Here is a 144,179-nt window from a genome sequence, read left to right as displayed (position 1 = left end):
GAAAGAAACCGGCCTAAACCCGACCCGAACGCCCAGGCCTATCCTTAATCTACGGAACGCCATTTCTATTAATTTGGTCACTTATTTTTGCGTTTCCAAGCATCAAATTATATTTTTATCACGCGGTATGCTTTACTAATAACAAACGTAGCTACATTTTTTTCAATGCACAAGCTTTTATTTTATTTTTAAGATCGTTGAGTATTTGCTTTGGAAACCGACCTTTATTTCGGAAATAAATCTCCATATCATGTTACAGGTTGACAATGAGTACGAAAGTTCTTTTATTCATCAACTGAGAACATCGTAGAGTAGTTTGTACCAACAAAACAAATAGTTCCAAGAAAAAATCAAGATGCAACCAAAAAAATCTCCAGAATGAATATCGTTGTAAGGGATATTTGGCTAAGTTGTTATTGCACATTTTTTCCTCATTGTCCAGAAGGCAGCATAGTATCGGTTCTGCAAAACAAAATAAACACAAAAAATAGAAAGAGATAAATGAAACTGAGATAAGAGATTACATATAATGAAACTTTAGAAGGTCATGAACAAATCTGAACCTGCATCATAGACCTAGGATTTGTAGTGTACGTTGTTTCAATTGTTCTGTCTTTCTGCAAACGTCAAGGACACGCAATGAGTGTGGAAGAGAACATGTGATGTAACGAGAAATGTCATTGTGTCTTGTGTTAGATTACCTCAATCTCGAACCCATATTGTGAAGCAACTCTTTTCACATCCTCCAAACTTAGCTCGATTGACATTTCCTAAAGGTGAAGCCAGAAATATATATTGTGATATCAACTTTATCAGAGAGATTCTCGGACAAGTTCAATACTTACATTGTCGTGGCCATATGTGTCCGCAAAGTGATACAGCAGAGGTCCTAAGTTTATCCAAACCTGATAGAAAAATTGATATTAGACAAGTCAGGAGCATTAAGAGATCAAAGGCGTTGAGAAAGTTTAACAGAGATAATTTACTCCTCCATCCTTTAAGATCTTGGATATGGTTTCAATGTACTCAATGATGTTATGAGCGGTGTCAATAAAAAAGCAAGTCACCACAGCATCCCACATTCCTGAAAACTCAGTGTTACCAATTGCATTATAAGCAAACGAATGGTGTATTGAGTATGAAACATTGTCTAAACAAAAGCAAGTAATCACGAGTTCTAACCTGCCTGACATGATTCATTGTATACTTCAACAAAATCACCACCGCACATAGAGAAACCTTCTGTTATTCCTGCACTGCTCTCGCACGTGACATATAGTGAATGTAGTTTACATGAAATAATCAATGCAAACTTGCTTGATCACTTTTAATTGAGTTCGATAAAAGGCATACCTTGCAGGATGAATATCAGGAATAGAAACGGGCCGTAGTTGATCATTGTCGGAGAGCGAGTTGCAGTTACTGTGTATCCAGGGGTATATCGTCCATTCATTAAGCACTTGTGCACTGTTGAAACAATCAAGTTTGAGAGCAAATTATAAGGAAGTTTAAAAAGATAAATATTCAGGAAAGTAAGAAACTCTCTTACTAATTCAGAATAAAACTTGAGCAGATCATCATGTAGTATGAAAACTCATTTCCTTGGCTTATGAAACCTGTTCCAATGCACAAGATTTGTTAATATTATCTTACGATCATCGAAGCTAACAAGAGAGTTTACTTCTCCATGGCATTACCTAGACAAGAAATTTCAAGGGCCAGACGTCCAAGTCCAGCACCAGGGACTAAACAGCTAGGAGGTGTGCTGCAAATCACATAGTTAACTCTGTAAGCGGAGCTCAGACACTCAAAAGAATATCACTAGCACGGTGTACCTCTTCTTCTGACGATCAGGAAACAAAGAATCAAGCTCGTCAAGAATAGGCTTGTAGCATTGGTCTCGTTCTCTCTGACCCTAAAAGTAAAAAAAGAGTATGCAACTAACAACTCAAGTTCTGAATATGTGACTGATGAAAGAATCTGAGTACATTAACATGACAAAAAGAAACACAGTTACCTCTGCTGCCCAGTCTCGAACTATATTTCTTATTATACAACGAACCTGTGTTAGAACACAACAAAACCATGCACATTTCAACGTACTAGATTGGTAAACGGTGACCAAAACACGCAACAACAAACCATGCATACGTGTAAGATGTAATTAAGATCAAAAGGATTCACTCAAATAGAGAAAGCTACATGAGATCGTCAAAACTGCCTAATGAATCTAATAGAGCTCGAGAATAAATTCGAAGAGGTCAACTTATACCCTTTGTTCTGAAACATTACAAGAACTCTAAATACATTTATGATTTCATCAGCCATACTAAAGGTCAAAAGCATACCTTATCTACGTCAACCAGAGGAACATGTGTCTGTAACGATGGGTCCAACCAATCATGTGCCTATGAAAAAAAAGAGAGGAACACTAGAATTAGAAAAATCACATGAATTAGTATGACAAGTTTATAGTCATAAAATGGATTAGGCAAAAACATTATACACTACAAAACGCAAATATGCTTGACAGTAGAACGCTTTCTGAAGATAGAATACTAAAGATACCCTAAGATCTTACATAACTTATACAATAACCAAATGATCATCCCGATTTTTAGAAGGAACTGAGGTTTTAAAGTATACGAGTTGACATTACATTGCCATGGTCGTGATTTAAATGGTCTCCATCACAATCATATCTCTCATCATTGTTTCTTGCGTCGTCAGAGTGATTCTTGGGGGGAGGATCATTAGTATCCTTCTTCTGAAGCTCCTGCATTTATACAAATAAATTAACGATTATAATTGAAAAGGACATAGTTTCTCTGGCTTGATCTGAGAGCATTAGACAGAGTTCCTCTTACTGAGTCGTGCATGCTTTTGCTTTCTTCCTCATGTGTACTATTATTAGTCAAGGTTGGCTGACAAGAGGAGTCGTGCCTTTCATCTAGTATGTATTTCTCATGTGGAGCAAAATCAAGATTTGAGTCTTCATAACCATCAAGATCCTGACTCAGGTCTATAGGGGGCTCAAAAGACTGCCAAGTAATTATGATCGATATCATTACATGACATGAATTGCTTAGGATTTCTAGCATTTTGAACGTTGAGTTTACGAATCACATAATCAAATAAGTAGCATCAAGCAAGGGTACTATTAGAAGATATGTCTGCAACTGACCTGAAGCATATTAAATATGAAATATGAATTCGTCGATATACACCTGCAATAACAGAGTCAAATAACTCGCATATATTTTAAATCATACTTCAGTTAGGACTCTGGAGTCAGCAGAAACAGGATATAAATAGCTAAGTTCAATATGGCATTCTGTTGAATATAAAGTGCCAGCATGAGAAAGAACAATTATAAGCGGTACGGATATAACAAAATGACACAGGAATGTGAACTATATCTAACAAGGTTCAGACAATCAAATACGTAAGTACTCCACATTGTAAGTAGTTGCAAATTTCATCTTTTTCTTTCAGAGAGTAGCAGATAAATATAAATAAAAAAATAACATATTTTATCTTAATTTATACATGAAATTGCAAACCATTTTCCGAAGATCATCAATTACCCTAGGGGATAACATTATTAAAACAAAATCAGAGTATCATCCAATCAAGCTTGTTTTGACACTAATCTATACAACGAGATGACCATAAAAAGATGAAAAGTCTACTGAATCAAGATTTCACCTTCTTAATCTCTGAAACTTCAAAGCGTAATGGGGCACCAATGCCTGGACAAGGAAAAATACATCGCTGAAAATAGTTAGTTTTATTATAAGAAAGAAAGAGGATTCCACAAGTAATCAACTTCACTTGATATCATTTCTAATCTATCCATGAGCGTCAAATCATATGTAAACTATTGACATAATATCAATAGGCTTACACAACAAATAAAAAACTACCGAAAGGAATAACAATAAGAGCTTTGTCTCTGTACACAACTAACGCAACAAAAGATTACTTTGTGGGCAGGAGACAGCTTCCGATATGATCTTTCCCATTTTTTCAGATCCTCTTCTGCTGCCTCGGGGTAACTGCAATAAGTTTCCAAGCCTAAGAATGAGCCTACTAACACGGCTATTACAAGAAAAACTAATCATCATCAATTAAAAAATAAAAGTAGTATATCAGAAGCAATGAACGTGAGTGAAGCTTCTGACATTATAAACCAAGGGAACCTAATAACCGAAGTACAGCTTCTTTTTTTATTATTGCTTAAGAGGGTCTGGACCGAACCCTCATGTCCGAAAGAGAAACCACATCTTGTCACATTAGTTTGGTCTGAAGAACATCCGATCAAAATCAAGTTCTTGTAACTTAATCACTACTAAATTCTAAAAAAAAAATACAATAATAATCAAAGAATTGAGTAATTCGAAGTGTAATCAATCAGATAATTCTCCTGAACCCCAATTATAGTACACCTTCCTTTTTATTATTACTAAGAGGTTCTGGACCGAACCCTCATGTCCGAATGAGAAACTACATCATGTAACGTTAGTGTGGTCTGAAGAACCTCAAATCAAAATTTCTTCTAAGAAAATATAATAATAATAATAATAATCCAAATTTGAGTGATTCGAAGTTGTAATCAGTCAGATAATTCTCCTTGAACCTCACAGTGTCAATTCAGATACGCAATATATATAAAGAACCGAAAGACAAATTGAGTAAAAAGAAAGAAACAAGGAGAGGATAAATATACTTGAGGTAAGCACTCATGATGCGGCGAAGAGATTTGGCTTCGAGAGCTTCTTCTAGTTTCTTCTGGCGGCGTATCTTCTCCTCCTCTTCACCGTCCCTTTCCCTCGACATCTCCGTTTCCGTTGCTCCGGCCGTAACAGTTTCCGGTGCCTGAGCGGTCGTCGTCTCCGTCATCTCTGACGATGAAATCACGGTGGCGTGGAGTTTGATTTCGTCGAGGAGGAGGATTATACGAGGAAACAAAGTTAAGTTTTCTATTTGGGCCTTTATTCATTCATGGGCCTCGTTTAGCCCATTTATGAGTACGGACATTGGAGATTAGTCAGAGTTTCCAAATTTCCCATACATTTATTTATGTTGCAGTTTCGGAATTGATTTCTAGAATAAAACATTGAATTGCTTCAGAAACGCTTATGGGCATACTTTCAAACATGTATATACTTCATCTTCTTGCTTTCTTCTTTGTTTTAGTTTAGTACTGCTAAAATGAGAGGATTAGTAAGCTGAAATGAAAGTTGTAAGGAAACATATAACTAAAGCACAAAAACTAATATATATGATATGAGCTTCAAGTTAACCAATAGACTGCAATTTTTTTTGGATCCTCTAATCACATAAGAAAGAAAACATGAGATCACTCAATCCCAATATGCAACGCAGGTTTAATTGACCGAGAACTAAGTAACACGTTTCCACTATTCTTTTGTTTCAAGAGAATTCAGCTTACATTACATAAATAGTTTTTGCAGAAAATTCTATGAATACAAAAACTAAAAGCATACTATTGTTATTTAATTTTCTAGGTTGGATTAAATAGGGAATTATGAGACTACCAAAATTCACAACTAAAAGTATTTTGGGAGTCTCATAATTCCTTAAAGTTCTTGGATTATTTATAAAAGGTTTAAAAAATCGTAAATTTCATTTTCGATGAATGAGAACTAATTTAACATGGTTTGAGTGCGCTATACGAGTTTTCGGGTCCAGAACCTCTTAATTATTAAAAAGATTAACATGGTTGTTGCTACATTGAGAATGATAAGATGTTTTATACGATCGTTTGGAAAAGTGTTTGAATAGTTTGTAACTTGATGGTGGAAATTTATGATAATTTTTAGCAAGAAAAAACACAGCTTTTTAAAAAAAATAAAAACTATCAGTTCAGACAAGAAGTGAGTAAGGTTCTTAACAAAAATAAATTATTTTGGAAATCTGGTTCCAATATATGTGGAAATAACAATCAACACATTTCGTGTTTAATAATTGGGAAAGATTAACATACTGTAGAAAGCGATATAATTTCCCAAAGCCCATACAGGCCCATATGAGTGGCCCAGGTTCTCAATCAGGGATCGTAAACCCTAATATTATAAACTTCGTTACTCAACTTTCACTCCACCTTCAACCCGTCCTTGTCGTAGCCTACCTCCATCTCTAAGAATCAACATGTCTGGGTAAGCTTCTCTTTGCGATGTACCTAATCAGTACTGAAGTTAAGTGTTTGTAGATTCGTTCATAGATCTGGTTCTTATCCAATGTGATTCAGTGATGAAGCTGCTCCTGCTGTTGTTGTTCCTCCCGTTGCTGAGCCCTCTGCGATTCCAGAGGACATGGATCTCTTAACTGCATTGGAGCTCACGCTTAGGAAGGCTCGTGCTCACGGTGGCGTGGTTCGTGGTCTCCATGAATGCGCTAAGCTTATTGAGAAGCGGTCTGCTCAGCTCTGTGTCTTGGCTGAGGACTGCAACCAGCCTGATTACGTCAAGCTGGTGAAAGCTCTCTGCGCTGATCATAACATCAACTTGCTTACGGTTCCGAGTGCTAAAACCCTCGGTGAATGGGCTGGTGTAAGTTTTTGTCTTTTTCTTTTAATTGATGATGTGGAATTTTGGTCTGGTTTTGTAATAATGTTGGAATTTGGTTTTGTAGCTTTGCAAGATTGATTCAGAGGGTAATGCGAGGAAGGTTGTTGGATGCTCGTGCCTTGTAGTCAAGGTAAAGAGTCTTCTTCTTCTTTGTTTTTAAACGTCTCTAGATGTGATTGGCATGTGTTTGGTGATTTATTCGTTATGTTGTTTAATGTTACAGGACTATGGTGAAGATACTACTGCACTCAACATTGTCAAGAAGCATATTGAATCAAATTAAGTCAGCAAAGTTTTATTTCTGATATTTTTCTTGTGTCCATTTTTCCTCTTTTTTCGTTGTTTTTGTTATTTGATACAGTACTTGTTAGTGGAAAAAGGTCTTGAGATTTGTTTGGAGCATGAAAATTTGATGATTTGCCATCCCTCTCTCTTAAATCAATTTTATCACTCGATTGGTACCTTTCTCAACTACGATGCCGTTGAATACAAGTTTCTACTGATACAATCATACAAGTCTTATTGTTGTATTTGACTTCTTAGAATCTCATATGCTTTTTTTGGTATTGATTTAATTGACATCATGCTGGTTAAGTACTAAATCACATTATATAAATTACTTTAAAAATAGTAATATAATAATGGGAAGGTACTCTTTATCTTCACTAATGATGCTCTTTAGTATCTGGTGGCTCATTTAACACATGTCTGATACCTTTGAATAAGTTAGTTTGCACTTGTATTGTGCCTCTAATACATTGTGAACCATTCTGATAGACGTTTTTGTGTTGTTTGTTTGTTCGTTCTATCTTCCTTTGTCTAGCACTTTGTTGGAAAAGAGAGAGACAAAAGATTGAAGTTTTGTGTCCGTCTTCTATTCATATATTTTTCAAACAAAAAAACTTATACATAAACTCTATTTACAGGGGTGGATGTTTGGATATGCGTTCTGGTTCGGTATTTATAAATTTTGGTTCAGGTTTCGTTTGGATCTTTCTGAGTTTGGATACCCGTTTAAACTATTTTTAATAAAATTTAAAAATTCATACATATTTTAAATTTCCAAAATCCAAAAAAATAAATGATATATTACATATACATTTGAACATTGTATGCTAAAATACATAAACTTAACATATAAATTGGTTTGGTTTAAAGAGTCAATAGATATTTCTAGTATTTTTGGTGTTTTGATTATTGTTTAACTATTTTATGCATTTATTTTTGATTACTTGTATATATTTTTAAGTTTTTGGATAATTTTCATAATATTTTATATATTTTAGATTTTATGTATATTAAATCTAAAATAATTAATATATTTAAATAAATAAATCTATTTAAGATACATTTAGGTACCCAAAATATTTGAGTTTGGGTCTGATTCCGTTCTAGATCTCTAGATACCAAAATTTTGAACTCGTTCGGATATTTAACCAATTTTGGATCCAGTCCAATACTATATTTTTGGACCAGGTCCGGTTTGGTTCTTCGGATTTGGATTTTTTGTCCAGTCCTAATTTATATAACCAGAAAAAAATCTAATAAATATGAACAAAGAAGCAAGGTGTGAATTCCCAGTCTTAATTGACTAGGTGCTTTAAAGTTTAAAGTTAACAACAATAAAAATCTCAGTTTGGATAGCATCATCATCTATAGCATCATCATCTATAGCTCTTCCTTCAACTTTCTTTATTTTGTACCTATCTCTATGATCTCTTACAAAGACGATCAGAAAACTACGTACACATATCTTACTTAAAGAAACTTCACATCCTCAACATAGTTGACAAAGGTGTAAAATCTCTTTCCCTGAAGCGCTTCCATTACCTGTATCCCAACTTTTGTGATCGTCTTTCTCTCCACATTGTAGTAGATGACATAGGGAGGCACGTTTTGGAACAAAGGGGCCAATACGATTTCATTTGTACCAACCATTCCAGAAATGCGCATGTACTCTGAAACTACATCCTCCCAAGAAGGCGGTAATACGTATATACATGCTCGGACCACTCATTTTTTCCAGCATCTCGTAGAACCCACAGCTTAAGACTTTTACTTGCTCCACAAATATAATCACTACTAGTATCTTCAGACATAAGCAAACCTAGTTTCCCATTGTAGTTGATCAGAGTTGTTGAACCATGCATTTCTTTACCGGAAGCTTTCATGAAATTCTCAAAGGTGAACTTCTCAGAATTCAAATCAAAACAAACTACCATGGAAGACCAGTAGCCTTCTGTAGCTGTGTAGTAAAGAACACCACTGATACATATCCACTTACGAGAAGAATTATGTGGGATGCAACATTCGACCATCCTCCATGACAATTTCTCAGTTCCTAATGTCAGAACTTGGTGTTTCACAGAGAGATACTGACCACTTACAAACGAGGTTTCCATTGACAAAACCTTGAACTCTTTAGAAACGGGGTCATATCCAAGATAGCTTTCTACTCCAAACCTCTTGCTCGACTTCAATGTAGGCAAGTTCAAGGACTGTCCAGTGCTGGGGTTACATATCACCGGAACATACTCTGAATCTTTCATCCCCTCAAAGATCCGTTCAACTACATAACAGAAGAAGCCACCGGTAGAAGTATTAGTATAGAATAATCTATGGGAACTTGGGAAACATGCAAGTTGACTGGGGGCTACAACATACGAGTTCTCTTCTGGATTTTCAGGCTGAGGTGACGAGAAAAAGACAACCTCACTGTCATCTTGGAAGGCGAATAGAAGCTGAGGTCGAGCACAAGATTTGGTTAAAAACGACTAGTGAAATCTTGTCGGACAAGCATGGACGCCAAGAGCTTGGATATGCAACGACATCTCGCTATGGCCTTTGACGGCAACCTCGAGAACGAGGTCTTCTGGAATCGGCAATGAGCTCCGCATAACAGGCGGCGAAAAGGTTTGAACCGAGACGTTCATGGCGGAGACAGGAGATTCCGAAGAGTTGGTGTTTTTTTTTCTTGGACCAAAGAGTTTGTTTTGTTTTGGAAATAAAACCTCTGTATTTATTCTAAAAAGGAAAAAATCAAGAATTACAGATTCTGCGTAATACAAATGAGACCATGACCCCTTTATATACATGGCATCTCCTCAATAAAAAGTGAAGATCGAATTGATCTAAGAGCACCTCCATCAATGGTATGAGGTGGAGATTCTCAAGAAATGATTAGTTATTAATTAAATCAGATTTTATTAGATGGATATTAGAATCACTTCAATCACTTTTGCTTTAATTAGCAACTAATCATCTTTTTAGAACATCCACCTCGTATCATTGATGGAGGTGCTCTAATAACTGAAATCTATTCTTTACTCTCAACTTTTTAAGCTTATCTCTTATTTACTTTCTAAGATATTGTAAATCTTTCCAAAATATTTTAGATTACACTAGATATTTTACATCAATATATTATTACTTATTCTTGGGTTCACCCCCTATAGGTTCACCAACCAATAGGATTATGTTATTTCATATTCGATATTTTTTAAAAAATAAAACAAAATATTGTCAAATTATATTATCTTTTAAAAATTAAATGGTAAAAAGAAATAAATAAAAAATAGTAGTAATTACAAAAAAATATATATTTAACGTCGTCAGCAAAATATTAAACCCTAAATCCTAATCCCTAAATCCTAAATCCTAAACTCTAAACCTTTGGGTAAACCATAAACTCTAGGATAAATCTTAAACTCTAAATCAAAATCACTAAACACTAAAACACTCAGGGTTTAGCGTTTAGGATTTAGGATTTAGAGTTTTAGGGTTTAGTGTCTTTATTTAGAGTTTAGGATTTATCCAAGGGTTTAAGATTTACCCAAGGGTTTAGGGTTTACCCAAAGGTTTAGAGTTTACCCAAGGGTTTAGGGTTTACCCAAGGGTTTAGGGTTTAGGGATTAGGATTTAGGGTTTAGTGTTTTGCTGACGACGTTAAAAAGATTTTTTTTAAAAAAAATTTCTGTAACTACTATTTTTTATTTTAAAAACATAATATAACTTGACAATATTTTGTTTCCTTTTATAAAAGATATCAAATTTTAAATAACGAAATTCTATTGGTCGGTGAACCTAGAGGTTCACCCTAGGGGGTGAACCCAAGAATAACTCATATATTATTCCTAACTTTTACCTTCAATTAAACTAATTACAAGTAATGTCATTAGACTCATTACTATTCCAAAGAAATTAAACACTCATTAATGGTAGAATGGTCTTCCGGTTTTTTGGGCTTTAACTACATCTCAACCTCAAATAATTTGAATCCTTAGAGATTACATTATGAGCTAATACCATTTAATTAGGCTAATAATTATATTAAACTAAGATTTCATTCATCAACGATAAATAAAAATATAAGCGTATAATAGGTTATTAATAACAAAAATAAATTAATATTGTTATATCAACAAATTTTAGTTTTCTTATTACCATTTTTTTTTCTCTTTTTTGAATGATATAATCAAAATTTAAAGAGTCATAAGTTTTATTCAATTTTATGTAACATTTAAAAATATATGAGAAATTTAATCAAAATTTTTAAAAACTATTATCAGTTTTGAGTTTTTATCGGATCACCATGTATCGAATCATGTGTTAATTGTGGGTCTTTGAATTGTTACCAGGTTTTATCTAATATTAATTAACAGATCTTATCTATTAAAACATAAGTCATGAGTTCGTTCATGTGTGATATTTCATTTTGGACAATGTCTTAAAAAAAAATCATCATATTTAATTATCTTATCATTCATTTTTATAATAAATATAATCACAATATATCTTATTAATATCTTAACAAAATCAACAATATACTATTTTAAGGAGAATCTCATAATTATTTACTATTAATATATGCTAAATTCAAAAATATGTATTCAAAACCAATCAATTAAATATAATTAAATATACCAACTGATTTATATAAAAAAATTTAACCCATTAATCTAATAATTATTAACAACGTTATTAATTATTTTGTAGGCCATTAACTATTTTTTAGGTCACGTCATGAACAAAAAAACAATTCATATGCTATGCAATCATAATATATGATTATATATACATATGATCGTGTATACTATTTTTAGTATTACGTTATGCAACCATAATATATGATTATTGTTATTACTTTGATGATGTCAAAAAAATATCAACATGTTATTGTTCTTTAATATAATTAACAACTTTGTCAAATTAATATCATTCTAAAACATATAATATAATTCGTTTATAATCATATAAAAAATTAAAATATGTTTAATAATTATAATCTATATACGTGGTTATAAAATTTATTGATTTTACCAATAATATATTTATAAATCACAAAAATATTATTTATATAACATTTACAACAAAAATGTCTTAAACTTCTAAGAATATTCTACTTTTTTAAATTAAACTAACCACACAATTACTAAATCTTAAAATCTTAAAGATCACTTATATCTCATTTTAGTATAGTTTACAAAAACTATAAATACTTGCAAATAAATAGTAAAAATTATATTAAAATTAAATCAAAATAGATTTTATTAAATATTTTGATGATTAGAAAAAGTAATGAATACTATGTCTTTATACAATTACTGTTAAAACTAATCAATTATCAGCTGAAATAATATTTAGAGTTTACAACGCACATGCTAAAACGTCGTCAAGCTCTCTCTAGAATGTTGTTCAAATGTTAAATCTAAATTGAAAAAATAATTTTATATATAAAATAAATTGTAATCTATATAATAGAAAAAATTATAGCATATTTTTGTCTGTGAAACAAATATATATACAAATATAGATGTACTAATATATATAATCAACTAAATGACACTATTTTCTTTTTTTTACCTTGATGTTTAGATTTGTTCACACAAATTAAAGAAAATAATAATTTTCTATTTTATCTAACCAAAACATCATTAACTATTCACTTAATCATAATTCAGTCAATAAAAAGCTAACTGGCAAAATATAAGAGTTATATAAAGTAATAAATAAAGAAATAAATTTTCATGCAAATTTGAAAATATCATCTAATTTGGAATGAAAAAAATCTCTAAAACATCATATATTAAAAACAAAGTAAATATGTTCTACAAACAAAAACACTAGAAATTTTTCTCTTTGTATAGAATTATCAAATTATAATTTACTTATCTAACATATCAACTTGATTGTTTCACCATCCAAAATATAAAATAAGCAACTGACTTAACTTACAATTCCCTCAATTCAATTTGAAAAAACACCCGTACGGTTGCGCGGAAAATCTAGTTTTTTTATTAAATCCGAAGTGGATATTATAAGGATCTTTGGGTCTACCTTTTTAACCACGTGTTTGAATCAGATATAAAAATTCTGCTTGAAACTCAAACATTATAATATAACAAATTTAAAATTATTTTTTTTTAAAAAATGTTATAAATTCATGCAAAGTTTATCAAAATGTTCAACAAAAAAGTTACGCGCTTTCAAATTGCGAGTCAAAATCTAATGAGAACTAAAATTTAAAATATTAAATATTGTTGGGCTTGGTTCTCTTTACGATGATCCATTTGGTTGGCTGTTTAATGAATAAAATGGTTAAAGTTATACTTTTTAAGAAAATATTGTTATAACACGCATCTAAAAAGTTTAATTTTTATAATAATTTAACGTTTTTTGCCAAAAAAAAAATTCCAAGAGACATGTGAGATCGATGATAGATGATTAAAATTAATAATAGAGATTCATGTTCATCTCTTAAGTCTCCAATACGGGATTACATTACTGAAATGTAAGCCATTCTTATAGACGTTTTTATTTATTTGTTTGTTCGTTTCCTCTTTCCTTAGTCTGCACCTTGGTGGACGAAGAGAGAAAAAGGTCAAAGTTGTGTGTCTCATTTTTCTGTTGTACTCTTCTTTTGTTATATTTTCCTCAAAAGAAAAGTCTTCTTTTAATTGTTGAGTAAAATATTTAACTTTCAACGAAATTAAAAGAAAAGAAAATCTCACACTCACTAACTACAGAAAAAATCGTTAGAAAAAAAATCAACAGTCTAACTGGAAAAATGACCAAACATTCTGTGCCATGTCACATTATGGTCCTCACATGAGACTGAAAGATAGCTCCATATTAGAAATTTAGAAGTTGACTAATCACCCATATGTTTAAGTGATTCGAGACCTTAGTTGTTGCGTATTTGACCGGCCGGTAGAAGCAACAAGGAAACTTCTGTTTTTATTTTCTTTATTTTTAATTTTATTTTATTTAATATACAAATGTCTAATTATTTAAACCGCCATATGTGTAGAATCAAGTATCAAATTGCCTTAGCAATCTTTGAGAATACAAGCTTCAATTGCCTTCAAAGGAAACAGACCAAGAAAACTCAAAGGAATCATCATCCGAGATGGATATCGACTCATGCACTCGCAAAGCCGTGAGTTCCTCACCGTCCGAGAAAATCCATCTCCGACCAATGACTCTCTCCGACATAGACGACTTCATGGTCTGGGCAACTGACATAAACGTCACACGCTTTTGCACGTGGGAGCCTTACACGAGCCAAGAAGCCGGCATAGGTTACATAAACAGCTTCGTTTTGCCACACCCTTGGCTCCGAGCTATCTGCTTAGATGATGACCGCGCCATCGGCTCGATCTCGGTCACACCCGTCGATAGTATCAGAGGAGAGATCGGTTACGTTATCGGAAGCAAGTATTGGGGGAAAGGGATAGCGACGGAGGCGGTGAGGCTTGTCGCGGCGGAGATATTCAAGGAAAAGCCGGAGATGGAGAGGCTTGAGGCTCTTGTGGACGTAGATAACATTGGGTCTCAAAAGGTTCTTGAAAAAGTTGGGTTTGTGAGAGAAGGTGTGATGAGGAAGTTCATGTGCCTTAAAGGGAATGTTAGAGATATGGTCATGTTTAGTTTCTTGCCTTCTGATTCTTTGCTCTAATCTGATTTTGAATTAACAAAGATCAGTCAATTCACATGTATAATTTGATATGATGATGTTCTATTTTTCTTTTTCTTATGTTGTTGTAACCTTATAGATTTACTATTTTACACCAAAATTATTTATATTATTTGAGAGTATAGTATGTGATTTTGTATCAAGTACCGTGTTCACTTCATGAAATGAATTCAACGTTTCAACATCTCAACTATTTTTATAGCTACGATTAGATGAAATATAGATCAGTTAAACAAGATGACGTAAAAAGAAATCGGCAATTCTCTCGAATAACTATTTTTAAGCTTTTGTCACAAAAATAGCCATAAAAATAACCAAAATAGCTCTATTTATTTTAAAATTTTAATTTTTTTTTTAATTTGAAACCCTATCCGAAAACCCAACCCCTTAACTCTAAACCATAAGTCTAAATTAGTTAACCCTAGGATAAAATACATTTTTACTCTTTAATAAAACTTATTTTTATCATTTTCTTCATTGATGATTATTTTTGTGACAAAAACTTAAAAAATACTATGGGAAATTTTTCAAAGAAATTTAGAAGACCAAGTATTTTAAGAAAAATAGATCATAAAAAATCTGTAACATTGGGTAAATTTTACTTTCACAACATAAGATCATCTTTATCACTTTCTCTTAAGTGTGTTCTTTAAGAGGTGGATCCCACAATTTTGTTAAAACTCAACTCTTCTTCATTTTCTGCAAGAGGCGAGTTTGGTGGAGTTTTTGTACTGTTCGCGGACCTCACTGACATGTGTTGGCCCGCGATTAGTTAGTTTTTAAATTTTTTAAAAAAAATAAGAACTCCAAATGGGGTTTTAGGGATAAAGATGATCTAACATCTTGAGCCTTAGCCTTGTTACAGAAGAAAACATGATAGTCTTGCGTTGACTACTACCATCAAATCATTTACTTTAACCACATGGTAAGCGACCAATCAATTTTTGCCACGTCGTTTTTAGCATCTCACTCGAAGCAATCAAGCAACAAGGTGAGCTCCATCTATGCTTTGTTTGGCAACCAAGTAAGTGTTAAAGTCAAAGGTCAAAATTGACAACCATCCATTCACACAGTGACACGTCATCTTTTCTCGGAACTTCAGTCAATAATTGTTATAAAAATAATAATATAATATTACCACTAACTTTATTTTACTCAAAAGCAAGAAGCAAGAAGCAAGATTCGAGTTTATTTGCTAAGCTGTGTATATAAAGATAACGCATTGACGTTATGATGAGATATCTCAAACAAACATTATCCTAAATGAAGATGGACTTAAACGAGACTCAGCCAGCAGTGGTTGTTTCATCGCCGCCGGGAAGAATATCACTCCGGCCGATGACTCTTTCCGACGTTGACGACTACATGGTATGGGCCACAGACGCTGAAGTCGCACGCTTTTGCTCATGGGAGCCATGCACGAGCCGAGAAGAAGCCATCAAATACATAACGGATTCGGTCTTGACACACCCTTGGCTCCGAGCCATCTGTTTAGAGGACGATCGTCCCATCGGCTACATCTTGATCATGCCGGTCGATAAGATCAGGAAAGAGATAGGTTATGTGCTAGCGAGAAAGTATTGGGGAAAAGGGTTCGCTACGGAGGCGGTGAGGCTAGTGACGGCGGAGGTATTCAAGGCAATGCCGGAGGTTGAGAGGCTTGAGGCACTAGTGGACGTGGACAATGTCGGATCACAAAGGGTTCTTGAAAAAGTTGGGTTTACTAGAGAAGGTGTGATGAGGAAGTTTATAGTTATGAAAGGAAGTGTAAGAGATATGGTCATGTTTAGTTTCTTGCCTACTGATCCTTTCAAGTAATTAATCAATAAAAAGATTAATTAAGATTATATATATGTTTGACTTTGTGTACGATTCATATGTTGAACATGAAATAAACTCTCTTTCAGTTTTCTTTTTTCTGTTTCCTCTGTATTTGTAAGCTAATTGCTACTGATGTATTAGTGTCTTTGTCAAAAGATTCTTCTAATCCAAGTACTTAGTATACTCGGTATTTCTATATACAGAGAACTTACATTAGTAACTATAGAAACCATCAAACCACTTGTACATTTGATTAGCAAACAGCAACTCTTCTAATCCAAATCACTCTCTTCCAGTTATGTGATTTTAAGCAAACAGCAACATTCTACTCGTGTCATTAACACAAGGAGCATCTTCCGTCATAAGGAAAAAATTGATTGAAACATTTGAGAAAAACCATTCGTCCTTGCCGTAATAACCAAAACAAAATCCAAGAAAGATGAACACTATAACAGAAAGCAGTCAATAGTCATTGGATAACACATGACTATTTATGGATCTTAACCAAGATAATAACATTCGAATCATTTCATGGATCTAGAAACTCTTACTCTCTCTATCATAGCATTCAAAGATCACATTCTAAACTACTCTGTTTTGGATAATTATATACATTTGTAAAGAGTTTGTAACAAGAAGATTATCTATCATCCACAACAGGTGGGATTTTTCAAACTAAGATACTAGAAAAAAAACGAAACACACAAAATGAAAACTACACTTTGTCTCTCACTTATAAAATTGCTTAAAGAAGCTTCACATTCTCAACATAGTTGAGATAGGTTTTGAAACTCTCACCCTGAAACGCTTCCAGTCCTTGGATTCCAACTTTTGTGATCGTCTTTCTCTCCACGTTGAAGTAGATGACATAGGAAGGCACACTTTGGAACCAGGGGGCCAAGACGATTTCATTTACGGCAACCATTCCAGCAATGCGCATGTCCTCTGAAACAACATCCTCCCACGAAGGTGGTAATACGTAGACATGATTGGACCACTCGTGTTGTGCAGCGTCAAGCAGAACCCACAGCTCAAAACTTGTAGTTGCTCGAGTAACGTCATCATGAGAATCTCCAGACATAAGCAAACCTAGTTTCCCATCGTAGTTTACTAGAGTTGTTGAACGAGGCATTGCTTTACTGAACATGACAGAGCAGAACTTCTCAGACCTCAAGTCAAAACAAACGACCATAGAATTCTCGAAAGATCCAGCTGCACTAGCTGCGTAGTAAAGAACGCCACTGATGCATATCCACTTACTTGAAGAACGATGTGGGATGCAACACTCGACCAACCTCCATGACAGTTTCTTGGTTCCTAATGTCAGAACTTGGTGCTCCACTGAGATCACCTCACCAGTACGCGACTTATTCATCGACAACACCTTGAACTCTTTCTCCATCGGCTCGTATCCAAGATAGCTTTGCACTCCATACTTCTTTTTCGAGATCAATCTGGGCATGGTCAAGGACTGTCCCGTGCTGGGGTTACATATCACCGGAACACACACTGGCAATTTCAGCCCCTTAAGGTTCCGGCCAGCTCCATAACAGAAGAAGCCGTTGGTACAACCATAGAATCCAATGTAACGTGGGAAAAACGCAAGAGGGTTGGAGGCTACAACGTACGAGTTCTCTTCCGGATTTTCAGGCTGAGGCGACGAGATGAAGACTAACTCGCCGACGCTGTAATCGTCCAGGACGAAAAGGAGCTGAGGGCGAGCACAAGATTTGGTCAAGAAAAGCTCTGTGAAATCTTGACTGCGAAGCATGGAGGACCAGAGCTTGCATGCGCAACGACATCTCGCTATCGCCTTCGACGGCAGCCTCGTGAATATCTCCATAGCGAGATCGTCCGGAACCGGCAATGAGTTCCGATGACGTCTGGTCATCGATCGCGTGACGCCTCGATAAATGGTTAGTTCGCCGCCCTTCGAGACGTTCTGCCGCGGTGGTTGCATGGCGGTGACTCTTGAGTAGAGTTCGTTATCTTTCTCGAAAGACTGAGTTCGTACGTTTCGAACTCTCTGTGTTTTTTTTTCTTGGACAAAGAAGACTCGGAAGAGTTCGTATTGGTTTTGAAAGTCTTTATCTTTATTATAAAGAAAGAAAATCAAGAATTAGAGATTATGCATGATAAAGCCCATGCACGAACTCTTCGTGTTTTCTTTTATGCAGATTATAACACTTGTCTCTCTAAATGGATGCTGCAATATCACTTGTCTCTCTAAATGGATGCTGCAATATCAAAACATTGATCATAATTCTCTAAATGGAAGCTGCAATATCACTTGTCTCTCTAAATGGATGCTGCAATATCATAACAAATCCAAATTATAACACTTGTCTCTCTAAATGGATGCTGCAATATCAAAACATTGATCATAATTCTCAATCTGGAGGCTACAGAGAACTCCACTTAACTTTTAACTAGGTAATTTTTCATTTTATAAATATATATTTTTCATATTATATTTTGTATATAATCATTTTGATAATATATTGTTGTGATTTTCAAAGTAAATAGTTGTAGATATAAATTTTAATATATGTTAATAATTTAATTTTTTTTATATAAAAATGTTACATAATTTACCAATTTTAATTTTTATAAACTGTGAATGATATTCTAATTCCTTTAAAAGGTGAATGATATTTTTTTGGGTTTTTGCCAAAACTAACCCACAACTTGATTTTAACCCCAAACCTATACCCAAACTTGAATCAAATGCAAAACTAACATAAAAGCCTAGTGAAATTACAGCTCAGCCCCTTGTGACCAAACAAAAAAACAGAAGCCATTTTTACGAATATAGCCCTAGTAAATCGTCTGAGTCGTCTGAGATGTTGGAAGTCGTCTGGTACCGGTTTATTTTAAAAATAATTTATAAATCTTGTAAAAAAATATTTTGATGCGTGAAAAATAAAAATCAAGTAATTATAAACAGTTTTAAGTGATATAAATTAAGATATGATAAAATTGATTTGTTTTGAAGATAGATGAGTGGAAGTAGTGAATCATGAAATACTTTGGTTTAGGAGTTTGGCAAACATATGTTGTAGTATTGTATGTATTGTTAGGGTTAGATTTTGGAAAACTAAAATGTTTTTTTTTCAAAAATTAGTTTTCACCTATATGTGTTTATTTATGTGTATAGTAAACATTTTTCAAGTTTGATTTGATTTTATGAAGTCTTTAATTAGATAATTAAGTTTAGGGGTTATGTTTAGGGTGTGGACGACTTATATTTCAGTCGTCTGTTGAATAATTTACTCGGACGACGTATATTTCAGTCGTCCACATCGTACCGAACCTTTAATTTTACCAATGTACGTTTTAACCTAACCGGATCATTTTACTCGGACGACTTACATTTCAGTCGTCTGGTGAAGAAATTAAAACAGACGACTTACATGTAAGTCGTCCAAATATTTCCGCCTAAAATTTTTTTAAAAAATTATTTTCCCGCTTAAATAATTTAAACCAGACGACTTACTTGTAAGTCGTCTGTAAAGTCTTCTATTTTAGTTTCCCGCTAAAAATAGTTAATTTCCCGCTAAAAATATTAAACTCTTCTGGATGACTTACATGTAAGTTGTCTGTTTTAATTTCTTCACCAGACGACTGAAATGTAAGTCGTCCAGGAAGTCGTCTGAGTCAAAAATATTTAACATAATTGGATTTTTTGTCTCCCTATATAAAGAAAAATTTACACATTCTCTCTCCTCCTCTCAAATGGCTGCAACAAAAATGTAATGTTCATCATTCTAAAACTCTCCAACCTCTCTCTAATTTCTCTGACTTGAAAACACCAAACTTTATATGAATTTTTCAGTTTTGTCTCATGTATTTCTTACTAATCTATCTCTTTTGCAGGTTTTTAATCAAATGGTACTCATCTTCCAATAATTTAAAGGTAAATCTATTAATTTTAGATATGTATTTTTGTGTGTTCTATAAATGTAGATTTATCTAATCTTCCACTCATTTTTTCTATTTTTAAGTCATTTGAACGTTTTTGGATATGGAGGTTTTTCAGATCTGGATTTGATATGCAGGTTTTTCAGATCTGGAAGACTTCTTGGATGACTTACCTGTTAGTCGTCTGGAAGTCATCTGGAAGTCGTCTGGACTTCTTGGAAGTCTTCTGACAAAGTCGTCTGGACTTCCAGGAAGTCGTCTGGACTTCCAGGAAGTCGTGTGGACTTCCAGGAAGTCGTCTGGACTTCATGGAAGTCTTCTGACGAAGTCTCTCTTTCATAATAGATCTGAGCGTTTTGGTAAGTTCTTATGTCTGATTTTTCTTCATTTGATAACTTCTTGTTGTATAAAGTTCTTACTTTTTCCCAAACTAAAACTCTCCAAACCCATTCTAATCTCTTTGACTTGAAAACACCAAATTTTATATGAATTTTCCAGTTTTGTCTCATGTCTTTCTTACTAATCTATCTTTTTTGCAGGTTTTTAATTAGATGGTACTCATCTTCCACTAATTTAAAGGTAGATCTATTATTTTTAGATATGTATTTTTGTGTGTTCTGTAAAGGTAGATTTATCTAATTTTTCACTCATTTTTTTTCTGTTTTTAAGCCATTTGAACGTTTTTGGATATGCAGGTTTTTCAGATCTGGATTTAATATGCAGGTTTTTCAGTCTGGAAGACTTCTGGGATGACTTACATGTTAGTCGTCTGGAAGTCGTCTGGACTTCTTGGTAGTCTTCTGACAAAGTCGTCTGGAATTCCTGTAAAGTCGTCTGGACTTCCTGTAAAGTCGTCTGGAAGTCGTCTGAACTTCCTAAAAGTCTTCTGACAAAGTCGTCTGAACTTCCTGGAAGTCGTCTGGACGTCTTAGAAGTCGTCTGGACTTCTTAAAAGTCGTGTGGTCTTGTCTACTCAAGTGGAATCCAAGCTTGTCTTTGTAGAGGAATGATCTATAATAGTTTTGTTTGTGGTCTGTTTTGTGAATTGCATGTCTACTCTTTTAGTTGGGAATTTTTTTGTAAAATCAGTAATAATGTTTTCCAAGATTTACTAAATGTGCTAACAATGTGTTTACACATTTACAAATCAATGAAATAATAGACTTCAGTAGCCTTTTTCTTATCTTTGGATCTCTCATATGCAATAATAAACTCAAATGGCATTTTTCTCATCTTAATAAACAAGAATGTTGGTAGCTTTATATTGATACAACATTTTAAGAAGCATTTTAACCCTTCTTCCAACTCATAACAATAGTCATCATTATTATCTATAACAATAATACTTAAGAGATGGAAACAAACAATAGTAACTAGTCAAATCATATCATATTTTATTATAAGTTTGCGTTGAAAAACTTAGTCAAATTTAGTAAAACTAAGGGAGAGAACATATTTTGTAAATATGAGTTTTACATATCTTGAAGTTACTTATCACTCTTAAAAATACAAGTTATTCAAAAACTAACGTAGAAGACTTAAAAACTAGCGGAGAAGACGCGGACGACTTCAATCTAAGTTGTCTAGACGACTAAACTATACGTCTTCTGGTCAACGCAGAGGTTATTTTTGCAATTGACTTTGAAATATGTTATTTCGGACGACTGAAAAATAAGTCGTCTACTATTGTTTGGCTAAAAAAAAAACTCCAAAAAAGCTAGACGACTTTCATTTTAGTCGTCATAGGTTAGTTTTGCATTTGACTGGATTATTTCAGAAGTTTGACTTTTCTGGACGACTTACATTTCAGTCGTCTAGTGAAAATTAAAATAATAATATTTTTTTTAAAGTAGACGACTTACAGTTAAGTCGTCATAGGTTAGTTTTGCAATTGAAAAAAAAAACTTCAAGATTTAATTATATACAGACGACTTATAATTCAGTCGTCCACGAGACGACTGAAATGTAAGTTGTCCAGGATTTACGAGGTTTGACCAGAATCTCGGAAAAAAATCATGGACGACTTACAAGTAAGTCGTCTCGTGGACCACTGAATTATAAGTCGTCTGTGTATAATTAAATTTTGAAGTTTTTTTTTTCAATTGCAAAACTAACCTATGACGACTTAACTGTAAGTCGTCTACTTTAAAAAAAATATTATTATTTTAATTTTCGCCAGACGACTGAAATGTAAGTCGTCTGGGGAAGTCAAACTTCTGAAATTATCCAGTCAAATGCAGAACTAACCTATGACGACTAAAATGTAAGTCGTCTAGGTTCTTTGGAAATTTTTTTGAAACCAAACAAAAACAGACGACTTAACTTTCAGTCGTCTCAGGTTACAGATTTCAAAGTCAATTGCAAAAATAACATCTGCGTTGACCAGACGACTTCCAGGTAAGTTGTCTACAGCCAGACGACTTCCCAAGTAGTCGTCTGACGAACAGATCTGAAAAAAAACTCGATGTCATACCTTAAATTGGTGAGATAAGTTCCTTAGCATACATAAGGCTTCTCCAAGCACACAGAATCACAAACGAAAGTAACCCACCCAGAATCGTTAGCTTCTATGACTCTATGAACCATAAAAAATTTAGAATCAAAATCTTGAGTTTTTTTAGCTCATTGTGGAGAGAAAGTGAGAGATATGTTGTGTTTAGTTCACAAGAATGGAAAAAGAAGAAGGGTAAATCGATTTTGGGAGCATTAAGAGCTTCAAATTGGTTGTTCATGGTGGTTGTGGTATTGATGACAATGGCAATCTTGTAATTACTTGAAGATGATGAGGGTGAGAGAGTAAAAATGTCATTTTCGAAAAAAAAAGAAAAAAAAAAATTGATGGCATTTTCGTAAATTATATGAACTTGTAGGGTGAATAGGGCAAAACCAATTTTCAAAAAAAAAGGAGGTTAGTTTTGTGTTTGACTTTAAGTTATAGGTCAATTCTGCAAAAAGCCCTATTTTTTTATTTAAATGAAAATATTAATTTTATTTATGTTAATTTAATATAATTTTTATATTTAATTCATTTATTACTTCTATTTAATACAATAGGGACTATAATTTTAAAATTTATAAAAATATCATATAATTTATTTTATTTGGTTTTATGTAAAATTTTATTTAAAATTAGTTGTAGTAATATTATATTACTAATTACAAAATTAATCATGCATTAATTAAAAAGATTTGAATTTTATAAGATTTTGTTAGATTTCTCTCAACAGATTTCATTATAACTAAAAATAAATTTAAATTTACAGTTAAAATTGATTTATTATTAATATCATTATAATTATTTAGATTTTTTAGAAATGTTAATGCAAAAAATCAAATAGATATATGGGCTTTTTGCAAAATTGACCTAGAACTCAAACTCAAACACAAAACTAACCTCCTTTTTTTTTGAAAATTAGTTTTGCCCGATTCACCCCACAAGTTCATATAATTCACGAAAATGCCATCAATTTTTTTTTTCGAAAATAACATTTTTACTATCTCACCCTCATCATCTTCAAGTAATTACAAGATTGTCATTGTCATCAATACCCCAACCACCATGAACAACCAATTTGAAGCTCTTAATGCTCCCAAAATCGATTTACCCTTCTTCTTTCTCCATTCTTATGAACTAAACACAACATCTCTCTCACTTTCTCTCTACATTCAGCTAAAAAAACCCAAGATTTTGATTCTACATTTTTTATGATTCATAGAGTCATAGAAGCTAACGATTCTGGGTGGGTCACTTTCGTTTGAGATTCTGTGTGCTAAGGAAGTTATCTCACCAATTTAAGGTATGAAATCGAGTTTTTTTTCAGATTTGTTTGTCCAGACGACTTACCTGGTAAGTCGTCTGGCTGTAGACCTCTTACCTGGAAGTCGTCTGGTCAATGCAGAGGTTATTTTTGCAATTGACTTTGAAATCTGTTTTTTGAGACGACTGAAATATAAGTCACATGCTTTTGTTTGGTTACAAAAAAAATCTCCAAAGAACCTAGACGACTTACATTTCAGTCGTCATAGGTTAGTTTTGCATTTGACTCGATTATTTCAGAAGTTTGACTTTCCTGGACGACTTACATTTCAGCCGTCTGGTGAAAAATTAAAATATTAATATTTTATTTGAACTCGACGACTTACAATTAAGTCGTCATAGGTTAGTTTTGCAATTTAAAAATAAAACTTCAATATTTAATTTTCTATAGACGACTTACAATTCAGTCGTCCGTCCGACGACTTACATGTAAGTCGTCCAGAATTTTATTCCGAGATTCTGGTCAAACCTCGTAAATTCTGGACGACTTACATGTAAGTCGTCGGATGGACGACTGAATTGTAAGTCATCTATATATAATTAAATATTGAAGTTTTATTTTTCAATTGCAAAACTAACCTATGACGACTTACAATTAAGTCGTCGAGTTTTAATAAATTATTGATATTTCAATTTTTCACCAGACGACTGAAATGTAAGTCGTCCAGGAAAGTCAAACTTCTGAAATAATCCAGTCAAATGCAAAACTAACATATGACGACTGAAATGTAAGTCGTCTAGCTTTTTTGGAGTTTTTTTTTAACCAAACAAAAGTAGACGACTTATTTTTCAGTAGTCTCAGATAACAGATTTCAAAGTCAATTGCAAAAATAACATCTGCGTTGACCAGACAACTTATATTTTAGTCGTCTGGAAGACTTTGATTGAAGTTGTCCGCGTCGATCTCTAATAAACTTTCATTTTCTTTGTTCTATGTTTGCTAATGTGTTTTATTTTGACTTTTCAGATGATGCGTCAGTTACATGCAGTGTATGGAGAATGGTTGTTGAAAGATGGATGTTGGAATTTTGTGGTTGATCATTTCAAAGGAGCGAGAATGTTATTTTGGAGTGAAGGTTCGACACATGCTGATCTTGTTGCAATGACTCAAGAAGATTATAACCTGGACATGAACACATAGTATGTAGAGTTAACTTACTCATTACAATAGAGTCTTTGTAAAAATTTAATTGCAAAAATGACCTAAATGGACGTCTTCTCTGGAAGTCTACTAGACGACCTCCGTGGATGTCGTCTGCGTCAATGTTTAATAAACTTGCATTTTCTCTAAAACTATAAAGACTTTTAAACATTTTCTTGTTAATTCATGTTTATTAATGAATATTTGGGCTACTGAATGAAATTTCTAACTTAATTGGTGATATTTACGAGGTTACCAACATTCACGTTAATTAAAGTTTCTAACTGATCTGAGAAGACTTCTGTGGAAGTCTTCTACGCTAGTTTTTAAGTCTTCTACGCTAATTTTTAAGTCTTCTACGCTAGTTTTTGAATGACTTGTATTTTTAAGAGTGATAAGTAACTTCAAGATATGTAAAACTCATATTTTCAAAATATGTTTTCTCCCTTAGTTTTACTAAATTTGACTAAGTTTTTCAACACAAACTTATAAAAAAAATATGATATGCTTTGACTAGTTACTATTGTTTGTTTCCATCTCTTAAGTATTATTGTTATAAACACTAATGATGATTATTGTTATGAGTTGGAAGAAGAGTTAAAATGCTTCATAAAATGTTGTATCAATATGAAGCTACCAACATTCTTGTTTATTAAGATGAGAAAAAGGCCATTGGAGATTTATTATTGCATATGAGAGATCCAAAGATAAGAAAAAGGCTATTGAAGTATATTATTTCACTGATTTGTAAATGTGCAAACACATTGTTAGCACATGTATTACATCTTGGGAAACATTATTACTGATTTACCAAAAAATTCACAACTAAAAGAGTAGACATGCAAATCACAAAACAGACCACAAACAAAACTATTATAGATCATTCATCTACAAAGACAAGCTTGGACTCCACTTGATATGGAAAAAGACTTCGTTATAAGACTTCCAGGAAGTCCAGACGACTGAAATGGAAGTCGTCTGGAAGACTTCCTGGAAGTCGTCTGGAAGACTTCCTAGAAGTCGTCTAGTGCATCATATTTTAGACGACTAACATGTAAGTCGTCCCAGAAGTCTTCCAGATCAGAAAGACCTGCATATCAAATCTAGATCTGAAAAACTTGTATATCCAAAAACGTTCAAATGGCTTAAAAACAGAGAAAATGAGTGGAAGATTAGATAAATCTACTTTTATAGAACACACAAAAATACATATCTAAAATTAATAGATCTACTTTTAAATGAGTGGAAGATGAGTACCATCTGATTAAAAACCTGCAAAAAAGATAGATTAGTAAGAAAGACATGAGACAAAACAGAAAAATTCATATAAAGTTTGGTGTTTTCAAGTCAAAGAGATTAGAGAGAGGTTGAAGAGTTTTAGAATGATGAACATTACATTTTTGTTGCAGCCATTTGAGAGGAGGAGAGAGAATGTGTAAATTTTTCTTTATATAGGGAGACAAAAAATCCAATTAGGTTAAATATTTTTGATTCAGACGATTTCCTAGACGACTTACTTGTAAGTCGTCCAGAAGACTTTAATAATTTTAGCGGGAAATTAAAATAATTTTAGCGGGAAATTAAAATATTTTTAGCGAGAAATTAAAATATTTTTAGCGGGAAACTAAAATAGAAGACTTCTCGTCTGGTTTAAATTATTTAAGCGGGAAAATATTTTTTTTTTTAATTTTAGGCGGGAATATTTGGACGACTCCTAAACTTAATTAACTAACTAAACACTTCATAAAATCAAATTAAACTTCAAAAATGTTTATTATACACAAAAATAAGCACGTATAGGTAAAAATTTAATTTTTCTAAAAAATATTCAAGCTTTCCAAAATCTAACCCTAAGAATACATACAATACTACAACATATGTTGTCAAACCCTAGACCAAAGAATACCATGATTCACTACCTACACTCATCTATATTGAAAACAATTCAATTTGTTATATTTTAATTTATATCACTTAGAACTGTTTATAATTACATGATTTTAATTTTTTGCTTATCAAAATATTTTTTTAAAAATTTAAAAATTATTTTTAAGATCAGGTACACCAGAAGACTTACTTTGAAGTCGTCCAGACGACTTCCAACATCTCAGACGACTTACTGGGGCTATATTCGTAAAAATAGCTTCTGTTTTTTTGTTTGGTCACAAGGGGCTGGACTGTAATTTCACAAGGGTTTTAGGTTAGTTTTGCATTGATTCAAGTTTGGGTATAGGTTTGGGGTTAAAATCAAGTTGTGGGTTAGTTTTGTCAAATTTTCCTAGATATATGGACCTAATGGCATGCGCAGCGGGGGGTTCACAGGGGAGTCGCACGTTTTACGAAAAAAAATATATTAAAATAAGCATAACCGATGACCTCGGCTCGTCCCGCCTCTCTCGCGTGAACCCCTCTCTCCTAAAGTTCATCACTGTAGCGCAGGCCCCACGGCACGTGGCGGCCCGCGATTGGCCCGATTAATTAATTTTTTTTTTTTAAACAAAAATCAAACAGAAAAAAAACAAAATAAAAAAAATACTTTGTGAACCCCTTATATGGGGTTCACTGATGCAGATGCCCTAATATGACTATTTTATAGTAGATAAAAATGGTATTAGTCACTTCTGGTTGAAAAAAATACAGTATGGAGTTTTTATTTCTGCCATGCACCATACTAATTAGAACTCAAATGTCCATAGAAACAGCTTTGAGATTCCTGATGTAATGTATCTTTTGTTTCTTGAACCGTTGTTACAAAACCATTTCTTACTTATTAGCAAGGCAAAATCATGCTAATAGTCTCAAAATATCAGATTGTTAACTAAAAACAAAGTGTATAGAGGTCTACAAAAGAATACAACAAACAACTGAATGGACTCGTTTCCTCGTTGATGACAAAATTGTTAAAAGAACAGAGATGTAGCAGAAACAGACAAAGGTGGAGACTTGTTGTTTGTTCATCATCATCATCATCCATAGCTGTTTGTTCAACTTGTTCTGCTTTTTTGGTGTCTTTCTCGATTATTTCTTAAGAAGTTTTGACTTTGTGATAAACAGTACTATGCAACTCAGATCCTACTGGTACAATCCAAAATGGCACAAAATTAGATCATCTACAAAGGGCTTGGACAAAACCTCATTTTCTGGCGAGGTTAAGTGATCTTAAGAAAATAGCAACATTCTGCTCATGTGATGGATCTAGAAACTCGTATCCTATCCATCACACTGAAAGATCACATTCTTAACATCCCCTTGGATTAGTATATTTACTATTTACAGAGTTTCTAACAAAAAGATTTTCTACCATCCCCTTGTCTATAATCTTCCACAACAGGTGGGGGTTTTTTCACACAAAATGAAAACTACACTTTGTCTCTCACTTAAAAACGCTTAAAGAAACTTCACATTCTCAACATAGTTGAGATAGGTGTAGAAACGGCTACCCTGAAATGCTTCCAGTCCTTGGATTCCTACTTTTCTGATCGTCTTGCTCTCGACATTGTAGTACATGACATAGGAAGGCACGTACTGGAAGCGTGGGGACAAGACGATCTCACTGGTACCAACCATTCCAGAAATACACATGATCTCTGTAACCACATCTTTCCACGAAGGTGGTAATACATATACATGCTTGGACCATTCATCGTCTTGTAGAACCCACAGATCAAAGCTTTTACTTGATCGAGTAACATTACTAGAATCTTCCGACATAAGCAAAACTAGTCTGCCATCGTAGTTCACCAGAGTTGTTGATTCATCCATTGCTCTACTGAAAGTTTCCATGAAATTCACAAAGCGGAACTTCTCAGACCTCAAATCAAAACAAACCACCATGGAACTGAAGGACGAACTGTTGACTGAAGCTGTGTAGTAAAGAACACCTCCGATGCAAATCCACTTACGACAAGAAAAATGTGGTACGCAGCACTCCACCAACCTCCATGACAAGTTCTTGGTTCCTAATGTCAGAACTTGGTGCTCCACAGAGAACAGTTCACCACTTGCAACCGAACGGTTCATTGATAATACCTTTAGCTGTTTCGCAACAGGGTCATATCCAAGATAGCTGTCCACTCCAACCCTCAACCTCGAGTTCAGTCTTGGTAAGGTCAATGACTGTCCTGTGCTAGGGTTCCATATCATCTCATCAGAATCACAATTCAACATCATGTTAGCTCCAAAACACAAGAAGCCATAAGTACAACCAAATAAGCTATAGGAGCTTGGGAAACGCGCGAGGTGATTGGATGCTACAACATACGAGTTCTCTTCCGGATTTTCAGGCTGAGGCGACGAGAAGAAGATGTACTTGCTGTCATCTTCGCATGCAAATAGAAGCTGGGGGCGAGCGCAAGATTTGGTCAAGAAAGAGTCTGTGAAGTCTTGACGGCGAAGCATGGAGGACCAGAGCTTGCATGCGCAACGACATCTAGCTATGGTCTTTGACGGCAACCTCGAGAATATTTCGAAAACGAGTTCATCTGGGATCGGGAATGAGTTTGGTTGAAGTTTGGTCATCGATCGTGTAACGCGTCGAGAAATGGTTAGACCAACACCGACGTTCTGCCGCCGTGGTTTCATGGCGGAGACAGATTCGGAAGAGTTCGTATAATTTTTTCTTGGACTAAGAGCATGATTATTGCAAAGATCCATATTAGGGATTCTTATTACTTTTTTAATGCTTTTAAGCACAAAAAGTGAATTAAGAGACAAGCTAGGAAACCCAAACATTTAAGTCGTCCATTGCAAGGTTTCTAATTAAAGGTTGTTAAAAAAAAGATGTGAATAAAATGCACACACTGACATTTGTATTTGTTCTTGCTTCTTACATATCACGAGCCAAGCAAACTTGTACATAGATCTCACTGCTTGCTCTACCTTCTCTGTGCCTTGAATCTTGAAACCGGTTTTGATGGCTGAGACCCTGAAAGCTGCTTACATATACATAAACAAACAAACACATGCAGTAAGAATCACATTTTCAGCATTGTGAGTGTCGTATGGTAGAGACATACCTGCATTTTGCCGTGTGTGTTGGTTTCTAGCATTATGAGTGTGTAAGTAGAACATGATGATGATTGATTTAAAGATTGATACAAAACCTGGCAAACGTAAGGGATCAAATCAGCGAAGGCTAGAAGCTTATTGAGCTTAGTGATGGTGAAGTTACAAACGCCAATGCTCCTGACAAGATTGTCCTTGACAAGCTTCTCCATTTCCCTCCAAACACCTTCCATGTCAAACTCAAGGACGTCCCCTGCCTTTGGTGGCTTACTCGCTCCTTCTCTTAGCCTGAAAGGCCAGTGTATCTGCACATATACTTGAATGGTAAAAGACTATTTTGAAAGAAAGTATACAACTTGATTCAGTAATCTATGGAATAACAAACATACCAGGTAAAGATCAAGGTAGTCTAATTGAAGCTCCTGAAGGGTATTTTGCAGAGCAGGACACACTCTCTCAGGGGACAATTCTGTACATCTGTACTTACGCACATGTATCAGTTAAAAAAAAACAGTGAGCAGAAAAGAGTGAAGTAGTAGTAAAAGAAAGGAATGTGTGTTTTACCAAAGCTTGGAGGTCACGAAGAGGTCCCTTCTCTCAAGACCAGCGTGCATAGCCCTCTTCATCCCTTGACCGACCTTGTACAAGAGTTAAGGATTTTTTTTTTACATCTAGACTAGAAACTTTCAGACAGAACAAGAAGAGAAAGAGAGAGAGAGAGAGAGACCTCATTCTGATCACCATATTCCCAAGCTGTATCAATGTGCCTATAACCACCCTGCACCATCAACGAAAGAATGAAATATAAAACTGATTGATTCATTCTAGCACCATATTCCCAAGCTGTATCAATGTGTCTCTCAATGTTTCAGCGTTTTGCTGGGGTATTCCGCCCCGTGATTGATCCTCTGGTAATAAAAGAAGATCAGATGTTGGTTAGAGAATGGAAGATTATTCAATCTTAATTCAACAATGAAGTCAACTTTTCTTATATCTGAACTGCTTTTGGATTATAAAGCTAACCTTTTTGAGATATTGTGGCTTCTCAAGAACAGATTCCTCATATCCAATCCTATTGTCGTTTGTTTTATCTCCAAGACCATTCACAACATCGAGCTCGCTCTCCTCCACATCGAGCTAATCTCAAGAACTCCTTCCTATTAAAGAAACACCACTTAAGATGCATATGCAGAATTTAAAAGGATAAAGCACCAACAGAAGAAACATACCGCTGCTTCTGAAGCAGTGTTAGCAAAGAACGAAGCCTCCGTTTGAAAGTCATCAATCTCAGCTTTAAGTGAATGAATCTGAGACTGTAAAGTCTTGTCTCTTCTCCTCAAAACATCAACTGTCTGCTTCGATGTTCTGTCCGTTGAATGGATTGAAAAACTCTCCATGATGTTGTGATGGAGCTTCTCGGGGAGCTTCTTGACGAGACTGATGAGATTGTCGTTCTCATCGACGAACCGTTGAAGACGGTTCATCTATTCCCGCTTCTCTCTAATTCTCTCCTGAGCGATTCGAGGAGAGCCGCCGACGGAGAGAGCCAACGACCGTCGAGGAGAGCCACCGACAGTCGAGGAGCCAGGGAGAGAGAGAGTAGCTGTTTCGGGAGAGAGAGAAAGAACAGAAGCAAAAAAAAACAAACATTTCCTCTCACCTCTGATTTGCCTACACGTGGCTACAAGAGCCGTCCCTTCCTCCCCTTAATTAAGATACGTCTTTTACCTCATGCAACATTTTTGATTTTCTTTTAATTCACAATTACCCTAAGAGACTCATTAAGAGCCAGCGATGATGCTGCTCTAAGAGTTTGTTTTGTTTTGAAAGACATCTTTATATTGTGCATGATAAAGCCCAATTTAAGCCCATGTACTGCCCGTATCGCTAAAGCCTGTAGTTTACATTCTTAAATCTTAATGTTTGTTGAAAATGATCCATATATGCGCAGACCAATTATGATGCACATTCTCTTGTTTTTCTGATTTTATGCAAGACAATTATCTCGGATAGACATTTTAAAATTTTGTCACAAAAATAGCCTCTGAAAAAAAATAACTAAAACAGCCTTTTTTATTTTAAATTTTAAATTTTAAATTTTTTTATTTTTTTTAATTTAAAACTCTATCCCCAAAATCTCACCCCTTAACTCTAAACTCTTAGTCTAGATTAGTTAACCCTAGGATAAAAATACATTTTTACTTTTTAATAAAACTTATTTTGGTCATTTTCTTTATTGATAGATATTTTGTGACAAAAACTTAAAAAAAATTATCCCAGAGATCTCTTTTACGTATTTGTCAGCTTATTGATGCAAATCACATTTTTCTTTCTTTCTTAGTATGCAAAAAGAATCATATTAAGATTCCTTGATAAGATCTTTTTTTTTAAACACTTAAAACAATCTCATTTAATATCAAAGGTAGTAATACAATGATCTGGGTATCACAACTTGATGAAAAAAGAAGAATAATGAACCGGAACTGTAATGAAAACATACAGATACCGGTATGTACCATAACTTAACATATGAAAAAAGAGGGAAGATCACTCTCATGAGAAGGAGAATGAGCATTAGATCCTTGTACTGGTGATGTAAGAATGCTCAAAAAATAACCGAACAATGACCATCTTAGGAGAAGAAACAAACCAAAAAAAATTCAATCGGATCAAACTCCATGTTATCTTTACTTGAGGCTGTAGTTTCCTCATTCAAGAAACATTAGCATACCTAGCATTGTAGTATTGAATATGATGCACAATCAGCCAATCACCATAGGACCGTTATTTCGTGTCAGCTGGTCCAACGACCAAGGATTGATTTTATTAAAGCATATCCCAAGAACCTCCACTTGTTGCTGGAATTCGGATACACCATGCTTGTGTCCATCACATCTGTATGTTCATGACAGTGTAAAACTAGCAAAGATTACTTGATAAGATCGAAGCGGAACAAAATTAGCTCTGTAATCTGTGATTTTGACTGCTTAGCGAAATAAAACATTCACTTTAAATATAGTTAATATGTCTAAGTTATTCAGCTCAAAGTTAATTAAAAAGTATATGTATTGATTATATAATCTTTAATCCGTAATTGTCTTTGGATGTTAAGAATCTCAATATAATTGGTCCTTTTATTTACCACTAGGGATCGTTACCCGCGCCAAGGCGAAGAGTTTTTGCATTTTAATCTATTTTTGTCTCTTGCTTACTAATCTAGCATTTAGTTTTTCAATGCATTTTATCTTTACCATCTCCTCTTGTCTTGTTTACATTTGTTTTCACGTTCTGTCGTTTGATTTGTCTTAGTTTTTGCTTTGTGTAATAACTTAACCCTGCTCATTCTTCTTTCATTCATTCTTTATTGATTGATATTTTTATCTCGCTTACCTCTGTGTTACCACTAATTTGCTTGAATAATTTTTCATCTTCTTCTTCGTATTCTTTTCATATTCATTAACTATTGTCTCTAATCTCTTTAAATCCTAAAAATTCTACATGTTCTTTTGTTTATTAAATCACATATTAAATATTGTTGAAACTGTTTATTTATTCTAATAAATCTTTACGATTATAATTAAGATGATATGGATAAAAGACTGATTATAATTTAGTTGAAATTAAAGTCTAAAGTAGAAGTTATTAAACTTGCAATCCTACTTTTTGTCATCCAAGATAGCTTTAGTCAAATCAATTATATTGATTTAGAAAACCCATAAGCTATTTCAATCTCAAACAACCAAAAAACAGGCGCATTTGTTATTGACGCTGCGGCGGATTTCTTTTACTATAAACATAATTGTTTGTCACAACTGTTAATAAACCCAAATGTGTTTACAAAAGCTACTCATATAAGAGTTTCATACTCATTTCTATTTCTCTAGTCATCTCCTATGTTAGTACCTATCATAATACAATCATCAAACAAAGGACATATCTCTTGGTTCCATATAGAATATGCAAAATGACTGTTTTCTGCAGACTCCATGATCACTGAGTATTATAAATATCAAACTCTGTCTATGGTCTATTTATATGTTGAGGAAATGCCTCGAAATGTAGCTTCCAAATAATGATTTTCAGGTCAACACATTGCATGTTAACTTCCACAATGGGATCAACGGATCTGCAGATACCACTACATGTCGAGTCGAACGCAGCTACACATATGTTCCCTGCTTGTGCTTTTCATTCACAATCTGCAATTCTCCCAAGAACCAGAATCAATGTTAAATGAGGTAAAAGTTTTAGAGTCACAACAGACTTTGTATAGCCAAGCCCAATAAACCAAGCACCCAACGTAACATCCCCACTTGCCTATTTGTGCAGAAAATGACTTGATCATTATATAGTAGCACCAAGAAGTTAGATAGAGAATGAGGTATGAATGCAAAGTAGACAAAACAGTTAAAATCTTACTGATTATGGAAAATATAAAAAATCATTTCTCTTGAAATGACGTATAACTGTCCAATAGCGTGACAAAAGTACTTGTTCATGTTCTCACCAAACTTCCAATTCTGAATGTATATATAAATCTATTAGAGTTATTGCCAGCGCTCTGTTGCGATATTTGTTAGCTAAAATAATTCATCCAACATAATAGGAAAAAGAAACCAACGAAATTGTTAAGCTAACCATCAGCTGAGATGCTTTTGCTGTCCTGACACATTGCAAGCTTAGTGATTTCACTGTCAAAAGCAACAAACTAAGCAGTCATATACATTCGAGACATTTATTTACAAACGGTTCCTAACACAGAAAAAGCATATTATTATGTTACGGATGATAAGTTTGATGCATAAATACAGTTTAGAATTTTTTTCAACTGAACATTTGTGCCTACTGAATTACCTTACAACACCCACTGCATTGTGATTTTGGCATGTTAAAGCTGAGAATCAACATTGGAGCTTGCGTTAGCATTTGGAACATGAAATATAGCACCATCAATTTCCAGTGTTAATTCCATTGACAATAGCTGTGCAAAAGAACTCTGCTAGTAAGGTAATCGTGATTAGTAATTCTTTACATCTTAGTGGCGTACAACTTCAAAACGATAGACACTTACAATCGACGGCTCTCAAAGATGGACCGCAAACCATCTAATGATATGCTTACCTCGTCGTATAAGTAATTTATGTCACTTCCCTCCCACGGGTAACGTTGCAGGTGCAGATCAATTCCCTCCACCTCTTCCTCATCATTAGGATGCTCTGCAATATACTCTCTGTAAGGTTCAAATTTATGTCGCTAGAATTATCATAGAAAGAAATATAAAGTACCCTCCAAATCTTCAGGAGCATCGACATTTTCTTTATTCAATGATTTTCATTCAACCTAACAACCATCAAAATAAAAAGAATGTGAGGCACATAATCTTCAAAATCCAAGTTTAATGAATGGAAAAAAAAAAACTCAGGAAAACAGAAAATGTCAAACACTCACTGGCTTCTTCTTCTTTTACTTCTTGGCTCCCGTGAATGAACTGTCAAAACCATCATTATTTGCAGGAAAAAAGATTACACAAAGCAACTGACGAAAAGAAACAAATATGTTTCACAACACATAAACTCTTCTTGAACAATCAGGCAACGGATAGTATGTCTCCCGTGTGACTCAGCTGAGTCCTCGATGGCATCATGAACGACAAATGTCTTCTTCTTCTTCTTGGTTAGATCAAAGGGTGCAAGGTAAGGATGACCAAAGAAAATTAAAACCACACAATAATGATTTATCAGGCAAAATAAAAGAACCGATGATGAATTTATTAAAGATGGGGAGATGTAGAGACTGAAGAAAAAAAAAATGATTCACGAAACTCAAAGAGCCAATCTGTGTTTCTTAGATGAGTCATGAACCGATGATTAAAAATTGAAAGCCATAAACTTCCATTGAAGAGAACGCTTACAGATCAAAGAGGTTTATTGGGGTTTTTTTTTAACGAATACAATTTCAAAACGTGAGTTATAAAGTATTTATTAAATCATTAGATAAAATAAATAAGTGTTGGTCCCACAGAAAAAACCGAAGAAGCAAAGGTTTCCGACCTTCATAAATATATATTTGTTTCAGCCATCAATGTACAAAGAATCCTTTAGCTCAGTGGTATAAATGTTGTTGTTTAGATCTCAATAACCTGGGTTCGAGTCACAGACTTGACACTTTTTTACACTTTTTAAAAGTGGGATGTAACTGCCCTATTATAATGTAAATTTACAAAGACTCGAAAAATATCATTTAATAACGGGTTAAATGATCTTAAACAAAATGGCAACAATTTGATAATTTATTGGATCTAAACCATAGTTACATGATATTGGGACTTTTCATTTCTGTATGTCAAAACTTATGTGTAATCTATGAATTCATGTGTCTCCTACTCTCTATGATACTACGTAGTGAAGTGCACGAATTCTTTAATTTTACACTGATTAAAAAACCACTACACATGTAACCCGAGTACAACCTCAATCGAATTCACTATATAATCGACTTACTCTAGGTAAATGTAATGGTCTTGAGTGATAACCTGGCTCTTGATTACGAGGAGCTTCTTGTGAGGAAGTGGAAACTTCAAGCTGACCATTTCGAGGTCTTCCACCACTTTTTGGAAGTGTAGACAGTGGTGAAAGACTTGGGAACAACTTCATATTCGGCATGGCTTTGTGAAGTAACAATTAAAAAACATTAAGCAGACTGAAAAGCTCTTATGTGTGGCATTCTGGCTGGTTTCTTCGGATGCATTTTTGCATTGGGGTTTGTTACTTTGGTGTGTCCTTCTTACCGGCAAGTGGCACAATTGGTAACCAAAAGAATATAAACCATACTATTTGTTGAAAGAGAGTAATAAATATATAATGCATTTAAACACTTTCCTAGTCCATGGAGCACAAGGGAATTTCTTTCCCGAACAAATAGTACAAACTCCATCTCTGTGCCATCATCATTACTGCTACAACTATCATTCTGCTCTTCAAAATAAATCCTCTCATCTTGATCATTATCTGAACCAGACCTAATTCCATCTTTGACCGTCTTGAGGTTTTCACCTTCCTCTTCATCAGAAAAGTTCATATTGTTACTACCTACATGCCTACATGCATATGGATCAGCTTCTGACATCATAAAGAGTCAAGGCATCTGATCCGTAGAAAAGATAAAGGACAAAGTTAAGGTCCCATGATCCTTGCAGTGAGAAGTTCTAAAAAAGTCCTATATTATTACTTACATAGGTGAAAAGAAACTATTCCCATCAAACGCTTCCTTCTCTTCTTGGATATTTTGAGTAGATAATGTAGGAAGTGTTCTACAAGACGAATTTTTTTTTTGTTCTATTATCTCCAGCAAAGCTGAACTATATAACTCAAGATTCTACTCGGTACTATCAAAATTATATCATCTATAAGGGCTTGGACAAACATCATTCTATGGCGGGGTTATTTAAAGCAAAATAGCTACATTCTGCTCATTTCATGGATCTAATAACTCTTCTGCCTCTCACAGCAATGAAAGTGTCACATTTTTTAAAATTCTCTGTTTTGGATTATCTTAAAGAGTTTATAACAAAAGATTTTCTGCGAACAGAAGATTCAAACTAAGAATCTCAAAATAAAAACAACACACAAAATGAAAACCACACTTGCCTTGCTTAAAATGCTTAAAGAAGCTTCACATTCTCAACATAGTTGAGAAAGGTGTAAAATATCTTACCCCGAAACGCTTCCATTCCTCGAATTCCAACTTTTGTGATGGTCTTTCTCTCAACGTTGAAGTAGATGACATAGGGAGGCACGGATTTGTACCAGGGGGTCAATACGATTTCATTAACACCAACCATTCCAGCAATGTGCATGTCCTCTGAAACTACATCCTCCCAAGGTGGTGGTAATACTTATACATGCTTGGACCACTCATTTTTTCCAGCATCCTGTAGAACCCACAGCTCAAGACTTTTACTTTCTCCACAAATACAACCATAACCACTATTATCATCAGAATCTCCCGACATAAGCAAACCTAGTTTGTCATTGTAGTTTATCAGAGTTGTTGAAACAGGCATTTCTTTACTGGAAGTTTCCATGAAATTCACAAAGCTCAACTTCTCAGACCTCAAATCAAAACAAACTACCATGGAACGCATGGAAGCCCAGTTGTCTGGAGCTTCGTAGTAAATAACACCACTGATGCATATCCACTTATCAGAACAATTATGTGGTATGCAACATTCGACCATCCTCCATGACAAATTCTTGGTTCCTAATGTCAGAACTTGGTGCTTCGCAGAGATCCACTCACCACTTTCAGACCAAAGTTCCATTGATAATACCTTGAACTCTTTGGCAATGGGTTCATATCCAAGATAGCTTTCTACTCCAAACCCTTTCCTCGACTTCAATATTGGTGGTAAGGTCAAGGACTATCCCGTGCTAGGGTTACATATCACATTCTCAAGCTCACAATTCATGATCAAGCTAAATCCATAACACGAGAAAAAGCCACTGGTAGGAGCAGAGAATCTATCGGAACATGGGAAACGTGCAAGATGATTGGCGGCCACAACATACGAGTTCTCTTCAGGATTTTCAGGCTGAGGTGATGAGAAGAAGAAAAGCTTACTGTCATCTTTGCATGCGAATAGAAGCTGAGGACGAGCAAAAGATTTGATCAAGAACGACTCTGTGAAATATTGACTGCGAAGCATGGGCGCCAAGAGCTTGGATACGCAACGACATCTCGTTATCGCCTTTAACGGCAACCTCGAGAATATCTCGAGAACGAGGTCATCAGGAATCGACAATGAGCTTCGCGTAACAGGAGGAGAAAAGGTTAGAACATTCATGGCGGAGACAGATTCCTAAAAGTTGTTATTAGTTTATATATTTTGATTGATTTAGAAATTCATATAGTATTTATAAATCCAAATAAAATATGCAAACCTCCGGATTTGAGTCTTTGTATTTTTAATTAAAAAACCCAAACAAATCCATTATTAAATCAAATATATTAGTAAATCCGTACGATTGAATAACACTTGATTTGATATAGAATTTATGAATCATTAAACCAATAACACATGATTTTAATACATATTTGAAAATCATAGAACCAATAACACTAGATTTAGTTCGGATTTTCAAATCCATTAAAATACAACAACCAATAACCCCTACTAATTATTTAGTTTTTATATTAATTAATTAGAATTATTTAAATAACTTTTAAGAGTTTTAAGGTTGCTCGATTTTATATAAATAGGTTTTTTATGCCTAGAGTTGTATTCAAATTTTTGATATCGGATAAATATTGAACTTTCATAGCTAAACGAATTTTTATGGCACATGAATAGCATTTTCATACCAAGAGCTTTTGTTAAATTACTGATAAAAGTTTTTTCAAACCCTAGTTTCCGGTTATTTTTACAATCAGCAAATCTAGTTTTATCCATAGAAGCTTCCGTTACATCAACTGGTATCAGAGCCAAGGAAATCAAGAATTACGTATAAACATGGCATCTCCTCACTTAAAAGTGAAGATCAGTGGGTTCACCATTTTGAGTATGGGCCCTTAATACATACGCAAGAAACTTTTGAATGGGGCCTACTTTTGTGGGTTTACCATTTTGTTTTTGACATCTACCATTTATTTTTCTAAAATAAAATAAATACTATTATACATATTTAACCAAAAAAACAATGACAAACACATGAAACTAATATATTTCTATACAATAAATTAATTAAACAAATATAATAGGTATAAATAAACATTATATTTAACCAATTAGCTTATAAAATTAGTTATATCAAATGTAATGTCTTTATAATTTTTAGTTTTGTATTGGGCCCCTCGGAAATGTCAGACCGGCACTTGATCAAACTGATCTAATGACTGAAAACTATTCCTTACTCCCAACACTATTTAAGCTTATCACTTATTTACTTTCTAAGATATTAGAGTATCTTTATCCATAGAAATACTAATGAGTTTCTTAATGATTATTTAATTATATAAGTGTACTTAGTGGACTTAAGAACTCTAGTTAAGAAACTGTTCGATTTTGTGCTTCCAATGGTAGTTTCTTAATTAAGGGTTCTTAATAGCACAAAGGTTTTTGCTTTGATCCTATACTCGGAGAAACTTCATCAAGCTTTGATTCAAAATGTCGAGACTTTACCAGCTTCATGGAGATGGAAACATCGATCGAATCCTCATCATCGAACTCATACTCAAGTATGATCGCTCGAATCCTCATCATCCCTCCCCTGTTCAAAACCCACAAAGTGAATCGTTTAGACAAAACAATAAAAAAAAATCGAATCTGCTAAAAAATGATAAATCGAAGCTACCGTCGATTAGATTGACGGCTCGCCGGGAAGCAATCTGAGAAGAACAAAGATCACCGATTCTGGTTCTCGAGAAGACTTGAGTTTTGGGAGTGAAGATGGAGAAGGAGAGTGGAGATCGAGTTTGGGCAGAGCGAATCGCTAGAGAAGAAGGCGATGAGATTGATGGCATCGTTCGTTACGGATCAATTGATGTGGTCATGCTGAGATCACGAAGCGGAGAAAACGAAGAAGGAAACAAAGAAAATAATGAGAGCAAGAGAAATTACAAAACCATAAATAAAAACACCTTTGCTCCCAAGCTGACACGTGCATTCAGAAATCCTTTGTAAACGGTTTCGAAAATCACAAAATTAGGATCGGTTACACCCACTTTATTGCTTTCTCATTTAATTAAATGGGTCATTATCATTAAAAACCCTCTACAGAAACTGGGATAAAAATGCTCTTATACATTTTTTTTTCCAAAACATATCAGATTACTCTATAAATCATAAGACTTAAAAACTGATTTGAAAAAGTACATAACGAAAGAAAGAAAAAATGGATCAGAAGAACACGAGCTCTGAAAGTCTGTGTATTTCCTTAATCAAAACAAACGATGTACAAGAGTTTATATGGACGGAGTAGTTGTGAGATCTTCCTATAAGGAGATGTAATCTATCGTAACTGACTTCCATGAATAAATTGGGCTGAAAATTGGCTGCAACAACACGCACCTAAAAGCTTTAATCTTTATAATTATAACAATTTAATGTGTTTAGCTAAAAATGTACTAAGAGACATGTCAGATGATAGATGATCAAAGTGTATATTTACTGAAATTTGGCTTATGATAATGTAAACTCTTATTCTTCTCGTAAGTATGCAATAGGAGTATATATTACTGAAATGCAGTGGTCTCGTCTATTCATCATATTAAAAGAACATATTAGCATAGAGAAATAACATTTAACCAAATATTTAAGTGCTAGTGTCAGATTGTAAATATTAACTTCTGCTATAATCATAATCATATAACGTTGTAGTTGTATTGTTTGTTAATTGAAATGTTAGCTTGTATACATAATGTTGGGGGTTTATAACTGAAAAAGAGAGAAAAGAAATGCGGAATTGTGAAATTAGAATATATTGGTCTCATCTAGTCCAGTTAAAGAGCATGACTTCGAGATATTGTCAACTTTTAAGATGTAATGGTTTCATTGTGTTAGATGAACAACGATGAGATATTTATATTTTTTGTTAGCTGATATGTTAGATTGTAATAATTATATTAGAGTCTGAATTCCTAAAGACATATGTAAAATTTAGAGCTAAGAATGTAGTGGACCTAGTGGTCTCATCTAACCACCATATATTTTTAATGTTAGATTGTAAGTATAATTAGATATTAAACTTTGATCTATCGTTGATCCTTTGAAGTGAAAAAACCATATTCGACTAACAAAATGCTTGATATAAAAGAACATGTTAACATATAGGAGTAACGTCTAAACAAGTTCTTAATTTTGTACCTTTTATGATCTCTTAAGAAGTTTTGATTTATGATAAGACACTATGTACTCAGATTACTCAATACAATCCAAAGTGGCACAAATTAGATCTACAACTTGTGATTTATCAATCATCTACAAGGGCTTTGGACAAACATAATTTTCTGGTGAGGTTGACTTCTCTTAAGCAATCTATTTATCTAAAAAACTATCTTAAAGAGTTTGTAACAAGAAGATCTAAAAACTCTTCTCCCTCTCACAGCATTTAAAGACCGCATTTTAAACTTCTCTTTTCTCGATTATCTTAAAGAGTTTTTAACAAGAAGACTTTCTGCTTACAGAAAAATTGAAACTAAGAAGCTAGAAAAGAAAAGCAACTCACAAAATGAAAACTACACTTGTTTCTCTTAAAATGCTTAAAGAAGCTTCACATTCTCGACGTAGTTGAGATAGGTGTAGCATCTATTACCCTGAAACGCCTCCATTCCTTGAATACCAACTTTTCTAATCGTTTTGCTCTCCACATTGAAGTAGATGACATAGGAAGGCACGTATTGGTAGCACGGAGACAATATGATTTCATGTGTACCAACCATTCCAGCAATGCACATGCTCTCCGCAACTACATCCTTCCAAAAATCAGGTAACATGTAAACATGCTCGGACCATTCATTTTTTGCAGCGTCCCCAAGAACCCACAGTTCAATACTTTTACTTGATCGACTAACATTACCAAAATCTTCCAACGACATAAGCAAACCTAATCTGCCATTGTAGTTTATCAGCGTTGCTGAACCAGGCAGTGCTCTACTGAACTTCACAAAGCTGAACTTCTCAGTCCTCAAATCAAAACAAACTACCATATAATAACCCTCTGAAGTCCTGGCTATGTAGTACAACACACCACTGATGCATATCCACTTACGAGAAGTAGAATGCGGTACGCAACACTCGACCAACCTCCATGACAATTTCTTGGTTCCTAATGTCAGAACATGGAGCTCCTTAGAGATCCAACCATCATAACGTACAGACAATACCTTGAACTCTTTAGAAACGGGGTCATATCCAAGATAGCTTTCTATTCCAGACGTCTTGCTCGACTTCAATGTAGGCAAGATCAAGGACTGTCCCGTGCTAGGGTTACATATCACCGTGACATACGCTCGCTTTTTTGTCGCCTTGAGGATCAAGTTAGCTCCATAACACAAGAAACCACTGGTGCAACCAAATAGTTGGTAGGAACTTGGGAAACGCGCAAGATTATTGACGGCTACGACATACGAGTTCTCTTCCGGATTGTGAGGCTGAGGCGACGAGAAGAAGAGAAACTCGCTGTCGTTTTTCTTTTGGTATAGAAACTGCTCGTTGCCATCTTCGCATGCGAAAAGAAGCCGAGGGTGAGCACAAGATTTTGTCAAGAACAGCTCTGTGAAGTCTTGACGACGAAGCATGGAGGACCAGAGCTTGCATACGCAACGACATCTCGCTATGGACTTCGACGGCAACCTCGAGAATATCTCTGTAACAACCTCAACAGGAAGCGTCAATGAGTTTCGATGACGTGTGGTCATCGATCGAGTAATGCCTCGAGTGATGTTAACACCATTCTCTGAGTCGTTCTGCTTCCGTTGTTTCATGGCGGAAACACTTTGAGTTGATTCCCCTGAGTTTCGTATTGCTTTTGAAGGAGAGTAAAGTTTTAACGTTAATCTAAAGAAAGAAGATCAAGAAATACAGATTGTGCATGATAAAGCCCATGTAAGCACAATACTTGGGCCAGTATTGATAAAGCCCATTTAATTTACATTATATATGATCCATGTGCACTGAGTTTATTGATTGCAAGTCATCCCTAATATACAGAAAGATCATACTAGGATTATTTGATAAAACTGAAATGAAACAAACTAGCTCTGTAACTTGTGAATACAAGTCATCTACAACTACAAGGCCGACGCAAACTCCCTAATATAAGTTTGTTAAAGTTTAACAATGAAATTACAAAACCAGCTGTGTTGTCAAAAAGTTCAATAAGGTCGATCACTCGTTTATATGCTAGTTATTTTTCTTAGCTTAAAACAACCATTGCTCTAGACTACATGAACCACTGAATAAGGGGATGCATATAGTATCCATAGAAAACACTCATCCAATAAGCCAGAAGGTGGCTAAATAAACCAGTGGAATTAGAATATGGCTTTATAAAACTCTCCATGATCTTTCATGATGTGAACTTACGAGCCTGGATAGCTTTGTTACAAACTCTCGAAATATAATTAAAATCATCAAAACAGTTCATAAGCTTCATGTTCTCTACATGGTTAAGAACCATGTGAAATCTACTAGACCTCAATCTTTCGAGCCTTGGATTTCAACTAGGATACGTCGAAAAGAAAAGACGTATACTAGCGCGACAGCACAATTTCACATGTAACAATTGCTCCAATAAAAAAAAAAAAAAAAAAAACAATTGCTCCAATAACAAAACTTGGCCTCCAATAACAAAACTTGGCCTCCCAACTACCTTCTCACCAGGATTTTAAGTGATGATTACTTGTATTCAAAATTTATGTGTATTTTTGTTGTATTTTGTAGTTTTTGAACTTATTTGCCTCCTACTCTCTATGACTCTATGCAGTAGAGTGAACGAGTTCTTCAATTTCATAGGTAGAGAAAAGAAAATAATCTTGAAAAAGGATTTTTGGTTATAAAGAAGAAGAAATAATGTGCTTGTGAGGCTGCTTTCGTTCCCACTCACGAAAGCCTATTCCATCATGTCTTTGTTTTTCTTAATGTAATCACTTTACTGTTTTAGAACTTGTTTTGAACGATTAAAAATGAAATTCATAACAATATAGCTTAATACATATACATGTAACCCTTTGGTCAAAAAATATATGTACATGTATATTATATCATAACCATATTCAGTTTCTTTTTAGGTTGCTTGAATATGGCTGACCCAATAATTCATAGAAGTTATTGCTGTACAATTAGACCATGATTAACGCTGAAATCCAAATGGGTTTTTTTATTTTTTTTTAATTTTTTTTGTCTGAATAAAAAAAAAATAAAAACCAACCAATCATGGACCGCCACGTGTCAATGAGGTCCGCGAACAGTACAAAAAACCAGAGAGTAGCCACTACAAGGAAATAGCAAGGATACTGAGGGAAAAAATCGTCGGAATTTCGTCGGAATAACGTTATTCCGACGACATACCGACGAAACAAGTCCTCGGAAATAATTCCTCGGAATTTCTTCTTTCCTCGGAAATCCCTCGGAATTTTCCGACGGAATTCCGAGGAAACAAATTTTCGAGGAAATTCCGAGGATCACTAGTTTGTCGGAAATCTCCTCGGAATATACCGAGGGAGAACTTCATCGGGATATTTTCTCGGAAGTTCATCGATTGATGCGTTTTTAGACATATATCCATCGTTCGATCCGTTTATAAAAAAACGTTCGGAATATACCGAGGGACATCTTCCTCGGAATATTCCGAGGAACATGTCCCTCGGTATATTCCGAGGAACATGTCCCTCGGTATATTCTGAGGATAGGTGTCCCTCGGTATATTCCGAGGAAGATGTCCCTCGGTATATTCCGAACGTTTTTTATAAACAGATCGATCGATGGATATATGTTCAAAAACACATCGATCGATCGAGTAAAAAATATAATTAATTTCCTCGTAATGTAAAAAATACTAATTTTTTTAAAAAAATAAAATTTTTGAAATTTAAATTCGAAAATATAAAATTAAAATTAAAATTGAAATCATATTAATTAATATTCAAAGTTTCACAAATAAAAATAAAACATTGCGAGTTTTTGGAAAAAAAAAACTACGGGTTTGGCACGTCCGGGAACACCTCGTTCGGGTACATCCTCTGCATCATCTCCATCTTTTGCTGGCGAAGGAGAATCCTGAAAATGGCTGGAATCCCGAGACTGGCTCCCCGTACCACCACGACCACGACGCTGTCGAGGTCGGGTCGGATCATCATGAGACCCGTAAATTAAAAAAATATATTTAATAAATACAGAAATATATAAATTAATTTTTTTTTAAAAAAAATCTCAAATAATAGTTTTTAATCACAAAAAAAGATTTATAGATATTAGAAATATTTAATAAATATATAAAAATAGTTCTAATAAACAAAAAATAGTTTTAATAAATAAAAAATAGTTTAATAATTACAAAAAAATAGTTTTAATAATATATATATATATATATATATATTAAAAATATTTTTAAATTTCAAATAATAGTTTTTAATCACAAAAAAAGTTTTATAGATATTAAAAATGTTTTGTAAAATCCAAAAAATCGAATTTATATACAAAAAAGATTTTGTAAATCCAAAAAATCGAACTTATATAGAAAAATCGTTTTGTAAAATACAAAAATCGATTTTATATACAAAAATCGATTTTATAAATACAAAAAAAATAAAAAAAAATTATAAAAAAATTCTAAATTAATTCAACAAAACAAATTATTCAACCAAATCACAATTCTAAACCTATTATACAACCAAATCACAATCCTAACCAATCACCATAACAAAAATTTATCAAAACTACACAAAAACCTAACAAATAGAATCTAAGAGAATGGGATAGGGTCCTTACATGATTTGTGTAAGAGAAGGGGGAGATCGCCGGAGATATCGTCGGATTTCAGGGGGAAATCGCCGGAGAGAAGAGAGGAGTCGCGCAGCGGAAGAAGAGAGAAATGGGGAAGAAGAAGGGGCTCGTGGTTATAAAACCTAGGGTCCGACGGATATTATCCGTCGGAATTCCGTCGGAATTCTAATTTCAATTTTCGCGAAATATTTGCCCGGTAAAATGAAAATATTCCGAGGAAATACCGAGGAACTAGTGTTTGAGGTTTCAAAACATCAATTTTTTTTGCCGTATTTCATTTCTTATACAATTGTAATGCATACCATTGAGGATTCTTTGTATAGATGAGCATAAACCATGAAATAACAAATTTCAAAACTAATTGAAAGTATTCCCTTTACCGTTCATTAAAAGGCATAAGTGTTTCTCTTATGTTGTGGGATTTCGTTCATACAATCGGAAAAGTGTTAATTATACGGTAAGGAACAAATTTTTGACTTCATAATGAACGTAAGACACTTAATAAGGGTTATATAGGTGTTATTCAAACCGCAAAACGTTGTTTTCGGTTTAAAAACCCTATTTCCTCGGAATTTCCTCGGATTATTCCGAGGGAATTCCGAGGAAACCCTTTTCTTCCTCGGAACTTTTCTTCCTCGGAATTCCATCGGAATATTCCGAGGAAATTCCGAGGAACTAGTGTTTGGGGTTTAAATTCGTCATTTTTTTTTAAACGGATCGATTGATGGATATATGTACCAAAACGCATCGATCGATAGAGTATATCAGGTGTTCCTCGGGATTTCCTCGGAATATTCCGAGGCTTTTCCGAGGAAACAGGGTTTGGGGGTAACAATGTGATCGATCGAGAACAAAATCTCGTACGTTTTTTTATAAACAGATCGATCGATGTATATATATCCAAAAACGCATCGATCGATCACTAAGATTGACCAAAGCGTAACAATGTGATCGATCGATTAGATTATCCCATCGATCGATCGAGAATCTCAAGCATTCCTCGGAATGTCCTCGAAAAATCTTGTAAGTTTTTGTATAAACAGATCGATCGATGGATATATGTCAGAAAACGCATCGATCGATCACTAAGATGGACCAAAGCGTAACAATGTGATAGATCGATTAGATTATCCCATCGATCGATCGAGAATCTCAAGAGTTCCTTGGAATGTCCTCGGAAAATCTTGTAAGTTTTTGTATAAACGGATCGATCGATGGATATATGTCAGAAAACGCATCGATCAATCACTAAGATGGACCAAAGCGTAACAATGTGATCGATCGATTAGATTATCCCATCGATCGATCGAGAATCTCAAGCGTTCCTCGGAATGTCCTCCGAAAATCTTGTAAGTTTTTGTATAAACGGATCGATCGATGGATATATGTCAGAAAACGCATCGATCGATCATCTTGGGGCTTGGTATACACTAGGTTCGCTAGTACTACCATGTTCATAATCAGTTTCCCCATGATGATACCAAATTTTGTAACTTCGTGTAAACCCACTCAAATATAGATGAGTCCAAACATCCCACTCTTTAATAACCTTTCTATTTTTACAATTAGAGCAAGGACATCTTAACATACCTGTTTTTGCTTCCGGTTGTCGGTGAACTAACCCCATGAATTCGGTTATACCTCGTTGGTATTCTTCCGTAAGCAATCTCGTGTTCGGATCCAAATGAGGTCGATCGATCCAAGAACGAAAATAATTTGAAGAAGACATATTTTTTATGAATCAAATTCGTGTGTAAATAGAGTAAGAGGGAGGATGAAGATATGGAGTGAATGAAGAGGAAGAGGACTGCTTGTATTTATAGTTTAAATCCTGCCGACAGACTGAGAAAATTCCGACGGAATTCCGACGCCAACGGCTAGTTCGTCGGAATTTCCTCGGAATTTTGTAAAATCTCCCAATGGCTCTCCAACGGCTATAATATTTCCTCGGAATTCATCGGTTTTTTCCGAGGAACACATTTTTCCTCGGAATTTCCTCAGAATATTCCGACGGATTGATATTTCCTCGGAATTCCGTCGGTATATTCCGAGGAAATTCCGAGGAAACCAAATTTTGTGTTTCTTCGGAATTTCCTCGGAAATTCCTCGGGATATTCCGAGGATTTCATTTTCCGTCGGAATATCCGTCAGAATACCGATGTTTTCTTGTAGTGAGCGGTCTTTATTCTGGCTATTCTGCAACCCGTTTTTGCATTTTTGTGGGCCCCTCCTTAAAAAATCCACTAAAGACCCGTCCCCCTCCTCCGATAATCATGTCCTTAAGATTAGTATGAAACAATTCTAAAATACTATTCTATGTGTACTTCATTTGTATGTTAAATCACTTTTATAACTGTGCAATCTTTTTCTATTGACAAAAGAAATGATATCTAAGTGTCCACTCCTATAAATCATATATGTATAAATTTTCATTTCTTAGTAGGAGTAACTTTTATAGGTACACAAGTTAAATCATTTTGATACACTTCTGGACCACACTTTCCATTCCTTCTTTATTTAATTGTTCATATTTCGTAAAATATGAATTTCCATGAAAAATATAGAACTGATCATTCTCTGACTTCACATTTTACAAGAATGTTTTTTATTTTGTGTTTTATTTGTTCAGGTAAATGAAATAAAAAGAGAGGGAATTTACAAGTGTTGTTGTAATCACGAAAGCTGAAACAAGAGAAAGCATGAGTATATAGGAAGAAGAGAAAGGCATGAGATTACACAACACACTCTCTTCACTTTCATACTCCTTTTCAATCATTTCCATCTACATTTACCTCTTCATACTATTCTCCCTCATACAGATCACTTTTTATATATCAAAAACATTAAATATCGTAGAACTATTTAATCAAGTTACAGTAAATAAACTCAAACTAATGATTGACAATTATTAAACTTTTTGCACGCATAAATAATGTAAAAAAAGTTTTGGTCAAATGCAAATATGTTTACAATTACAAATTTGCATTAGGTATTTAGGTGTTATATATGTTGATTTGACAGATTCAAGTGATCAAATAGTTGACTTCATTTCTCTCAGAACATTTTTAGAATCACGACATGCGAATTTATAAATCAAATATTTAATTTTACGTTGTGTCCACTTTATATTTGACTTTAACTTCATTGATCAAATAGTTTAGTGACATTTTACATTTTTGTTGAAATTAGGACTTATCATTTACGTATCACATGTACATGCATGTGTTTTGTGGTGACTGTGCAGCCCACTTTCAGGTCACGAATGTTAATCATGTACTATTAGTTTATAGTAAACTGTAAATCGATAGTAATCATCATAAATCATAACTCTGAGTCTGTGATGATTGAGTTTGTGTGAGTACGCCATTCGATGACTCATGTGTGCATGATAGTAGAAAATAATCATTGACTTTAAAAAGTCCAATATCGAATCAGAGAATGAGTGAGCTTCGAGGTTATCAAGAAACCTTAACTTTTTCAGTACAACGATCATTACAAGACGTTATCTTTAGATTCTTTTACTTTTTCTTTGCAAGGAAACAATGAGAATGAATAAAAAATAAAATAATGCTTTCTTTTTTGCATAATCTTTTTGTTACACTTAAACGGCTAACCTTATACAACAAGTACCACACTATCATAGTCTCGTGAAGAACACACTTCACTTGTAATAATATGCAAAAAGAAAATCACTAAACATTAACACTAAAACATAATGATGGATTATGAAAAAAACTTCCATCTCTCAGTTTCATAATCCTTCACAAAACACATGTTCTTATAAATTTATCAAAATAAAATTACCTTCAGATTAATTAACTCTTCCAAAGTTAGAAGATCCATGAAAAGAAAAGAACCGGTTTGATACGCCAAATTAAGACAAAATTACAACCCTTTTCTACACCTGTAAACCGGAAATTTCACCCGTTAAGTTAAAAAATACCAAACCGGAAACAGACATAAGAGAAGTTGGACCAAACCTGTTGTCCCTGTTTCCTTGTGTTAAAAGAAGCAATGTAATGTCTCCATCACTCTTCAAGGCTTCAAACAACACCAACAATAAATTAAAAAAAAAAAATTTAATACACCTGACAAAAGCCGAATAAAATCATATACCATAAGTGATCAAGATATGACGAAGATACATACACAATAATTAACTCTTACAAGATTTTCAGAATCTTTTCTTTATCAAGAATAACACAAACGAATCTTACAGTTTCCTAATCAGTTGTTTTCACTGACGATGCAGAGATAATCATATCACATCAAATCATATCCAGTGCCTTAAAATGATATTATAGGAGAAACGTGTGGGCTAGTTTCTTGGCTGATGTATAATAAATGCATACCAGTGTCTTAAATAGACTTAAGTCTCTATTATGAGTTTTCAGGACCACTACTAGTCTACCACCCTTGATAGGTTCATGTCACTGACACTACATTCTATCTGCAATCTCCTAATTTTCTGGTTAGTTCTATGGATAGAGATGGTCACTGAACCTTTTAGAAAAAAGTTAGCTCGGTGTATCCTCTTGGGTAAGGCAAGAGTTCTTCAGCTTGGACCCTTGAAGTAGAGTAACTCGTGGCTCGTTTTAATCTCTTGTGATTTGACTCAACCTCTGCGCTGAATATGCCATAAACTGGTCTATGATCTGAGAATCTTGACTCCCCTCTTACATAACATAACTGATGCAGTCCTTCTCCATACCATAGTATTCTATCACACCTTTAGTAATAAAAAAAAACATATTGTCAAATCAGCAAATGGTTCTTGAATTTTTGAACTTTGAATTCAAGAAACACTAACCAAGCAGGAGTGCGACGTTTCTCCTTGGGATGCAAGTCATCTCCAGCATACCTATCTGAGTTATTTGAGTATTTGTAAGTCGGTGGGAAGTAGATCTTCCCTTCGTCCCATCCTTTAAACACATGTCCTCGTTTCTGCTCTATCCTTAACTGGTCGTTCTCTAGTAATGCCCTCCAGTTTTGCATCTCAACAAGTGCTTTAGCAGATCGGTAAGAGAGTGCTATCCGGTAATTCAGATCCCCAAGCCATATCACTCGACTGAATCAAATGGAAACAGAACATTTAAGTACAAAACAAAACATTGGACTCAGTCCAAGAGACTCTTGGTTTCACTTACTCATGCTGAAGTATATTCTCTGGAGACTTCTCTCCTGCAGAGCTCTGGACACGAGGAAACCTTGTCTTCTTGAGTATCTCCATCACATCAGAGTTTCTCCTCAGCTCATCTCCTTCTTTTTGTCCTGATGTCAAGTGAGTGCAGACAAAGCAAAAGCTTGTTTGGTGAAGCAACATGCTAATTGAGATTGATCCCTACAAAGAACCACAAAACCACATTTTAAACAATCCATCAACTAACTCAAGCAGTAGTAGAAGCACAAGAGCTTTTACCTTGTTTCCAAGATAACCCATTAATCCTCTCCCAACACAAGACACTTTCATGTTCTTGACATGTTCTCTCAACTCACTCTTCACCCAAACTGTCAAAAAGATACCAACCATCTGCTTGCTAGCCACCAAACAATACTGAGAAGAGTTCCAGGAGATTCTAGAACCATTCTCGTTCGACCCTGGTGAGTACAAGCCTGTGCTTGGTGAATCCCCTGGAGCATAATCATCATCTGAGTAACCACACCGAGAGACATCACTCTGCCTAGAGTAATCACTTGCTCTAGAGTAATAATCACTCGGTCTTGAGTAATAATCACTCGGTCTAGAGTAATCACTAGGCCTGTGACTGCACCTGAAGCTAGGGTCAAAGTCACTTGGTCTATGACTGAAGAAGACACGATCACACACGCTTAAACGACGCTCAAGCGGTGGTTGTGTGGCCGAAGAGTCGTTCTCATCCGTTCTCCATATGCTTGGGGTCTGGAAAGAGCGTCTGTTGAAGAAGGTTTGTCTAGAAGATCCGGAGAAGTCAGCATCAATCTCTGCAATGGGGACAGGGATGGGAGATGGAGTGTGAGAGACGCCGCTTGTCCCGGGGAGGTTGTTGAGTGTTTTTCTGATGAGGGAGTGCCATTTCTTGGCGGGACCGTTGTCTTCAGCTCCGAGAACGTTACCAGCGTTAAGAGGAACAATCTCTTGGAAGCTACAAAATGAAAACAAAGACCATTTTAAGAACAGTTCTTGAAGAAAGAGAAGATGTGGTGGTAACTAACTATACCCAAGTACGTATATATCTGCAGGAGCTGAGGAGTGAAGCCACTCGTCAAGGTTTAGATCTTCAGGAGGAGAGCGTCCAGCAACGTTCCATGTAGCTACAAAGATGCTGTAGTTTTGGACATCAATGATTCTTGGGTTCTCATAGTTCATTCTCCTTTGTCTAGCTTGCTGCTCCCAGTTCTTATTGAGTTTCTCTGTCAAAACTCAGGAGTCATAACAACAAACTTTTGCATATATGTATGTGTAGTTAGTTTGATGAATGGTTTTGTTACCAGCTTTGCTCTTCTTGATTGTGGATGGCTCCTTCTCTGAGATGCTACTTCTATGCTCAACTTCTACAACTACAAGTAAATTGAAGTCAATCACAACTCTTTAATTTCTAGGGAGAGCGGTGGTTAAAGTTAAAGCAGAAGAAACAGAAACTGTTTGTTTCTTTGCTCAAGAAAAAGACAAAAGATTGCAGTTAAACAAACGCCTCTTCAGAAAAAAAGGAGTGTTTACGTTTTTAAGACAAAAGTTTTGGGTACCTTGAGGAAGAGAAACATCAGCTTGAAACTCTTCTGTTTTGCTTTTGATGTTGAACCATTTCCTCACCATCTTCTTTGACCATGACAACTTCATTCAATAACCCAAAAACAAAATCAGTTAAAGGGTCTAGTGAAAATTGTTTATATGAGATTTCAAGAAGATGAACAAAAAAACTAAATACCTTGCTTTTCTTGGATTTGTCGTCTCTCATTGCTGCTTCTTACTTGTGTATCTGTTTGTTCTTGATCTGTCGACTCACTCCATTGAAAATGTCGAACAAAGTTTGGGGCTTTTAGTTGAATCACTGTTGACAAGAAAGAATTGGCTTCTTTCTTTGTTCCTCCTTCTTTGAATCTCAGACAGAAGCTAATGAGGGCAAAGACAGAGCTGGATCAGGATTTAATGGTTTTGTCTAAAATGGGTTTAATTTGAGAGACTCTTTCTCCCAAGAGAGACAAAAGAAAAGACTTTTTTTTGTTGTTGATTTGTAATAAGCAGAGAAAGTGTTGAAGAGACAAACAGTTTCTTGAAGCAGCCAAAGACAATGAGGAAGATTTTGGAGAGAGAGAGAGAAACAAAAGTGATTTGAAGAGAGAGAGAGTGTGATTAAGCTTTCGACTTGGTCCTGCTTACTGCTTCTTCTTCTAAGAGAGAGAGAGAGAGAGAGAATGTGAGCCTCGTTCTCAGTGAAACGGCAAAGTAAAAAAGAAGCGGACTTGAACAGAATAAAGCGCAGAGAGGAAGGAAACCTTACCTTACCTTGGACTTTTCAGCCCTTGTGTGTCTCTTTTTTTTTAAAAAAATTAATTAATTAATTACAATTATACTTAACCTGATTCGATTACAGCATGTGAGAATCAAATATTAAACGGATACTTAATTCAAAAAAAAAAAGCTTTGATGGTTTTGTCCGTTATTATTTCTTAAAATAAAGTTGAAAATAATTTTCTAAAATTTTGTAGTATTTGAATAATTTATACTGTTGGACCTAATATATTTTAAAGAGAAAAAGACAAAAATAGCACTAAATCAAGTTTTTGTTCCCAAACTAGCACTCAAGGTCAAAAGTCACAAAAATAGCACTTAATGTTTTATCAAAAGTCACAAATTTAGGGTTTAAAGCTAAATGGTGGGGTTTAGGATTTAGGGTTTAGGGTTTAGCACTACAAGAAAACACACCGAATTCCGACGGAGGTTCCGACGGACACCAAGGTCGTCGGATATTTGTGACGGAATACTGACAAATTTCCGACCAAATCCAAAAAAACTAAGTCGTCGGAATTCCGTCGGCCATTTCCGACGGAATTCCGACGAAATAGGGTTCGTCGAAATTTTCCGACGACTTTTCGACGACATTCTGATAAAAAATGTAACCTTTGTAGTCGTCGGAATTCCGTCGAAAAATAACGACGAATTTCCGACGACATTCCGATTTACAGGAATGTCGTCGGAATTCCGTCGGTATTATCCGACGGAATTCCGACGAACCATGTGACCGTTGCCGACAAATATATATGACCGTTGTATAGCCGTTTGAGATTGGACAATACCGACGGAATTCCGACGGACTGCTTTACATCCGTCGGAATTCCGTCGGAAAGTCGTCGGAGGTCCGTAAGCAATTTCCTATAAATACAACCCCTCCTCATTCAAATCATTCACACTTCATTCTCTCTTCATTCTCTTTAGTCATAACAATTCCGTGAAAATCATGTCTTCAGAAGTTTATTATCGTTCGTGGATAGATAAACCTCATTTGGATCCGAACACCAATTTGCTTACGGAAGAATACGTTCAAGGGATTGGAGAATTCATGAGGCTTGTTCAACAGCAACCGGATGCAAAAAGTGGTATGTTAAGATGTCCCTGCTCTTCTTGCAATAATAATAAGGTTATAAAAGAATTTGATGTTTGGACTCATTTGTATATGAAAGGGTTTTCACGTAATTATAAAGTTTGGTACCTTCATGGGGAAACTGGTTATGAATATGGTAGTACTAGCGAACCTCAGCCTGTTAGTGAACCTCAGCCTGATATTAGGTTAGAAGAATCTAGAACGGATATAGATTATGGTGTAGGTACTGAGCAGATGGTGTAGACCTGCTCGGCATGATGATAGAGGGGAGAGAGCAACATATCATGTTACTGTCCCAAGCATGTTCAAGGAAATAGGACGACTTAGTGGAAAATTCACGAAGCGGAGACTTACGGACACTGAGCACGCTCATTTGCAAACATATTTGCTCACCAACTGTGAAGATGTTCTACAATATGAGAGGTAAAAATATTTATTCATTTATTGTTAGATTAATATTCAATAAATTTATTTCATATTGATAATATTTTTGTATATAGTGTATATATGGCGGAGTTGCGTATGATTCACAGGCATACAACAGAAGATGAGCTTCGACAACTTAGAGATAACAGATTTGCTGCGTGGCTTCGTAGTTATGTGAGTCATATATCATATTACCCTATGCAAATGATTAGTTTAAATTTAATATATATAAACTAATTAATTTTGCAATCATATATGTTTTTTTTTTATAGGTGAATGATGGTTTGGCCAGAGGTCTTGTGTTCGATGATTGGATACGCAAATTTGTGCAGGGACCAAACTATGTTGTCAAATCATATCCTAAATTTTGTACGCGAGGATATGCATTCACAAGGAAAGGTCATTCTAAGACAACATATGATGCTGGTGTTTCATCTTCTTCTGGTGACGATGTCTACTACGGCAACATAAAAGAAATATTGGAAATCCAATTTCCTGGAATGGTTGGATTGCGTTGTGTAGTATTCTATTGTGATTGGTATGACACCACCCCAGATAGAGGAGTGAAGATTGATGCGTTTGGTGTTACATCATTCCATTCGCGGCGGAAACTTCAATATTATGATCCCTTCATTCTTGGTTCGCAAGCTGATCAGGTATGTCAATCTATTCATAATTTTTTACCAATATAATTAATTAATGTTATATATTGAACTAATACTTGTATAATTGATATGTATAGGTGTGCTACATCAGTTACCCTCGGGTGACGTACAGAGATGATCCATGGGTTACTGTAACGCAAATCAACCCAAGAGGACGAGTGGATGGAACTTCTGATGATGATGAACCATTGCAACCAGAGTCTACCAGCAACGCCCAGGCAGTTGAAGATTTGGAAAATGTTCAACTCGTTGAGAATTTGACTGTGTTTGGACATGATGCTGTCGTACATTCAGAGCCGGAAGCCGAGGTTGGGGAGTTTGATGAAGATTCAGAAGATTCTGATTAGTTTTTTTTTTTTTTTTTTTTTAATGGTCCGTCGGAAATCCCTCGCAATATACCGACGACATAGCGACGACAACGGGTTTCATTGAAAATTGGAAAGGTCGTCGGTATTTCGTCGGAAAATACCGACGACATTCTGACGAACTGGACAAGTTCGTTGGAATGTCGTCGGTATTTTCCGACGAAATACCGACGACATGTTTTTCTATAAAGTTTCAATCATAAAAATCTATAAATTTAGATGCCAAAACTATGAAAATAACACATAATAAGTGTTTAGTATAGTATTAGATCGCAACCGTTCAAATATAACAACTCATTAAAATATTTATGTATGCATATCATTGTTTTCATAACATCTCATCTTAACATTATATACTTATACAATCATATTTATATAAGCTTACACTACAAAAAATGTTGTTGTGTAAAATCGTGTTATAAAACATTTTTATTGTTAAATCTTTATGCAAATACTATATATATTATCAAAGATTGGGATTTTGCATTTAGAAACTTGAAATGAACACCCTAAACACTAAGTCGTCGGAATTCCGTCGGAATATACCGACGGAATGTGTCCGTCGGAAAATACTGACGGACACGTTCCGTCGGAATTTCAATTAGCCCGGGAGAACCAAACCGCTTGAAAATTTTCGCGAATCGGCATTTGGTATATTTTAATTATACCGACGGAATACCGACGAACCCGTTTCCGTCGGAATCCTCGGAAATAAAAACCCTTCTCCTTCCTTCTTCGTTATCTCCGCGGCCTCTCTCTCTCAAAAACACTCCGGCGATTTCTCCCCCTCTCCGGCGATTCCGGCCTTTCTCCACCTCTCTTCACCGGCGAATCCTCTCCTCACCCTCATATCTCTTCCCCAAACCCCAAATCATGTAAGAATCATCCCAAACCTTTTTTTTATTCAATTGTTTAGGGTTTTGGAAGTTGATCTCGGATTTTAGGTTGTTTGATTGAAAATTTTAGGATTGAATGGATAGTTTAGGATATATAAGTTAGGATTGTTGTTTGGATTGTTGTTTTAGTTTTTTTTGGAACATTTTTTTATTTTTAAAAACGTTTTTTGATTTTAAAAAACGTTTTTTGATTTTTTAAAACGTTTTTTTTTTATTTTTAAAAACGTTTTTTGATTTTTAAAAACGTTTTTTTGATTTTTTAAAACGTTTTTAAAATTTTTTAAAAATTTTTAACAACATTTTTCTATATTTATAAATTTTTTATAATTTTGTATACATATATATATATATATGTAAATCATGTATAATAAAAAATTTTAAAATTTTTTATAATTTTTTTTAAGTTTCCACTAATAAACTATGTATAATAAAACGTTTTTTTTAAAAAAATATAAATATTTAACAACATTTTTCTTCATTTATAAATTTTTAACAACATTTTTCTATATTTATAAATTTTTTATAATTTTGTATACATATATATATATATATGTAAATCATGTATAATAAAAATTTTAAAATTTTTTATAATTTTTTATAAGTTTCCACTAATAAACTATGTATAATAAAACATTTTTTTTAAAAAAAATATAAATATTTAACAACATTTTTCTTCATTTATAAATTTTTAACAACATTTTTCTATATTTATAAATTTTTTATAATTTTGTATACATATATATATATATATAAAAGGTTTAATAGTTTTTTTTAAAACGTTTATAAAACCTTTTGTAAATATATAAATGAAAATATGTTTGATGGGTTAATTTTTTTTTTTTAGGGCCGAGGATGAAGCCCGCCCCGCAGCCCGTCTTCGACGTAGTTCGGTGAGCGGTTCCCATGCATCGGTATCGTCTCATGACTCGGTTCCCGCATATATTCCCGCTCCAGCTCCCTCTGCCCCTCACGCTGCCCCTCATGCTGCTGCTCAACAGGATCCGGGGGTCATGCCGTTCATCTATTGGTTCAACAACCAGGTCGAGAGCATCTCCCGTTTCTCCCACCCAACCCACGACGAGGCCATAGCACTTGGTTAGTATTTTTTTTATTTGTACCGTTATATTTTTTCCTTTAATTAACTTGCTAACTTGTATTTTTTTTAAAGGTTCACCAAGTCGAAAAATGGCATTAGCCGGAGCATCAACCAGATGATGTACTCCATTCTCCGTTTTGGATATCCAAAGTGGAGTGTGATCCCTTCCGACGAACGAGAGTTGTGGTTTCGTCAGTTTGCGGTATAGTAACTCTTCATTTTTTTAAAGTTTTTACATTTTTTTACATATATTTACTTATTAAATTGTGTTTGTTTTGTAGCAAGAGTTCAACTGGCACTCCGATCTTACGGAAACAGTCCATAAGAAATTCAACGAAAAGGCCATGGACTCTTACACAAAGCAGATAAACGCGTGGAAGACAGTTTGGCAGAAGAACAAGAAGCCACGGTCATCAACGGGACGGTGTGGGAGCAGTTGATAGCTCATTGGGAGAAGGAAGACACTGCAGAGACGTCTTCTAGGAACTCCAGGAACCGGAAGAGCGATCGTGGCGGGAAAGGTATGTATGTGCACAACCTCGGCGCTTGCTCCATGTCTACTAAGGAGGATGAACTTGTAAGTTTTTTATTATTATTTATCTTTATATTTTTTAAATAAATATTTTATATATTTCTTGGCTAATAATGGCGGTTTTTTTAGATCGAAGCAAATGACGGTAATCCCGTTGATCGTCTCCAACTCATTAAGGTGGCTCACACTAACAAGACGACGGGTCAAATTCAGGACCCCGTGATCAAAGGTGTAGTTGATTTGGTGGAAGCTAAGATAGTTTCTCAATCTCAGCCTCTCTCTGATGACGGCGACTCCACGGGAGCTTCAACCAACCTGTCTCTATTGCAAATAAATGAGATGGTTGAAAAGGTAATTTTTTTTATTAATATATTTTTTTTATAATGTCGATTACTTACTTGTCTCTATTTACTTACTTTAAATATTTTTGTAGGCGGTTCCTAAAAGGAAAGGAGGCCGTTTAGTTGGGTTGGCCCGTCGTGCTTCTTCGTATCCGGCATCTTCTTCGCAAGCTCCGTATGCCGATCCCATGATTCTCGAGGAGCTACATGACAAAGATGAACGGATTGGGGCATTGGAGGAGCAGAACACCACTATCCTTTCGGAGAATGCCACTATCCGTTCGGAGAATGCCACTATCCTTGCTGAGTTGGCATCCCAGAAGAAGTTCAACACCGAGATTATGCAGAAGCTAGATCGTTTGATGTCTTCGAGTTCATCTTAGTTTATTTCGGCTTTTTAAAACTTTCGGAATGTTTTTTTTTCTATTTCGGTTTGTATGAATTTTAAACTTTATGAATGTTTTTTCCTATTTCGGTTTTTAAGAATTTAAATTTTATAATATTATTATTTTTAAATTTCCGATTTTTTAAATTTATTAATATCAAAAAATATATAAAAATGCAAAATTAATTTGTAAAAAAAAATGGGTATATACCGACGGACAATGGTCGTCGGAATATACCGACGGACATATATCCGTCGGAATTTACCGACAAACCACATTTCCGTCGGAATATACCGACGAAAGTGGTTCGTCGGTATATTCCGACGAACGTGGTCCGTCGGTAATTTCCGACGCCCAAAGTTCGTCGGAATAAACCGAGGAACACTCTACGTCGGAATTGTCCGACGAACGTTCTTCGTCGGTACGTAGTTTTCCGATGAACTCTGGTCTTGTGTATCCGCATCGTAATATCGTCGGAAGTTCGTCAGAATGACGTTTCTCGGTATTCGTCAGAAAGTCGTCGGAAGTTCTGACGAAATTCCGACGAATTTTTTTTTTCCGACGAAACGATACCGACGGACGGGTTCGTCGGAAATTCGTCGGAATCGGTCTATTCCGACGAATTTCCGACGATTTCGGCCATCAGAATCCCCCTGTTTTCTTGTAGTGTAGGGTTTTGAGTTTAGGGTTTAGGGTTTAAATTTTAGGGTTTAGGGTTTAGAGTTTAGGGTTTAGAGTTTAGGGTTTATGGTTTAGAGTTGAGAAATGAGGTTTTGGGGATAAGATTTCAAATTTGTAAAAATAAAAAAATTAAAATTTTCAAAGGATAAACTTAGAAAGGTGCTATTTTGGTCATTTTAGTTTTTGAGTGCTATTTTTGTGATATAAACTTAGAAAAGTGCTATTTTGGAGATTTGCCCTATTTTAAACTCCATGTTAATTATACGTTAAATAATAATATTTTTAATCACTAAAAATGATATATCAATTATAAATGGTTTAGATACTAGTTTGAATTGAGTTTGAGAATAAGAACTTGCAAGTGTTGATGAGGACAGAAAACATGTATATTTCTTTGATTTAAAAATATGAGTCAATTGGCTCAAACTACATTAAAAACTTGGTAATTAGGCAATATACACGAGTAACATATATTGTGTTTCAAAACTATAAAAATAATACTAGTAACATATATCATAACAGGTGAATTTCAAGTAATTCAGATATCTAAATTCATGTGTCAAACTCATACTAGGTCGTGTTAGCCATATATTCGGAATTGTCTATTTTATATCAACTAAAAATATTTTGGCTAATTTTGATATTTACTAACTTTCAAGTCGGATATCCTACTTTTGATGCAATTTCATTGTGTTTAATATGTTACCATGTTTTAAGAAAAAATATTCCAATCGGCCGATTTTTGTATACTTCCTCCGTATCAGGTTAATTGGTGTTTAAGAATTTTGATTTTGTTTCAAAATAATTGATGTTCTCACAATTCTAGATGAAATTTAATATCATTTGAAAATTTTGACCAATTATAAAATACTGTATTTTTTTACTATTCATTGAATTAGTCTTATTTAATGTTATTTTATGTAATCAAAGACAATTACATAAAAAAATTGTATTTTCTTAATATTTGTGCAAAAACCTTAAATACTTCTTAAAATGATGCAGAGGGACTATTTTAATATAAGATAATTATATATTTAAATTATAAAATGTTACAATACAAATGTTTTATTATAAGTAGCACATATTGAGATAGCATATCTATCATATCCCAACTGATACACTTTTAATCTGTAAAAACTTAAATAATATGGATAAATGTAAAAAAAAAAATATGCATTCAAAAAGGAAGTTCTTCCTTAAAAAAATAGCTTTATATCTTTGAAATCTTCACTGTCCAGGTTTGGGTGGATCTAAAAATTATCCCAAACCACATTTCTTTCAAGATCATGATTTAAACTTATGCTTACCCGTAAACCAAGGTTATATCCAACTCTCATGGATGAAGTTGAAATTAAATTGGACAAACCATTGTCTCAAAGAACCGATATGGATGACAAAACTATACCATAACCAGAGAACCGATTCTTCATCCGGTTACTGTTATGAAGAAAGCTGATTTCTTTAGCTTTCGAACATTCTACTATATTAAGAGTATGTTTAATCTTATTGCTCTCATCGTGTCCTTAGGTCATAGCTTGTAAATTTTTGTATGCATTTCAATAGGAAAATTTTTTTATCAAAAAAGAATGAAAATGATAACTTTTTTTGAGAACTGGCTTTCGATGAAATGATAACACTTGTATTAAGAAAATCCTGCAACACTCGTGTTATGAAACGAAGGTACCAATAGTTAAAGCAATTTTTTTAACTACTTTTTTTACCCAAAAAAAAGGTACCAATAGTTATAGCAATCGTAATCTTTGATGTGATCCTAAACTAATAATTACTAGATTAATATCCGCGCCTTGCGCGGAATCAACATTTTTTTTTGACAACATTATATATATATTATTTTATGTGTTAAATATTTTTACATATTATGGAATAATAAATATATATTAAATAATTAAAAGTCAGTAACTATTAAATATATAATTAAATTGGTGCGAACATATAAATCAATTTTATTAATCCAAAAAATATTTTTTTATATTTGATAGAATATGTTATTAAATTTAAATGATACTGGCATAGATAATATATTTTAGTATATTTTTAATATTAATGTCTATTAAATGATGATTTCTACTCATATAGTTTTTTTGATCATTTGTATCTTTTATAGAAAAAAATTAAATTAGTGATAACAAAATTTTCATTGTGGGATTAATAGTTTTAGTAATTTATAATTAAAAAAAATAAGTTGTCAATGATCGTTCAAAACTTTTATCAAAAAAATTGTTCAAAGTAAAATTTGAAACTAAAATATTGTATTTTATATGGTTTATAGTTTAATTTAAAACAATATATATATTAATCTTAATAATTAATTAAATTAGACTTTTTACTTATATAATTTTTGTAATCATTTGTATTTTTTCATAACAAAAATTTTAAACCGTGGATCATAAAATTTGAATGCGAGACTTTTAACAGTTTTAGTAATTTATAGCCGTTTGTAAAAATTTAAAATATAACATATACATAAAAATCTAAATTTTTATTATATGGTTATTGTGGTTTTTTAATTTATTTAATAGTTTAAAATTAAACAAATATGATAGAAGATACACTATTTTTTATCAAATCTTTATTATTCAAAATCATTAATTCTCATATATACTTTAGCCACATTAGGCAATTCCGTAAATTTTATTTAAGGAAATAATAAAGTACATTAATGATGAATTTATTGTTAGTTTAATAAAAGGCTTATTATATAATTAGATGGACCAACATATTTCTCTAATGATTCTAAAAATCATTCTAGTGATGACATGTGGCTACAAAAAGAAGTTGTAATGCTTCTCAAATAATATATAGGGGATTTATTCTGAATATCAAAATTGAAAACCTACATAAATAAAATGAGTGATGTTGGGGAATCGAGAGGTCTATGTCTATGTCTTTGTATCATAATTTTTTTTTTTTTTTTTTTTTTTTTTTTTTTGTCTTTGTATCATAAATAGGTCGAAGAAAACCTACAAGGTACCAAGATAAGGACATAATTTTTTTAATCGCCAAAATAAATATAGTACGTAAGTTGACTACGAAAAGTTGATGGAGTATATTATTATTTGTCATCAATATATTATTTTATAATAAAACACTCGAATTCGTATGCAATAATGTGGTGTTAATGTTGTGTGCGATATGTGACAATAGTCAATACTTATCCACATAAAAAAATTGCTCTTAGCTGCACAAAGCTCTCAGTTAATCATAAAATTGCATTCAAAATACTATTTATTTCGTTGAAAAAAAAAATACTATTTATTTCTATAATAGTAACAATTCACATAAGAAAATGCAATATTGAGACGGCATAAATTCTCGAAAGTTTGAGTTTATAACCAAAGACATTATTTTGTCTTTATAAGGTCAACCATAAACCAAAATATGAAAATTCTAATGTAATTTTAGTCAAAAAAAAATTCTAACGTAACTTGCAGAAATTCCTATGTATATGTTAGGGGTTATTTGTGAATAACAAAAAAAAATCTTATATATTAAAACAGAAGTCATGACTTCTTTCATGTATAATTTTTTTTTTTAATTTAGACCATCAGTTATAAATTTTATTAAATGTATTTTATTAAGATTAATAATAAATAGAATCTTTAAAATATTTTAATCATAATATATTTTAAAATCTTTCATTTTAAATATAAATATATTTATTTTAAAATTCTAACAAATCTGTTTTAAAATTTTTTTACAAGATCTTCATTTTTGAAATTATATTTAAATATTTTTACTAATTTTGAAATTAGTTTAAAATATTATTATACATTAATACATCCAGTTATCGTTTATAAATGAAAAATAAAAAATCTATAATATTTTATTTATTATATAATCATAATCAATCATATTAAAATAAAATTATTATATTGAGATAAATATAATAAAATTGTATAAAATTTATATATTTATATATTTTATATATTTTATTTTCGTAATTATAAAATATTTATGTTCAAAAATAAAATCTAATATGTTGGTCAGATGAGTTAACATTAGCAAACTATATAATACATGTATAAAAATAACATGTATTTCTTTAAAGTTAATAATATAAAATATTTGTAACTACTTTAATCATAATATATTTTCATTTTAAATATAATATATATTTATATATTATATTTTAAAAATTCTAATAAATCTGTGTAAAAATATTTTAACAATAACTTAATGTATTTTAAGTTATCGTTTAAAATGAAAATAAATAAATTATATTCTATTTTATCTACTTTATAGTCATGATCATGTTAAAATACAATTATTATATTAAAATAAATATGATAAAATTATATTCAATTGATAAATTTATAAATTTTATTTTCATAAATATAAACTATTTATTTAAAAATATAATATGATGATAGAACAGTTTAAAATTAACAAACTATATAATACATGTCTAAAAATTAACATATCTTAGACTATTGTATATACAATTATATATTATCTAAAATGAATAAGCATAAAAATATTGGTAAAAAGAAATCCAGTTTTGAAAGACAAGTCATAATTTAGAATAAATTAAATACAAAATAATTTTTAAATATATTTTTTCATGAATATATTAATTTTCTTAATAGCTAAATGCAAATACAATAAGATAAATATATAATAAGAAGTGACAAATAGATACGATTTAAACAATTGATTAATTATAACATGTAAACTATAAAATTATTGTATTTGAAATAGTTATATAAATATTTAAGTATATGATTAACGTTAAAAATATATACTACTTATGTTCTAAAATAATAATTTATATATAGAAAAGTGAAAACAAACACCCGCACGGTTTCGCGGGTCAAAATCTAGTTAGTTTTAAAAGAGATAGAAAAAAAAAGAGAGACTGAGATTTTAGTTAGTTTGTTAATTTTAGTTTTTTTGGGTTATTGGGTGCAGTTTCTCAATGTTTAAAATGGTTAACATATACCAATGACAGAAAAAACCATAAATTCTTAGATTCTCAAAATGCTAAATAACATGACATATCCCGCGTCCATAACCGAATGGGCATTACATAGCCTTCGACAAAAAGGGATTCTACGCAAGATTTCAAGTATTTAGCAATTAATTAAATATATGTGCGAACTTTGAAGGATCTGTAAAACAAGATGAATCTTGGTTGCTTTTGACTGCCTCGTAAATGTTGAAATTTTAAGGATGTTAAAGGGAGTCTTCCAAATCATTTTGGATTAAGGAAGGAGCAAAAAGTTAATCACTATATATTATAAACTATAATAATGGTATAGTCTACCTTTTCTCCTATAAACATACTATATACTCCATCCGTTTCATATTAAGTGTTTGTTTTAAAGAATTTTTTTCGTTATAAAATAAGTATCGTTTTCGATTTTCAATGCAAAATTTATTAATTTTATGCAAAATTTATTTTTCTATTGGTTGAAATATGGTTAGGTGTATAGGTAATAATATTTTTTTATAGAAAATGTACAAAATTAATTATTTTTTTAATCCGTGTGCCGAAACCTAAAACGACACTTATAATGAAACAGAGGGAGTATAACTTTACATTTTCTCCCCCTTAAAAGTTCTTCTAAATATATGACATATATTTTTCATTCAACTGCTATACATCTATCACGTGTATAATTTAATTTTTTTTTCTGAACAAGACCCTCACGTTTAATCTCGCTGGATGACAATGATTATATACATACATAATGATTACATGATTTTAAACATATTAATATATATGTATACAATGTATAAGTATAATATATGCATGGGTAGTCATTGATGTTATAATATCGAACGGATTCTTTTACTTTAAAAAAGACAAAGTAATTAAATATTTGGATAGGATAGTTTTTGGCCTTTAGATGGCCAGATGCCAAACATGCCTCCATCATTTCTTCTTTCCCATCCCAAGCCTCTGCCTCACAATGTTGGTTTTTTCCGCTTTTAATTTTATTCCACCTTCAAATTATTTTTCGGTTACTTATAGTATTAGTTTAGCTTTATAATACTAGTATGCAATCTATTGTCTATACCCTAGGGTTTATTTTGGTGCTAAACTTGTAGAAATATAATCACCAAGTAGTTCTTGATGGAGAAAATTATGATTTTGTCAATCAGACTACAATAAAACAGAAGTCCGTCCTATATGTTAAAAACCTTATAATATATAGGGTACTACAAGCTAAAACGTAACATAATTTAAAATTTTAACATTTCAGTATATTAATTTAAACGTCTAGTACTGATAAAAATTCCATAAAAATCAGTATATACATTTGACTATATTTATTTATTCTAGAATAAACATCTAATTTATGATTAACTAAAAATGTGTCTTTTTAAAATCAAAGCTAGTATCTTATTGATTTTAATGCATAAGTGAGTATACTCCTATCTTGTACGTTAAATAACCCTCCCATATGCAGTACTCGTTTCTCCATTATCCCACTATCACATGCACATATGGATCTACGTCATGTGCGCACACATGCATGCTCATATGCGGGTGAGCTTCGTAGACTGTTAATAGAAAGTGTCTTTGAAAGAAACCCTAATCCTTAATTTCGATGTATTGTTTCTATTTATTACGTAAATCATATGAACAGAAAAGATGAAAATACAATTTTCGTTTATTTTGAGAAACCGTAATGACAATGTTTTTTTTTTTTGCTTAAAGTAATGACAATGTTTTGAATGGTTTCTTTTCCTTTTTGTAAATATAATGTCCATCGCCTTATTTGTAACTTTATTACGAATGTGCAGCTCCATTGCAGGGCCGGGCCTGACCACAAGCTGGTCAAGCATGGGCTTGAAGCCAATATCTTTATAAGCAATTTTGGGAGCCAATTTGACAAGAGTTTTTGTTGGTTCAGTGGCTGAATAAGCTGTTTCAAATGTTAAGGTCATGAGTTCAAACCAGCTTAATACTATTTTTGGGGCCAATTTTTTTTACTGTTTCTAACCTTAGAAAACTCAGGCAAGGCCCTGCTCCATTGTATTAACTTAATTTATGTGCTAGCGCATATATCATCTGATGATTAAATTTTAGCTACGACTTATCATCATTCTTAAGAACTCACCAGTTAATTTTTTTTTATTAATAACTGTAAATAAACTCTTTATATATAAGTTTTTGATATGGAAAATTAGGAGAAGTCTCCATATAATTGTACGGCTTAGATGTGATTTTAAATATTCTTTTGTTACAATTTCATACTGAATGAAATTTGAACAGCCAGACAGCGTAGGTATCGTTACAATTATTTGATATCAGTAGACTTTAGTAGAGGATATTCCGCCCAAATATTTTGCTTCAAGAAAAGAACAATATTATAGGTTAACTAATAAATACAAAATTTAAAGGCTCTATAGATTTATATTTATACATGAATAAAGAAATAAAAAGCTGGAAAAAGAAAACATATTGAAAGGGAAAGATGATATGTCACTACAACAAGACACATTGCCCTTTTATTGCTTGCTTTTTACTTTCTCCATGGTAGACCAAAATCTAGGAGGGATGGAAAAATAAAATTTTAGGTTGTGTTAAAATTTCGGATTGTTGTGTCGTTTTTAAACTCAATTTTTTTCTTGTCAATCTCTTTTTACTCATAATAGAGCATGATTTTTTCCCAAATAATTTACTGGAATACCCAAATGTGTGTGATAATTTTTTTTATTTTAAATGTTTGATAATTTAAAGCTTATATAAGCAGATAAAACTCAAATTTTAGAATCCGAAATTTTAGAAATGCTTTTGCAAAAATATTGAGATCGTTAACACTACAAGAAAACAGCGGTATTCTGACGGACATTCCGACGGAAAATGAAATCCTCGGAATATCCCGAGGAATTTCCTCGGAATATACCGACGGAATTCCGAGGAAATATCAATCCGTCGGAATATTTCGAGGAAATTCCGAGGAAAAATGGGTTCCTCGGAAAAAACCGATGAATTCCGAGGAAATATTATAGCCGTTGGAGAGCCGTTGGGGGATTTTACAAAATTCCGAGGAAATTCCGACGAACTAGCTTTTTCCGTCGGAATTTCCTCGGTCTGTCGGCAGGATTTAAACTATAAATACAAGCACTCCTCTTCCTCTTCATTCATTCCATATCTTCATCCTCCCTCTTACTCTATTTACACACGAATTTGATTCATAAAAAATATGTCTTCTTCAAATTATTTTCGTTCTTGGATCGATCGACCTCATTTGGATCCGAACACGAGATTGCTTACGGAAGAATACCAACGAGGTATAACCGAGTTAGTTCACCGACAACCGGAAGAAAAAACAGGTATGTTAAGATGTCCTTGCTCTAATTGTAAAAATAGAAAGGTTATTAAAGAGTGGGATGTTTGGACTCATCTATATTTGAGTGGGTTTACACGAAGTTACAAAATTTGGTATCATCATGGGGAAACTGATTATGAACATGGTAGTACTAGCGAACCTCAGCCAGCGGTTAGATTAGAAGAACCAATTAGAATGGATGTAGATTATGGTGTAGGTACTGAGCAGATGGTAAATGATCATTTTAGAGGGGAAGATTTACCCAATGCAGAAGCTAGGAGATTTTATGATATGTTGGATGCTGGAAAGCAACCATTGTACGAAGGTTGCAGAGATGGTCATTCAGCTTTATCATCTGCTACAAGATTGATGGGCATTAAAACAGATTATAATTTGGCTGAAGACTGTGTGGATGCGATTGCTGATTTTGTAAAAGGTATTCTACCCGAGGATAATGTAGCTCCTGGTTCATACTACGAGGTTCAGAAACTCGTAGCTGGTCTTGGTTTATCGTATCAGGTAATAGATGTATGCAGCGACAACTGCATGATTTATTGGAGGGCGGATGAACAGCGGGTTACATGCAAATTTTGTGGAAAGCCTCGTTATAAAGATACGAGTGGAAGAGTTCCAGTGCCATATAAAAGGATGTGGTATTTACCTTTGACGGAAAGGTTGCAGAGGTTGTATCTGTCTGAACGCACAGCGCAACCAATGATATGGCATGCAGAGCACTCAACAGATGGTGAAATCAGACATCCTTCAGATGCAAAAGCGTGGAAGCATTTTCAATCAAAGTATCCCGACTTTGCGTATGAGAGAAGAAATGTCTACCTTGGATTATGTACTGATGGTTTCAGTCCGTTTGGCAAGAGTGGAAGACAGTATTCTCTATGGCCCGTCATTCTTACACCATACAACCTACCCCCAAACTTGTGCTTGCGACGAGAGTTTTTGTTTCTCTCGATTCTCGTTCCCGGACCAGAGCATCCTAAGAGATCACTTGATGTGTTTCTTCAGCCACTAATATATGAGTTGCAACAACTATGGGCTCAAGGTGCTAAAACATACGATGTTTCGTGTAAAGAAAACTTTCAAATGCGGGCAGTACTAATGTGGACAATAAGTGATTTTCCAGCATATGGTATGTTGTCTGGATGGACAACGCATGGAAGGCTATCATGTCCATATTGTCAAGATAACACTGATGCTTTCCAACTAAAACACGGAAGGAAAACGTGTTGGTTTGACTGTCACAGGAGATTCCTACCACCTGATCATCCATATCGTAGGAGTAGGAATTTGTTTACGAAGAACAAGAGGGTGTTTGACAGTCCACCTCCGGAAATTTGTGGGAAAGATTTGAAGATACAACTAAGAGATTTTGGTGCAGAAAGGACGCCAGACGTCGGTGGACATGAGCGTTTTCCGGTAGATGCTGTTGGAGAACTACATAACTGGCACAAAAAAAGTATTTTCTGGGATCTGCCATACTGGGAGGATCATCTGCTAAGGCATAATTTAGATGTCATGCATATTGAGAAGAACTTTTTTGACAATCTCATGAACACGATCCTTAATGTTCAAGGTAAAACAAAGGATAATTTGAAGTCAAGACTGGATTTAGTCGATATATGTGCTCGTTCAGAACTTCATGTTGATGAGAATGGTAGGGCTCCTTTTCCCATATACCGACTTGATGCAGCGGGAAAAAATGTGTTCTTTGATTGGATTTCAAACGATGTGGAATTTCCAGACGGTTACGCATCAAATTTGCGTAACTGTATCGACAAAAAGGAAGGAAAGTTTACTGGCTTGAAAAGCCACGATTGCCATGTAATGATGCAGCGCCTCCTTCCGTTCGCCTTCAAGGAACTATTACCACGAAATGTTCATGAAGCAATTGCAGGGATAAGTGGTTTTTTCCGCGATTTATGCACGAGATCAGTGACTCTTGAAGGTATTGAAATTTTGAAGACTAACATAGCCGTGATTCAGTGCAACCTTGAGAAGATATTTCCTCCCTCATTTTTTGATGTTATGGAGCATCTTGTTATTCACCTGGCAAGAGAATTGGAACTTGGTGGTCCTGTGCAGTATAGATGGATGTATCTGTATGAGCGGTATATGTTCCATTTGAAGAAGATGGTGAAAACTTTAAGTAGGGTGGAAGGTTCTATAGTCGCACAGATGATCAATGAAGAAACTTCAAACTTTGCCGAGTACTACTTTCCAGCAGAAGTTCAGACCAAAAACAGAAGACCTGCTCGACATGATGATAGAGGCGAACGGGCAACATATCATGTTACGGTTCCAGACATTTTCACAGACGTTGGACGACTTAGCGGAAAACCAAAGGACCGTCGACTTACTGAGCATGAGCGCAGTCATTTGCAAACATATTTGCTCACCAGCTGCGAAGACGTTCTACAATATGAGAGGTAAATAAATGAGCTTACAAATTTTTATTTTAACAAGTTGAAATTTAAATCTTAATTAATTACATTATTGTCATCATATACAGGATTTTCATGGCAGAAAAGCGGTTCGAGTATAGATACGCCACAGAGGACGAACTAGAAGAAATGAAGCAGAGAGAATTTACTGGATGGATGTTTACTTATGTGAGTGCTTTAAACAAATTAAAATATATTTTATCACATATTTATACTAATTCACATTTATTGATATAACATATATATATGTGCTATTAATAGGTGTCTGCTGGTTTGGCCAGAGGTGAAACATTTGACGATTGGATACGTGAGATGGTCGTTGGATCAAACTTTGTTGTGAAGTCATATCCGAGATTTTGTACTCGAGGATATGCATTCACAACTCAGAAGAGGAGACGTTCGAGTACGACTTATGATGCTGGCGTTTGTTCTGCATCAGGAGATGATGTATACTACAGACAAATACATGAGATTTTGGAAATCAAGTATTTGGGCATGGTTGGATTGCGCTGTACTGTTTTCTATTGTGATTGGCACGACAACACTCCAGATCGAGGTGTGAGAACAGATGCATTTGGTGTTACATCAGTAAATTCGAGGCGAAAGCTGTAATATTATGATCCTTTCATTCTTGCTTCTCAGGCCGATCAAGTAATTAAATGTTAATTATTCAGAATGATTCATCATCATGTGTATTAATTTATAATTTTTCTAAATGTTACAGGTTTGTTATATCAAGTACCCCCGGGTAAGGAACATAGATGATCCATGGGTTACTGTTACAAGACTCAACCCGAGAGGCCGAGTTCAGGGAAGTTCTGAGCTGGAAGACCCACTACAACCTAGCACATCCGGCAACTTAAGTGCAGCAGAAGATTTAGCTGGAGTTAGTCTTGTTGTCGATTTAACCGACTTTGGAGAGGAAGCCGTCGTTCACGTAGAGGATGAACCAGTGATTGGAGAGTTTCACCAAGATCCAGATTCAGATTCATCTGGTGATGATGACTCGGAAACAGACTACCATTGATTTTTTTTTTTAAGAAATACCGAGGAAATTCCGAGGAACACTTGATATAACCTCTTTCCTCGGATATTAGTTATTTGGTTTATCTAGCAAGACAAAGCTGAATACGAATTAAAAACTACTCAAAACACAACCAAATAAAACGAAGAAACCATGTAAAAGAAATACGAACTCATAATTAAGAAACCTAAAAAAAAACTAAGTTCAAAATTAACAGAAAATAAGACCATAAAACGTTAGAATAGAAAAGAAAATAAAATAGCGCGGTCGAAAATCAAATGGCAATACTGGCCGGTGATAGCTCCTACTCCTCGTCTCCTGCTCCAGATATTCCTGCATCGTTGGGTCTCTTGGACCTCTTTCTTACCCTGTGTGTACCACTCGAACCCGAACCAGAGCTGGATGGAGAGTTGTCCCGATGAACTATATCATCCTTTTGGCAACGACACGGCCTGATACGTGAAATGGCAGCCCAGATCTTGTGTAGCATGTCGTTGTTTGTCTTTATGCTCTGATCTCTCCAATGTTGTTGCTGGCGCGAAGTGGCGTTCGGTGGAAGCTCTTGCAGCTTGTACTGGCTGGAGTCTGATGGGAGTAGCTGATGGGGTTGTGAATCATCTGGAATGGCTTGTGCAGCCTCATCTTCTTCTTCTTCATCAACCACGGCCTTGCCTTTGGTCTGATATTTTGGCGTGAAGAAGGATGGCTTGTCTACTAGTGCGGTAGCAGGGGGTAGGAACTCAACTGCAGCCTCTGAAAGTAAAGCAGTCAGGCCGATCTGAGGCAGGTGGCAGTAGAGTGTTTTCTTCGCTCGGTCCTGGAATACGTAGACGTAAGGACCATCCCGATCGATCGTCGAGTGGGGACCAGCTATGAACTCCTTACTTACAAGATTTTTGACATCCAGGTAGGTCCAAGCAATGTTGTTTGATCTATCCAGTGCTACCTGCTGGTTCTCGCAGTCTACACCCACATGTCTAAGGATCCGAGTAATCACTGCACCAAATATTTGTTCCTTACCGTATAATTAACACTTTTCCAATTGTATGAACGAAATCCCACAACATAAGAGAAACACTTATACCTTTTAATGAACGGTAAAGGGAATACTTTCAATTAGTTTTAAAATTTGTTATTTCATGGTTTATGCTCATCTATACAAAGAATCCTCAATGGTATGCATTATAATTGTATAAGAAATGAAATACGGCAAAAAAAATTGATGTTTTGAAACCCCAAACACTAGTTCCTCGGTATTTCCTCGTAATATTCCGAGGAAATTCCGACGGATATTTTACTATCCGTCGGAATTTCCTCGGAATATTTTCATTTTACCGGGCAAATATTTCGCGAAAATTGAAATTAGAATTCCGACGGAATTCCGACGGATAATGTCCGTCGGACCCTAGGTTTTATAACCACGAGCCCCTTCTTCTTCTCCATTTCTCTTTTCTTCCTCTGCGCGACTCCTCTCTTCTCTCCGGCGATTTCCCCCTGAAATCCGACGATATCTCCGGCGATTTCCCCCTGAAATCCGACGATATCTCCGGCGATCTCCCCCTTCTCTTACACAAATCATGTAAGGACCCTATCCCACTCTCTTAGGTTCTATTTGTTAGGTTTTTGTGTAGTTTTGATAGATTTTTGTTAGGGTGATTGGTTAAGATTGTGATTTGGTTGTATAATAGGTTTAGAATTATGATTTGGTTGAATAATTTGTTTTGTTGAATTGATTTAGAATTTTTTAATAATTTTTTTATTTTTTTTTGTATTTATAAAATCAATTTTTGTTATAAAATCGATTTTTGTATTTTACAAATCGATTTTTCTATATAAATTAAATTTTTTGGATTTTATATAAATTCGATTTTTTGGATTTTACAAAACATTTTAAATATCTATAAAAAATTTTTTGTGATTAAAAACTATTATTTGAGATTTAAAAATATTTTTAATATATATATATTATTAAAACTATTTTTTTGTAATTATTAAACTATTTTTATTTATTAAAACTATTTTTTGTTTATTAGAACTATTTTATATATTTATTAAATATTTTTAATATATATAAATCTTTTTTTTGTGATTAAATTATTTGGGATTTTTTTTTTAAAAAAATTAATTTATATATTGCTCTATTTATTAAATATATTTTTTTAATTTACATGTCTCATGATGATCAGACCCGGCCTCGACAGCGTCGTGGTCGTGGTGGTACGGGGAGCCAGTCTCGGGATTCCAGCCATTTTCAGGATTCCCCTTCGCCCCACAGCTCCAACCATACATCTCCCTCTGCTGCACCTGCTCCTGCTCCTCTCGCTCCCGCTGCTGCATCCGCTCCTGTTCCTCCGTCCTCCGGGAGTGATGCGTGTTGCGGAGTTGGTTCAACAGCCCGGTCGTGACCATCTTCCGTATCTCACTCCGTATCCACATGGACGGGGTCAAACATGGTAATTAAACATTTTTTTTTCTTTAAATTTGGATTCATTATTAACCGTTTATTCTTTTTATTAGGTTCAACCGATCCGGGAATGGGATCAACGCATGGATCAACCGTATGATGTACTCGGCCCTCGACAGTGGACATCCGACTTTCACTCACTTCCCTACCGACAAGCAGGTTCTGTGGTTTCGTCAGTTTGCGGTAAGTATTCTAATTTTTTACTTATATTTTTAATCTTTAATATAAATTTTCTACTAATTATTTTTTTTTTCAGCAAGAGTTCAACTGGAATTCCGATGAGACGCTCTTTATCTATCACCACTTCGTCCATAAAGTTATGGACAACTATGGGAAGCAGATCCACGAGTGGAAGAAGAAGTGGGAAATCAATAAGGTTCGATTTAATTAATTAAACAATTTTTTAATTTATTAAACTATTTTTTAATTTATTAAACTATTTTTTAATTTATTAAACTTTTTTTTTTTTTTATTAAAAGGTCCCAAAGTCGATGAACGACACGGTCTGAAAGGAGTTGTGTGCGCATTGAGATAAGGAAGAGACGAAAGAAACTTCTTCCACCAACTCCACCAACCGCAGAAGCGACCGTAAAGGAAAGGGCATCTACAAGCATAACTTGGGTGCTCAATCTATTGCCACTCTGGGAGATCGCATGGTAAGTTCAACCGCTTTTTCTTCAATTATTTGAGTTTCAGAATTTTAATTTATTGTGCATTTCTTCTAATTTCTAATGTTTCTTTAATTTATGTTTTTTTTCAAGGCGGAAGAAAATGATGGCGAGCCGGTTGATGATCTCGCCCTAATGAGGAGGGCGTATACCAACAAGAAGACCGGCCAGATTGATGACGGTCTTGTGAGGGACGTGGTCGACCTGGTCCAAACTCAGGTGGTAGACGAAGTGTCTCAGCTTCAAACCGAGGATGACGCTTCGACGGCTTCGACCAATTTGTCCCGGTTTCGAATCAACGAAATCGTTGAATCCGTAAGTTCTTTTTTTTTAAAGTTCAATTCATTTATTTCTTGGTTTAAATTTGTAAATTTGGCTATTTTCTATTCAGTCGGTTCCAAAGAAGAAGGGACGTTTGGTCGGTTTGGGTCGTCGCACCCGGTCGGTTCCTCCTTCTTCTGCACCACCGCCCTTTGTTGATCCAGAAGTACTTACGACTCAGTTGAAGGACAAAGATGATCGTATACCTTTGTTGGAGACCCAGATGGCGGCTCAACAGGCGGGCTATGAGGCACAGAGGAGGCTGAACCAGCAAATGATGGAGATGATGCAGAGGATGTACCCGAACGAGGTGTTCCCGGACGTGCCAGACCCGTAGTTTTTTTTTTTCTTTCCAAAAACTCGGAATGTTTTATTTTTATTTGTGCAACTTTGAATATTAATTAATATGATTTCAATTTTAATTTTAATTTCATATTTTCGAATTTAAATTTCAGGAATTTTTTTTTTTTTTTAAGTAATATTTTTTACATTCCGAGGAAATTAATTATATTTTTTACTCGATCGATCGATGCGTTTTTGGACATAAATCCATCGATCGATCTGGTTACAAAAAAACGTTCGGAATATACCGAGGGACTACCGAGGGAACAGTTCCTCGGAATATACCGAGGGACATGTTCCTCGGAATATTCCTAGGAATATGTCCGTCGGTATATTCCTATCGATCGATGTATATATGTCCAAAAACGCATCGATCGATGAACGTCCGAGGAAATATCCCGACGAAGTTCTCCCTCGGTATATTCCGAGGACATTTCCGACAAACTAGTGATCCTCGGTATTTCCTCGGAAGTTTGTTTTCTCGGAATTCCGTCGGAAAATTCCGAGAGATTTCCGAGGAAAGAAGAAATTCCGAGGAATTATTTCCGACGACTTGTTTCGTCGGTATGTCGTCGGAATAACGATATTCCGACGAAATTCCGACGATTTTTTTCCTCAGAATCCTTGCTGTTTTCTTGTAGTGTAATTATCAAAAAAAGTTCATACTGAATTGGAAAAATTGACTCAAATCTGTCCCTATAAATAGCTATTATCTACTTCTCTTTGTAATTGTATATTCTCTTTAAATTCAATTTTTTAACCTTTCTTCCGCATCAAATTTACCAAATTCATGGGCTTGTTTTACCAAAAAAACATAAAAATTTACGGGCTTGTATTTTAAAATTGTTAGAGATTCGATTCAGATTTGTGATATCTTGCATAGTTCGGTTTCAAATTAAAACTTTTTATGAATTTTTATTCTTAATGTAGTTTCTAAATCTGAGTTTAGAATGAAAACATAATTTAAAATCTTTCTATCTTCTTAATTTTTTTTCTAAGTTAGTTTGTATAGGTGTGCATCTTACGTTGGTGTTTAAAGCAGTCGTGATAATAAAATTTGAGTATTAACTTTTTCAAAAAAATAAGAAAACAACTGAGATAACATTTTAAAAGTTCCTAAATATGGGATTTTGGATGCAGTTAAAAAAGGGATTTAGGATGTTGTAGTAAAATAAAGATGAAATAAATGTATGAACATTAGAAGAATCTAGTTACACCTGACTTACAAAATATATAATTTATGTAAAACTATAAAGTAAAAGAAAAATATTTTTAAGAGTGTATAAATAAATTTAAATCATTTATAGTCTTTAATAAATCATTTCTATTTTTATAAATTATTTTAATAGTTTAAAATTACATAAATATACACTTAAGAGTTTATAAATCCTATAAAAACTTTATTACATATAATTTAATAAATATATTTTAGGTGAAATGTTATAAAATCATATTATACATATTACTCTATGTAAATTTATTAAAAAAAAAAAAATTAACCAAGCGCTCGTAGCTTGGTGGTAAAGGAGGTACAGCTGTACTGCCCGCCATCCGGGTTCGAGCCTTGGCCACAACGGATTTAACATCCCTTCCGTTGGGGCGCTGGACCCCTTTCGGGGGGATAGTTGAGAATGTGGCTGCCCAGATACCAGAGTTATCAAAAAAAAAAAATTATTAAAAATTAAAAATTATTAGTTTTGTGTTGAATTTATAAAGAGTTTAAAAATTATTATTAAATATATATGAGTTTATAACTTGATAACCGATATTTATGTCTTCTTCTACAATTTAAGTTAGTTTGATAAAAAAAAAGACTAGAATTTTAGTTCAAGTATTTTTCTTAAGTTGGTATATTTTGGAGAAAAAAAGTTAGAAAAGTTCCCTTTAACCAATTTCAAAGTACCAATCACTATTTGTATAAACCAGTAAACGGTTTAGATATCACTCAAAACTCGCGTGTATTTTGTTTGCCTTTATGCAATTTTGCGTCTTCGTCTAAAAGCTCTTGGAACGCCTGATCTTGGGTTTTGACCCGATTCGAGCATCGTCGTCAATGACTTTAATACGATTTCTAATCTCTGTTGAAGTATGTTGGTATTGTCACCTTCAATGATAGAGAATGATTCTTCTCGTTTTGCAGTAAAGATGTGCATGCATTTGATGGGATGTTCAGAGGCTTCAAAGCATAATATAGAGTTAACATCTGTTTAGGTTCTCTCTTGCATATAGATGTGTTATTCAAATCAAGAGTATTGGAGATGACCGGTTTCCTTTCGCTGGTTCATCATATTTAATTGTGAATTGGTTTAGTTCGGTTTAGTAAATACATGTATATATATGATTGTAAAGCTGACAGTTAACACTTAATGAAAATATCTTCATTTTCATAACAAACTATCTCTTCTTTATTCATAATCTACAATCGTGTAATATGGTATCAGAGCCAGATTTGTGATATATTACGCTTTCAAGTCTCTAATAGTTACTCGAGTCTCTAATTTTGGTTGGTGCACTCGAGAGTAGTTTGACGTTTCATTTCATACAATCACTTGCTTCTTAGACAACTTCGAGCTCGTGATCTATTATTCAATGCCATAACCACTCTGCATCAAGGATATGTTCTCTGTTATGAGTTTCTGCTCTCACGGGTTGAAGTGAACCATATGGGAGGTCCTTCGTGAGACGTGGACGAAGGGGAAGAGGCCGAGCCAGAGGGAAAAGAGGCTCAAAGCTGTCCCAAAAACGAGTTTCAGAGACTTCTGAAACCGTACAAGACCCTTTTCTGTATTTTGTCTTTGCGTTACTTGCATCAGAAGTAAACAGATGGAAATTCAAAGATCTTACTTGTTTGCGTTAGAAGGAAACTATTCACGACTTTCTAGCTTTACTAAAATACTTGGCTATTGCTAAATCGATCATTCATAGCGTATTACGTACCATAATTTTTGTCAAACACTTAAATAATCAGCTTTTCAAAATCTCTTTTTTTTTATCAAAGAAATCTTAACCATTTGACTAATTCTTATTATACTATCCTAAACAAAAGCTGAGGTACACAAGTGTAACCTTGTCAGCTTGCCACATGTTACACTTCATGCGTACACTCCACCCCTTTTCATAGATCACACCCACACGTATGCAACTGCAAGCATGATCTATTTCTCTTTGCAATAGCTCTGTTTGTTTGATTGCTTAGGAAATTTTGGAGAGGGAGATCAAATAACTTTATTAAAATGGAGAAGGCAGTTCACTCATCTACTACGCCTGGCCCGGAGGTTCCAGGGGAGGCAACGAAAACCGGCACTTCCATAGTCGACACCGCCACCTCCGCCGTGCAAAGTTTTGCTCCGGTTAACCAAATCCACCAACATCTCTGCGCGTACGTAAACCCTGTCAAACTCTATTAGTTCTACTTTGTTTACTCTCTCTTTGATTGTAATTCTCAATTTGAAAGCAAAACAACATGTGATTGCATGTTTTTCTTTTAAAAAAACATATGAATAATGATTGCATATGATGGTTCTAAGTTGTCTCTATATTGTGTTACCATGGATTTTTTTTTTTTTTTGAGAAAGACCATGGATCTAATTAGTAACTTGTTTGATCTCAATAACAAAACTGTCCGACCTTTTTTCGTATTCTTTGAAACAAGTTAGGAAAAACTAATATATATATAAATAAGCATAATCAATCTTAAGCAAAATTGGCAAAAAGAAAGAAATATCATATCAAACTTATTAAAAATGATATCTATTTGTCAAATATTTATTTAATAAAACAGATGAGGTATGTTGTGAGTTCTTGTTTTGGAATTGGTTCTGTTGAGTTATTTAGTTTCGATGGCACAAATCTCTCATAGCAAAAGGTTTGATTCGTTTTCGTCTGAAAATTCGATTTTAGCTATAATGTTGTTATACATACTCCGATGTGTTGGCAGGTTCCATTTCTATTCTTACGACATGACACGACAAGTGGAGGCTCACCATTTCTGCAGTCACGTGAACGAAGATATGCGCCAATGTTTGATCTACGACGGTCCGGATGCAAACGCTCGTCTGATCGGATTGGAGTACATAGTTACAGAGAAGTTGTTCATGACTTTGCCTGACGAAGAGAAGAAACTTTGGCACACGCACGAGTGGGAAGTGAAAGGAGGGTTCTTGTTTATGCCTGGTGTTCCAGGTCCCATTCAGCGTCAAGATCTTGACAAAGTCGCTAAGACTTATGGCAAGGTTTTCCACTTTTGGCAAGTTGATTTGGGCCATGATCTTCCCATTGGTTTACCTAATGTCATGATGGCCGTTACCCGCGACGGCCAACTTTTCCACGAGATGATTCAGGGTAAGAAAATCCGTAGTTGAACTTATTTCATTTCATATTTTTTCAATTTGAAAATCATAAAAGTTTACGGTTTTATTTTGTTATTTTACACCTAAAATTTTCATCAATTTATATTCATAGAACTAAACTTATAGGCATCTATACCTGTTTAGTAACACTTGTATTGATATAGATATTTGGCGATAAAGTGGTTGAGGGTATTGATAAAGAGACGATGTAGTCCGGTTTATAGCTAGTAAGGGGCATTGATATGGCAAAATATAGTTAGGACGGTTGGTAGCTTATGATTGGATTTGGAAAATTTAATTATGGATGCAGAGACAGAGAAGCGGTTTGGGGTATCGATCGAAGGAGAGAGGGAGGCAAGGGCGTACATGTCAGGGCCAGAGCTCGGGATCCATCCATTGGCGAATGGAGGAGGCAAAGGGCTAAAACTAGAGTTGCGAGAGGTCGATATTAAGCCGGTTGAATCCGTCGCAAGAGTCTTTGTCTGAGTTTAGTTAAGACCTTTTATGTCAAATAATGCCATACATCAAGCAACTTAAGTTTTGGATAACAATCATAAGACGTATAGTTTGGTTTGTTTTATATTTTTGTGGATCTTACATATTTATTTACTAGGTTAAGACTCGCCCAATTTTTTATAAAAATATTTTTTATATATTATTATTTATATCTGTTTATTTACGTATTAGGTATATAATTAAATTAGAGTAAGCACATAAATCAAAACAATACCTCTTGTTTATTTACGATATATTTTTTTGATAAATAAATTAAAAAAACATTCAAATATTAAGGTTTCGAATATAACAGAAAGAAGAAAATGTGCAAATTTTTCAATGCAAATTTTAAAATTAAAATATTAAAGTTTCGATATTTTTTCAATAAAAATTTAGAAATTAACATATTTATGTATTTTATATGTTATATAATTAACATATAGTTTAATTTAAAACTATATTAATATATAATATGAATGTCTAAACTATATTAATATATAAGAGCTTTTTGCAAAATTGACCTACAACTTAAAGTCAAACACAAAACTAACCTCCGTTTTTTTAAAAAATTGGTTTTGCCATATTCATCCCACAAGTTCATATAATTTACGAAAATGCCATCAGTTTTTTTTTCTTTTCGAAAATGACATCTTTACTCTCTCACCCTCATCATCTTCAAGTAATTACAAGATTGCCATTGTCATCAATACCACAACCACCATGAACAACCAATTGAAGCTCTTAATGCTCCCAAAATCGATTTACCCTTCTTCTTTTTTCATTCTTGTGAACTAAACACAACATATCTCTCACTTTCTCTCCACAATGAGCTAAAAAAATCCAAGATTTTGATTCTAAATTTTTTATGGTTCATAGAGTCATAGAATCTAACGATTCTGGGTGGGTGACTTTCGTTTGTGATTCTGTGTGCTTGGAGAAGCCTTATGTATGCTAAGGAACTTATCTCCCCAATTTAAGGTATGACATCGAGTTTTTTTCCAGATCTGTTCGTCAGACGACTTACTTGGGAAGTCGTCTGACTGTAGACGACTTACCTGGAAGTCGTCTGGCTGTAGACGACTTACCTGGAAGTCGTCTGGTCAACACAAAGGTTATTTTTGCAATTGACTTTGAAATCTGTAACCTGAGACGACTGAAAGTTAAGTCGTCTACTATTGTTTGGTTTCAAAAAAAATTCCAAAGAACCTAGACGACTTACATTTCAGTCGTCATAGGTTAGTTTTGCATTTGACTGGATAATTACAGAAGTTTGACTTCCCCAGACGACTTACATTTCAGTCGTCTGTCGAAAATTCAAATAATAATATTTTTTTTAAAGTAAACGACTTACAATTAAGTAGTCATAGGTTAGTTTTGCAATTGAAAAAAAAAACTTCAAGATTTAATTATATACAGATGACTTATAATTCAGTCGTCCACGAGACGACTGAAATGTAAGTCGTCCAGGATTTACGAGGTTTGACCAGAATCTCAGAAAAAAATCCTCGACGACTTACAAGTAAGTCGTCTGGTGGACGACTGAATTATAAGTCGTCTGTGTATAATTAAATCTTGAAGTTTTTTTTTTCAATTGCAAAACTAACCTATGACGACTTAACTGTAAGTCGTCTACTTTTAAAAAAATATTATTATTTTAATTTTCACTAGACGACTGAAATGTAAGTCGTCCAGAAAAGTCAAACTTCTGAAATAATCCAGTCAAATGCAAAACTAACCTATGACGATTGAAATGTAAGTCGTCTAGCTTTTTTGGAGTTTTTTTTAACCAAACAATAGTAGACGACTTATTTTTCAGTCGTCCGAAATAACAGATTTCAAAGTCAATTGCAAAAATAACCTCTGCGTTGACCAGACGACGTATAGTTTAGTCGTCTGGACAACTTAGATTGAATCGTCCGCGTCTTCTCCGCTAGTTTTTAAGTCTTCTGTGTTAGTTTTTGAATAACTTGTATTTTTAAGAGTGATAAGTAACTTCAAGATATGTAAAACTCATATTTCCAAAATATGTTCTCTCCCTTAGTTTTACTAAATTTGACTAAGTTTTTCAACGCAAACTTATAAAAAAATATGATATGCTTTGACTAGTTACTATTGTTTGTTTCCATCTCTTAAGTATTATTGTTATAGACAATAATGATGACTATTGTTATGAGTTGGAAGAAGGGTTAAATGCTTCTTAAAATGTTGTATCAATATGAAGCTACCAACATTCTTGTTTATTAAGATGAGAAAAGACCATTGGAGTTTATTATTGCATATGAGAGATCCAAAGATAAGAAAAAGGCTACTGAAGTCTATTATTTCATTGATTTGTAAATGTGTAAACACATTGTTAGCACATTTAATACATCTTGGAAAACATTATTACTCATTTTACAAAAAATTCACAAGTAAAAGAGTAGACATGCTGTGAGGTCTGGGTGTGAGGAAGGGGGTCTGGGTGTGAGGAAGTTCAAGGACACGGCTAGAGCCTTTGCTCTTAAACTCATTTGGAGACTTTTCACAAAACCAGCTTCTCTATGGGTAAGTTGGGTTACACATTACTTGCTCAGGTATAATTCCTTCTGGGACGTTAGAGGAGAACATAATGGATCTTGGATATGGAGGAAACTCCTGAAACTAAGAGATTTGGCCTATGAGTTTGTTAGATTTGATATCAGGGATGGTACAACTGCTTACTTCTGGGTTGACAATTGGCTTGGAATTGGGAAGTTGATTAATGTTACAGGAGCGGTTGGCACCACATATCTGGGTATATCACGACATGCCAAAGTCAGTGACGCAGCAAGGGGCAATACGTGGAACATTCGAGGACGTAGAAGTCGGCGGTACCGGGAGGTTTATGACCACATCTTAGCTGCGGCTCCCCCTTCCCCTGGTACAGGTACCGATATTATATTATGGAAGCATGGGGTTGATGATTACAGGACCACGTTTTCAGCAGCTAGGACTTGGGATCAACTACGGGAAAGGAAAAGTAACGTTGAGTGGTGTAAAGTGGTTTGGTTCGCACAGGGGGTTCCTAGATTCTCCTTCGTAACATGGCTATCAATAAGGAACAGGCTATCAACGGGAGATCGTATGCGAACATGGGGTATTACTCAGGTTTGTGGCTTCTGTGGAGAGAGAAATGAAACAAGAGATCACCTGTTCTTCGCCTGCCCATACTCTTACACGACTTGGGAATCTTTAGCAAAACCACTTGTTGGACGGAACATCAACCCCGATTGGGAATGGACTGTCAATCGGATACGAACTATGGGAGGAAAAAGCCTCGACTCAATCCTCGCAAGGATGCTTTTTCAAACAGCTGTGTACTACATCTGGAAGGAAAGAAATTCAAGGCGTCACCACCAACGAGTGACTCAGACGGATCAATTAAGAAGATTCATAGACAAGGCAGTTCGAAACCGCATCTGCTCTTTGCGATACACTCATGGCCACAAATTGGAAGGGTTACTAAGAAGATGGTTTCAAGTTACTCTTTAGTATTCGGTTTGTTTCTCGTTTGGACCTAAGACATTAAAAACTTTTACCCGTTTGTAAAAATTTCAAATGTTGATCAATAAATTTCAAATTTCATCAAAAAAAAAAGAGTAGACATGCAATTCACAAAATAGACCACAAACAAAACTATTATAGATCATTCCTCTACAAAGACAAGCTTGGATTCCACTTGAGTAGACAAGACCAGATGAATTTTAAGAAGTCCAGACGACTTCTAAGAAGTCCAGACGACTTCCAGGAAGTTCAGACGACTTTGTCAGAAGACTTTTAGGAAGTTCAGACGACTTCCAGACGACTTTACAGGAAGTCCAGACGACTTTTAGGAAGTCCAGCGACTTCCAGACGACTTCCAGACGACTTCCAGACGACTTCCAGACGACTAACAAGTAAGTCGTCCCAGAAGTCTTCCAGATCTGAAAAACCTGCATATTAAATCCAGATCTGAAAAACCTGCATATTCAAAAACGTTCAAATGGCTTAAAAACAGAAAAAAAGAGTGGAAGATTAGATAAATCTACCTTTACAGAACACACAAAAATACATATCTAAAAATAATAGATCTACCTTTAAATTAGTGGAAGATGAGTACAATCTAATTAAAAACCTGCAAAAAAGATAGATTAGTAAGAAAGACATGAGACAAAACAGAAAAATTCATATAAAGTTTGGTGTTTTCAAGTCAAAGAGATTAGAGTGGGTTTGGAGAGTTTTAGTTTGGGAAAAAAGTAAGAACTTTATACAACAAGAAGTTACCAAATGAAGAAAAATCAGACATAAGAACTTACCAAAACGCTCTGAAAAATCCAGACGACTTCCTGGAAGTCCAGACGACTTTGTCAGAAGACTTCCAAGAAGTCCAGACGACTTCCAGACGACTAACAAGTAAGTCGTCTCAGAAGTCTTCCAGATCTGAAAAACCTGCATATCAAATCCAGATCTGGAAAACATGCATATCCAAAAACGTTCAAATGACTTAAAAATAGAGAAAATGAGTGGAAGATTAGATAAATCTACATTTATAGAACACACAAAAGTACATATCTAAAATTAATAGATCTACCTTTAAATTAGTGGAAGATGAGTACCATTTGATTAAAAACCTGCAAAAGAGATAGATTAGTAAGAAATACATGAGACAAAACTGAAAAATTCATATAAAGTTTGGTGTTTTCAAGTCAAAGAGATTAGAGAGAGGTTTGAGAGTTTTAGAATGATGAACATTACATTTTTGTTGCAGCCATTTGAGAGGAGGAGAGAGAATGTGTAAATTTTTCTTTATATAAGGAGACAAAAAATCCAATTAGGTTAAATATTTTTGACTCAGACGACTTCCTAGACGACTTACATTTCAGTCGTCTGTTGAAGAAATTAAAACAGACGACTTACATGTAAGTCGTCCAGAAGAGTTTAATATTTTTAGTGGGAAATTAAATATTTTTAGCGGGAAACTAAAATAGAAGACTTTCCAGACGACTTACAAGTAAGTCGTCTGGTTTAAATTATTTAAGCGGGAAAATAATTTTTTTTTTAAATTTAGGCAGGAATATTTGGACGACTTACATGTAAGTCGTCTGTTTTAATTTCTTCACCAGACGACTGAAATGTAAGTCGTCCGAGTAAAATGATCCGGTTATGTTAAAACGTACATTGGTAAAATTAAAGGTTCGGTACGATGTGGACGACTGAAATATACGTCGTCCGGGTAAATTATTCAACAGACGACTGAAATATAAGTCGTCCACACCCTAAACATAACCCATAAACTTAATTATCTAATTAAACACTTCATAAAACCAAATCAAACTTGAAAAGTGTTTACTATACACAGAAATAAACAAATATAGGTGAAAACTAATTTTTGAAAAAAAACATTTTAGTTTTCCAAAATCTAACCCTAACAATACATACAATACTACAACATATGTTTGCCAAACTCCTAAACCAAAGTATTTCATGATTCACTACTTCCACTCATCTATCTTCAAAACAAATCAATTTTATCATATCTTAATTTATATCACTTAAAACTGTTTATAATTACTTGATTTTTATTTTTCACGCATCAAAATATTTTTTTACAAGATTTATAAATTATTTTTAAAATAAACTGGTACCAGACGACTTACACTTCAGTCGTCCAGACGACTTCCAACATCTCAGACGACTCAGACGATTTACTGGGGCTATATTCGTAAAAATGACTTTTGTTTTTTTGTTTGGTCACAAGGGGTTGAGCTGTAATTTCACTAGGCTTTTAGGTTAGTTTTGCATTTGATTCAAGTTTGGGTATATGTTTGGGATTAAAATCAAGTTGTGGGTTAGTTTTGGCAAAAACCCCAATATATAATATGAATGTCTATTAAATGAGACATATTCATACGATTTATGATCATTTGTATCTTGTTATTACAAAAAAGTTAAACCATTTATCACAAAATTTTAGCCTGAGACATTTAACGTTTTTAGTAATTTATACTCATTTTAAAATTCAAAATATAACGTATAAGAAAAATTAATTTTTATTATATGGTTAATGTGATTGTTTAGTATCTTTTAATAATATAAGATTAAACAAAAAAGAGCTAAAATACAAAAATTGTTATCAAATATTTATTATTCATAATCATTAATTGTCATAAGAGAATCAAATATCATGGTCTAATAAAGAATCATTCTGATTAGTTGATAATTTTGTGAAAGATTCCTGTTCTTTTTTTTTGTCACAACATATATACGTTAATTATATAAGGTAATTCCGTAGCTTTTACTTAAGGAAAGCGCGAGAATATTCTTTTGTACATTATTTATCAATTTGATAGTTAGTTTTTAAAAAATATAATATAAATTAAGATGGACCAACCTATTTTTCTAAAAAAAAAATTGAATTTTATTCTACATGTGGCTACAAAACAATGTTAGAATGTTTTTCGATTAATATATATGAGATAAGTAGTAACAAACTAATAAATAACGTATTGTTAGTTATATGATTTGGTGGCAAACATTTAATAGAAAAATTGATATATATACTACACATAAGTTATAGTAATATGATTTTGTGGATCTTGATTTATAAGTAGTAACAAAATAAGAAATGATATCTTACTAGTCACATTATGTGGTGATTAAAAGTTTATGTTATTATGTCCATAGTAAAACCATACACCGTTGACCACATACCGAATTTTGAAAAAACAATTGTAAGAAGTTAGACAATGTTTATCCCATAAAACTCTTAATAGGTTTCTTAAAATTTTTTTTTATTAAAAAATAAAAAGTGCACCGTGCCCGTAGGGTCCGCGAACAGTACAAAACCCCAACAATAGTCGATCCTTAACCTGGACTTTTTGTTACCGATTTTTGTGTTTTTGTGGGGTTCATAACCCTAAGAAACTCCCTAATCACCCCCGATAAACTTGTCCTTAGACCATAATTAACCCTAACCTCTTAACTGGGTTCTTAGCTTTATTTAAGAGATGGTTCTTAGTTTTTCTTAGATTTTAACTGAGAAAAGTTATGAACCGTTTCTTAAATAAAAGATATAAGAGCATAATTAATGGAGTTTCTTAGGGGAAAGTTTCTTATATTCCAATAAAAAACCCAGCCTAATAACCCACGTTAATCGTGCTCCAAGAACCGTGATTTGCCCTAACCACTTTACGTACTTTACGTATGCATATATGATTTCTAAAAAAAAATATTATATGAAACTAAATAGTCTATTTGATATAAGAAACAAGACTTTTGTCACCCAATCAAAATTTATTTAATAATATATCATTTGCGTGTACTCTCTCACTTTTTCTTTCTCCCAATTCGACATGGATCGTCAAATCAAGAACACCACAAAACATTCACAACAAAGAGGATGAAGAACCATCCATGGAAGAAGAAACCAACCACTCTCTTACTTCTCGTCTCCCTCCTCACCATCGCTCTTCTCCTCCTTAATCTCTCCCAAAATAAAGTCGCCCTCATCACCACCACTACCTCCGAATCCGATCACCACCACCGTCACAAACCCTCCGAAGTAGAAGAAAATTCTTGTCTTGGCCGGTACATATATACCCACAACCTACCTTCTCGATTCAACATCGACACCCTTCAAGACTGCGAGAGGGTTTCAAGACCAAACGACAAGATCAGTATGTGTAAGTACGTCGAGAACTTCGGCTTCGGACTCCGATCAGTGAGCTTACCGGTGACGGAATTTACTCTCCGAGCTGGTACGCGACTAATCAGTTCATGCTTGAAGTGATTCCACGAGAAGATGAAGAGATACAAATGCTTGACGAGAAACTCGTCGTTGGCTTCGGCTATTTTCGTACCTTATTACGCTGGTCTCGATTTCCGGCGAAATATACGGCGGCGTAACGTCGCTGAGAGAGACGCCGCCGGGAATGAACTGTTTAAATGGCTCAAAAAGCAACCCCAGTGGAAAGGTACGCATGCCTGTTTTTATTATTATTTGTTCCTTAATTGCAATTATTGCTTGTTTTTTTATTTAAATCATTGACCAATAACTTTTCTTCCCTCCCTCACCACCGACGACTTTTCTTTTAAAGTAATCTTTCGATGTCAACAAAAATATATAAAATACAACAAAATTCTTTAAATCAAATCCAAAAATACATTTATTTTGAATTATACAAATTCTTTAAATCAAATCCAAAAATACATTTATTTTGTAAGGAATTAGTCGTAGTTTTAATCTATTACATTTCAGTTATGAGATTCAAATTTAATGTATTCTCCGTTTCATAGTAAATATATGAAAATGTTAACATATAATTTTGAAATGTGTTTGAAATATTTATTTTGGAAATGAAGAGAGTATTTTTAGTCTTTTGGTCAAATTTTGTTCTTTGTTGGTTGATAAGTAATGTTATTTCAATGTTGTACGTGTGAAATTATGGGCTTCCAACGTTACTTTCAATGTTGTCGGCCAATTAAAATTGTTTTTTTAGATAAAAAAAATGATAATTATGTCTTTTTAGATTAATCTTATATACATTATGTACCATTAGACTAATTATTTTTAAAATAGTAATAATGCCTTTAAAATTGTAATTTTTAAATATAATTAATAATGAGTTCGATCAAGCGGGATCGATCGATCCCAAATTACAAGGTCGGATGGTAAGATCCTGATCATTATGCAGAACAAAAAAACGCGGAGCATATACTGATCGACCTGGTCCATTTCACTCGATCGGCAAAGATCGATTTCATACAGATCGATCGATCTCGAATTATAGACCGATCGATCTCGTGCCCAGGTAAGTATTCCAAATCGATTTCTTGGTTTTCTTCGGATATATCCGGTTTGATTCCCACTTAATTTGAACCGACCAAACATGGTTTCAACTCTTTAAACTCGATTTCTTTGAGATGAAACCCATAATTTCTCGTCTCCTTTACGAACAAAAGGGGAGAAAATCAAAGTCTCAAGTTCATAAACCCTAACTCACTCAATTTCACACTGATTTGGTAGAAACAATGTGAAATTTTTGTGAAAATTTTGTGAACAATCAATAGAATATAAAAGACAGCGTCAGAAGAAGGTTACCACGTTTTTGTTTTTGTTTTTTTTAAATCGATTTTTTCAAAATATAAAAGTGAATATTCCAAATATTTTGTTTCCATATTTTTAGGAACTGATTTCTTATCCGTAGAATACATCTTATCTGTAGAAATCGGTTTCTACAGGTTTTTAGAATTATAATAATGTGTAGATTTTGATTTAAACATGTTTTAGATTTAAAGTAAATCTATAGAAGTCAGTTTCTACGTATTTTAGATTTATATTAATGTGTAGATTTTGATTTCTAAAGATTTTAGATCGGTAGGTTAAGCACGGAATGTGTATTCTAAATATTTTTAGAATACTCTTATTTACGTAGATCACATATTCTAAACACTGTAGATTCAATGAAAAAAATGGATTTCGCTTTCTACTTCGTAGAATGCCATTTCTACTTTATTTAGAACATAATCTGAAAATTATGATTTAAACATTTTTAGAACTGAAAAAAATACCACTAAGTTCATATAAGTATTTTATCAATAGTTGCTATTTTTCCAATTTTTTTTGTTTGTAAAACTATTTATTAAATTTATTTTCAAAAATATTAAACGGTATTATAGGCAAAAATGACACAAAATAGATATTAGTCTAAAAGGACATAATTATCATTTTTTTGCTCTAAAAAAAATATTTCTTTTGACATAGCTACATCATTAACTATTTTATTGAAAATCCAGCTGTGTTAGGTCAAGATCGTTTCCTTGTAACCGGTAGAATTTCACGAGATTTCCGGCGAACAATTTGAATGTAAGAAGACAGCATTTAAAACGAGAGAATGACTTTTTGAATGACTTGTCATGCCTTTCGGTTTGTCCAATGCACCAAGTACCTTCATGCGCGTTATGAATCAATCTCTTCGTCCTTTCATCGGCAAGTTCGTGGTTGTCTATTTTGATGATATTCTGATATTTAGCATGTCACCAACGGAGCATCTCGCTCACCTGCACGAAGTGCTTCTTGTTCTCCGTCGTGATCAGCTATTTGCTACGCTCAAAATGTGTGAGTTCGGCTCTTCTAGCGTCCACTTCCTTGGGTATATCGTCTCTGCAGAAGGACTAGCCGTTGATCCGGGAAAAGTAGAGGCAATCAAGTCATGGCCTACTCCGAGTACATTGTCCGCAACTAGAAGTTTTCATGGTCTAGCGTCTTTTTATCAAAGATTTGTGCCGCAGTTTACCAGTTTAATGGCGCCTCTTACGGATTGTATTTGTCGGGATGGTGTGTTTACATGGACGTCTGAAGCGGCTACAGCTTTTGAGGTCATTAAAACAAAGTTGATTTCGGCGCCTGATGTCTCGAGTTTTAACCCGATTATCTAACTGCAAGTGCACAGTAAAGTACGCAGTAGTAATACGGGAACGAATCCACAGGGACCGATGATCACACGTAGAGTTGCAGACAAGTTAATAGCTACAGCGAAACAAGATATATTTTTGTTGGTTTTTATTTAATTTTCTCTAGTGTCACAAAGCATAAACAAGTTGTAAAAAGATGATTTAAACGATTTGAAAACTATTTTAAAACAAACGTTGGGCATTGGGAATTCTCAGGGATTTCTTTTTAATCAAGATACAATTAATGGCAGACATAGGGATATATTAAGAACCGTCTAGAACTCAAACACGATATTAGAATTAACCTACTTCCGTAGCGCTAATTCTCTATGTTATAGAAATCTCCACACTAACTTCCGCTGAGTTTCAATTTCTAAACAAGCATTAAGAACAGGTTCAATATGTTCACAAAGCGCAATAACATCAACTTCCGAGGGTTAAGGACACTTTGCTCATCTAAAGTATTTTCGGAAGTTCAAACAATCACTTTCGGTGCATCAAACAATCTGAAATCATGAACTAAGTGATCAATTCAGTTCAAGCAGTAAGAAATCCATTAGATGAAGAACCAAAACGTAATCCCTTAGTCTACACACGTTTTATGGATCAAAACATCAAGAAATCCCCTATGAGAACCCCTAAACCCAACTAGATGACTACTCACACATAACTAAGCAAGAACAAAACGATTTTGATGAAGAAAACATGATAAGATTGTATTAAAACAGAGTAAAGGTTCAGAAGATCTTCTCCAAATGGTTTTGAGATGAACTCCTTTACAAATCTTCACAAATCACACCAAAACAAGTACAAAACACTCAAATCTCTCTCTAGAACTTGTAAATCTCCTCCTTGGTCGCCCCTGGTCTTTTCTGAGTCTCAAAGGTCGAGTTCTTTCCTGAATTATTGAGGGGAGTGGGTAAAAAGGAGTGAAAAGCTCGTTTGTGCGTGTGGAGCCCGTAGCGCCTGAGATCGGTCGATCCACATGGCTCGGATCGGTCGATCTCGTGTATGAAAGCCTGGGATCGGTCGATCCAAGTAGCCCGGATCGGTCGATCTCGTGCTCTGTGCGATCAATACTTCATTCGTCCATTGTTCGGTCCATCTTGCTTCTGAATAAATCCCGAATGCGTTCTTTTCTTTCAAGCTATCTAGTAACCTGCATATTACACTTAAGAACACCAAAACGCATCAAATAGACCAAAACATTAATTAAAACCGACCATTTAATTGCTCCAAAACGAGTTTAAAACCGTTAAAAACACGGAATATCAACTCCCCCAGACTTGAATCTTTGCTTGTCCTCAAGTAAAGAGGATTAAAATTTGGGAGCTCACTAACCCTCAGTAGACCTTACCTTGTGATTTCGCTAACCACTTAAATCAGAGACTGTCAAGGCATTCATTCCAAATCCCCACCAAGACCGCGCAAACCTTTCCATATTTCAGACCTGCAAGTCTCAGTTTCAAGTAATCAACTCTTTACATTCATTAAAAAGGGCGTGACCTTTCCACCAAAGATATCTCCATCAGGTATAACGGGCTCGGTGTTTGGGAGGCTGTTTTAGTGTTTAATTAGGTGAGGCTCAAGTGTTTGTGGGTATCGGCGATAACAAAAAAATGCAAAACATTATGCAAAATCGCTGGAGAAACCGAGTATATTGATAACCACGTTTTCGAACTGCTCAAGTTTCAAATGATCAAAACCCAACAAATCTCAAACTCTAACCCCAAATTTAAACAACGCATCATCTCTGGTACACAAAATAAAAATAAAATGTCTAAATCAAATATACTGAATAATATCTTTTTTTTTTTTTTTTTTTTTTTTTTTTTTTTTTTTTTTGGACCGATTACTTGCAAATGTTTTGTGGTAATCGATCGAATCATATTTTTTTTTTTTTTTTTTTTTTTTTTTTTGTGAAAACTTATACAAACCGAAATCGAATATATACACTGCGATGCAATCACACACTTACAACACCCAATTTTCCATTTACACCTCTAGACACACAGGTCCGTGTCTAACCACCTAAATGTTCCGATCCTACCTAAGCAGTCGGATGAACCATGTCTACCCTAATCTCTCCATTGTTTTTGCACATGTATGCACATATGATCAGTGTGTAAGAATGCATGGAGATGAAATAAAAGGGTAAGGTGTAGGTGTGGTACCAAACTATTGATGAGTCTGGCCATTCAGGATTATTAAAAAGTGGTAGAATGTGGTAAAGAAAATCCTGAATGTGTATATGGTATACCGTTTCCTGATGTTGATTCCTGGTCAAAAGAAATTAAATTCATTAATGGTCAAAAATAGTTGAGTCGATTACAATTCACCGAGACTTGATAAAAGATTTAAGGAGAGGTTGTTTGGTCAAGTGGTTCCTCGGTTTGTCTGCGCCAACAGTCCTGAAAAATGGCCAATATGAAATGTAATGCACAACACACAAGGAAATAGTCTAATAATCATCACAGGGTCTGAGAAAGATACGTAGAGAGAGTTTTTAAAACACAAGCAAATCCGATAAACTAAGAAAATAAAAGAAATAAAAGCAATATGGTACATAAGTAGCATCCTCCCCCAGACTTACTTCACACCGTCTCGGTGTGAAAATAATTCCAAGAGAGATTACCGATCAGGCGTTGCGGTCAGTACGCCTCTTGGAGCGCCTCTCCAAGGCTCCATCATCATCAGAGTCCTCCGCTGCCTCAGGTCCAGCAGCGGTGTCGTGAGCGCCTTAGATCGACCGATCCATAGGCCTTGGATCGATCGATCTCTGCCTGATCGTGATACATGCCTGAAAATCATCTAAAAACACAACCAAAAATCAATTCACACAAGAAAACATAATCACAAAAGAGAAAGAAAATCAAACCATGTGGGTTGCCTCCCAGTCAGCGCTTGTTTAAAGTCGCGAGCCTGACTATTTTGTTGTCCTTAGGCGAGATCGGGTTCCGTTAAAGGAATGTTGGTTCCTTCTTCGGGTTTTGCATCTGTGAAGTAAGGTTTTAGCCTCTGCCCATTGACGGTGAATTTCCTCCCATTGTCTTCCAAGACAACAGCTCCATAAGGTCTAACCTCTGTGATGGTGAAAGGTCCGGACCAACGAGACTTAAGCTTTCCAGGAAATAGCTTGAGTCTAGAGTTGAACAGAAGGACTTTGTCTCCAGCAGCGAAGTCTCTCGGGATTATCTTTCTGTCATGCCATGCCTTAGTTCTTTCCTTGTAGATTTTGGTGTTCTCATAGGCGTTCAACCGAATCTCGTCCAGCTCGTTCAACTGAACCATCCTCCTTTCTGCTGCGGTTTTAATGTCGAAGTTCATCAACTTCGTTGCCCAAAAACCACTGTACTCCAATTCCACAGGTAGGTGACAAGACTTTCCATAGACCAGATTAAAAGGAGTGGTGCCCAAGGGAGTCTTGTAGGCGGTTCTATACGCCCATAAGGCGTCATCAAGCTTCACAGCCCAGTCTTTCCTTGTTTTGCCTACAGCCTTCTCCAAAATCCCTTGATTTCTCGGTTCGATATTTCAACCTGCCCACTTGTTGAGGATGATAAGGTGTAGCTACCTTATGCTTTACTCCATGTTTCTTCAGCAGTTTATCGAACGTCTTGTTGATGAAGTGAGAGCCTCCATCACTAATAACCACTCTCGGGATCCCGAATCTTGGAAAAATGACTGTCTTGAACATTTTCTTGACAACACTAGAGTCATTTGTCTTGCTGGCTACTGCTTCCACCCACTTGGAGACATAATCAACCGCAACCAGGATGTACTCATTTCCATAAGAAGATGGGAAAGGGCCCATAAAATCAATTCCCCATACATCAAAAACTTCAACTTCAAGGATGAAATTTTGGGGCATCTCATTTCTCTTACTGATGTTACCCTTCCGCTGACATGCATCACACTTTGAGACAAACTCATGGGCGTCTCTGAAAAGTGTAGGCCACCAGTAACCAGCCTGCAGGACCTTAGAAACCGTCTTGAATGTTGCAAAATGGCCTGCGTATTCTGAGCTGTGGCAGTGGAAAAGAATCCCTTGCATCTCATTCTCCAGAACGCATCTCCTGAATAAACCATCTGAGCATCTCTTGTAGAGGAAGGGATCATCCCAGTAATAGTGGTTCACATCTCTCATGAACTTCTTCCTCTCATATCCCTTCAGGTTCGGTGGTTCAATTCCAGCACATAGGTAGTTTGCAAAGTCTGCAAACCATGGGAGATCATCCTGAATTTGTCTCATGGCACAGCAATCAGCCTGATCCAAATACTCATCCTCCAGCAAGGTGATCACATAGACATTCTCCTCGGGTAATGTATCATCCAGTGGTGTTTCAGCTTCCACTCTCATTCGGGAAAGATGATCTGCCACTCCATTTTCTGCTCCTCTCTTGTCTCTGATCTCAATATCAAACTCCTGTAGGAGTAAGATCCACCTTAAGAGTCTCGGTTTAGCATCTTTTTTCGTCATCAGGTACTTCAAGGCTGCATGATCTGTGTGCACAATTACTTTCGAGCCCACCAAATAGGACCTGAACTTCTCGAAAGCATAAACTACTGCCAGCAACTCCTTCTCAGTGGTAGCATACTTGATTTGAGCATCATCAAGCGTTCGGCTGGCATAATAGATCACATGGAGTTTCTTGTCTTTTCTCTGCCCCAAAACAGCTCCAATCGCGTAATCACTTGCGTCACACATTATTTCAAATGGCAAGTCCCAATCTGGTGGCTGCACAATGGGAGCACTGACTAGAGACTTCTTGAGAATCTGAAACGCAGCGAGGCAGTCAGCATCAAAAACAAACTTCGCTTCTTTGCACAGCAGACGGGTGAGTGGCCTCGCTATCATAGAGAAGTCTTTGATAAACCTCCTGTAGAAACCGGCATGTCCCAGAAAACTCCGAATATCCCTCACTGTCCTGGGAGGCTGTAGGCTGGTCATAACTTCAATCTTTGCTTTGTCAACCTCGATACCCTGCTCTGATATCCTGTGACCCAAAACAATGCCATCTTTCACCATGAAATGACACTTCTCCCAATTTAACACCAAGTTCTTCTCCTCACATCTTTCCAGCACCTTGCACAGATTAGCAAGGCAGTCGCTAAATGAAGAACCGTAGACTGAGAAATCGTCCATAAAAACCTCCATAATGTCCTCAATAAGATCAGTAAAGATCGACATCATGCATCTCTGGAAAGTTGCAGGAGCATTGCACAATCCGAAGGGCATTCTCCTGTAGGCAAAAGTACCGTATGGGCAGGTGAATGTTGTCTTCTCTTGGTCGTCTGGATGAATGGGTATCTGAAAGAACCCGGAGTAGCCATCGAGAAAACAGTAGTAGGGGTGGTTGGCTAGTCTTTCCAGCATCTGGTCAATGAAAGGAAGTGGGAAGTGGTCCTTCCTTGTGGCTGAGTTTAGCTTCCTGTAGTCAATGCACATCCTATGCCCTGTGACTGTTCTGGTAGGAATCAGCTCATCCTTCTCATTTGTGATGACAGTGATGCCACCCTTCTTAGGAACCACATGAACCGGGCTCACCCAAGTGCTGTCTGAAATTGGGTAGATCACCCCTGCACTCAACAGCTTTAGAATCTCCTTTTTCACAACTTCCATCAGTTTGGGATTCAGTCTTCGCTGGTGCTCTATGGACGTCTTTGACTCATCCTCCAAGTGAATCTTGTGCATGCAAAGATCTGGAGAAATACCTGTAATATCATCCAAAGAGTACCCCAATGCTTTTCTATACTTTCGCAATTTTGAAAGAAGCAAAGCGGTCTCCACATTATTCAGGTTAGCACAAATAATAACAGGATATGTGGAATTCGGTCCCAAGAATGCATACCTCAGCCCAGCTGGGAGGGCTTTAAGTTCCACCTTTGGAGCATTCTCCTCACTCCAATCTGGTTGGGAGGATGACGGTTTGACGGTTTTATCGGTGCCTGAGTCTTCAAGGCTGACATAGGCGACATGCTTCTCAATCGGTGAGGCTGAATCCAAAATCTCAGAAAATCCAACCACTTCTTGGTTCATGAACCCGAACTCACTCTCCTTTTGGGTCAATGCGACTTGTAGAGGATCATCAGTGTGCAACTCTTCATCCATTTCCTCCACCAGTTCAGTCAATGTATCAACCCAGAAAGTCTGTCCATCAATAGTCGGATTTTTCAGCACCTTCTCCACATTGTATCTCATCGCCATGTCTCCTAGACGTAAGTCTATATGCCCATTCTGTACATCAATCATGGCTCCAGCAGTAGCTAAAAACGGTCTGCCCAAAATGAGAGGATCTTTAGGTTCCTCTTCCAGCTCCAGAACTACAAAATCGGTAAGCACATATCCCTTTCCAACACCAACAGGGATGTTTTCTAGTACACCGACTGGTCTTCGCACTGATCGGTCAGCAAGGACCAAGGAGATCCTTGTAGGTTTGTAGTTCGTCATGCCTAGCCTCTCAGAGACAGAGAAAGGCATTAGGCTCACTCCTGAACCCAGATCGCAGAGACTCTTCTCAAAAGTAAGTGATCCAATGCGGCATGGTAGAACAAATGCTCCGGGATCTTCACGCTTTTTAGGCATGACATTTTGTAGAACTGCGCTACACTCCTCATTGAGCATCAACACACCCCGCTCTAGGCTCATCTTATCGGTAAGAATCTCCTTCATGTACCTTTTAAGAGAAGGTACCATCTTCACCGCTTCAACGAATGGCAATCTCACATGTAACTCCCCAACAAGGTTCTTTAGCTTCTCGTACTCACGTTCTTTGATCTTCTGCCTTGGTCTGGATGGGTATGGAGCCTTAGGAACATAAGCAGGAGGCGCCACATACACCTCTTCAGGTTCAGAGGAATTTGGCTTCGTCGACACGGGATCGGTCGATCCAGATGGACCGGATCGGTCGATCTCCTTCCCTTGGATCGGTCGATCTGTTCTTGAGATCGGTCGATCTCTTTCTCTTTCGATTCCTCAATCGTTTTTCCACTCCTAAGTGTTATAGCATTCACAAACTCCTTGGGATTCGTCTCTGACTTCCCTGGTAGAAATCCAGGTGCTGTTCTGCTGCTGGAGGCGGTTTGAGCAACTTGCTTTTCCAAAACTTTCAAATGGGTGTTCAAAGCTTCGAACTTCCCATTAAGCTCTCCATACATGTTATCCACCTTGGTGTTTATCTCTGCAGTGCTATTCTTCTGACCTTCTAGCACCATTTGCAGCATCTTCTTAATTTCGTTATCCTGAGAAGGCTGTGACGAAGAGGCATTTCCTTGATTCTGATAGTTGTTGTACTGCTGCCTTTGCTGAAATCCTGAGTTGCCCGAGTTGTTCCCCTGATATTGATTTCTGTTCTGAAATCCTTGGTTGAACACACTCTGGTTCTGATTCTGGTTCTGCCTGTTTCCTGCCTGAGGGTAGGACTGATGTTGTGGATTCTCCACATTGTTGCTCGGTAAGACAGATTATTTTGCTGATTTTGATTCCATCCAAGGTTCTGATTGTAGCCTCTGTTGTAGTTTCCTTGACCACCAATGTAGTTCACATCAGCTTGCATATCATCTGAATCATCACCAACAGTTTCTTGTGAGGAACGATAGCCTTGCTCCTCCACAAATTTCACAGATTTCTGATCTCTCTTGAGAAGCATCTCAATCTTGGCATTCAGCTCATCTATCTTCTTGGATTCATAACCAACACCCTTCTGGCTGGTGTCAAACCTTGACTTGCGGTTTGCTTTGCTGGATGACAGGTTGTTCAGCAAGGTGTAAGCTTCTTCAACAGTCTTGGTCATGAAATCACCATTACTTGCTGTGTCCATGGCATCTTGACTCTCTTCATGAACTCCATTATAGAAAATGTTCAGCAAACTCACATCAGTGTAGCCATGGTGAGGGCAGTCCTGTGTGTACTCCTTGAAACGCTCCCAAGCCTCATGAAAGCTTTCTGAATCAAGTTGCTGAAAGCTTCCAATTCTGCTTCTCAGATATGTGGACCTTGACTTGGTGAAGAAATGCTGTAGAAAAGCAGCTCTTGTCTCTTCCCATGTAGTAAGAGATCCTGGAGGGATGGACTTTAACCATCTGATAGCTTTATCAGCTAAGGAAAACGGGAACAACCTGCATTTCAAAGCGCCTTGAGGAACTCCATTATGTCTGCTGGTGTCACAGACTCGCTCAAAATGCTCCAAGTGATACATCGGGTCCTCAGACGGGTTTCCATGAAACGGATTTTTCTCCACCAAATTAATGAGACCAGTCTTGATCTCAAAGTCTCTTCTCTCAATGGGAGGTGGGCGAATCCCAGAACGATCGGCATAGAATGCATCTGGTGTATCATAATGTGCAAGCGTCATCCTAGGCATGCCATAGTCTCCAGCCTGTTGTCTTGCAGCTACACCAGCCTGCTGATTATCACCAGCATTGTTGCCTTCTCGTTCATTTACAGGAATTGGATTTTGCGGGTTGTCCTGAAATTGGTCTTCTTGGTGTTCAGCCATTTCAACCTCTTCAGCGGACTCAAGTCTTTTCTTTTTCACTTGTCTCTCTAGGCGGCCGAGCTCTAACTCCAAAGGTATTAAATTCGATGATCCTTTGCTTCTAGTATGAAATCCGCTCATTCACCTGAAAACACAAACAGAAAGAGAAAGACAGAAACATTAGACAAAATAAAGAAAATGCTATAGTCTTAAACTGATCATTAACTCTAGGGTGACCAAATGGTCCCCGGCAACGGCGCCAAAAACTTGATGTCTCGAGTTTTAACCCGATTATCTAACTGCAAGTGCACAGTAAAGTACGCAGTAGTAATACGGGATCGAATCCACAGGGACCGATGATCACACGTAGAGTTGCAGACAAGTTAATAGCTACAGCGAATCAAGATATATTTTTGATGGTTTTTATTTAATTTTCTCTAGTGTCACAAAGCATAAACAAGTTGTAAAAAGATGATTTAAACGATTTGAAAACTATTTTAAAACAAACGTTGGGCATTGGGAATTCTCAGGGATTTCTTTTTAATCAAGATACAATTAATGGCAGACACAGGGATATATTAAGAACCGTCTAGAACTCAAACACGATATTAGAATTAACCTACTTCCGTAGCGCTAATTCTCTATGTTATAGAAATCTCCACACTAACTTCCGCTGAGTTTCAATTTCTAAACAAGCATTAAGAACAGGTTCAATATGTTCACAAAGCGCAATAACATCAACTTCCGAGGGTTAAGGACACTTTGCTCATCTAAAGTATTTTCGGAAGTTCAAACAATCACTTTCGGTGCATCAAACAATCTGAAATCATGAACTAAGTGATCAATTCAGTTCAAGCAGTAAGAAATCCATTAGATGAAGAACCAAAACGTAATCCCTTAGTCTACACACGTTTTATGGATCAAAACATCAAGAAATCCCCTATGAGAACCCCTAAACCCAACTAGATGACTACTCACACATAACTAAGCAAGAACAAAACGATTTTGATGAAGAAAACATGATAAGATTGTATTAAAACAGAGTAAAGGTTCAGAAGATCTTCTCCAAATGGTTTTGAGATGAACTCCTTTACAAATCTTCACAAATCACACCAAAACAAGTACAAAACACTCAAATCTCTCTCTAGAACTTGTAAATCTCCTCCTTGGTCGCCCCTGGTCTTTTCTGAGTCTCAAAGGTCGAGTTCTTTCCTGAATTATTGAGGGGAGTGGGTAAAAAGGAGTGAAAAGCTCGTTTGTGCGTGTGGAGCCCGTAGCGCCTGAGATCGGTCGATCCACATGGCTCGGATCGGTCGATCTCGTGTATGAAAGCCTGGGATCGGTCGATCCAAGTAGCCCGGATCGGTCGATCTCGTGCTCTGTGCGATCAATACTTCATTCGTCCATTGTTCGGTCCATCTTGCTTCTGAATAAATCCCGAATGCGTTCTTTTCTTTCAAGCTATCTAGTAACCTGCATATTACACTTAAGAACACCAAAACGCATCAAATAGACCAAAACATTAATTAAAACCGACCATTTAATTGCTCCAAAACGAGTTTAAAACCGTTAAAAACACGGAATATCAGCGCCTATACTAGCTCTGCCAGATTTTACTCAAGTATTTGAGCTACATTGTGATGCTTCTAAGTTGGGTATTGGTGCTGTCTTAAGTCAGCGTAACCGGTCTATCACCTTCTTCAGTGAAAAACTGGCGGGAGCTCGTCTGCGATATAGTACGTACGACGTGGAGTTTTATGCAGTGGTTCAAGCAATCAAGCATTGGAGACATTATCTTTTCCATCGGGAATTTGTTCGCTATACCGATCACGATGCTTTAAAACACTTAAGCCGTCAAGAAAAAGTCTCAGCTCGTCATGCTTCATGGGTGTCTTACTTGCAGCAATTTACTTTTGTTATCAAGCACACGTCAGGTGCTTCCAATAGAGTTGCAGATGCGCTGAGCCGTCGCCATTCTTTGCTCGGAATACTTCATGTCTTTGTCCCGGGATTTGCAGCCTTTGCCAATTTATACGAGTCTGATGACTTCTTTGGGCGAATTCTTCTTGACATTCAGAATGGTGTTTCTCGCGAGTTCACTCTTCAAGATGAGTTCCATTTTCGTGGCGATCGTCTCTGCATTCCGGACTGCAGCCTTCGTCTTCAGCTGATTGCCGAGATACACAATGAAGGCCATATCGGTCGCGACCGGACGCTGCATTTGATCTCTCAATCGTATTTCTGGCCTGCCTTGAGAAGTGATGTTGAGCATTTTGTCGAACGCTGTACAACGTGTCAAACGTCAAAAGGGCATGCCACGAACGCTGGTCTCTACCTTCCTCTCCCTATACCAACTCAGCTGTGGTCTGATATCAGTATGGATTTCGTGATTGGTCTTCCTCCTACACAAAAGGGTTTTGATTCAATCTTTGTCATTGTGGATCGTTTCTCAAAAATGGTACACTTCGTTCCTTGCAAAATGACAACAGATGCGGTTCAAGTCGAAACACTTTTTTCCGTGAGGTTTATAGGCTCCACGGGTTGCCAACTTCTATTGTTTCAGACCGAGATTCTCGGTTCTTAGGACACTTTTGGCGATCTTTATGGAAGCTGCTTGGTACCAGTCTTGACATGAGTTCCGCTTATCATCCTCAAACGGACGGTCAAACGGAAGTGACCAATAGATCGTTGGGAAACTTGCTTCGTTGTCTTGTGGGAGATTCAATTAAAACTTGGGATTCAAAACTTCCCCAAGCTGAGTTTGCTCATAATCATGCCCTCAATTGAAGCCCGGGGTTCAGTCTGTTTCAGGTCGTTTATGGTCTTCTTCCTTGTGGCCCTTTGGATTTAACTAATCTTCCAGACCGCACGCGACTTCATGGTGTAGCAGATGATTTCGTCGACAACATTCATAACATTCATGAGCAGGTGGTCGCCAATCTCGAGTCCTCCTCTTCAAAGTACAAAGCTGCGTCTGATTCTCGTCGCCGTCGTGTTCTCTTCGAAGTAGGCGATCAAGTATGGGCATTTCTCACTAAAGATCGGATGCCGGCTCATGCTTACAACAAGCTCAAGGCGAAAAAGATTGGTCCTCTCACAGTCTTGGCGCGAATTAATGACAATGCATATCGTCTGCAGCTTCCAGCCCACATCACTACCTCGGATGTTTTCAATGTTCGTTATCTCTCTCGTTTTGTTCCACCGGATCCAGCGCCAGATTCGCGGTCGAATCCTTCAAACCCGGGGGGACCTAATGCAGCATCATGATACCTTCACCGCCAAGCAACTGTTTTTCTATTTCGGATTTTTAAAGATTTTCTTTTCTATCTATGATTTCCTTTTATTAGATTTTCTATTTTTAAGAGACTTAGGTTATTAAACCGTCTCTAAAATCATATATAAAGGCATTGTAAACTGGCTTTGCTAATTAGTTTTTGAAAGATAATAAGCTAGAGTTTTCTCTAAAGCCTTGCATTGATTCGATTCTATCATCAATACGAGAGCCTTGCATCGAATTTGATTCAATTCTTCGATTCAAGAAGTCAAGTCTCTAAAGATTTAATCTAAATCTTTAGATTTGAGCTTAGTTACCGTTGATACGCTGCGCCATCTTCTCATTTTCCGGAGCTCAAAGACCGAGCAGAAGCAGGAACGATTTGGTTCGAACTCAAGTTATCCTACAATGCAAGAGTTCTTTCAAGAATTGTAGGTTTCTTGACTGCGTTGTTAAAGCTAACAGCTGTGATGATCCTATCAGTTTGATGAAGCTTTTTCGAGAGCTCTGTTTTCTGCTTACAACCGCCGGGTGATTCGTTAACCAGAATATCAATATTTGATTCGATCTTGGCTGGTTGTATTCCAGTTTTCTTTAATCTAGGAAGCGCATACAAGCAATATATATGGCACATACCAAGCAACTATAGCGAATATTTTACACCAAAAAAAAAAAAAAAACTATAGCGAATATTCGGTTTATATACCGGTTAAAGAGCTGAGAACCGGAGGAAAAAACAAGATCGAAAATATTTTGCGCGGAATGCCGAATGAGAAAATAGTTGATATGAGAGAAAACATAATCAAATTGGTTCCGAAGATTGTGTACACTAAACCAAACCGTCAAAAAACGGATGAAGAGACACTTGAAGATGCTTTTGATGTTGCTGTGAAGGGAGTGGTAGAGAGAATTAAAGGAATAAGGAGAAAAATTCAAGACTGAGGAATCAATACTATTAAAAGAGAACGAGTCCTAAAAAATCTACCTATGAAAGTTGTTTGGACTATTTTTTTAGACTTAAATATTTTTTTTGGTCTTACCTTATATCTTTGTAACAATAAGTTAGTCAATAACATTATACCATATATTTGCCGATTTTTACTCCTTCCCTTTTCTGAGTTATCATATAATTGATCAAATATTTCTCTAAGATTACTTTAGTCAATTTGCCAATGTATTATACAAAAAATGGTTTGGTCGACTAAAACACAGAAACAAAACAGTAATTGTATCAGCTCTCCAATAAATTATTATCTCACCTGTCATTTTAACAGCTTGAGTAATGTATTTACGTTCAGAAAATGCATACATATAATCACATTTTTATCACATTTTGATTCATTATATAAGTAGATTTCTAATTCCATATTTTCAACATGTTATCATCATACTATATGGGTTTAGCTGGTATAACACAAACTACATTAATTATTCTGTTTACTTTGTTTTCTAAACGATGATAAAACTCTAAAAAAATTAGCAAAAAGAAAAACTCTAAAAAAAATTGAGATCAACGGAAATGATTCAATAAACTGTAAGATAGCTCATGTTGGTATGATATGGAACAAATCGTAACAAACCATTTAACTACAATAATTTAATATAAAGCTTAAAATCTACTATTACCTAATTGTTCAAATAATTTCTTATAATTTTCAGATGATTGAATATTTGAATTTAATTGAGATCTTTAGATATGATTTGGATTTTAGTTAAACTAAGATTATTGGATCTTACCAAATATCTAACAATTTTGGTAAAACGTAACTCTAATAATATACTTGCGTGATCTCATCATTTTTCAATATATTGATGCATAAAATATATGTGAAATATAGTCTCATATTCATTATAAATGAAATAGACCAAAATATCCACATATAAACTTCAAACTACCACAAATTTTCTATAATTATTTAGTGAAGATTTGACACGGTTTAGTATAAAATTTAAAGAAGTTATTGTATCATCAAAATCAAACAGGCTTGGAAATTTTACCCGGACCCGAAAATTTGAACCGGAACCGATTCAAAAATATTCGATCCGAACCCAAACCGAAAATTTAAAGTATTTATTTGATCGAAAATTCCTCTATCCGAAAGTACCTGAACCAAAAAAACGAATAGACTCGACCCGATAAAAACCAATTAATACCTGACTTAAAAACATGAATATTCAAAACTATGAAATTCTGTGTTCTATTTTCTATATTTATTTTATGATTTAGTTAAAATATCTTTTTACAAACAATCTTTGTTATTATTTTGTAACATTTCAAGTAATATGAAGCTTAAAATGTAAAATCTAGAGTTTAAAAACAATTTATTTTAATTATTAATAGTTTATTTTAAGTTATTTTGTAAAATTTTAAATATATATATAACAAATTTCGACTAAATTTTACAAGGTTTAGGTATATCATGTACTTTTAAGATCCGAAAATACATGAAGTCAATCTGGATCCGAAAATTAAGAGTATTGTACAAGTATTTTAATTATAGACCAGAACCAACCCATACTTGAGAAAAACAGACCCGAATCTGAGAAGAACCGATCCAGACCCGAAAAAAATTGGACCAAACCCAACCCAAAGACCAAAACATACAGGCCTAAGTGTATGAATCAGTATTCGGGTACCCATTTGGGTACCAGTAAGTTCTTTAGGGTATCAAAGTTTTGAGTTTTTTGGTAGGGTTTGAGTTGGTCCTCCCAAATACGAATATGTTCGGTTCTGATGTATATGAACCTGAAAATAACCAAATAACCAATGTATCTGAAACATGTTTGTCATGTTTGTAATACCTGAACCAGCCTAATTTTAAAATATAACTAATATATATTGACATTCTGGATATCTTAGAATACTCATTCGGTTTTCAGTTTATGTCGGGTATTTTTTTGATTTTTTTAAAATCTTAATTCTTCGAGTCCTCGACATTTGGATCCAATTAGGTATTTGAAATATTTCTGGATATGGTTCAGTTTGGTCCCTTTTGGAATCGAGTCAATTCGAGTCCATAATTCAAATAACCCTAAAATACATGTAATTTGAGTACGTAATAGTCTAGCCCAGTTCGAATATTTAGGAGCAAAAAAAGATTTAAAGTACCCGAAAAGCCAAAAGATGAAAAATACCTAAAATACTAATTCATATCCAACTTTATTTATAACCCAAGCAAAGCCCGCGCTTTCGAAGCGCGGATCAAAATCTAGTATATATTATAATTTAGACCTAAAAGTGTTATATATATTCTACATCTATTTTGTATTTTTTTTATTCATTTCTGGTAGGGTGTTTCCCCATTCTTTCACCAAAATTAAAATAGCTACTCTATTTTACCAATCCTATATAGATGAAAATACTTTGTAACAAAAGAAATTTATTGTTAAAATAAAACACATTTTCTGGTGAAAATGTATTTTTCTTCTATGTAATTAGTTCATTATATTTAACCAAGTAGCGGTAGCCTAGTTGAATCTCTTGGAGCTTGGAGTGTTGGATTCGATTTCACATGGAAACTAAATTATCATTACTTAGCCAGTCTGAGTTTAAGTTTCGGCTCGAGTAGTTTACATGGTGGACCGGAACAGATGATCGGTCTATCCTCTTGCATTAGTCGGAAAGCATTCCAAACTCAGATCAAACAGTGTGGTATATTTTCGGACTAATCTACTCTGTAACACTAAGTGTGTTTCTTCCAGGACCGACCAGATCAGTCCACGGGGCTTATCAAAAAAACCAAAAAAGAAAATTAGTTCAATATATTTTTTTCACCTAATACAAGTTTTTGAAGCTTATTATAGCGGAAGAAGTTATATACTAATCAAATCTAAAATGAGATGGATAGAGAGACCTTTGTAGTAATATTTTTAAGATTCGACGACCAGTTTCTGAAGATGTTGGTAGAAAACTTGAAGACATCGACTGTGGAGACTACATCAGAACCAAAAATGTTCCACAAAAGAAACTGGTGTTATAATATCATGTTCGGACCCATCATGTTTTTGTTGGGTTCAACGAAACTAAAGTAACCAATAATTACGAGCCCAATAAAACGGATAAGCGTACCTTAAGATGATCTACTAGCGTGGCCAATATGCGCCAAAAAAAGTATTTTTTCTTTCGTATAGTAACAGATTGACATTGTGTATCAATGTGTAGTTTAGCATACGTAAGAGGAGGTGCTACGTGAGCAGCATGCGAAGAGAAGAGAGGACAGGTGTCAAACTCGGTTAATACGTGTATAGTCCATAACAAAACAAAACAAACAAAAAGATTATGAAAACAAAACATCATTGCATTGCATGATCAAAACAAAACAAAAAGATAATTACAATTCAAAATCAAATTGAGGCGATAAGGAAAAGCTGGAGATCCATCCATGCTGATGATTCCGTTAAAAATACTCCATTGGTGAGATTGTAAAACAACGAATCATGTAACCAAGTGGATAATATAAAAAAGTTCAACGTCAAATATAAAACATCATATTTACAATGTAGCACATCCATAATTTCCTAGGATCAGAACGTATAACCGGGCAACCAATTCATGATCTAATTAATAGCTTTCGCTCTGAAGTTCTAACATCATATAAACCTTATGTAAAAAGTTTAGGGAAAACCGCCATTCAAATCCCAAACTTTCAAAAATAAGCTAAACAAAGCTTTAACTTTTAAGCAAGCCAAATAAATATTAAACTTTTTAAAAAATTTCTAATTAATCCTAAACTTCTATTGACTCAGTCTTTTTAGTCATGTACGAATCAAACGTTAGTTAGAAGTTTACGTCTGTTAAATAGTAAAAACGGTGAATTGGTGACTCAATAAAATTAAGAGTTCTTCCCTTATTCGTGGACTGCAACCTTTAATTGCAGAAATATTTATTTTTCCTTTTCACCATGGGTTAAAATAAGGTTCGTGAGTTTCTGATACGGTAAATCCGTATGAAAGCTTTAACAACACAATAATGGAATAACGTTCATGATACGAATTACCCTTTCTCGTACTTCTCAAGAGTATATATGAAGAATCAACTCAAAAAACAACAATGAGAGAACTCCATTAAAAAGTATCAAGAACTCAGAACGAAGATGAACAAAACTTTTACCAAAAAAAAAAAAAGATGAACAAAACTCTTACAAATTCACGATCTATTTTCTTGGATAATTCTTCAAGTGAAAGCATACTCTGTTTTTGTACTTCTTGTCACTTTCCCTCACTTAGCTGGCATAGCCAGTGACGTGTCACACTGATCATGTACATCCTCACGGTGCGTTTTAGCTCATCTCGTTACAAGCTTATTCCTCTGCATCATCAATATTTTCAAGTTCCCAAGATTTTCACCTTCTTTCTCTCTGCAATCACCGGAAATTTTATTGGATTTAGTTGGTTATGGGAATTAGGGTTCACTACTCGAGCAGAATTCCTAATTTTAATGAATCATCAAAATGCACTGTTTTACTATTTAACAGACGTAAACGTCTAATTAGCGTTTGACTTGTACATGACTAAAAAGGCTGAGTCAATAGAAGTTTAGGATTAATTTGGATTTTTTCTAAAAACTTAGAATTTATATGGCTTGCTTAAAAGTTGGAGCTTTGTTTAGCTTATTTGTGAAAGTTGGGGATTTAAATGACCATTTTCCCAAAAAAGTTTATAAACATCTTTAATTTGTTAAAATATCCCTTCAAAAATTAGGAAATTGCTTTTAATAGAAAAACTATAGTATTGTTAATAAAATTAATCGTTTATAGGAAAACAACTCGATCAGAATCAGAAGTGGAATCTGGATCAGATTTCTAATCCGAACATGTCACATACGTTAAAAATGGTGGGGCTCACTTCACGTGTTGATGTAAAAGTAACTTAAAAGATGCGGAACCTCGAAGGTGCCTATGGCATGGGACGCTTCAAACCCACACCAAAAGACAATACCATCAAACCCACACCAAAAAACTCTATATAACACGCTTCCGTCTCACTCTCTTTCATCTCACACACAAAAAGCACTGCACATAACAAAGAGAGTTTAAAAGGAAAACATAAAGTATCAAACTGAAGCCAAAATAGACAAAAGTAAGAAGCAATGTCAAAGGTTTATCTTATTAGATTGTCATTGTTAGGGTTTCTAGTGATCGCCGTCGTCGCTCCATCGGCGAACGCTACAAGAAAGTCCGTCGTTCTTGGAGGGAAGGCAGACATTCCGAATGTTCAGACCAACATAGAGATTCAAGAACTTGGAAGGTATACATAAGATGAATGATATACATCCACACTTGTCGTTTAAATAGTACTAGGAAAGTGATGCGATCTTGTGACCACAGGTACTGCGTGGAGCAATTTAATCTAATGGAAGAGAGCGAGCAAGGAAACGCAGAATCCATTGCGAACACCGCCGTGTTGAATCCGTTGAATTTTAGTAGAGTTGTGTCGGCTCAGAAACAGGTCGTGGCTGGTCTAAAATACGATCTAAGGATTGAAGTGATTCAACCCGATGGCACGAACAGGATGTTTGACTCAGTTGTGATTATTCAACCATGGCTCCATTCCAAGAAGTTGCTCGGTTTCACTCCCGTTGCTACTCCTGTCTACTAACTTTATTTCTTTCTTGGCCAAACAAGTTTCTATATTATAATATAAAAAAAAACCAAAAGTGTGTAATGATATGATCGCTATTAACAATGGGTTAATAGTTGATTTGTAATGATGTTTTACGTTGTTCATAATAAACACAAATGATGTTATGAAGATGTGATGAGAGACTTGTTAGAATATCAAAACCATCAAATGTTGTATTGGTCTCTAGAATAACTTAACTTGCACACATGATTTATCTAACCAAAACCATATGTAGGTGGGTGGCTGTTGAATCCTAAATCTGGTAAGAGATTGGAATGTATTAAGATGAATAATTAAGAGATTTAGGGGGTCAAAGGTTTCGTTAATATGAAGTGTAAGCTACAAGCCGAAAAGAGATATAAAAAACAAAGAACTCCTAGGGACTAACTCGTCGTCAAAGCTATTTCTCTATCTATCTCTCTCTCTGTGTTTCTTTGTCCCCCCCTGTTTTGCGACTTCCTCTTCTTCTTTTATAGGCGCCTTAGTTGCGTGGAGACTGGGAACAGTTGATCTACGGAGCAGTTGATACCTACGTTCGTCCGTCGCCATTGTAGGGAATTGGCTCTTCTCTTTTCTGACACTCGATTGCGTGTGTCAGTTCGTCCTGTGGCGTTGATAGGTCGGCTGTTACAATGCGATTGGGTTTGTAATGGGCCACGTTTCCTTTCTGGGCTTTCCTTAGAGCTAGTTGGTCTGGGTCGACTCCTAGGTCTCGATGTTTAATCGGGGCATGTATCCAATAGTGGCTAATGCTGTTATGTTGGTTAACAGGACGCTCAACCACTTTATCAATGAAAGATCTCTTGAGTCTTGATGATGGTGCGCGTTGCCTGAGAAGATCACGAGTTGTCCGAAGTTTCAGATTTCGGATTCAGAGAAAATGGATTAGACTAAATGAAAAAGAATCAAATAAGAGATGAGAACCGCAAGCAAGAACGTTTTGCTTACATAATCCTGGAGAATGAAACGACATAGTAAGATCCAATGTTATGGTCTTTCTTGGTTCTAAGGCCAGAAGTGTACTTTCTCCGTCTACCAAAGGTCGCCTCTTTTCTTCCTCTCTCTCACCTTTGATCAGGTTTTATCCTCAACCTTTCAATGATTGTCTCGTTCGATTGTGTCGTCTCTGCAGTGTTCACAACGATGAGAAGGTGCCTTTCCAAACTCACTCACTACCAAATGGGTTTCTATTAGGAACAAGAGAGTAATATGAAATATCTTCATTGAAGCTAAAGTGTGTACAAGGAGGAGTATTTATACTCAATACATTAGACTATTCTCTACTCTATACAAGTATATGTAAGTATACTATATACAAGTAATGTATTATATGTGATAGTCCCCCTCAAGATAGCGTTAGAATGTTGAGAAAACCCATCTTGGACATGAAACGATGAAACATAGCAGGATATAAAGCCTTGGTAAACGGGTCTGCCAATTGATTTTCAGTCCGTACATGAAGCGTCTTCAACTGCCCACGAACAAGCTTTTCTCAAATGGAATGACAGTCCCTCTCTATACGTTTCGTTCGCTCATGAAACACAGGGTTCTTGGCGATGTGCAATGCCGCAGTGCTATCACAATACAGTACAAGCACAGAAGGTTCAGCAACCTGTAGATCATTTACTATGCGGGAAAGCCAGATGAGTTCCTTTGAAGTGTATGCCATCGCCCTGTACTCTGCCTCTGCAGAAGAGAGTAATATGAAATATCATATTAGGAACAAGGGAGTAATATGAAATATCTTCATTGAAGTTAAAGTGTGTACAAGGAGGAGTATTTATACTCAATACATTAGACTATTCTCTACTCTATACAAGTATATGTAAGTATGCTATATACAAGTAATGTATTATATGTGATAGTCCCCCTCAAGATGGCGTTAGAATGTTGAGAAAACCCATCTTGGACATGAAACGATGAAACAGAGCAGGATATAAAGCCTTGGTAAACGGGTCTGCCAATTGATTTTCAGTCCGTACATGAAGCGTCTTCAACTGCCCACGAACAAGCTTTTCTCGAATGGAATGACAGTCCCTTTCTATATGTTTCATTCGCTCATGAAACACAGGGTTCTTGGCGATGTGCAATGCCGCAGTGCTATCACAATACAGTACAGGCACAGAAGGTTCAGCAACCTGTAGATCATTTACCATGCGGGAAAGCCAGATGAGTTCCTTTGAAGTGTATGCCATCGCCATGTACTCTGCCTCTTGATGTTGGGAGTTTTCAAGGCTCCCAAGACAAATGTTGTAGTATAAAAGATTGTCGAACCAGTTCTGAGGGATATCAAAGCACCGAGAATGCAAGTACTCACTTAATCTAAGTGCAACCAATGATTTATATGGGTTTTAAACTACTACTAATACTAGAAGCAATAACAGAATGATACTTTCTTGACTAAGGGAAAAGAGAACTCATGGGCATAGGGATTAGACCTTGGGTGATCAAGTATCGAACTAAGGATGACAAATGATCAATCAAACTATCAACCTTAAGCCTAGACACAATTCTAAGCAAGCTCTATGTCTAGATGAATGCTCATTTGCTAACATATCTCAAACATCAAATGTCTTTGGTTGAATAATATGAAAGCAATCATTACTAACAAGTCTATTAGCTATTTTAGCACCTTTAACAACAAATGTCTTTGGCAAAGTATACTAAAAGCCTAAGAGAGTTGTCTCAAGCATTTCATCAAACACCTTTTGGGTGGGAAATGTCTATTGATCAACTTTTGAGTGGCCAACTCAGAAGATGCATTATGAATACTCTACTAGCAAGGAACAAGAATGATCTACACTAAAACATCCTAGAACTAACCTAATCACCCTTAATCTCCCTAACCCATGAATTCAAAAAGTGATTATTCAATAATCTCCATGATTCCTCTTAAACCCATATTGGATTTCAGATTAATCATGTAGAGAAATAGATAAGAAATCAACAAGAACACAAGAAGAAAGCAATGAAATCTGAATCAAAAGAAGTTTTTACTAGTTCTTCTCTCTAGAAAAGAGATTATCTGCCTCTCATGACTTACAAAAGTACTTAACTTAGGTTTAGAAAGTGTAAAAACATCAAAACAAATGACTAAAAGACCCCTGAAATAACATAAAAATCGTCCAAGCAAAACACGCGAAGTGACCTAGCATAGTCGCTCCAGGAGGTCACTCCCGACGCGTTTCTTTGTGTCTCGACCCGTCAAAATGCGAGTGACTTGAGCTGGTCGCTCTGGCTGGGAGTGACTTGAGCTAGACGCTCTGGCTGGGTGCGACCTCGGTAGGTCGCTCTGAGAGGTCACTCTGCGATGCTCGACCAGGATGGATATGCCTCTAGTAAATTGATCATAACTCCTTCATTACATCTCCAAATGACTTGAAACCACTTTCAATAGAAAGCTAACTCAATTTTCTGTGTCTCCACAAAATTTTAGCAACATGAGATTTCTCTAAAGGCTCCATCCATGCTCATCTTTCACCTCCTTTTGGATCACAATGCTCCCAAACATCTCAAATCACTCCATGGCACACTCCAACACCTAATAAGGACAATGAATGCAAAATGCAACCTAGACATGGCTAAATCCTAATTTATATGATGAAAATGCTCATAGATGAATGAATAAAACAATGTAAATATGCAAGATATCACCTCTGTAGAAGAGAGTAATATGAAATATCATATTAGGAACAAGGGAGTAATATGAAATATCTTCATTGAAGTTAAAGTGTGTACAAAGAGGAGTATTTATACTCAATACATTAGACTATTCTCTACTCTATACAAGTATATGTAAGTATGCTATATACAAGTAATGTATTATATGTGATAGTTTCACCAATTTTAACTCTTTCTTGGTAAATTCTCCAATAGCTACATAGATTTTTGGAAGTTTGCAAAAGATGAAGTCTAGACCATGTCAGGAACAAGCTTGCCAAAGATGAAGTTGGATGAACGGCAAAAACAGAATAGTGAAGCTACATTATTTTGACTTCTTTTGTAATCTTTATAGTTCCTTTGAATATGTGTATGTAAAAGAAAGAAAAATAAAACAAGAAAACTCTCATGTCATTTTCTTCATTCCTTCATAGATCAGATCTAATATCTGTTTTTCATCTATTTTAAGGCATACTCATTATGAGTTCTCAACTTTTGATATATCACCCAAAATCAAGAAAATGATTGTATTTAAATGAATGATGATCTCAAATGTTGAGATGCTTATCCAAAAGTATCTCAAAATGTATTGCCATCGGAGAAACTTGGTAAAATAATCCATATGGAATGTTAATTCAGTAAATAATTTATTGGAATTATGTAAAGATTAATGGGTCATGAGCTTTAGTTTCTAAAGAGTGTGCAAGGATATAAACTTTCATACCGGAAGTTCTGATGAGACAAAAATAATATATAAGAGAGCCATTCCACTTACCTCAAATTTGTTTTAGATTGGGAACCCAAAAAACGTAACATAATTTGACAAAAAGTGTAAACTATCTCAGATCTTACCTGTGTTTCAAAAAAAAAAAAAAAAAAAATCTCAGATCTTACCGCTTTTTATACGATCAGACTTTCCAATTTCTTTGAATGTTCCTGCTGAGGTACACTTTTCAAACAACAATATATCAAACTTGGCGTAACCGCAACAGTCGAAGACATGGGGAATCACCATCTTCTTCTGCGGTGCAATCGAGGATAATATAGAATGGTCGGCAATCGGCTGTCATTACTCCGCGAAGGCACACACAAGAAGTAAGAAAAAGGGCTACGGGTGTAAATCTCAACTCGCAGATGAAGAAGGATAAGCTTCAGGGCAAATTCCAGAGCATGTGCTACTTTTGGTTTTGTTTCGAATCTGTAAATCCAAATTCAAAATTTAGACCCATTAAGATGTAAAGTAATTTTTATTTTTTTTGTAAAAAGGTTTTTCATATTTACGAATTTTTGCTTTTTTTTAATATATTACAAACTAAAATAAGAAATAAAACCCACAGAAAACCCTAATGGGTCCGATTACGAAGTAAATGTAAATAAGCCGAAAAGATAGCTGCGGACACCAGCAGACGAGTCAGCTAGCCATCACGACGGAAGAAGAGCCGCTACCAAGCACCGAGACAGGGAGAAGACAGCGAGTTATTTGCGCATTCCCATTTGATATTGTTCATTTTCATCATCCTCTTCCTCCCCATGAGAATTCATTAAAGGCTTCGCTTCATTGGCAACCTTGGCTCCACAGCCAACATGTTCTTGATTGTTTCCTGCGGTTTGCCTATAGGCGGCTGAGAATTGTTGAATCACAAGAACCGAACCTTGCATTGTGAAGTTTGATGAAGCTAATGTATCGCCTATAACCCCTAAATCCGGACTAGTATTCCAATCAGTCAAACCCACGGTCACAGGCGTTTCTACTTTGTACCCTCTTCCCACAATGTAAAGATCGAAAGAATGGTTATCTTCCATTTCTCTAATCGCTGCGATCGTTTCTGGACCATCGATAACCACTTTCTCTGTATAAGTCACAGAAGAATCATTCATAGTCTTGAAGTTAAACTGGTAGATGTACTCTTCGTCCACTTGTGCCTCCTTCACGTACTCAGCGGCTTCTTCCCCGGCCGCAAATAAAGCTTCCCTGCTCGGGACAAATCTCACAACCGTTAGCTTGATCATTTCTTGTCCCACCATCCTCCAAGCATAAGCCAAAGCCTCTCTATCGTCCCGGCCTCCAATGAATAGCATTGCAATTTCTTTATCTGTGGCCTCGCCATGGAACGAAGAAGATTCAGACCGAATAATCGTCATGCCACGGTCAACCAATATCCCGACCGAACAAGGTGCGTCGCTCAAAACGTTGTGGTTGATATTCTCGTGCGCATCGTTTCCTTCACCTAACCGACCATCAGATGTCAAATTCTTATGGTAAGGCAATAAGATGAGGCTGGCTCGTTTATCCTCGGCCAGCGAACAAATATCCTCATGCATCGTCGCGTAAGGTGAGACCGCGGTGAGTGTCTGAACCAACATGGCGTCGTTGTTCACTTCTATGTCTTCGAACATCTCAGCGATCTGTTCGGATTCTGCTCTGACTCGGTCCGAAAAGTTAGCTTTAGGTTTGGTCTCGTCGTTCATTATGAGCAACGAAGCTGTAGTGCGACCGGTTAGCTCGACTAGGTGAATTGCAAAGACGTTGATAGGAGATCGCTTGGTCGGGTTAGAAACCTGTAATAGGCTGGTTAGGCCGGAGACGTTAGCGAGGACATGAGCACAGGTTAACACACGAAACTCTACTTCTCCTTGGAGTTTTTGAACGGTTCGGTATTTATAGAAAGAATATTTCTTCTTTGGCGTGTAAGTCAATGTTAAAAGTGGCTGCACCAGTATTGACATCACCAGGAACGCAACCGTCATATGAGTGTACATTATTACGTCCAACGCCTTGCTGTCACGTCCTGCATTGAGTATGACTAAGGCCATAGTTCCTTTGGTGTTCATAAGGGCACCAACAGCAAAACCATCACGCAAGGGCATGCGCAAGAAGAGGGAGCAAATCACGGTAGACAAAATCTTCACCATAAAGCACGAAGAAATCACAAACACCAACGTTCCAGCGCTCGTGTTAGTAGACAAGTAACCAAGATTGAGTCTTAAACCACAGATGATGTAGAAAAGAGGCATCAAAATTCCCGAGAGGTAATCATGGAGCTTCTCTTCAATCATATCCCGAATTATGTGGTCATGAGGGACCGAGAGACCGAACAAGAAAGCTCCAGGGATTGAGGTGACCCCAAATGCTTCGGTGATTAAGCTACAGAAAATGACTCCTACGAGAGTGAACCATACGTGATTTTCTCCAACGTGGCCTCCTTTGACCGTGTTGGCGAAGGCCCAAGCCACCCCAGGACGGATCACGTAGATGCAGAAAAAGACAAAACCGATGGTTGATACTAACGCGAATAGCATCATATCGTTCGATACACCTGCATTTTTTCATGTTTTTGGTTAGTACTGAAAGGTGCAGAGTCGGGCCTGAAATTATGGGACTCTAATTTTAGTGTGGATAAAAAAATGATTGTAAAGTTGTTAGTGTATTTTATAAATGTTTTTTAATTATACCCATGAAATCGGGTATGTTCAATCTTATCTTTTTTAAAAATTGTAGTAGAAATTTTCTTTTAAACAAATTTGTAAAATTTAGAAGTTAAGACTTAAGTTTCAATAGATGGAGTGAACCAAACGATAATTAAAGTGTGTGAGTTATAAACTAATAAAAGATAATTGGTCTTAGAGGAATTTAGATTTTATTAATTTGGATTCTTCTCTTCGGTTACGTTAAGCTACAAATTATAAACGACAAGAAAAAAAAGATCATATTACCTTGTTTGTTAAACATTACGAGTCCGAGAAGAAGGAGAACCCAAGTACACAAATCCGTAATAATGGATGCACTCATGGCCGTGCGTCCCATATCAGAACGCAAGAGCTTGAGATCGGCAAGAATCCTCGCAAGGTCAGGGAAATTCGTACAACTCAACGCAACCGACCAGTAAAGACAACCTGAAAAAATCTTGTCGGCGTCTCCGTTACCGGGAAGGTAATACAAGCCAGAACCGGTCAATAAAGCCACAACGAGGCCAACGATGGCTATGACTATTGGCTTGCGTTGCTTGATTTTTATCATCTTCAAGTCCATACCAAGACCGAGGAGGAAAATGTTGTAGACGAGAGCTAAGTTTGCGAATGTCTCCAGAACCATTGTGTATCTATAAGGAAAGATATCTTTGAGGACAGTGTCATTCTCACCTAGCAAAGTCGGGCTGAACAGTAATCCACACTGCAAATCAAGAATAAATATAATCATTACCAAATTCTAGGAAATGATATAATGTAATGTCAGAAATAAATTGAATTAGCAAAAGGATGAACGCATATATAACGTGCATAATATTGCATTAACAAATCTTAGACTTTTCTCGTTTCTTGGTCCATAGGAAATGCAAAAATAAAGAACATAGTGTTGACTGAGACTATATTTCCCACAATAATAAGTTTTGTTGGCTTAATAAATTGACTTTGAAGATGAACATGCTTAGAAGTAATTAAAGACATATCTAGCTAAAAAGAAAAACAAATTTTTTTCGCAATTTTCATGAGACACACGATTAGAAAGAAAAAAACACAAGATCAATACAAATGTTTAGTTAAAATAGTTTTCAACATTTGATTACTCACAAGGATTTGGGCAACGAAAGGAGGAAGATGTAGCGGCCGAGTCATGTAGTAGATTACGCGGTAGACAAAGTTAGCGACTAATAGTTGTTTTATAAAGAAAGGAAATGCGGCATGGATCGGTTTTGCACTCTCCCATCCATTATGGTGTTCTTCTGCTATCAAATCCGTGTGGCTATAACATAATACTTTAACGTACCGGGACGAACTGAGATTATAATAGGATGAATTTGATTCCAGAGCCATAGGATTTTTGGGCTCGGCCACCTTTTGGAATAGAGAGGTAAACGTGATCCTCTAAGATCACCAAAAGTTTTGGCCGGCCTTTCCCTGAACAAAATGTTCTGTGTTCGTGATGTGTTAGATTTTATTTCATTAATATAGGTGAGAGCTCCAACCTGTTTTTTTTCTTTATGTTCCTGTAATGGCTAATTATAGATTTTTATGTTTTGATGTCAAAGAGGTGACTACTACTCATGTTAGCTGTTTTTGTTTTCTCTTTGAGATTAGTTAAATTCTGTTACTTTTCTAGTTTTTTTTTTTTTTTTGAAAAAAAAAGGGTTAAACCCGGGTCTATTAAAGACACAGACCTAACTTCCGGGTGGGAGGTGCAACCCACGGATGGATCTTCTCCCGGGTATTCAAATGGACCGTAAGCATGGGCCCATATCCGCGTGGCCACATGTGGAGCTAATAATTTCGCACTAGAGGAGAGTCGATCCCTAGCCTGGAGCAATAGGGCAACTCCTCTTCTAGTGAAAACCACTAGGCTACCACGATGCGGTTTAGTTTGTTTTTTAAAGGGCAATTTCATGATTATCCCTGCAAGTAAATAATAATGATAAGTCTTTTTGGGCTATGGTTTTCTTTCTTAGTCTTTGCCTATTTGATTGCTGAAAAACAAAATCAACAATTAAATGAATACAATAAAAGTATTAAATATTTGTTGAAATGCACGTAGATAAATTTGTGTAGATAATATTCAACATGTTGAGCCCGAAAAAGAAGAAAAAGACAATGACAAGTGGTAAGTTATCATTGGCCATACAAAACGATGATATTTTTTAGAGTATTTAGGCTATGGATACACCGAAATACCTGAAACTAAGTAAATGTCTTTTCACTGTATGTTATACTGTGTACATTTTATATTCCAACTTCGCACCTAATAATCTATAAACTATTCTAAATCATGTATTTTGGGGAAAATCTAAGTTTCAGATTCTTTTGCCTAAGTGAACATGCTTAAAGGATGACTCAGTACTCTATAGACTCGACTAGTGAGCCTAAGCTAAACGTGTGGACAAGAGACTGAGTTGATAGCAATTCAAATTTTCTGCATAATCTCCTTCTATCCGTAAGATCTCATTATCTTATTCCTATTTTTTTTGTATGATTATTTCCTAATCTCCCGCTTCTTTGTTAAATCACTCCCTTTTGCTCTGCCTTGTGGTCTTAGATGGAGGATATCATCAGGTGTCTGGCAAACGCGCAAACCTTACCACAAACCCAAGAGGATCAAAACTATTCTCGATGCGCTTGAGTCTGAAGAGATCGAGTTTCTGAAAAATTAGCCTTTTGGGAAAATTATTTCTCTTGATGAAAACCCATCATTCTCAGGGAGCTTTTGTCAGTTCGTGATTGTTTGGATGCTGAGAGTGAATCCAGGACATGCGAGGGAGACGAAGAGCATGTACATTAGTAGATGTTATTGTGATTTATTTTGGTGTAACGTACATGCTTATCTTGTATACCATCACTCTGTGTAAAGATATCAAGATTCTCAAGTTACCCCAGACGCATAATACAAAGACGGACAATATTGCATGCAGTGTGAGGAAACAACAGTCTTTTATCGCTCATATGGATTTGAAATTTACCAATTTGGTTCGCAGAATCTTAGTTATGTGTATGTTGCTGACAAAAAAAGAAAATCCTAAAGTGATTCTGTTTTCATATGTGAGTAGATCTATAGTTAATTAAGTTTAGGATTGTAAGAAAAGTTATGGATTGTTGATATTAATAAGTTAAAATAATAATCTGTCGTTTTTCTTCGTCTGAATTAGTTTTGATGATTGATCTTCACTAATCATCTAGTTAATAATTTTAGGTTGTTTAATGTTCTAAAGTGTGTGAGCAAATGTAAGAAAAGAATTCAAAGCATTTTAGGTAGCGAGAGTTGACGTTAAAGTGTTTTGTAAACCTATCAAGCTAACTTTTAAATGCATGTTTACATTGTCAAATTCAGATGGAGCTATAGTCTTCGTATTGAAAATATCAATTAGCACTTTGGTAAAATGATAACCTAGTTAAGAAATTTGAGTTCGATAACGATGTTTATTGTATTCTTTGTCTAGCAATTATTTTCGTTATTTCTGTTTTCTAAGAATTGCCTAGACCTAAAAATTCCAATTCATAAGTTCACCTCACATTTACATTCTGTCATTTGCTTTCTTACTTTCTTACTTTCAAAACAACAAAAAAACCACATTCATTTTACTTCAACTATACTTTCCAAGAATTATAGTGTGACATTGGTCTATGAGTATTCAATCCATAAAATACTACTTCGTACGCTTAAAATAGTTGTATAGGGTTAAAACCTGATCGTATCATATGAAACAAAAAAAAAACTCTTGTCATTTGCGCATTCCCATTTGATACTGTTCATCTCCATCATCCTCTTCCTCATGAGAATTCATTTTCGCTTCATTAGCGGTTTTCGCTCCACCTTTAACGTGTTCTTGATGGTTTTCTGAGGTTCGTCTATTGGCGGCTGAGTATTGTTGAATCACAAGAACCGAAGCATGCAATGTGAAGTTTAATGAAGCTAATGTATCGCCTATAGTACCCAAGTCCGAATTACTACTCCAATCTGTCAAACCCGCAGTTACAGGTGTTTCTACTTTGTACCCTCTTCCCACAATGTAAAGATCGTAAGAATGGTTATCTTCCATTTCTCTAATCGCTTCGATCACTTCTTGACCATCGTTAACCACTTTCTCTATACAAGTGACCGAAGAATCATTCATAGTCTTGAAGTTAAACTCGTAAATGCACTCTTCGTCCACTTGTGCCTCCTTTGCATACTCAACGCTTAATTTTCCGGCCGAGACTAAAGCGTCTCTGCCCGGGACAAATCTCACAACCGTGAGTTTAACCATTTCTTGTCCCACCATCCTCCAAGCATAAGCCAAAGCCTCTCTATCGTCCCGGCCTCCGATGAATAACATTGCAATTTCTTTCTTTGTGATCTCGGCATTGAACGAGGAAGCTTCAGATCGAACAGTCGTCATGCCACGGTCGACCAATACCCCGACCGAACAAGGCGCGTTTCTCAAAACGTTTTGGTTGACTCCCTCGTGCCCATAGTTTCCTTCGCCTAACCGACCGTCCGGCGTCATATTCTTATGGTAAGGCAATAAGATGAGGCTGACTTGTTTATCCTGGGCCAAAGTACAAATATCCTCATGCATCGTCGCGTATGGTGAAACCGCGGTGAGTGTCTGAACCGACACTGCGTCGCTGTTCACTTCCATGCCTTCGAACAACTCAGCGATCTGTTCGGATTCCGCTCTGACTCGGTCCGAAAAGTTAACTTTAGGTTTGGACTCGTCGTGCATTATGAGCAACGAAGCCTCAGTGCGACCGGTTAGCTCAACTAAGTGTATTGCATAGATGTTGAGAGGAGATTTCTTGGTCGGGTTAGAAATATGTAGTAGATTGGTTATGCCGGGAACGTTACCGAGGACATGGACACAGGTTAACACACGAAACTCTTCTTCTCCTTTGAGTTTTTGAACAGTTCGGTATTTATAGAAAGTCAATTTCTTATTTGGTGTGTAAGTAAAGGTTAAAAGTGGCTGCACCACTATTGACATCACCAGGAACGCAAACGTCATATGAGTGTACAATATTACGTCCAACACCTTGCTGTCACGTCCTGCATTGAGTATGACTAAAGCCATAGTTCCTTTGGTGTTCATAAGGGCACCAACAGCAAAACCATCACGCAAGGGCATGCCCAAGAAGAGGGAGCAAATGACGGTAGAAAAAATCTTCACCATAAAGCACGAAGAAATCACAAACACCAACACTCCAACGGTCGTGTTCTGTAGCAAGTAGTCAAGATCGACTCTAAACCCGCAAATGACGTAGAAAAGAGGCATTAGAAAGCCCGAGAGGAAATCGTGGAGCTTCTCTTCGATCATGTTTCGGATGATGTGGTCGTGAGGGATCGAGAGACCGAACAGGAAAGCTCCAGTTATCGAGTTGACCCCAAATGCGTCGGTGATTAAGGCGCAGAAAACGACACCTACGAGGGTGAACCAAACGTGATTTTCTCCAACGTGGCCTCCTTTGACCGTGTTGGCGAAGGCCCAAACGATTCCAGGATGAATCACGTAGATGCAGAAGAAGGCAAAAGCGATGGTTGATACTAACGCGCATGGCATCAGATCGTTCCAAACACCTGCATTTTTCATTTTTGAAATCACATTTAGTTAGTACTAATGTCATGGGTTGAGGAGCCTGCTCCAAGGTGCAGGACCGGTCGGTGAAATAAAAAATGACTAGAGACAAAATAAAATTTGGGCTTTATTAATTTGTGGTGTGAACCAAATGATAAGTGTGCGTGTGTGAGTTCTAAACAGCTGGTTCTAAACTAACACAAATGTTTTGGCTTATAGGTTTATTAATTTAGATTATTTTCTTCAATTGTTACTAAGAAACATTCTAGTATTTGATATTTAGTCATTTTCAAATCATATTACCTTGTTTGTTAAAACATGCGTTTCCGAAAACGAGGAGAACCCAAGTACACAAATCCGTAATAATGGATGCACTCATGGCCGTGTGTCCCATATCAGAACGCAAGAGCTTGAGATCCGCAAGAATCCTCGCAAGGTCAGGGAAATTCGTACAACTCAACGCAACCGACCAGTAGAGACAACCTGCGAGGATCGTGTCGGGGTCTCCATTACCGGGAAAGTAATACAAGCCAGAACCGGCCAATAAAGCCACAACAACGCCAACGATGGCTATGACCATTGGCTTGACTTGCTTGATTCTTATCATCCTCAAATCCATACCGAGACCGAGGAGGAACATGTTGTAGACGAGAGCTAAGTTTGCGAATGTCTCCATAAACATTGTGTATCTATAAGGAAATAATTTTTCGAGGACAATACTGTTTCTACCAAGCACAGTCGGGCTGAACAGTAATCCGCACTGCAAAGTATGAACAATAAATACAAACACTACAAATGATAGGAAATAACATAAGACTAATTTGAATTAGCAAAAAGATATCACATATATAATGTGCATAATACTGCAAATGAACAAATCTTTTTTCTCATTTCTTGTTCTAAAGAAAATCTTTTGAGGAAAAAAATCCAAACACAAAGCAACAAACTGTTTTTATTTTTTTTAAACAATGAAGTTAACGGAATGCAAACCAAAATCTAAATCTCTAATGTCATCGTTTTCCAAACAAGACAATGTTGATTAAGATTATTTTTCCCCACAATTAATAATATGTTTTGTTGGCTTACATTTTTTTACCAGGAATTTGAAGATGAACATGCTTAGGACATAGCTATAGCTAATAAAGAAGAAAAACAGTTTTGCAATAGTCAATGATACCACACGTTTTAGAAGGAAAAAAAAACTATGCAAGATCAATACTAATCTTTAGTTAAATTAGTTTGCGACATTTGATTACTCACAAGGATTTGAGCGACGAAAGGAGGAAGATGTAGCGGCCGAGTCAGAGAATACATTAAGCCGTAGGTCAAATTAGAGATGAGTAGTTGCATTACAAAGAAAGGAAGCGCCGTTTCAATCGACTTTGCGCTCTGCCATCCACTATAATCTCCGACTAGGGTCTCATTCGTTTGGTTATAACATACTATATTACCGTACCGAGACGTACTGAGAGAATAGGTTATATTTGGTTCGTCACTCGTAGGGGGCTCGGCCATCTTTTGGAATCCAGAGGTAAACGTGATCCTCTAAGATCACCAAAGGTTTTGGCCGGCGTTTCCCTTAACAAAATGTTGTGTTCATCGTGTGTTTGATTTCATTGCATTAATAGGTTAGCGCTACAGCCTGTTTCCTTCTTCATTTTCTTCTTCTTTTCTTGCAATGGCTAATTATAGTACTTTTATGTTTTGATGTCAGAGAGGTGACTACTAGTCATTTTGGCTGTTTTTATTTTCTCTTTTGAGACTGAAATTAGTCACAAATTCTATTTCTTATTTTTTTCTAGATTGTTTTATCCTTTTTAAGGAGTGGTTAAATTTGATGTTTTCCTTGCTTTCAAATAAAAGAATTACATGAATATTTGTATAATTGATAGATGAACAATATGATATTACAGTTTATATAATACATTTGGAAAAGTTCAATAATATGCCTCAACTTAGGATACCGACCTCAGCAGCCACTGGCCTCTACGGCAAGCAAGGGTTATCCACCTGCCATTGCCTCCACACACATAAATATAAAGTAAATGATAGGTGGAGAAACTTCGCTGGCCGGTGAGGCCGGTGTATGAAGCTGGGCCATTTGAAAATGCTCATGGGAGGTTGTTTCCCTGCCTCATCAAGAGGTGAGTTTAAATACACAAAAAAACTCCAAATTTAAAATTGAGGTACTACGATGATGAGATACACATTGTTCTCCATTTTTCTGTTTAGGGTAAACAGCTCACTGCTCTTGCTGTGGCAAAGGAAAACTTAATTGACATTGTTTGTCCATCTCAACATGTGTTGACTCAGTTTTTATTATTTCTAGTGTGAAGAACATGAAGGCAGTCATGAACAGCTAAAAAATCTGAGGGAGATTCTCAACGGCTGCTTATAGAAAAGACAAAAACGTTTCTTTGTCTAGATAGCTAAGCTTATTGTATCAGATTAGTGATTAATGTTTAATAAAACAAGATTAAAATCCATTTTAAGTATATATCTTCATCACAAGCTTCTGCCAAGCGAACACTATAGTGTTCTGATTATTTCATACCAGGGAATGTAAACATACATATTTAGAAGCAAACTACATATCGTAGAGAGACACTAGCTAGTGCTTGATCTGGGACAGCATAGTCTTGACATCTCTGCTGTTCGGCCTCTGTTTCGGATCATCCAAAGTACAGTAACAAGCAATCTTCAGAACAAGAAGCATCTGTTCATCGAACCCTTGTTCCATCAGCTTCGGATCAATCGCTAGGCTTGGATTCTCCGATGTTAGTACCTTCCTCATCCACTTGATAAGACTCATCTCATCAGTATGCTGGAAAAACTCATCAGAAGGAAGCTTCCCAATCACCAGCACTCCGAGAATCACCCCAAAGCTATAGATGTCACACTTGTCCGTAAACTTGAGAGTTTGATGATACTCTGGTGCTATGTATCCCACGGTACCTGAAAGCTTAGAGGTTGTAATGTGCGTGACTGCATCAGGCATGGCCTTGGCCAACCCGAAATCCGCGATTCTAGCCTCCATATCGTCGTCAAGAAGAACGTTAGCCGGCTTCAAGTCTCGGTGGATGATTCTAGGGTTACTCTCCATGTGAAGATACTCAAGCCCCGCAGCTATACCTAAAGCAAGCTTGTGCCTTGCTGGCCAAGTCAGCTCTTTGTTTCCAGCTGAAACCTCGGTTAGTATATCTTGCAAGCTCCCGTTCTTCATGTACTCGTAGACAAGGAAGTGACACTCGGGTCTCGGGACGTGTGCTAGCAACGGGAGAAGATTCCGGTGCCGGATTTGACCCACCGTGTTGATCTCTGACCTGATTTGCCTCAGGTACTTGTTCAGAAACCTGGACTCTTCGTCTACGAGTTCGGTGGCGTCTTTAGAGGGCTGTGTCACTCTCTTGACGGCTATGATCTTCCCGTTGCTTCCGGGTAGTTCGGCTTTGAAAACTTCTCCGCAGCCTCCTTTGCCAATGAGCTCAAGAGAGGCTAGTGATTCTTCGTTCTCCAAGAAAGCTAAGTCTTCAGCTCTTTTGATCAAAGGGCTGAAGATAGAAGGACCTGAGGGTTTCTCTGGTCCTCTTATTGCTTTGAGAATCAATCTGAAGATCACCGAGAAGACTACTCCGGAGAGGATTCCGCCTATGCCTCCAACTACGAACCCTAAGATCCATGCAACCACTTTCTTCTTTTTGTTCTTTTTCTTCTTCTTTTTCTTGTCTTTTGGAGGTGACGCTGTCGCTTTTGTTGTGGTGGTGGTGTTGTTGGGTTTCTTCGTTGAGTTTGTAGATGGAGTTTCAGCAAGAATGTGTCTTGTTTGGTATGGAGATATCTTGATTTTACTCATAACCGGAACCGGACCTTCCAATAACCGGTTTTCTGAGAAATCAAAGAACCGGAGATTTTGGAAGGGCACAACTGGCTCCGGTATCTTGCCTGAGAAGAGATTGTTTGCAACGGAGAGACTCTCGAGATTCGGTAGATTCTTCAAGAAGTTCAAGTTCCCAGAGAATTTATTCGAAGAAAGATTTATAATTCGAAGATTGATCAGACGAGAGAAGTTTGCCGGAATCTGACCGGACAATCTGTTGTTTCGTACATCAAGTACTTCGAGTTTCTTGCAGTGTAAGACATCAAGTGGAAGACCACCGACCAGCTTGTTGTTAGACAAAGTGAGTTCTTTGAGCTCCGACAACATTCCGATGACCGGTGAAATGGTTCCCGCCAAGCTCTGGGATCGGTATACGAGCCTCGTGACGCGGAGAACGTATCCTCCGGTGGCGTCGGAGTGGCGTCTCTCGCATGAAACTCCTCCGCGACCGCAAGGGTTAGCATCACTGGAAGAGGGAGAAGAGCGTTGACCGTTGACTCCGAGCTCTGTTTCTATGACTTGAAGAGCTTTGAGATCTGAGGAATCGATCTCCACGGAGGAGACGAAAGGAGAGGCAAGAAGAAGAAGGGAGAGGATGGCGAGGATGAGAGGCCGGAGAAAGAGATTGGCGTTTCCGGTGGGAACAGCCATGTTAATCATTTCTGTTAAGAGAGTTTCCTCTTGTGGGTGCTTGTCGGAACTTACTTTGTTTATTTATGGTCAGCAACTACCACTAATCTTATAGAAAAGTCTTTACGTGTTTTACGGTTTTCTTTTTCCTAATAGAATTAATCAATACTTTGAAAATTGGTCCAAAGATATTTTATCATTTTACAAATAGAATTGCTAAATTTAATTTAATATCTTCAAAATATATAAAACATGTATACGAAAAAATGGATATTTTCTAAGAAGTGTATGATTGAGTGTTTATTTCCTGGAAATAATAGTATGGGCAAATAACTGTTTAGAAAATGTGAACGTAGCGAGTCTGTTATTGACTAGAGAGTTGATAAGTCAAAGTCTAATCTGCGGCGGGTTCCACAGGGGGGCCACCCTTTTCTACACGTTAGAACTTAATTGTTATGTTCCACACATTTTCTTGTTTTTTTAGTCACCCTCTTTAGCGTTTTACGTCGATAAGTTCGTTGTCTTTATTTAGATTCTGAACGGTGACTCGGTGAGTGTGTAAATAAGTAGTGTGAAAGAGACATCGGAAGATAATGATAAAACGACGTGAAGATATGTAAAGCAAGTATTGTATGAAACAAATCTATATGGTACTCTTTGCTTGTTTTCGGAATCGAGAAAAGAAATAGCATGTAAAAATTGGTAATGCAAACCAAACGCTGATAGACCAGTAATAATCTAATAGTAAGGTAGTGATAGGTAACCGTGGTGCGGAAATGCTTAATTGAGCAAGTGTCACCAATTATATGCATATCACTTGAAAAGCGCAGTGTACGGAAAAAAAAAACAAAAAGTAATTCTTTTAAAAACGCATTACGTAGTTCTTTTTTTTTTTCACTAAGCCCAAAGGGCTTGTTTTACATGGTTTGAGAGACATTACAAATAGGATCCATTAACGTAGTTCAGTAGCCAAAATAGCTGTGGTTTTACAAAAAACCGCACTTAACTGTGTAAAATGATTTTTAATAAATATTTTCTTTTTGAAAATTCAACACCATTATTTATTCACGTGCTACAATAGTTTCTTTTTATCAAAACTGAATCAAATTTGATGTTCTCCTTGCTTTCAAATAAAAGAGTTACATGAATATTAGTATTTTGATAGATGAACAGATATTACAGTTGTTATAATATATTTGGAAAAACTTAATAATATGCTCAACTTAGGATACCGACCTCATCAGCCACTGGCTTCTACAGCAAGCAAGGGTTATTCACCTTCCATTGCCTCCACACACATAATAAAGTAAATGAACTGACCGGTGAGGCTGGTGTAAGAAACTGGGCCATTTGAAAATGCTCATGGGAGTACGCCTTATTATCCGAGATCCGGATTCGATCCGAGATCCGCTCTGAAAATAGGATATCTGGAGTGCCCGGATCCGAATCCAGATAGTAAAATCTTGGATCCGTTCAAACCGAATCCGAATCCGGATATCTTAGTTTTTAGGTCCGGATATCCAGATTCGGATCCGTATTTTAAAAACACATTAAATTTTAAAATTTCATTAATATTTATATTTAATATATTAATATTTATACATGAATTAATCTTATAATATTATATTTTACTTTTTACAATATTATAGACATATATAAATATTTAATTTATGTATTATATTAAAAAAATATTATTTTTAAAAAAATATTATTTTTAATTATTTTTACGGATCCGAATCCGGATCCAGATATCCGCGGGTAATAAAATATCAGGACGGATATCCGAAATCCAGATAAAATTCGGATCCGGGTACCCTGAATTTCTCGGATATCCGGATTCGTCTCAGGCCTACATGGGAGGTCGTTTGCCTGTCTCATCAAGAGGTGAGTTTAAATACACAAAAACTCCAAATTTAAAATTGAGGTACTATGATGATGAGATACACATTGTTCTCTATTTTTCTGTTAAGGCTAAACAACTCACTACTCTTGCTGTGTCAAAGGAAAACTTAAGAGACAATTAGAGAAATACTCTTAGAAAGAGATGAAATCAGTGAAAACTACACAAGACAAGACATAAATGCATAAGGAAATACCATTTGACGCGCAAGAGGACGATATTACCCCTAATCCATCGTACAAGGAGCCAGTTGGTGTGTTACGTCAGGGGACAAAGGTCTGAAAAGTAGCTTACAGCTTAGCTGAGGTTTGCAGATGAAAGTTGCTAGCCATATGTTTTTTCAATATATACAACCATATTATTTTTAAAAAAATTAAAGGCCATGGAGGAAAAGTAATGGAGAGAAATTCATAACAGTATGACTAACAATATAATTAACAATATGAAAGTTATTAGGATAAATTATATCTTTCCAAGACAACCATAGAAAAATAATAAACAATACGACTAACTCATCTCCATATGATGTTTACAGTCCTACTATTAGATGTTATAAATTATATCATCGTCTAAATTTGCTAATTAACTATAACATTAGTATGTAAGAGTTTTGTAATAAGCACATCCATCAATGTTAACTGATAAGAAAAATGTTAGACGAAAACTTTATAGTTAACCATAATACATATTGTTAAACGAGAAAACGAAAAAAGGAAGGACAACATTTTATAGTTAACGACAATCTATAATGTATGACTCTGAAGCATCTGTTGAGTCCGTCCTGGTTACAAAACTATCTACCAGAAGCTGAAGGCAAGTTCCCCATATCATCAACGCAATCATCTTCTACCTGGTTCTCCCACCCATAATCGTGTTTGGGACAATCAAAAAGCGTTTAATATCTATAAGATATCATCCAAGCTAACATCTGGTTTACAATGATGAATCACCCAAACTCCTCGGAAACCACTTAGTGGTGGGATATCCACTAGCATCATATATAGTGCAGAGGCTCTTATGCTCGCCACAATCAACCTACAACACAACAATGCTCAAGTTAAAATAATCAATAACATACATAATCGTTAATGTTCAATTTTTGGTTTAAAAATATATATATCAGAGTAAAAATCATGTATTGGATAATAAATAACTCATCAATTAATATACCATGTAAACATAGCAATGTATCAGTTAACATGTCATGTATCTCAACCATGTAACATCCAAGAAATCATGTAAGAACTAAATGTTTTGTTAACAAGTTATAATTATTTGTCTCATGTTAAAAGAATCAATAACATATATATATTAGTTAATACTCATTTTTTGGTCATAAGTCATGTATCAGTTAACAAAATATGTATCAAATAATAAATCAAATATCTACTAATAAATTATGTCCCCAACAATGTATCAATTAACAAATTATGTAAATTAAAAATTTGACAATTTCCTACCTGTTTAAAATTTGTGGTACTATTTTATAACAACTAACAAAACATGTATCCTCCGCAATGAAATAAAATAGAAAATTCGTTGAAATTTAAATAATATTAGATAATCGATATAAAAAATTTAACATAGAAGTTACCCAATTTGGACAACAACTTCAAGAATTCATCATGACCCAACTCAAAAAATTGTCGCTGTTTAGCAACTTTCAAATCTTGGAAAGTACTTCTTCAATCCGACACAATTTTGACCAACGCCGCAAAACACATCTCAACTCTGATTTGAGCACAAATCTAAGGACCAAATCCAAGAAGATAAAATATCAAATTTTTAAGAAGAATAATTAAACCCAAAAAAAATCAATGAAAACAATAAAATCTAATTTGAATCCTTTAGTAAAAACATAAAATATTGTTAATAGGTGGGAGGAGAGGAAAGAAAATTATGAGAGAAAATAAAAACTAGTTAGAAAAGTAGACGAGAAAGAAAAGAAAATACAGAAGACTAAAAAAAGAGATGAGAGAGAACTATAGAGCAACTTGTGTGTTTTGGGGAATGAGCCACAAAACAGTAATGCACTATAGGTTTCAGAGCAACTGACAGAACTATTTACTTTTTTTTTTTTTTTTTTGGCTTAACAACAATTTAGTATTAATCCAAATTCATTGTCTTACAAAAAGTTTATCAGCCATTACACATGAACTTAACCACTCATGCACAATAGAATAAAGCTTAAAGACAAAGAACGTAAACGTAGTAGTCTCCTTCGCTATTCTATCTGTGGACATATTACCACTTGGAGGATAGTACCTCACTTCATAACCTTCACTTCTTCACAGCATAGTAGAGATATCTTGTATGATGGGTTGTAGCAGTGGACAGAACTACTTACCTATGGGTGGAAATAAGAGAAGAGTAAACTAGGTTAAAATCGTCATACAAATATTAATGTCAACTCGGATGTAAAGACCTAATTAGAGACTAGTTTATGGTATAGAAGCCAATTATCTCAAAACTTAATTAATTGACATTGTTTGTCCATCTCACTACAAGTTTATGCATCTCAACACGTGTTGACTCAGTTTTTCTTATTTTCTGGTGTGAAGACATGAAGGCAGTCATGAACAGCTAAAAAATCTGAGGGAGATTCTCAAACGGCTGCTTATAGAGAAGACAAAACGTTTCTTTGTCTAGATAGCTAAGCTTATTGTATCAGATTAATGGTTTATGTTTAATAAAACAAGATTAAAATCCATTTTAATTATACATCTTCATCACAAGCTTCTGCCAAGCGAACACTATAGCATTTACGTGTAATTATTTCATACGACAGGGAATGTAAACTACATATCATAGAGAGACACTAGCTAGTGCTTGATCTGGGACAGCATAGTCTTGACATCTCTGCTGTTCGGTCTCTGTTTAGGATCATCCAAAGTACAGTAACAAGCAATCTTCAGAACAAGAAGCATCTGTTCATCGAACCCTTGTTCCATCAGCTTCGGATCAATAGCTAGGCTTGGATTCTCCGATGTTAGTACCTTCCTCATCCACTTTATAAGACTCATCCCATCGGTACGATGGAAAAACTCATCGGAAGGAAGCTTCCCAATCACCAGAACCCCAAGAATCACCCCAAAGCTATAGATGTCACACTTGTCCGTAAACTTGAGAGTTTGATGATACTCTGGTGCTATGTATCCCACGGTACCTGAAAGCTTAGAGGTTGTAATGTGCGTGACTGCATCAGGCATCGCCCTGGCCAACCCGAAATCCGTGATTCTAGCCTCCATATCGTCGTCAAGAAGAACATTAGCCGGCTTCAAGTCTCTGTGGATGATTCTAGGTTTACTTTCCATGTGAAGATACTCAAGCCCCGCAGCTATACCTAAAGCAAGCTTGTGCCTTGCTGGCCACGTTAGCTCTTTGTTTCCACCTGAAACCTCGGTTAGTATATCTTGCAAACTCCCGTTCTTCATGTACTCGTAGACAAGGAAGTGACACTCGAGTCTCGGGACGTGTGCTAGCAACGGGAGAAGATTCCGGTGCCGGATATGACCTACTGTGATGATCTCTGACCTGATTTGCATCATGTACCTGTTCAGAAACCTGGACTCTTCGTCTATAAGCTCGGTTGCGCTTTTACAGGGTTGTGTCACTCTCTTGACGGCTATGATCTTCCCGTTGCTTCCTGGTAGTTTGGCTTTGAAAACTTCTCCGCAGCCTCCTTTGCCGATGAGCTTAAGAGAGGCTAATGATTCTTCGTTCTCCAAGAAAGCTAAGTCTTCGGCTCTCTTGATCAAAAGGCTGAATATAGTAGGACTTAATGGTTTTTCTGGTCCTCTTCTTGCTTTGAGGATCAATCTGAAGATCACTCCGGAGATGATTCCGCCTATGCCTACGACGATGAACCCTAAGATCCATGCAACTACTTTCTTCCTTTTGTTCTTCTTCTTTTTCTTTTTCTTTTTCTTTTTCTCGTCTTTTGGAGGTGACCCTGTCGCTTTTGTTGTGGTGGTGTTGTTGGGTTTCTTCGTTGAGTTTGTAGATGGAGTTTCAGCAAGAATGTGCCTTGTTTGGTATGGAGATATCTTGATTTTACTCATAACCGGAACCGGACCTTCCAATAACCGGTTTTCTGAGAAATCAAAGAACCAAAGATTATGGAAGGACACAACCGGCTCCGGTATCTTGCCTGAGAAGAGATTGTTTGCAACGGAGAGACTCTCAAGACTGCGTAAATTCTTCAAGAAGTTCAAGTTCCCAGAGAATTTGTTCGAAGAAAGATTTATAATTCTAAGATTGATCAAACCGGAGAAGTTTCCCGGAATCTGACCGGACAATCTGTTGTTTCGGACATCAAGTACTTCGAGTTTCTTGCAGTTTAAGACATCCAGTAGAAGACCACCGACCAGCTTGTTGTTAGACAAAGTGAGTTCTTTGAGCTCCGACAACATTCCGATAACCGGTGAGATGGTTCCCGCCAAGTACCGGGAACGGTATTCGAGCCTCGTGACACGGAGAACGTATTCTCCCGTGGCGTCGGAGTGGCGTCTCTCGCAGGAAACTCCTCTGAGACCGCACGGGTTAACGCTACTGGAGGAAGGAGAGCGTTGACTGTTGACTACTAGCTCTGTTTCTATGACTTGAAGAGCTTTGAGATCTGAGGAATCGATCTCAACGGAGGAGACGAAAGGAGAGGGGAGAAAAAAAAGTAAGGGAACGGTGAGGATGAATGGCCGGAGAAAGAGATGGGCGTATCCGGTGGGAACAGCCATGTGAATCATTTCTGTTAAGAGAAAGTTGGGTGATTGTCGGAATCTTACTTTGTTTATATCGCTCCACGGTGGATTTACTTAGAGCTTTCTGCTAGGAACTGCGGTAGAAGATTAAGCATTTTTTATGGCAATTCTTTTCAGGTTATATAGCGGTAATGAAAAACTTTAAAGCGAGAAAAATACAAGGGGATATATGTTGTGTTCGATGTAGAGACCCGAAAGAATGAACAAACCATGTGTTTTTTGAATGTCCTCCAGCACGTAAATGTGGGCATTATCTAAAATACCATTGAATCCTAGTTTTTTTTCTACAAAGTCTTTTTTTGGTAATATGGATCATCTTTTTTGGAGAGTTAATCCAAAGATGGATGACCATCAATTTGCTTGGATATTATGGTATATATGGAAATGTCAGAACAATAAACTATTTAGTAATCTGGATACTGACACAAAAGAAACACTTAAATTAACAGAATTGGAATCAACACTTTGCGCTGAGGTACATATACTCACTGGTCAAAAGAAGGAACTTCAAGTGCAGACCAGAATCCCATTAATAACGTCAGGACGTTGGTGCTTTATAGATGGTTCATAGAAAGATAAGAAACTATTTTCAGGACAAGGCTAGTATAGTACCTTACCGGGTTTTGATGATTTATTAGGGGCAAGGAATGTAAGGGCATGTCTTTCACCTCTTCATTCGGAGGTGGAGGCTTTGATTTGGATAATAGAATGTATGAAGAATTTAAGACAGTTCCAGGTTACGTTTGCCACAGATTGTTCTCAATTGGTGAAGATGGTTTCGGAACCAGAAGAGTGACCATCATTTGAAAGTTATCTGAAAGATATCAAGTTTTTACAAGGAAGTTTCCTCAACTCAGATATTGTTCATGTACCTCGAACGGAGAACCAACGGGCGGATAGCTTAGCAAGCAGTGCTAGGAAACAACCGTCTTTCGTCGTTCACATGGATGCATAGTTACCGTTTTGTTTTACAGAGTCAATATGAGTCTGTAAATGTCTTGTTGTAAAAAAAATAAATACATTGTTTATATATGGTCAGCAACTACCACTAATGAGTCTTTACGTATTTTTTGTTCGAAAAATTAACTAGGATAATTATTTTTAAGTTTTTGTCACAAAAATAGTTTTTAAATAGTAAAATGACTAAAATAAGTTTTATTAAAAGGTAAAAAATATATTTATACCCTAGATTTAACCCATGTTCGAAAACGCGGCTTGGGCGCCCGATTAACCGGCGGTACAACGCTTGGCGGCTGCAGACCATGGCGTTTTGCCTAACTCGGCCATTAAAATCGGCAAAATCAAAACGGTTTAGTTTTTGGGTTGAAAAGTTTGAAATCTGATGTCATATCACATCTCTACAAGTTTAAAGCATGAAAAAAGAGAGAAAACTTAAAAATAATGACGAAATAAAGGAAACTAATCTATGGCGGCCGTAACAAATAATTGCAGAAAACCCTAAATGTTCTTAAGGAAGATATGACGACGAAATTATAAAAATGCCACTCCTTTAAAAAACACATAAAAGAGGCAAAATGTAGGGGTCTAAAATCGAACCCGGGTACTGAACATAGCTTTAAACTGTAGTATCCACTACGCAAATGTAATTTCATTGTTTTTTTTACCGGAACTATGTTAATATACCTATATATATATCTGAAAAATTGTATATACATAAAAAAAACTATTCTCCGATTAATCTCCGATTTTTAATCAATCTGCTAGGCCCACACTGTCCGCCCGACTTACGCCTTGCGTAATTTTGAACATGAGGTTTAACTAATCTAGTATTAGAGTTTATAATTAAGGGGTGGAGTTTGGGGATATGGTTTTAAATTTTAAAAAGTAAAAAATTAAAATTAAAATTTTCCAAATAAAAAAAAACTATTTTGGTTATTTTTTTCTTGGATGTTATTTTTGTGATAAAAACTTAAAAATGATATTAGAGAAAATTACCCTTTATGTTTTACGGTTTTCTTTTTCCTAAAAAAAATTAATCAATACTTTGAAAATTGGTCCAAAGATATTTTATCAATTTTATAAATAGAATTGCTATATTTAATTTAATATCTTCAAAATATATTAATATGTATACGAAAAATGGATATTTTCTAAGAAGTGTATGATTGAGTGTTTATTTCCTGGAAATAATAGTATGGGCAAATAACTGTTTAGAAAATGTGAACGCAGCGAGTCTGTTATTGACTAGAGAGTTTATAAGTCTTTTTTTTTTTCTTTTTTTGATCAACAGAGAGTTTATAAGTCAAAGTCTCTTCTGCGGCGGGTTCCACAGGGCGCCACCCTTTTCTGCACGTTAGAACTTATTGTTGTTATGTTCCGCACAATTTCGTGTCTTTTAGTCGCCCTCATTAGCGTTTAACGTCGATAAGTTCGTTGTCTTATTTAAGACTAGTTTTTTTTTTTTTTTCCCACAAAATGAAATTTTCGTTTAAGGGCTGATAGCCCAAAATACCCATTACAAAAGGCCAAGTTAACGGGCCCAAAAAACACAAATCACAAACCGGGCCCAAGGCCCACCTACGACCCCCGATGACCCCGAAGAAGCTTCGCCGCCACGCGGACAAACGCTGCGGCTCCGACGTCGCCCCCCTTCGAAACATCACCGGGTAAACCAACCGACGATTCACCCGAGAAAACCGGAAACCACTCACCACACATCACCACCGCAAATGCCTTCCACTCCGGTGAAAACTAAACTCGGAGAGAGTCAATCGAGAGTTCGAGATATCATCCGACACCGTTCAAACCCAACACCGAGATAGAAGCTTCGCGCAGACCAACACCTTTAACCGTGGTCGAGCTTCGATCACCCTCTTACGGGATCTCCACCCACCCAAACAAGCCAGAACCGTAAAAACTAAAAAGAAAGATGAGAAGAAACCCTAAAACGAAACCTAGGGACCAAAGGCGGCGAGGCAGAGCAGCGAAACGCTTTCACCCCCCGAGATCTAGACCGACGACGTCAGAGCTAAGGTAGCCTCTACCTCGCGGGGACAGGAACCGGCGTCGACGGAGCTGAAGGAGCCTCCGCCTCCCGGAGACAAACCCAAGTAACCGAACGAGAAAACTCACCGCGCCATCCTCACTACGACAGCGCCCTTGCGCCAGAGACAGATCCGCCATGGACGGCCTTGTTCCAGAGCTCAAGCAAGGCGGCTAGAGTAGAAGACGAAATCGAAGGAGAAATCGTTAGCTTTAATGGTGGCTGGAGGGCTCCGGTGACGGTACGCGCGCTAACGCGCCGCCATTCACCGGACCCGATAACAGATCTGTATTCAAAGCAGATGCAGCTCGCCCCTAACTTCGACCATTTAAGACTAGTTGTTTGCCCACAGTTTTACGGATAATTATATTATGTTTATATTATTATAATTTTTAAATAATAATTAAAATTTCAAAATTTTAATTTTTAATTTTAAATAATTGTATAAACAAAAATTTCAATATATATTTTTAGAAGATTTGTAAGATTTAAAATAGTTCAATAACGTAAACCTTAGTCATTTCAAATATTTTTATTATAATATTATAATTAATTCAGATAACTCGTTTTAGAATTACTTTATATTTTATTTTAATACGTAAGAAAATCGGGCATACTCTAGCTTTTAAGAAATAAAAAAACAATTTTTTTTTGTGTAAGACCAATACAATGATTGGATGTTTTTATCATGAAGATATTTTATAGCATTTTTGTGTAGACTTTAGAAAACATAAAAAGTTCTAATAATTCTTTACCTACAAATCTAAATAAGAATACATAACCATTAAATTTCTTTCAATAAAAAAAGGTTAAAGTATCTTATTTAATTATATATAAATAATTGATAAAGAAAAAGAAATTGATAAAACATATATATTATTTCTCCAATTCTACAATTAGTTACCTTAAATCATTATTTGTAATATTACTTGTGTTATTTGGTAATTTATATTAATTAGTTCTATAATTACCTTTTATATTTAGATCTGATTAAATAAACACTAACAACCAATCAAATTATAACTACTTTTAAAACTTAACATATTAACAATACATAAGTGACTTCTCAATTAATATATAGTATGATTTATCTCTTTAAAAACAAGGATAAATTTGGTTAACGTAAACATGAAAACATGTGTTAGGAAAATGGTAGTCTAAGTAATTTCTCTCATAATTTTGTCAAATCACACTTTCTCACTCATTTTTTATTTAGTGTTTAAGATAAAATTTAAATGGGTTAAACGAATCATTTCTTCCTTTAAAACATACCTATTTTAATTAAATCTGATTAATTAATAAGAAAAAATATTTTTTTTTTAAATTTTTAAATAACGAAATGTTGTTATTTTAGGCATATATACTTAATATTAATGTGAGATTCAATATTATATCAAAATAAAATATTTATATTTGTATAAAATTTTAACAAATTTTATTATTGTACATTTTAAAATTTTATTATACCGCAAAATATACATCTCATTTTTTTTGAATAATTTATCCTATTTGCAATTTACATTATATTTTTTATCTTTGACTTTAATAATTGTAGAGCAAGTCATTTTTACTGATCATTTTACTCAATTTATCACAATTTTAAAAATACATAAAACTAATTAGTTCACATTTATAGTAACACAAAAAAATACATGCATCTCGACACATAAATAAAATTAAATAAATAAGAATATAAAAGAACCAAACATATTTTATTATTCTTCTCTCATGTTTTATATTTATGTCTCTTTTATTTGTTTACTATTCAAAACAATCATGTTAATTTTATTATAATCAAAGCTATATGAATTACTAGGAGTTGGCCCGTCCTTCGGGCGGGTGAGTTTACACTAATATTATTTTATATTAAAATTTATTACAATTTTATGAAACATTTAAAATTTTACTTTATATCGAAATAATAAATATAACATGTTTTTATTTTAAGACCGGCTTGTAAATTTTATTAAATTTTGTTAGTGTAATTGGATTTAAAGAATAGATGATTCATTGGATTTGTAGATAGTATAAATTAAATAGATATAATTTAATGTTGTAATACTATACCTCCATATGTTAAATATAAAGATTTTTTTGTAAAATAACAAAAATTATATTATTTAACAATGATTAATCTTTACTATCTTAAACCAATGAAAAAAAATTTCAAACTATATATTTTATTTTAAAAATTAAACAAAAACTAAATGTTTAATTATTTACTCGATCATATAAATCTATGAATCGAAAAGTTTAATTTTTTAAAAACTTTCTAAATTTATGAAATGTTACAATATCTTTGAATATGACAATAAAACAATATTTTACTAATCTTTATATATATAGTTATGATTTTAATAATGAAATAATAATCCAAAAATATATATATAGAAGAAGATACAAATACATGTGAAAGTTTAAAACAATCTATTCAATGAAAAAATATACCGTAAACTTATTATGTTTTAAAAATTGATAGACACATATATTATAATATATACCAATCTAGAATTGAAAACAAAATATTTATATAAAAATAAATGAAAACAAAAATCCGCGCGGGTTGCGCGATGGAGATCTAGTGTATTTAATTAAATCCTAATATTATTGGAACGATTGTATTAGGCCTTTTAACCAAAAAAATCCAACCATAATGCATCCGCTAACCTAATCTACCAAGCTTGAGGCCCACTCGTATTTTAAAAAACTAAAATATATTTTATAATACAGATTTTCTTATCTAACCTATAATTTATTTTCTATCCTTTATTTCAAAGTGTTAAATACAAATAAACAATTTATATTATATAATACCTTCACATAAAATAACTTATTATGTCATTTTTTACATAATATTGATATAGCAATTATGAGTGTACGAATATTTTAAAAATTATCATAAAATTAAATTTAAAATAAAAATAAAACTTATAATAGGTTATTAATAAAAAATAAACTAATACTGTCATATCGATAAAAAATTAATATTATCATTTTTTTGTTGACATAATAAAACTTTCATCAAAGTCTAAAGAATCACAAGTTTATGCAATATTTAAAAGTATTTGGCTAATTTAATTAAAAATAGAATCAAACCACGGGTTAATAGCAAGTCTTAGGTTTTTATTGAGGTTTTCAATTGGATTATAATAAATGACTTTTTCATTAAATCCGGACCGGATTATTAAAAAAATTCACTTTTACTGGTTCAACCACTGATTTGGGTCAGATATGAAAATAGTACTTGAAACTCAAACATTATAATAAAAAAAACTTTTAAATTATTTGTTTTCTAATTAAAAAATTGAGATAAAACCACTCATGCTTTCAAAAATAGTAGTAGCTTCTAAATCGAATAATGATTAAAAATAGGGATAATTTGAAAAATACTCTATTAATAGTTTATATTTTGAAAAGTACACTTTCTTTTTTACTTTTTGAAAAATACACTTTATTAAATATGAAATGACATTTTTATCCAGATTAGATATTTCTATAATTACAATATAAATTCAAAATTAATAATAATAATGATGCTAATAATTCTCTATTTCTATAACGTTTCTCTTTCGTTCCATAATTCTATTTCAAAAGCATTGTTGCACCTTAGCTCTTTGCCTCTTTTCGTTTTGTTTTTTTGGTAAAATGTTAAATTTTATACTAAGATTTAAATTTTTTGACAGACATTACACAGAGACAAGTAGCAGAATGCACAAAATTAAGCTAACACAAGGATCTAAGGAACAAATTAACTAAAGCGGAAGCAGGATGGACTCCGACTTAGGCATAAACCTTAACGCAGCACCGAAAGACCAGAGGACGAAGCATGAAAGGAATGAACAATCAGTCGCCACGAGCTACCGGAGAGAAAGGTGCCCTCAAACCTTGAAACACACGGCTCCTGCAGCTTCCAATTAGCTCACATGCCACAACCTGTCCCAAGAATCAGTCCCGGACACGCTAAATTACCGGACAAATACCAACCCGGCAGCACGAGAAGGATCCCAAATGACGATGCCGTCGTTCAAAGACAGTAGCTGAAGATTTCTGCCTCCGACCCACTGTCCCGAGACCGTTACACCCATTTAACCCGAGACTCGTATAGAGTAAGGGGACCAGACGGGCACACCTTCTCCAAGAAGCATCCACCAAGTAAACTAGAGATCTGGAAGCCGAACTAAGGCCTTACCCTTGACAAAGAATCCAACAAACCTCACCTCAGCGAACCTGCCACATAGATGCCATAAGGAGAGAGAGCCGACGACCAAGAGTGCCACACCACCGAGTCCACACTACTTCAGAGAGAGACTAACATCTACACACGCCACAAGCAAGCTCGGAGACGTAACAGAGATGGCAGCCACTCCCACGCTGCCACTGGACCACCGCAAGAGAGAGATCAACGAAGACTCCTATCCTCACACGGACCCAACACGCTACCTTCGGAGACCACCGGAGGTCACTAAAGCAGGAGAAAGAACCAAGAGACCCACGGATCTCAAACCCTAGATCCACGACAAGTACAACTCCGAACCCAGCCACGCGCCACACTGAGAGGGAGACGACCCGAGGCGGAGCTACTCGGTGCCTCACGCATCGTCGACCCGAGGAGAACCCACCACGGAAAACCACCGGACAGAGACTTCACCGACCAGAGCTGTAACCTAACACGAAGAGCGGCGAACCGTCCTCAAGCCTACCGGGATCCGCGTGCTCGCCCAGATCTAGCCCGAAATCTCCAGATCTAAACCGGAAAGCTTCGGGAAACACAACCTCCGCCGCAAATTGAGAGAACACAGTGAGACAGAGATAAACAGAGGGAGAGAAGACAGAGGGGCTCCGGCAACCGCCCAAGGGGACGCGGCGGCGCCGGAGAAGCAAGACAACAGTAAGAAACTAGAGAGAGGTTAGAGAGAATAAGGATAAAGAGAGAGAGAGGAGCGTGACCTTTAAAACTGTTGTGGGTAAACTTTTTATAGTGACTGACCCCACCCCGAAAGGCCCCGCATCCAGGAAAACCGCTTAGGATTTTTTTTTAGAGGTTTCAGTACCACCCCGCCGACAGAGAGTCGAACCCGCGACCTCTGGCAGTCGTGTGTGAGAATCCCTTCAGTACTGCCGCTAGGCCACCTGAGGTATCTCCCTCTTTTCGTTTGGCATTAGACATTAGAGTGTGTGCATTCAAAAAAAAAACATGATTCTTGATCCTTTGCATGTTGAATGATATTTTACTGGTTTGTGATAATGAGTTTTGAAATTTATCAATATCAAAGCAAAAGAAGCTAGAAAATGTTGATCTGCAAAGGTACAATAAACTCCACTATGGACTTCTTGCAAGTCTTTTAGAGTGTTCTTATTTAGATCCCTACGTTGTTTTCTTGATCAAAGAGATCTCTGCAAGTTTGGTCTCTGCTTTTTATCAGTGTATTTTATACAGTGGTGAAAGAAAGAGATAGTTTGGTAACTGACGTAAATGAAAGCCATAAAAGTGATTCACATTTTTTTCCTATAATCCATTTTAATACCTGTAGACTGTATGTAGGTGTATCCGCAAGTTATATATATTCTATTTTGTATCTTCTCTATATAGAAAGGACCATTTAATAAAGCTTCCCATATTGTTGGGAAAAAGCTTCCCATATTGTTGGGAAAAAATATCACGAAGAAGACTACAGATGACATTCGCTTGTTCTCTTCTTTTTTTATCAAAAAAATAGATATATTTAAGAAGATATATTGTGTAGATATTAAAAAGATTTTTTTTAAGATCTTTTTCTTATTTTTAAATAAATTATAATGATATAAATTGATGATAAAATAAAGTACTCAGATTGGATAATTTTGTAAATTCATAAGTACAGAAGTGCATTTTTTGAAAAACTTAAACCATGGTGTAATTTTCAAATTAAGATCTCATATAAATGTATTTTTCCAAATTTTTTCCTTAAAAATATTGTATATTGTTGGTTAGAACTATAAAACAAATATATGACAGAAAAAACTTATTTTCAGTTTAAACTTATCATTACTATATATATATATATATGTTATTAAGTCACACATATCATCTTTAAATCTATTTCGAAAAATATCACATTCTGAAAAAAAAAATGATTAAAATATAAAAAATTCAATTGTTAAGATTTGAAACGAAAATAATAGTAGTTTTTAAATCAGTTTTGGATCAATAATGCAAAAAAAAACAAATCCGCGCTTTCTAACCGCGGATCAAAATTTATTGTAATCTATCAAGACTGAAGTACATTTAGATATTAACCCATGTTTTATCTTAATACTTACTTTTTCTGCCACTGACCTTATCTCTAAATTTTTTGTTTAATTAAAAGGCTTACGCCAATTTGATTCATAATATCAAAAAACCCGTTACTGTTGTAAAAAAATGGGGAAACTGTATATCTTATTTCTGAATAATAAGTTCCCTTTATATAAAGGTTACAAGGAAGAGATAAATGGAAATAGTACAAAACCTAATCCAAGAGGAAATAGGAAAACTACTAAAGATAACAAGAAAAAGAAAACATCTTAATCCTAAGTCGGCCAAGGCTAGACGACTTAATACTAAGTCGTCCAAGGCTAGCCGACCTAATACTAAGTCGGCCAAGGCTAGCCGACCTAATACTAAGTCGGCCAAGGGTAGCCGACTCTCTCTCTCCCTTGGTCGCGGCTGCGGCTGGGCCTGGTCGTGGCTGATGGGCCTTCTCTTCTGGTCTTGGTTAATAGCAATCCACTCCATGATTTATAACACTCCCCCTTGGATGCTATAACCATATGGGTTTGTATCATGCACGACGTTGCCTCATTAAAACCTCTATAGGAAAACCAAAAATCCAAGGTGGGAAAAATGGAAACCGTAGACAGGAAAAGAGTACAACACATGACACTCCCCCTGATGAAGGCATCACTGAAGATCCTTCAGCTGGCGCATTCCTATCTGATGAACCAGCTTCTTGAACGTTGAGGTTGGCAGAGACTTGGTGAAAAGATCGGCTGAATTGTCACTGGACCGAACTTGAACCACTTCAACTTCTTTAGCCTGCTGCAGGTCGTGGGCGAAGAAGAATTTGGGCAAGATGTGCTTTGTTCTATCTCCCTTAATGTATCCATCTTTGAGCTGAGCTATGCAAGCTGCATTGTCCTCATAGATGATCGTTGGCTCTTCCTTTTCCTTTCCCACGGCCAGGCCACTCTCCTTTAGGATATGGCCGGTCATGTTCCTCAACCACACAAGCTCTCGGCTTGCTTCAAACATGGCTATGATCTCGGCATGATTAGAGGATGTGGCCACTAAGGATTATTTTGTGGACCGACAACATAC

The 144,179-nt window shown here is 35.4% G+C and overlaps 15 protein-coding genes, 1 long non-coding RNA gene, 1 other non-coding gene and 1 pseudogene across 23 annotated transcripts; 8 read left to right on the top strand and 10 right to left on the bottom strand.

The window, feature by feature from the left end:
• Nucleotides 1–267: 267 nt before the first annotated feature.
• LOC106397398 lies at nt 268–4,998 on the bottom strand (the record flags this gene model as incomplete). The annotated part of the gene is made up of 18 exons (XM_013837985.3): nt 268–462; nt 564–617; nt 702–770; nt 846–905; nt 987–1,084; nt 1,183–1,256; nt 1,354–1,467; nt 1,550–1,616; nt 1,698–1,765; nt 1,836–1,915; nt 2,018–2,062; nt 2,349–2,408; nt 2,660–2,776; nt 2,868–3,041; nt 3,185–3,227; nt 3,709–3,752; nt 3,986–4,058; nt 4,730–4,998. Coding segments are annotated over 18 exons (1,566 nt in total), but the record flags the coding sequence as incomplete, so codon positions are not given.
• Nucleotides 4,999–6,047: 1,049 nt separating this feature from the next.
• LOC106399323 (40S ribosomal protein S12-1) lies at nt 6,048–7,016 on the top strand. Its single transcript, XM_013839797.3, has 4 exons — nt 6,048–6,182; nt 6,275–6,575; nt 6,658–6,723; nt 6,817–7,016. Exons 1-4 carry the CDS (start codon nt 6,175–6,177, stop codon nt 6,874–6,876), a joined length of 435 nt encoding a protein of 144 aa, XP_013695251.1. The 5' UTR covers nt 6,048–6,174; the 3' UTR covers nt 6,877–7,016.
• A 218-nt stretch (nt 7,017–7,234) lies between these two features.
• On the bottom strand, nt 7,235–10,088 carry LOC106400827 (annotated as a pseudogene).
• A 3,677-nt stretch (nt 10,089–13,765) lies between these two features.
• BNAC04G42730D (uncharacterized N-acetyltransferase p20) lies at nt 13,766–14,711 on the top strand. Its single transcript, XM_013839812.3, has one exon. The coding sequence runs from the start codon at nt 14,002–14,004 to the stop codon at nt 14,548–14,550; it is 549 nt and encodes a 182-aa protein (XP_013695266.2). The 5' UTR covers nt 13,766–14,001; the 3' UTR covers nt 14,551–14,711.
• Nucleotides 14,712–15,766: 1,055 nt separating this feature from the next.
• On the top strand, nt 15,767–16,572 carry LOC106399636 (uncharacterized N-acetyltransferase p20-like). Its single transcript, XM_013840096.3, has one exon. The coding sequence runs from the start codon at nt 15,832–15,834 to the stop codon at nt 16,384–16,386; it is 555 nt and encodes a 184-aa protein (XP_013695550.2). The 5' UTR covers nt 15,767–15,831; the 3' UTR covers nt 16,387–16,572.
• Nucleotides 16,573–16,803: 231 nt separating this feature from the next.
• On the bottom strand, nt 16,804–19,108 carry LOC106400384 (F-box protein DOR-like). Its single transcript, XM_013840752.3, has one exon. The coding sequence runs from the start codon at nt 18,347–18,349 to the stop codon at nt 17,135–17,137; it is 1,215 nt and encodes a 404-aa protein (XP_013696206.2). The 5' UTR covers nt 18,350–19,108; the 3' UTR covers nt 16,804–17,134.
• Nucleotides 19,109–28,524: 9,416 nt separating this feature from the next.
• On the bottom strand, nt 28,525–44,052 carry LOC106399845 (putative F-box protein At2g19630). 5 transcript variants are annotated; one of them, XM_048754070.1, is made up of 8 exons: nt 31,502–32,431; nt 31,296–31,429; nt 31,000–31,180; nt 30,837–30,910; nt 30,662–30,749; nt 30,439–30,577; nt 30,284–30,370; nt 28,525–30,199 (listed from the first exon to the last, which is right to left on the bottom strand). In XM_048754070.1, the coding sequence occupies exon 8, from the start codon at nt 29,997–29,999 to the stop codon at nt 28,656–28,658; it is 1,344 nt and encodes a 447-aa protein (XP_048610027.1). In that variant the 5' UTR covers nt 30,000–30,199; nt 30,284–30,370; nt 30,439–30,577; nt 30,662–30,749; nt 30,837–30,910; nt 31,000–31,180; nt 31,296–31,429; nt 31,502–32,431; the 3' UTR covers nt 28,525–28,655. The 5 variants fall into 5 exon arrangements, with proteins under 5 accessions (XP_048610027.1, XP_048610028.1, XP_048610026.1 ...); XM_048754071.1 differs by having other exon boundaries at nt 30,443–30,577; XM_048754072.1 differs by adding exons at nt 40,450–40,537; nt 40,622–44,052 and having other exon boundaries at nt 29,905–30,577; nt 31,502–39,076.
• On the bottom strand, nt 33,035–38,592 carry LOC125586195 (F-box protein DOR-like). The gene is made up of 4 exons (XM_048756034.1): nt 38,232–38,592; nt 37,986–38,138; nt 37,201–37,390; nt 33,035–33,167 (listed from the first exon to the last, which is right to left on the bottom strand). Exons 1-4 carry the CDS (start codon nt 38,590–38,592, stop codon nt 33,035–33,037), a joined length of 837 nt encoding a protein of 278 aa, XP_048611991.1.
• Nucleotides 44,053–50,319: 6,267 nt separating the features above from the next.
• On the bottom strand, nt 50,320–54,198 carry LOC106402028 (type IV inositol polyphosphate 5-phosphatase 7). 3 transcript variants are annotated; one of them, XR_001280575.3, is made up of 10 exons: nt 53,676–54,198; nt 53,494–53,581; nt 53,239–53,301; nt 52,968–53,160; nt 52,190–52,892; nt 51,918–52,111; nt 51,581–51,838; nt 51,274–51,499; nt 50,751–50,811; nt 50,320–50,674 (listed from the first exon to the last, which is right to left on the bottom strand). XR_001280575.3 is itself a non-coding variant. In XM_013842660.3 (8 exons), the coding sequence occupies exons 1-8, from the start codon at nt 53,703–53,705 to the stop codon at nt 51,277–51,279; spliced, it is 1,758 nt and encodes a 585-aa protein (XP_013698114.1). In that variant the 5' UTR covers nt 53,706–54,197; the 3' UTR covers nt 50,867–51,276. The 3 variants fall into 3 exon arrangements, 1 of the variants encoding a protein (XP_013698114.1); XR_001280574.3 differs by having other exon boundaries at nt 53,239–53,307; nt 53,676–54,197; XM_013842660.3 differs by lacking the exons at nt 50,320–50,674; nt 50,751–50,811 and having other exon boundaries at nt 50,867–51,499; nt 53,239–53,307; nt 53,676–54,197.
• A 25,259-nt stretch (nt 54,199–79,457) lies between these two features.
• On the top strand, nt 79,458–81,298 carry BNACNNG52000D (oil body-associated protein 1B). Its single transcript, XM_013840310.3, has 3 exons — nt 79,458–79,694; nt 80,253–80,656; nt 80,975–81,298. Exons 1-3 carry the CDS (start codon nt 79,549–79,551, stop codon nt 81,148–81,150), a joined length of 726 nt encoding a protein of 241 aa, XP_013695764.1. The 5' UTR covers nt 79,458–79,548; the 3' UTR covers nt 81,151–81,298.
• A 2,286-nt stretch (nt 81,299–83,584) lies between these two features.
• LOC106397948 lies at nt 83,585–84,669 on the top strand. Its single transcript, XM_013838571.2, has 2 exons — nt 83,585–83,589; nt 83,733–84,669. The coding sequence occupies exons 1-2, from the start codon at nt 83,585–83,587 to the stop codon at nt 84,667–84,669; spliced, it is 942 nt and encodes a 313-aa protein (XP_013694025.1).
• A 4,232-nt stretch (nt 84,670–88,901) lies between these two features.
• On the top strand, nt 88,902–91,617 carry LOC125586409. Its single transcript, XR_007322932.1, has 2 exons — nt 88,902–89,129; nt 89,850–91,617. It is a non-coding gene; the product is annotated as an uncharacterized LOC125586409 (long non-coding RNA).
• A 7,872-nt stretch (nt 91,618–99,489) lies between these two features.
• On the top strand, nt 99,490–99,596 carry LOC125586701. The gene has a single exon (XR_007323237.1). It is a non-coding gene; the product is annotated as a small nucleolar RNA R71 (small nucleolar RNA).
• Nucleotides 99,597–109,344: 9,748 nt separating this feature from the next.
• On the top strand, nt 109,345–110,111 carry LOC106399764 (cysteine proteinase inhibitor 2). The gene is made up of 2 exons (XM_013840219.3): nt 109,345–109,605; nt 109,686–110,111. The coding sequence occupies exons 1-2, from the start codon at nt 109,448–109,450 to the stop codon at nt 109,954–109,956; spliced, it is 429 nt and encodes a 142-aa protein (XP_013695673.2). The 5' UTR covers nt 109,345–109,447; the 3' UTR covers nt 109,957–110,111.
• A 4,265-nt stretch (nt 110,112–114,376) lies between these two features.
• LOC106400466 (cation/H(+) antiporter 21-like) lies at nt 114,377–117,811 on the bottom strand. Its single transcript, XM_013840823.3, has 2 exons — nt 117,355–117,811; nt 114,377–116,957 (listed from the first exon to the last, which is right to left on the bottom strand). Exons 1-2 carry the CDS (start codon nt 117,731–117,733, stop codon nt 115,117–115,119), a joined length of 2,220 nt encoding a protein of 739 aa, XP_013696277.3. The 5' UTR covers nt 117,734–117,811; the 3' UTR covers nt 114,377–115,116.
• Nucleotides 117,812–120,188: 2,377 nt separating this feature from the next.
• Nucleotides 120,189–124,726, bottom strand: LOC106400464 (cation/H(+) antiporter 21). Its single transcript, XM_013840822.3, has 3 exons — nt 123,936–124,726; nt 122,979–123,435; nt 120,189–122,677 (listed from the first exon to the last, which is right to left on the bottom strand). The coding sequence occupies exons 1-3, from the start codon at nt 124,188–124,190 to the stop codon at nt 120,846–120,848; spliced, it is 2,544 nt and encodes an 847-aa protein (XP_013696276.1). The 5' UTR covers nt 124,191–124,726; the 3' UTR covers nt 120,189–120,845.
• Nucleotides 124,727–125,130: 404 nt separating this feature from the next.
• On the bottom strand, nt 125,131–127,346 carry LOC106401121 (leucine-rich repeat receptor-like serine/threonine/tyrosine-protein kinase SOBIR1). Its single transcript, XM_013841566.3, has one exon. The coding sequence runs from the start codon at nt 127,210–127,212 to the stop codon at nt 125,287–125,289; it is 1,926 nt and encodes a 641-aa protein (XP_013697020.1). The 5' UTR covers nt 127,213–127,346; the 3' UTR covers nt 125,131–125,286.
• Nucleotides 127,347–131,749: 4,403 nt separating this feature from the next.
• LOC106401188 (leucine-rich repeat receptor-like serine/threonine/tyrosine-protein kinase SOBIR1) lies at nt 131,750–133,972 on the bottom strand. Its single transcript, XM_013841654.3, has one exon. The coding sequence runs from the start codon at nt 133,822–133,824 to the stop codon at nt 131,905–131,907; it is 1,920 nt and encodes a 639-aa protein (XP_013697108.1). The 5' UTR covers nt 133,825–133,972; the 3' UTR covers nt 131,750–131,904.
• Between the last annotated feature and the right edge of the window lie 10,207 nt (nt 133,973–144,179).

The sequence above is a fragment of the Brassica napus genome, chromosome C4 (genome assembly GCF_020379485.1).
Source record: "Brassica napus cultivar Da-Ae chromosome C4, Da-Ae, whole genome shotgun sequence".
NCBI lineage: Eukaryota > Viridiplantae > Streptophyta > Magnoliopsida > Brassicales > Brassicaceae > Brassica > Brassica napus.
This window is presented reverse-complemented; position numbering and strand designations above follow the sequence as displayed.

Coding starts and splice junctions, on each gene's coding strand:
- LOC106399845 (XM_048754070.1), bottom strand. CDS start 29,999: ATGTTTGGGTTTCCTAGCTTGTCTCTTAATTCACTTTTTGTGCTTAAA.
- LOC106400466 (XM_013840823.3), bottom strand. CDS start 117,733: ATGGTTCTGGAGACATTCGCAAACTTAGCTCTCGTCTACAACATTTTC. Junction 116,958..117,354: donor CGTAATGTTTAACAAACAAG/GTAATATGATCT, acceptor GAAAAAATGCAG/GTGTATCGAACGATATGATG.
- BNACNNG52000D (XM_013840310.3), top strand. CDS start 79,549: ATGGAGAAGGCAGTTCACTCATCTACTACGCCTGGCCCGGAGGTTCCA. Junction 79,695..80,252: donor ATCCACCAACATCTCTGCGC/GTACGTAAACCC, acceptor ATGTGTTGGCAG/GTTCCATTTCTATTCTTACG. Junction 80,657..80,974: donor TTTCCACGAGATGATTCAGG/GTAAGAAAATCC, acceptor TTATGGATGCAG/AGACAGAGAAGCGGTTTGGG.
- LOC125586195 (XM_048756034.1), bottom strand. CDS start 38,592: ATGGAACTTTGGTCTGAAAGTGGTGAGTGGATCTCTGCGAAGCACCAA. Junction 37,391..37,985: donor AGGAATGGAAGCGTTTCGGG/GTAAGATATTTT, acceptor TTATGATGTCAG/AAGCTGATCCATATGCATGT. Junction 33,168..37,200: donor GATGATGGCACAGAGATGGA/GTTTGTACTATT, acceptor ATGAACATACAG/ATGTGATGGACACAAGCATG.
- LOC106400384 (XM_013840752.3), bottom strand. CDS start 18,349: ATGCAACCACCGCGGCAGAACGTCTCGAAGGGCGGCGAACTAACCATT.
- LOC106399764 (XM_013840219.3), top strand. CDS start 109,448: ATGTCAAAGGTTTATCTTATTAGATTGTCATTGTTAGGGTTTCTAGTG. Junction 109,606..109,685: donor GAGATTCAAGAACTTGGAAG/GTATACATAAGA, acceptor TTGTGACCACAG/GTACTGCGTGGAGCAATTTA.
- LOC106399323 (XM_013839797.3), top strand. Junction 6,576..6,657: donor CCCTCGGTGAATGGGCTGGT/GTAAGTTTTTGT, acceptor TTGGTTTTGTAG/CTTTGCAAGATTGATTCAGA. Junction 6,724..6,816: donor GCTCGTGCCTTGTAGTCAAG/GTAAAGAGTCTT, acceptor TTAATGTTACAG/GACTATGGTGAAGATACTAC.
- LOC106401121 (XM_013841566.3), bottom strand. CDS start 127,212: ATGATTAACATGGCTGTTCCCACCGGAAACGCCAATCTCTTTCTCCGG.
- LOC106402028 (XM_013842660.3), bottom strand. CDS start 53,705: ATGAGAGACGACAAATCCAAGAAAAGCAAG. Junction 53,582..53,675: donor ACAAATCCAAGAAAAGCAAG/GTATTTAGTTTT, acceptor TATTGAATGAAG/TTGTCATGGTCAAAGAAGAT. Junction 53,161..53,238: donor AATCAAGAAGAGCAAAGCTG/GTAACAAAACCA, acceptor GAGTTTTGACAG/AGAAACTCAATAAGAACTGG.
- LOC106400464 (XM_013840822.3), bottom strand. CDS start 124,190: ATGGCCGAGCCCCCTACGAGTGACGAACCAAATATAACCTATTCTCTC. Junction 123,436..123,935: donor CTTTCGTCGCTCAAATCCTT/GTGAGTAATCAA, acceptor CATACTTTGCAG/TGCGGATTACTGTTCAGCCC. Junction 122,678..122,978: donor CGCATGTTTTAACAAACAAG/GTAATATGATTT, acceptor TGAAAAATGCAG/GTGTTTGGAACGATCTGATG.
- BNAC04G42730D (XM_013839812.3), top strand. CDS start 14,002: ATGGATATCGACTCATGCACTCGCAAAGCCGTGAGTTCCTCACCGTCC.
- LOC106399636 (XM_013840096.3), top strand. CDS start 15,832: ATGAAGATGGACTTAAACGAGACTCAGCCAGCAGTGGTTGTTTCATCG.
- LOC106401188 (XM_013841654.3), bottom strand. CDS start 133,824: ATGATTCACATGGCTGTTCCCACCGGATACGCCCATCTCTTTCTCCGG.